The sequence below is a fragment of the Rhinolophus ferrumequinum genome, chromosome 23 (assembly GCF_004115265.2).
Source record: "Rhinolophus ferrumequinum isolate MPI-CBG mRhiFer1 chromosome 23, mRhiFer1_v1.p, whole genome shotgun sequence".
Taxonomy (NCBI): Eukaryota; Metazoa; Chordata; class Mammalia; order Chiroptera; family Rhinolophidae; genus Rhinolophus; species Rhinolophus ferrumequinum.
In genome coordinates this window covers 9576392-9712585 of record NC_046306.1, presented here as the reverse complement: position 1 = coordinate 9712585, position 136194 = coordinate 9576392, and the positions used below count along the sequence as shown (strand labels likewise).

The 136194-nt window shown below is 44.9% G+C and overlaps 3 protein-coding genes and 2 long non-coding RNA genes across 8 annotated transcripts; 3 read left to right on the top strand and 2 right to left on the bottom strand.

Moving 5' to 3' along the window:
* The first annotated feature begins 27394 nt into the window (after nucleotides 1-27394).
* LOC117015634 (uncharacterized) lies at nucleotides 27395-34931 on the top strand. Of its 2 annotated transcripts, none has more exons than XR_004421759.1 (4): nucleotides 27395-27529; nucleotides 33065-33166; nucleotides 33366-33533; nucleotides 34808-34931. It is a non-coding gene; the product is annotated as an uncharacterized LOC117015634 (long non-coding RNA). The 2 variants fall into 2 exon arrangements; XR_004421758.1 differs by having other exon boundaries at nucleotides 33328-33533.
* Nucleotides 34932-54897: 19966 nt separating this feature from the next.
* SLC9A8 (solute carrier family 9 member A8) lies at nucleotides 54898-114200 on the top strand. 3 transcript variants are annotated; one of them, XM_033094842.1, is made up of 17 exons: nucleotides 54900-55168; nucleotides 57047-57225; nucleotides 62765-62845; nucleotides 70982-71040; nucleotides 76039-76122; nucleotides 79797-79898; nucleotides 80971-81005; nucleotides 86242-86385; nucleotides 91248-91386; nucleotides 92824-92929; nucleotides 100948-101064; nucleotides 103323-103405; nucleotides 105967-106078; nucleotides 109369-109589; nucleotides 111764-111910; nucleotides 112807-112863; nucleotides 113181-114200. In XM_033094842.1, the coding sequence occupies exons 1-17, from the start codon at nucleotides 55143-55145 to the stop codon at nucleotides 113241-113243; spliced, it is 1755 nt and encodes a 584-aa protein (XP_032950733.1). In that variant the 5' UTR covers nucleotides 54900-55142; the 3' UTR covers nucleotides 113244-114200. The 3 variants fall into 3 exon arrangements, with proteins under 3 accessions (XP_032950735.1, XP_032950733.1, XP_032950734.1); XM_033094844.1 differs by lacking the exon at nucleotides 86242-86385 and having other exon boundaries at nucleotides 54898-55168; XM_033094843.1 differs by having other exon boundaries at nucleotides 54901-55168; nucleotides 112807-114200.
* On the bottom strand, nucleotides 66667-70216 carry LOC117015934 (uncharacterized). The gene is made up of 3 exons (XR_004421818.1): nucleotides 70012-70216; nucleotides 69087-69217; nucleotides 66667-67268 (listed from the first exon to the last, which is right to left on the bottom strand). It is a non-coding gene; the product is annotated as an uncharacterized LOC117015934 (long non-coding RNA).
* Nucleotides 114201-122900: 8700 nt separating the features above from the next.
* Nucleotides 122901-124670, top strand: LOC117016257 (interferon lambda-1-like). Its single transcript, XM_033095454.1, has 3 exons — nucleotides 122901-123224; nucleotides 123322-123470; nucleotides 124607-124670. The coding sequence occupies exons 1-3, from the start codon at nucleotides 122964-122966 to the stop codon at nucleotides 124668-124670; spliced, it is 474 nt and encodes a 157-aa protein (XP_032951345.1). The 5' UTR covers nucleotides 122901-122963.
* A 1024-nt stretch (nucleotides 124671-125694) lies between these two features.
* Nucleotides 125695-135962, bottom strand: SPATA2 (spermatogenesis associated 2). Its single transcript, XM_033095013.1, has 3 exons — nucleotides 135705-135962; nucleotides 129964-130406; nucleotides 125695-129024 (listed from the first exon to the last, which is right to left on the bottom strand). Exons 2-3 carry the CDS (start codon nucleotides 130297-130299, stop codon nucleotides 127798-127800), a joined length of 1563 nt encoding a protein of 520 aa, XP_032950904.1. The 5' UTR covers nucleotides 130300-130406; nucleotides 135705-135962; the 3' UTR covers nucleotides 125695-127797.
* Between the last annotated feature and the right edge of the window lie 232 nt (nucleotides 135963-136194).

Here is a 136194-nt window from a genome sequence, read left to right as displayed (position 1 = left end):
TACTTATCTCTTTAAATCCCCCCAACACCCATGAGATATGGGCTCTTATTATTCCTATTGTAAAAATGAGGAAACAGGCTCCTAGAGGGAGAAGCAGTTCACCGAAGCCTTGCAGTAAGGGCTCAAATCAAAACTGATCTGTTTCCCAAGGCAGACCCTTGACTACTAGGTTGTAACTGCCTCACTATTCCATCTGGCCCCTAGTTGTCATCCTACAGACAAATTGGTATCCTACTCTATAGGATAGTGTGAGAATATGTTAAAAACATTGCTTTAAGATCAGCCCCAGCCCAGAAGACCCCCAAAGGCGGTGAAACTCAAGGCCAGGGCCAGTAGAAACAGCACCAGCTTCAAGAAGCTGCCAGCTGAAGTGGGGAGGCAAGTGTCCCCTATATACATTTGAACCTGGGGTACTGCCTTGGAATGCCAGAAGCAGTCAGGAGAGAGGATTTTGCAGGGATTCTATAAGGGATTCTATAAGAACCAACAATAATCCCACTTTATATTCCTAAAGCAATTTATACTTTTTTTTGGTGGGGGGAAGGGGAACAGGACTTTATTGGGGAACAGTGTGTACTTCCAGGACTTTTTTTTTCCCCCAAGTCAAGTTGTTGTCCTTTCGATCTTAGTTGTGGAGGGCACCATTCAGCTTCAAGTTGTTGTCCTTTCAGTCTTAGTTGGGGAGGGCTCAGCTCAGCTCCAGGTTCAGTTGACTTTGCTAGTTGCAGGGGGCGCAGCCCACCATCCCTTGCGGGAATCGAGGAATCGAACTGGCAACCTTGTGGTTGAGAGCCCGCGCTCCAGCCCGCGCTCCAACCAACTGAGCCATCCAGGAGGCAGCTCAGCTCAAGGTGCCGTGTTCAATCTTAGTTTCAGGGGGCGCTGCCCACCATTCCTTACAGGACTGGAGGAGTTGAACTGGCAACCTTGTGGTTGAGAGCCCACTGGCCCATGTGGGAATCGAACCGGCAGCCTTCGGAGTTAAGAGCATGGAGCTCCAACCACCTGAGCCACCGGGCTGGACCCACAATTTTTATGCTTTTTATAGTGTTTCTTTGATCCTTTAAGTGAGGGCTCTAGAGCCAGATTGCCCAGGTTATCTGACTCCCAGCTTTTCCATTCTTACCTGAGTGACCTTAGGCAGGTTACTTAACCTCTCTGTGCCTCTCAGTAAAATGGGGGGATGTTAGTAGTATCAATCGCATCAGGTTGTTGTGAGGTTTGGAGTAATACATGTAAAGCCTGGCACAACACCCTTGGAAAACGAGATGAAAGAGAAGAGGCTTAAACAACAAAAAAATGCAGGAATTTTGACTCAGATGTAGGTTCAAATCTTGACTTGGTCTCAATTGGCTATGTGACCTTTAGCAAATCACTTGCCCCTCTGAGCTATTTATTATCTGTAAAATGAACCCAGTGCTCCCCACCCACAGGGAAGTGACGTGGAATAAGTGAGATAGCAGAGGTGAGACCTTAGACCGGAAATTCCGAACTAGCTGGAATAATCTGACCTGCAACTACTTTTTGTTCGGCCCGTACAACAGCCTCTCCCATACCATGTCTTTAACAAAGATTTTCAAACATACAGAAAAGTTGAAAGAATAGCACAAGGAACACTCCACCTGAATTCAACAATCGCTATCATTTTTCCAGATTTATCTATATTCATATGTATGTACAATCTTTTCTGCATTATTTAAAAGTAAGTTGCTCCCTTAATGGAACTATATGTCTCAATACTTCAGCAGAAATCTCAAGAAAAAATTGTATTCTCCTAGATAATCACCATAATATTATCACACCTGAGAAAATGAACAGTCATACCATAATATCCTGTAACATCAGTTCATTCCCAAATTTCCCCCATTTGTTTTTAAGAATGTCTTTTATAGTGGTTTATTTTTTCAACAGTATGAAAACAAAGTTGTATTTATAGTTATTTCTAGTACTTGTTTATCTACAACACTCCCTCTACCTTTTTTTGCATCATTTCCCCTCAACAATTTATTTAAAACATTTTTAAACCTATAGGGAAGTTGCAAGAATGGTACAATGAACACCCACCTACAACCATGGAATGTTTTGTTTTGTTTAATTGAACTAGTATTAGGTCCATTGGACTTCCACTTAGAAAAAAAAGACTTCACTCCTAGTACCTCACACTTCCCACAAAAGTAATTCAAGGTGGATTGTAGCTCTAAATGTGAATGATAAAACAAAAAAGCTTTTAGGCAAAAGCATAGAAGAATATCTTCATGTCCTTGCAGTAAGCAAAGATTTATCAGAGGACACAAACACCAACCAAAAGGGAAAATTTTGATAGATTAGGCTACATGCAAATAAGAATTTCTCTTCATCAAAAGATACTATTAAGAGGGGGGAATATGCTACATAGTAGGAGATAAAATAGAAAAATATGATAAAGAACTCATATCCAAAGTATTGTTTAAGATAAGACCAACAATCCAATAAGGGGAAAAAAGGAGGGAAAGCAAAAGATTTGAATAGGCATCTATAAAAAAAGATATTCAAATGGCCAATGAGCATATGAAAAGATGCTTATATCTTTTGAAAAATGCAAATGAAACCATACTTCCATACCATCTGTGGGCCTCTAGTTTTGAAAAAGAGAGGGAGCGCTTGGGACCAAGCCTTGAGGAAGTCCAACTCTGAATGGCAGAGTAGAATGTGACTCTGCCAGGGAATAGAGAGGTAGGAGGCACAGCCTGGGTGTTCTGGCAGCCCAGGGATGAGGTGCCTCTGCTCTTGTGAATAGGCCAAAGGTGTCTCCTAACTGGTCTTAGAAGCCCTCACTCCATCTCGTCATCTGTAAAGTGGCACCCACTGGACTGACTGCCTCAGCGTGCTGGGAGGTGGAAAGATCTCAGAAACTCACGTACCTCTAAGCATGCTGGATCAGAGAAAAAGATCTGGCCCCTCTGGTTGACACAACATGGGCTCCAGTTAGGAAGGGGGTGGTGGCGATCTAGTCAACTCAAAACAACAAATATCCTCTACAGTTGGATTCCCTCCCCATCCACCTCTCCCCTCACCTAGGTGGGCAAGGAATTCCTCTGCTCCCCTGTGAAAAGAGCTGGGGAGGCCTTCCCACATCTGGACTAGATACCGATGGCCAATGTCTACTCATGTCCCATTTGGAATAACAAGGAATTGAAAAAGATCAGTTATTATTATTATTATTTAGGTTGGTGCAAAAGTAATTGCGGTTTAAAAGGTTTAAAATATTGCCAAAACCGCAATTACTTTTGCACCAACCGATTTTATTATTATTATTATTATTTTAAAGTTTTAATTAATTTATTTATGTAAAGTGTTTGTTTTTGATCGGTTATCATTTTAATGGAAGAAAATAAAGATGCCAGGGGTCCCTACCTCAAATTCCTCCCACCAACCCCCCTGTTCATCTCCAAGTTAGGTTCCCAACTCACTCGAGCCTGCAATTCATTCATTCTTTCATTTAATCATTTGCTCTTCAGTTCCTCAGTAGAACAAGCTCACTACACTCTGATCTCTGCTCAAAGGGTATCTCTTCTAAGAGACCTTTCCTCTGAAATATCTTCTTTTTTCCCACCCCACAACCCTCTATCCTTTTACCCAGGTTTACTTTTCTTCAGAGCACTTTTCGTCCTGATATATTATACATGTACATGTTTCTTTGTCCATTTTCTGTCTCCCATATCAGAATTTAAGTTCATGAGGTCAGGGATTTTGTTTCATTCTCTGCTGTATCTTTGCATCTCGCACCGTGCCTGGTACCCAGCAGATGCTCAATAATTGTTAAAGAAATGCCAAAAGAATAGCAGGTGTGCACTGAACACATGCGGTGTATTGGCGAGTACACAGTTGACAAAGTGGAGGTTCTCACAGCCCATTGACAGGACTGATGGGAAAGTGAGTAATGTGGCACAATGCGATGAGGGCAGGACTCGTGTGGCAGAAAGTCAGGGAAGGCATCCAGAGAGAATCTAGGGGAGGTGAGACAGGCTTGCTGAAGGGCAGCCTGAGGAGGCCAGCCTGGCTGGAGCAGCAGGTCCCTCCAAGGAAGAGGAAAAGGGGAGGGGTGAAACCAGAGGGGCCTAACCCTGTGGTTCAGTAAGGGCCCTGGTATCAGAAAGATCTGGTGACTAATCAGTCCTGCCTCTTCCTTGCCCTCACTCTGTAATCTTGGTAAGGTATTTCATCTCCCTGACCCTCCATTTTCACATCTGTAAAATGGGGCTACTACAGTTTCTTCTTCCTAGAGTTGCTGTGAGGACTTGAGATAGTGTCTATAATGTCTGCCATGTAACAAGCACTCTATCAATGGGAGCTGTCACTCTTCTTACACTTGTTCCTATGAGACGCAGGGAGCCCTTAAAGGTTTTAGAGGAAGGAGTAGCCTAAAGAAAGGGAGGTCCCTGGAGAAATGCCATGAGAGCACAAGTTGAGCCTTATATATTTGTCAACACCCAATTACAGGCTTGCCCAAGTCAAACATAAAGAAAAAGATCCATAGCCTAAAGTAAAAAGTCACAGTGACACTGTGTCATCCCCACCCATTCAAACACTACTGGAGAAGGTTCCAGGCACCCACCCTAAGGAAGACATTGCACAATCCACAAACACTAATCACAGGTACAGTGATAATGTCACAGAGCAATGATTATCTCAGTTCAAACTCCCAGAGGCAGTGAGATTGCTAACATGTGCATAACTACCCTCCAGGTCCCACGAGCCTTGGCATGGAGTGCTTCTAGTGCCAGGAATGCCAGCTGACTGAGCACTGAAAGTGAGGTTGACCCCGTAACCTCCAGCCAGGCAGTGGTCAATCGGCCCCTTTCAGAGGAAAGTGCGACTCAGAGCAGAAGTGACAAGCATCACTTCCAGCCAGCAGTTTTAACAGCCAGCACATTCTTTTCCACTCTTTTTTCTACCACAATAACCATTAATTTTCCACAGAGCAGCTGCCCCACCTCTGGATTCCAGAGTAAAGAGGAAACTCCCCCAACGCCATCTGGCCAGTCATGAACATGTAGTATGAGCAAGAAATGAAACTCTGTTTTAAGCCTCTGAGATATAGGGGCTGTTTGTTACGATAGCATAACCTGTTTTTTCCCACCTGATCATGAATATACTCTTTTGCAACTTGCTTTCTCTTGACATTGTTTTTATAAGATGTATCCACAATGAAACACGTAGCTTGAATTTATTCATTTTTCACTGCTGTATAGTATTTCATCATATAATTAGGCCACACTTTTTAAATTCCTTTTTCCTGATGATGTCTATTTTGGTTATAGCCAATATTTTGCTATTACTGGTCCATAGATCCTTAGCCACAATTCAAAATCTAAAAAATCTGAAATCTACGTCTTTTCATAATTTATTTCACAGCAACCCTTGACCTGACTTGATCTGAGCTTCTTTAGTGGCAAAACTGGACCTCAGGAGACAGAAAGCTATCTGTGATCTTTATCACATTTAATATGCATATGCTCCACTGGGGAAATATTTAGACTTTTGCTTACAAGACAACCCATCCCTCTCAAGGAGTATTATATAAATATTCAGTGTATGTACCATATTACCTTTCAAAATTCTGAGATTTTCTAAAGTTCAAAACACATCTGGCCCCTAGGGGTTTGGATAAGGGATGGCGGCCCAGTACAAACACTGCTGCAATAAACATCTGTTTTCCCAAGACGGCCTCAACAATATTTCCCATCTCCATGGTCTTCTAGAACTTTCTTTAATTCCCCTCCCTTTAAATCTGTGTGATACAGTGAATCACTCGTAACCAATAAAAAGAAGCCGAAATGACACTACACAACTTCTGAGGTAATGCAGCTTCTGCCGTGTTGGTTGACTTTTAGCCACCATGCTGTGAGGAAACTCCAGCAGAGGTCAAGGGTCCCAGCCGAGGTCCCAGCTGACAGCCAGCATCAATATCCAGACATGTGAGAGAACAAACCTTTAGCTATTCCAGCCTCCAACTGTCAAGTCACCCTCAACTTTCAAGCCTCCCCAGCTGAAGCTCCAGAGAAGCTGTCCCCATTGTGACCTTTCCAAATCCATGAGCTTAAGGAAATGTTGTTATTTATACCACCACGTTTGGGGTGCTTTGTGACACAGCAATAGGAACTGTAACAGCACCCCTCTGTCTGTGTCTTCTGCATCAGAGCAAAAGTTTCTCCAGAGCACAGACATGCAAGAATGGATTTGATAAGCAGTAAAATATGCACATCTCCTGCTTAACTATTTCCAAGTTGTTCTCCAAAATGGGTGTATCAATTTACGCTCCTTGCTGTAGTCAATGAGGGCTCCCATGACTTCCTGCCTCACCCATGGTTGCTATGACCAGACTTTTCCAGGGTTCTGTCCCTCAGCCCCTCTGAAGAGAGAGTAAAATATGAGGAACTGGTATAAAAGAGCAAGACTTGGCCCACAGGTTATACTTTGCTCACCCTGCACTAAAGAATGAGTCTTTATTTTATCAAGTATTTCCTACAGATTATCGAGCTTAGTAAAATCAATCAGTACCTTGATTTTTGTTTTGTTTGAAAAAATTAGTATTACAAGCCACCACCCTTCAGTTCATTCTATTTACTGCCTGCACTATATTAAGCTTCCTAGAACATAATTTTCATCGTTACTCTTCTACTTCCAAAAAATTGGGTGACTCCCTACAGCTTATAGAACAAAGCCTATCTTCATTTGATCTTTAAGACCTTCCACGACCTGGCCATGATCCGTTGCATCTCTTCTCTCCAACATGTAAATCGGGATGTAGAATAAACATTTCAAGTTGTATAGTGGTTAGTAACATTCCATGATTCTATACCATAGGGAGCTTCAGCCGACATTCCATGATTCTAGAGAGAAGAAGGGGGTTCAGCTAACATTCCGTGAATCTGTACAGATGATGAAGCTCTGTAGGCATTCCATAATGATAAACAAAGAGGCTCTGCAAACATTTAATGATTCTGAATACATGAGAATGTTCCTTGAGAACAGTTCATAATTCTATATACAGGAAAAAAAGGTTGCTCAAACACCTCAAAATTCTATAGACAGGGAGTGCCCTGTAAACATTTTATGATTTTATACCTAGGAGGAGACATTACAAATAGTACATAATTCTATAGATAGAAAAGGCTGTGTAGCTCTCCCTTGATTTTCCAATGTGCTGTGCGAACAGTTGGTGGTCCTGCAGAGGGCTCTGCAAACAATTAATGAGTCAACTCAGAGGAGGGTGTTCGTTTCCCTGATTCTATCTAAAACAGGGTGCTCTGTAAAGAGTCTGTGGTACTAAACATAGGAAACTCCGCATGCAGTTAATGAGGCTACAGATAGGGAGTTCTGTAAATATTCCTTGATTTACACAGAGGAGGGGGCAGAGCAAACAGGCCATGACAGTACACACAAGGTGGTATTCCACAAATAGCTCCTGAGTTTATATGTAGGAGAGAATTCAGAACACATTCCAAGATTTTACACAGATGAAGGGGGTCTAGCAAATACTCCTTGACTCTGCCAAAAAGATAAAGAATGTCTACAAATATCCCTCACTGGTACATACAGGAGGAGGATTTGGAAGCAGTTCATGATTTAATACCCAGGAAGGTACTCGGCAAGTGCTTGGATATTCTGTGGGGTGTAGGGGGGTTGGCAAAGCTGGTCTTAGGAAGGTAAGCTGGGGATGGAGAGGCAGTATTATCAATGGACTCCATAAGCCAGAGCCAAGAGTCTCCAAATATTTCAAGTGCACATAGAGATGTTTGAGACCTGAAAAACAATATTCACTCCAAAATATAAAATGAAACCTGCAAAAAGTGAAAGTGATCAACGTTTAATTAAAACAACTACAAATATAATATTAGGTCAACTAGTCAACTGCCCCTGAACTCACACGATTATATTGAATTGTGTATACTAGGCCAAGGGGGTAGATTTTGTTATGCTTAATAGGATGTGGATTGGGCCTTTTTAAAAAAGGAACAATGCCCGAGTCCCTGGAAGATCCTAAAATGGCCTTAGATGGGGAAGTTGTTGGAAAATTTCCCTGGGGAGGTCAGAGGACTCCTGTTTCCAAGCCACCTGCTGCTCCTGTCCAGCCAGCTCCTGAACGGAAGGGAACGTTGACGTTACGAAGCTGAGCTCAGTTCATTCACTGCAGGGATGAGAAAACATTCCTACTCCCAAGAGATGGACAGGGCTCCAAATATCCACAGATTGGAGGGAAGGCCGCCCATGTCGGCAACAGGGAAAGCCAATTAGCCAAGCACATTAGTTGCAGCAGGTGTCTGGGGGAATCAGATATTGTCATGGTCTCAGGAAGGAAAAACAGCTGTTTCTGCTTCTCCCCCTCTCTCCCTCTATGCGTCCCCTGACTCCCAGGGGAGGGCTTTGAGCCAGCAGCATTACTTTGAGCAGCGTGATGGGGCCCAGAGACAGGAGCTGTGGCCACGGCTAAGCCCCAGGGCCACTGGCAGGAATGAGGAGTGTTGATCAAAGGCAGTGAGAGAAACTCAGAGTCTAGGGTCTTCACATCCAGGAGTCCAGCCATAATCCATCAACCCACATACAGCAAATGGAAGATTGCTCTGAGCTAGAGGCCACAGGATGGCAGAGGTTATAACTATGTTTCTCAATTTTCTTAACCCATACCGCATTTCAATGAACATAAAAGCATATGCATCTTCTTTGGCACCATTTCAGATTTCAAAACGTTTGTTTTCTTCAGAAACTCTAAAATGATTAAAGAAACATAGAAGAATATCTTTATGACCTTGGAGAGAAAGGGATTTCCTAAACCAGGCACAAAAAGCACAAACTATAAAGGAAAAGATTAACACATTGGACTGCATCTAAATTGAATATTCCTGTCTGACAAAAGACCCCACAAAAGGAAAAGACAAGTGACAAGCCAGAAGATATTCACACCAATATCACAAAGGAATTATATCCAGAATTTATAGAGAACTCTCATAGATTAATAAGAAAAAACAATGAGAATCATCCCTATGAAAAAGGACTGAAGGATTTGAAAAGGCATTTCCATGAGAAGAGAAAACCCAAAGGGTCCATAAACACATGAAAAGATGCCCAGTCTCAGGATTAATTAGGGAAACACAAATTAAGACCAGAATCAGATGCTGTTTTACATCCAGACATTGACAGAAATTCTGCTTCTAGATATGTGCTACAAAAAAATTCTGGCAAGGGAGCATAAAGAATTGTTCACAAGGGTGTTCACTGCAGCATTGAGTATAACAGTGAAAAATTACAAGCAACCTAAATTTCATTATTAGGGGAGCAGGCTAATAAACTGTGGTTTCATCAGTCACATGATGACATACTATGCAGCAGTTAAAATGAATGAACGATAGCTTCTTTTGTATCAATAGTAATGTGAGAAAACAGCTGCAGAACGAGACACACAGGAGGCTAATATTTGGTTGTATCATGAAATATCAACAATGAAACTATAAGAAGATATAAAAGAAGACTTTTTAACAATGATTCAAAGTCCAGAAGCCATGAAAGAAAAGATGGATAAATTAGACTACATTTAAAAAATACTTTATAGCAAAGAGAGAGAGAGAACTACCATGTGCAAAGTCAAAACACAAATGACAAACCAGGGAAAAATTCTTGTAACTCATGCCACAAAGAACTACTCTCCCTCATTGTAAGAGCTCTTAGATACACATAAGAAAAATGGACAACAACCCAATAGAAAAATGAACAAAGGATGTAAACAGACAGTTCATAGAAAAGGAAATTCAAGGGCTGTTAAACATATGAAAAGCTGCTCAGCCTCTCTCATTCTAAGAAGTACAAGTGAAAACTACAGGAACCAACATGTTCCATCCATCTATCATATTGGCAAAGTTCCAGAAGCTTGAGAACATGCTAGGTGATAAGAGTTTGAGGCAACAGGCACCTCCATGATTCCTAGAGGGGTATAAAGTGCCCCAACCTCTCTGGAAGCAATTTGGCAAAATCTATCAGAATGACATACATATACCTTTTTGATCCATTTCTGGGAATTTGTCCTACAAATAACCTTGCATATGTGTGAGGTGACATTTGTATGAAATTATTTATTGAAAGCATGGGTCATAAGAGCAAAAAAGAAATTTTAACTAAGGAAATAAATTATGACCCATCAAATGGCAGAATACTATGCAGCAATAAAACAAGTGGTGAAACTCATACATATGGACATAGAAAAGTCGCTAAGACACATTGTTATATGAAAAAGCAAATGGAAGTACCCTGTTTCCCCAAAAATAAGACCTAGCTGGACAATCAGCTCCAATGCGTCTTTTGGAGCAAAAATTAATTTAAGACCCAGTATTATAACATAAGTTATAACATAATATATTATATTATAAAGACCTTATATTAATTTTTGCTCCAAACGACGCATTAGAGCTGACGGTCCGGCTAGGTCTTATTTTGGGGGAAACATGGTATCTGCTTTGTACAAAAACAGTCAGAGAACAAGAATGTGTATTTGTATTTGCTTATGTATGCAAAAACAAACTCTAAATGAACACACATGGAAATAAAACAGTAGTTACCTGTTACAGGGGGAAGGAACCACATGAATGATTACTCATTTAGGGATTAAATGTAAAAACAATGGAAAAGCACACATATACATACACATACAAATCAGTCCATGCTTCTTCTTACTTCAAAAGTCCGAGAGCTGCCCTCTAAAATCACAATAAAACTCAGTACTTCGCTGAGGTCTAAAGTCTGGCATGATTAGGTACTAGCCTTCCTCTCCAACCCCATCTTGGTACACTATGCTTACCTTTCTTCACCTCTCTCTCTATTTATAGACATATGCTCATAGAGTTGTGTGACTCAAGAAACAAAAGGTATCAAAAAATTGGAACCCTCATACACTGCTGGTGGGATTGTAAAATGGGGCAGCCACTTGGGAAAACAGTCTGGCAGTTCCTCAAACAGTTAAATATAGAGTAACCATGTGACCCAGAAGTTTCACTCCTAGGTATATACTCAAGAGAATTGAAAATATGTGTACACACAAAAATTTGTACGTGACTGATCATAGCAGCATTAGTCAGGAGAGCCAAAGAGTGAAAACCTTAAATGAATATTACTAAGTGAAAGCAGCCTATCTGAAGGGGCTGCATGCTGTTTCATTCCATTTATGTGAAATTCTGGAAAAGACAAAACCATGGTGACAATATAAAGATCGGTGGTTGCCAGGTGTGGGGGTGGAAGGAAAGATGAACAGGCAGAGCTCAGAGGATTTTTAGCGAAACACTCTGAAATATATTATAATGATAGATACATGTCATTATACTTCTGTTCAACCCCGTAGAATGCAGGTACAACCCTAAGGTACACTACAGATTTTGGGTAATAATGATGCAGTCATATAGGTTCATCCTTGGTAAAAAATGTACCCTTTTGAGGAGTGACGTTGATAACGGAGGTTGTACATGTGTGGAGGCGAGGACTAGGGGGAAAATTGCTATATTTATCTCTCAATTTTGTTGTAAACCTAACATTTCTCTAAATACACACACAAGAAGGAAAGAAGTCATCTTTTAAAAATCACTGGATGAGTTAAAGTTGAGACTGAAGGTCACCTGTGGCCAAACGAGATAGCCAGCTGTGACCAGCAAAGCGTCCCCTGGAAAGACAGAGTGGGCTGGGAAAAGCAAATCCAGATGTGTCCTTCTTTTGCTCAGAACTCTTCCATAACTCCCTAACTCCCTATTGCCCTCAAGAGAAAAATCCAGATATCCTCACAGGTGTGCTGGGTCTACACAAACTGGTCTCTGTCCAGCTCGATCACTCCTCACCATTTTCCATTCAGTTTCTTTTCTCAGGAACTGGTTTTCTTTATGGTTTTCTTTATGTCCCTTGAATGAGCCATTCGCATTCTCTCTCTCTCTCTCTCTCTCTCTCTCTCTCTCTCTCTCTCTCTCATCTTTTCCCTGAAACCTTCCCCTCCCTTTCCTACTCTCTGAGGCTAACATACACATACACACCCTGCTTGATCAGCTCTGACCTCACCTCCACCAGGAAGCTTCAGTTCATGAGGTTACAGCTCACGTAGGCAGCCAGAGGAGGTGCCAAGTTGGAGCAGCTGGGAGGGGGGCTGTGGCTGGAGGGGAGTGAGAGGGGGCAGGAGGAACGAGATCAGAGATAAAGGGGGCGGTGACCATCACAGAAGGCCCTGTGGAGGAGCGTCAAGCTTTTACAATGAATGATCTGGGAGCCACGGGAGGTTTTCGGTCTGACTGGGGATTCTTTTGGTTTCTGGGGAGTGGCTGGCTAAGGCAGAAGCAAGACGACGGATCAGAATTAATTCCCATTTAGTCTACACACCCGGAACACATGCATGGACTGCTTTAAATAAGTAAAAAGCCTTTATTTCTTCTGTTTATGGTATAGTTGACTGTAAACAGCAGGCGCTGAGGCATGGTGGTGAGACTGATGGCTCTGGAGGCTGGCCTCTGGGTTGACTCCCAGCCTCTCCACCTCATAATCTGGTGGTATTTAGTTTGTTGGAAGCTCAGTTTTTTTCATCTGTAAAATGGGACTGATAAATGTACAGAACTCCATAGAATTGTCATAAGGATTAAATGAATTAATCCTGAAACAACGTCAGTGCTCAATAAATATTAGCTATTATTACACAGTGTCTGTCTGTACTACTGTAATGGGAATTCCTCAGAAATTCTGTGTTGGTTTAACCTGGGTGCACAGAGACCCCTCAGGCAAAATTGGCTGGAAATTCAAGCCTCTGCTGACTATGGGAGGTCTCTCCACCTCCTCTCCTCCCCCTGCTCTCCCCTTCCTCTTGGTTTGTTGTTATTCTTGCAACAGGTTCCTGTAGAGTCTCTTCACATGTTAACACCTCGAAAGGGCTCCAGTGATCTGTGGTCTTCCTGGACAGGTGGAGAGACTCATGGAAACATCCAACCCCAGGATGGAGGGTCCCATGGGGCCTCAGAGACCTTGTCTAATGCACACCGAAATAAAGAAATGGAGGGCCAGAAAGGTTAAGGCACAGGGCATGCCAGTTAGGGACAGAACCAGGGCAGGAATCCAGGTTTCCTCTCTCCAGGGCTGAGGTACTTCTGTTTCCTTCTATAAATGTTTAATGACACAAGTAAGGCAGTCTCCTCATTAAAAAAAAAAAAAATTCAGGTAAGTGTAAAAAATGTCTTTCATGATCACCTTGTGCCATCTACCAACATTCTTTATCCACGTCCTCTGCTCTGTTTTTCACCAAAGCACCCATGTCTACTGCACATATAACCCACTGGGAGGAGAACTCCAAAAGGGCAGAGATTTGAGTCTGTTGTGGTCCCAGGGTAAGGACAGTGTCTGGAACAGAGTAAGAGCTCAGTACATATCTGTTAAAAGAACAAATGATATCCTGCGATCCTCTCCCCCTCCATGCCAAGGTCATTGCTTTTATCGATTTGGTTTTTTTACCCATCTGGACCAGCACCATTCAATAGAAAGTTCTGCAGTGATGGAGATATCCTGTATCTGCTTTGTCCAATCCACTCCCTGCTAGGACACTTGAAGTGGCTGATGCCACTGAGGAGCTGAATTTTACTTTTATCTCATTTTAATTAATTTACATTTAGATGTGGTTAGGAACGAGCATATCAGATGGTACTGTTCTAGATTTTTTTTCCTGTGTATTTACATATGTATATTACTCATAGACTGTTTTGTATTTTTATTTTACATAACTTTTCATGTTCTGTATATACTTCAGCTTCTTCCTTTTCTTTTCACCGAAGAGTATATTTTGGAAATCTTTTTACATCAGGCCAGAGAGATCTGCCTCGTTCTTTATAACTGCTGTGCGGAATTCCATAGTGTGTGTATAGCGTAATTTGTTTAGCCATTCCCTATTGAGAAATATTTAGGTGGTTTTCAATCTGCTACTATTAAAAATCGTGCTGCAATGAATACCACTGTTCATAGTTCCTTGGGCACTTATACAACCTGTTCTCTTTGGTAATTATCAATAGTAATATTTATAATTATAATCATAATTACTTGTACTTATTGAAGCTTTATTATGTGCCAGGCATTTTACTAAGCCCTTTATGTGTATTAAATGATTTAATTGCCATTATAGTCTAATAAGGGCAGACTTATTATTATGTCCATTGTGTGGATGCAGAAATTGAGGCACAGAGAGATTCAGTAATTTGCCTAAAGTCGCACAGCCAGTAAGTGGCAGAATCAGGATTTGAACTCAGGCAGTTGCCTTCAGAGTCATGAGTCCAATTTCAGTTTTCCTAGGGTCAAGGGATTGTGCCAGTGTACACACAGACATGGGTCCTTCATCCACAGAGCTGAACTGCCACCCTTGGGATCTCTTTTCAGGGCTGAGATCCAGGGTGCCTCGATCTAGGGTAAGACACCCATCCCTGGAAACTTTGGGGCTGGGCCAAGCTGCCAGTTGGGTCTACGTTGGCAGCAGCAAACTCCTACTGACATGCCCTCTATCTTGCCTCTCCCCCTTATAGGTCCCATGTCTTCCTCCCTGGCTGGTGGTGAGCTCGGAGAGGTATGGAGATGACAGCAAGAGAGGGAGAGTGAGAGCAGCAGGCAGACTTATGCAACCCAATGGAAAGTGATACAGGCGGACTCGCTGATTGGAAACAAACCGAAAAGGAGTCAGGCAGAGCTTCCTGGAATCCAGGTCTAGGAGCTGCCAAAAATGGGCCTCCTTTCTTAGGAACAATTGAATGTCACTGGGGTAACCGAACACTGCTGGCGAGAGAGGCCTCCTGCCCACAGCCTCACAGAGTGGCCTGTGTGAGTTAGGCTGAGCTCCAGAGGAAAAAAGGGCCTGGCAAGGTGCCGTGCGAGGCCATCTGAGGAGACACTGCAGTCTCTCACGTTGGACCGACCTCTCCTGTAACAGTGCTGATGGACCATAGGCTGGGGGATTCCCAGGCACAGAGACAGCTAGCGAGGAGGACTCTTGCCCAACGCTCAGGCCCCGCACTCAGGAGTCAGGATACCTGGGTTCCCAGACAAGCTTTCCCTGCTGTGTGACCCTGGGTGTGGCATAACTTCTCAGTCTTCTCATTAGAAAGGGAATAAAAATGGAATTAGTACAAAAACGTTATAAGAATCAAAAAAGACAGGAGTCCACAAACCTTTCAGGTAAAGAGCCACTTAGTAAATATCTTAGGCTTTGTGAGCCATATGGTCTCTGTCACAATGACTTCACTCTGCCGTTGTGGGCCAAAGCAGCCACAGGCAATAAGAAAACAAATCGACGTGGCTGTGTGCCAATAAAACGTTATTTTTGTACACTGAAATCTGAATTTCATATAATTTTCACGTATCACAAAAAATTGTTCTTCGATTTTTTTGAAAACCATTTACAAACGTAAAAAACAATCTTAGCTCAGAGGTCATACAAAAAAGGTGGTGTCCACCCAAAGGACCCGGCATTGGTGTGCAAGCAGCCCTTCAATTTATATTCAATTGTAAATATGTCACTAGAGAAATAAAATATAAATCTCCCATTAAAAACAAAAACAAAAAAAAGAGACAGTGGGCTTAGTACAGTTTAGCACAGCACCTGCTGCCTATATGAACTCTAAAACACTAGCAATTATCGTATTGAAAGGAACTCACAGAATTTATAAAAAGTAGGTACAAGTGAGCCTATAAGACTTCAGCCGGTAAAATAATAATAGCTAACATTTACTAAGTCCTTGCTATGGGCCAGGTCCCGTCCGAAGCACTTTATTTGTATGTATGTGTTAATTGATCACAATAATCCCATTCGTAAGCTCATTTTATAGATGAGGAAGGAAAAGGTAAACCGAGGTTAAATAAACAGCAAGGCTAGGACCCTCACCCAGAGGACCAAGTTCCAGAGCCCACATGTACCACCACTCATGTGATAGCTGTAAGAACTTTATGTTTTAACTCATTTAATTTTCCCAAGAATTCTGTGTGGTGAGGACTATTATTATACCCATTTTACAGAATAGGAAAGTGAAGCTCACAGCAGTCAAGTAAATTGACTAAGAGCATATAGTTAGTAAATGTCAGAGTCAGGACTTGAACTCAAGACAGTCTGATTCCAGAGCCTATGACCTTCACCATTACCCTGTTTTATATGTATAGATAGATAGACATAGACATAGACATAAATATAAATATATAGAGATCTATATCTGTATAGATAGAGAGCTATATATATATATATATATATATATATATATATACACACACACATAGCGTTTCCTAGCACAATTTATCATATCATACTTTATCTAATCTCCAATTGAGGGGCATTTAGATTGTCTGCAGTTTTTCACTCTCCATGTTGCAAAGCGCATCTTCAGTTTCTTAGGATAAACACCTAGACCTGGAATGTGCAGGTGAAAGAGCATAAACTTGGGCACTTTGGATGCACATCATTTAGGCAGATGAGTGTATTCTTATTGCTGAGCAGTGCAGGCGGTGGTTAAAGGCCAGGCTTTGAAGTCATATAGATCAGGCTTCCAATCCCAGCTCAACTATTTACTAGGTGGATAATTTGGGGCAAGTCACTTCACCAGTTTGGGCCTCAGTTTCCACATCCGTACAGCCCTGCTGTCATCGATCCTCATTTCACTTCTGGCTGATAATAATACCTTCTTCATAGGACAGCAGAGATGATTAAAATTGTAATCATCGGATGAGTGGGAAGTCCCACTTCCCTTTTTCCTCAGACAAGTTCTCAGAAGGGAAAGTCAGGAAAAGGAAGTAAGAGCAAAAACCTGGCACCTACAGAGTTATCCGGAACTAAGCAGAAGTGTGATCATCAGAATAGAGAGGCTCAATCCTTAATCCTAGTCCAAGATCTTTAGATCATAAGTGACAAAACCCATTCAAACTACTGTCAAGTAAAAAGGGGGATCTCACTGTGAGGAGTATTAGTGAGGAGCATAAGTAATAGAAACCCAATTAAAATTAATTTAAACAAAAAAAAGAAGTCAATTGGCTCACTTATTGAGAAGACGAGCTTCAAGTGTCAGCTTCAAGCACAGCTAGCTAAATACAAGGGCTAAAATGATGCCCCAGGGACATTCCCTCCATTTCAACAGGGAGCGTCTTCTGGGGGTGAAATGGCGCCAGTGGTTCCAGCCCTCTCAGCAACTACAGGGCCAAGAGATTCTGTCTTCTCACTGCTATCAACAAAACATCCCAGAATGAAGTCCCATTGGTTCTAACTGGGCCACGTATCCATTTCTAACCCAATCACTTACCACCCTTAGGGGATAAAATGCTGTGATTAGGCCAGCGTAGAGCCAGGTGGAGATGGAATCAGGTTTGCTGAACACCAGAAACCGAAAGTAGGAGAGAGGTAATTCCCCTAAGAAATCAAGGTGCTGTTTCTGGAAGAAGGGGGAATCAAGACCTGAAAAGCAAAACCAATAGGTGTCCACTATACCACCCAGCTATCTTTATCCAGCTATCTTTATGTGAGAACTGCTATTATCTCAAACATGAGGGCAGAAAGTGCAGTGGCTTCAGACATTTCTGGAACTAGTACCTGAAAAGCCACCAGGACTTGTGGCATCCATAATTCTGTGTCCCTTTTTCACTCTGCTCACAGATTCCTTCATCTCTGCGTTCTCTCTCTCTCTCTCTCTCTCTCTCTCTCTCTCTCTCTCTCTGTCTCTCTCTCTCTCCCTCTATCTCTCCTTCCTTCCCCAAGCCCATGACCAAACATGGCCACCTCCCAGCACCTGAGAGCACAAACCATTCCTTTAAGCAACAGGCCACAGAAATCACTAGGTCATAATCCCAAATTCTCAGCAGAAAGGTTCTGATTGGCTCATTTAGTCAGGTGCCCATCTTTATCCAGTTAACTTTGGCTAGAGGGCAGGGTCATGTAGTTGTAAGCATGACTTCCTGGGACGCCCACACCTATTTCACATACTGGACAGACACCACATAATGGGTCGATGATGCTCTCCAGATGTATGATGTTATCTGCAAAGAGACTGAAGTCAAGTCACGGAAACTGTGTTGGCAGCCAAGAATATGTTTCTTGAGGATAGGACCGATCCTTGCCTTTGGGGAAGGGCTGAGGCTGCTTGGATGGGCCAGGGGACCCAGTTATCCGGCTGGAGCTCTGCTGGGGCCAGGAAGAGCATCCAATCACAGCAGGAGCAAGAGAGCCTGTTTCTGCATGGAAGCTACAAGAGCACCTACAGGAACGAATAATCATGATAATAATATAAAGTGGTGCTAACAGTAATCCTTATTCGGTGCTACTACAAGGCACTACTCTAGATATTTTAAATGTATAATGCTTTTAATCCTCACAGTGATACAATGAAGTAGGCACTTATTATCTTCACTTACAGAATATTTGTTGAACAAATTAGCATTAACTGATCGTTTACTTCATTTATTCATTTAGTCATTCATTTCACACTCACTCTCTGAACAAATATTTAATGAACACTGACTGTATGCCAGACGTGTGTGTGCTGGATGTTGGAATCACAATGGAGAGCAAAAACGGTCCTTCCCTCGTGAAGGCTATAGTCATATGTTGAAGGATTTTAAGGACAGATAGCCATTAATTAGGCAAAGAGGGAAGGGAAAAGCATTCCAGGCAGAGGGAACAGCACGTGCTACGGCCGTGTAGTGGGAGGGAATGTGTGAAGCAGTAGCTATGCAGGTAGACTCAGGGTGAGCCAGGTAGACAGAACCCAGTATTTACATCTGCTGACTCACTGAACCCTTATGATAATCTTGTGAGACAGTTACTGTTTTTTTGGCATTTGGCAGATGAGGTAACTGAGGTACAAAGAAGGCAAGTAACTTGCCCAAGAACACACAGGTCCATCAGCAGTGGTGGCACTGGGGGTTATAACCCAGGCTTCTCTGACCGGAATCTCAAGCAGCCTAATAACTCTTAAGGAAGAAAAGATAGGAAAATTCATCCATTTCGGGCAGGTGTGTCATCTGGGGGCATTCTGGGACTATTTTCACTTGTACCTGCAGCCATAGGCTTTGTGGTTTCCATAACAGAGGGAAGAAGAATGCACACAGCCTTTCCCAGCCACAGACAGGAATGGCTTCAGGCAGTTATCGATGTTCAGCCACAGAAGATGCCACAATGAGACACACGGAGGAGCCAGACCAGGGAGAAGCAGGCGGGAAGACGAGCACTTATCCTGGAAGAACTCATTTCCCTTTCCAGCTCCATTAAGAGTCTGTTAGAACAGAAGGAGCTTGGACGCTGAGGCCCGGCCAACCTCATTTCAAAGGGCAGCTCTCTCACCCACTCGCCGCGTGACCTTAGGCAAGTTGCACCCGAGCCTTGATTTCCTTGTGCAATTAGAGTACACGTACCCAGAAAAAGTAAGTCTCTCGGTATCTGTCCCACCCCCATCCCACTGCTCCCCGTCTCTCCATCCTCGGAACACATGCCACATGCCCGATAGATAGATAAATACAGATTGATGTACACCTATAAAAAATATATGTATATATTGTATCTGTTGGAATGCTTATGGCTACAAATACCAAAGAAACAGAAACAAAAAAACCCCCACAACCCGCAAATGTATGATTTACTTAAGAAGTCTGGAGGTAATAAATGCCTGTCTCATGTGTCCAACTGTTACTTACTGATGACAAATAGACACCTCAAACCTAACAGGATTAAAACTGAACTTTTGATTCCCGACCCTCCCAGAACCTATTTCTCCCTTACGGAACACTTGGTTGCTCAAGCCGGAAAGCTCATTAGAATCACTCTCGATTTCTCTCTTAAGCTCACTTTTTACATCCACTCCATCACCCAGTCCTGTCCTGCTTTCTTTAAATCTAGAAGCAGCTCTACTGTGAACGGAATGAAGCAAGAGTTCAGGGGCCCTCCACGGCCCGTGTCCACCAAGTCATGTAATAACCTGACTATAACAGCCAGAATAAGGTATTTTAACTGCAATCACCAAAACCATCAACTCCCTTGTACTCCCTGCCCTGGCTGGCATCAGGGGGCATTGAGCCAGGGGCATTTCTAGGGAACGGCTAAGGAGAAGCTGGATTGAGGAATCCATTCAATTTGGGTTTAGTGGATATAATCATGGCGCTTACAATCTCTTCTCTGCATAGTGAAGGTACTGCTTGCTGTCCTGGCATGGGAGTGGCTTCCAGGATACTCTTACTGCCCTCACTACTGACTCACTCAATCCTGAGACACAAAAGTGCAGGGCCAGAAGTCATAGAGCCATGGAAGCCAGGGCAGACAGAGGGAAAGAATCTGGATCCTTGATAATATCATCGCTTCCTTACATGAACCAACGTTGAAACTGTTCTTCGTAGAGACGCCTTATAAGTAAATCATGTATTTGTACATTCGGTATTGTTTTTCACTTGCAGCCCAAAGCATCTCAACAGATACAACAGATGCTTATATACTATGTCTAAGTTCACCTGGATGGAGATATGCAGCATGGTCGTGGTGAATGCCTCTAGGGAGGCAGACAGGGCAGGGGGAAGGGGATGAGAGGGAGACTTTGTCTGGATATTTTTCTTTTGCTTGAATTTTGTTTACCTTGGATTGGCTTTCACCATTTCAAAAACTAGGGAGCAAAACTTCAAAAGTCAGTGGGACAATTGAGTTTTACATTTCTTGAAAGTGCATGAAATTAATAAATCTAATCTGGCCAGCCTGGAGAAGGCTGCATTTTATAACACCCCTCCTGGAGATTTACAGAGCACGCTAGAAGATTAAAGGCTCTGAAAAGTCCTGCAGAAAAGGAAATAATTATTATGTTTTAAGATTTCCGTCCAAAATGCCTAACCACGACACTGTACATCTGAAACTAAAATAAAACAATATTGACTTGCAACTATAAATATGTAGTCACGGGATATAAAGTACAGCATAGAGAATGTAGTCAGTTTTTTCTTAGCTAGGTAAAGTGTCAGATGGTTAGCAGACTTGTTGGGGTGATCACTTTGTGAAGTGTATAAATGTCTAATCCGTATGTTGTTTTGTTCACCTGAAACTAAGAAAAGAAAAATTTCCCCCCAAACAGAAGCTCTGGAATCAGTTTGCCTGGGTTCACATCTGTCTTCCACTTCCAAGCTAGGTGGCCCTGGGCAAAGTGTATAATGACTTTAAACCTCAGTTACCTCTTCAATACAATGTTGGCGCCCTGGGCACAGCCAGGCTAGACACTGGGCATCCCTGGAGGGGCACAGCTTTAAGGAAGAACTTGCCATTCTCCTGTGAAGAGTGCAGTTTGTTGACAGCCTCCATCTATCGTATCTTTGGGATCTGTCTCAAATTTTAAGCCAAGGTCATGGTCTTACTGAGTAGCCTCCAGACAATGACTGAGTCCAGTGGGGAGCTAGGGGCTGGCTATTTCTGCCCAAGTTGGGGCTCCTGTCACCAACAGTCTGTGCTCTGGAGCTCCCCACTGAGTTGATCAAGACTTTGTCAGATCTGCACTCCAGCCTGAGGCTCCCTTGATCAATTTGGCTTCCTCCAAAATTAGTCACAAGTAGAACACTCTTCCCTCCCCTCATGCACCTCCACACTTCTAACTCAGTTTTATCTTCTGCTTCCCAGAAGATCTGAAACTGCCTTTTGCTACCCCACAGCCATTCCCACCCTACCTCCACATCTTCCCGGACCAAAGGACCTTGATTCTGAGCTCAGCTAAGGGGTAGAAATCCCTTGAGCTTTGGAAGGTGGGTTGCTCTCCAGCCCCAGCAGATAAATCATGATCCCTCTTAAGTGAGAGCAGTAATTCCATTTCCCTTCAGCAATGATTGGTCTAGGCTGGGCACATGATCCAGCTCTTAGCCAGCGAAAACTCAGGGGAAATCCAGGGATTCACTTTATTAATAAGACAGAGCTTCATGAGGTGAAGCCTTCTGCTCCTGCCCTTCCTTCCTGCTTTGACCAGTGTCCTGTGATCATAGGATGAGGGGCACTGCAGCAGCTGTCGCACTTCATGAGTCTGAAGCCAAAACCCAGTGGCTGGAGATGACAGAGCAGAAAGATGAGAAGAGCCCGGGGCCTTGAACACCATTAAACCACTGCAACAACTTTGGAGCTGCCAACTTCCAGACTTTTTTTGTTCCCATGGACGTATGTGGCCTTTTCCTGGAAGGGAGACATTTAGAAAATTCTCCCATCTCCAAATTGCCAACACCTAAGTATGACACCTCTCCCTTGCTTCAAATCCTTCCATGACTCCCCATTGCTCTTAGGACAGAGTTCAAACTCCTTGTTATAACGACCTGCAATCTGGGCCCTTGGCATCACCCCAGCCAGATGGAACTACTTTTAGTTCTTTAGTGTCCTGTCTCACCTCCAGACTTTTGCATGTGCTAACTCCTCTCCTCTCCTCTTCCCTCATTTCATCTGGCTCTGTCTTCATTCTTCAGGTCTCAGCTCAAATGTTGTCTCCTCCAGCAAGCGTTCCTTGATTTCTAGACTGGACTCAGTAAAGCCTTGGGTCTTCCATTGTACTTATACTTCCCTCTATTAAAACACTTATCAAACTAGATTATAATTGTCTGTTTCCATGACTGGCAAACTTGTCCTTGCTCTCCACTATTGCACTTCCCACTCTTTCTTTTTTAACCGCTGGCCCAGCTGCCTGTTTATAGCCTCACAGAGTCAACTACTTCCTATAGATCTCTCTATGAACTCCTTTTGCAGTTTAATTTCTGTAGCTGACACAGTTTTTCTCAATTTGACGTGTTATTCTTCTCTGATCTTCCACGTCCTCTTCCATGCCTGCATATCCCCTCTTCTCCAATAATAATAAATCCCTTACCATATAGGATAGTCACTCATCGTGATGCTGCTCCCCTGAGACACAGTCCAGGGACAGACATCAGCTTTGGGGATAGAGTCTGATCCAGGACCCCCATCCAGAGAATTCAACCCTCCTGTGCACAGTGATTTGGGACAAGCACAGGCACGTGACCCAGTCCTAGCCAATGAGAGCCTGCCCCAGGATTTTTGCTGGAACAATTGGAAAGCAGAAGCAATCTTTCCACTGGTGTTGCTGAGCTGGTTGTTTGGAAGCCTGGAGCAGCTGGCTATCTATCACAACGTGGAATGGGTCTGCCCGAGAATGAAGCCAACGGAGAGGAAAGCAGGATGAAGAAAAGGAGAGGCACAGACTTCATGTGACATCAGTTGAGCACCTCCTTCCGGCATAGCCTAAAGCTAAACCTATCTCTGAACTTTTTATCTTTGTAATTCAAGTCACTATGAGTTGGGTTTCTGGTCTTTCTAGTTGAAAGTACCCTGGCTACTGTAGGTGAACAATAAATATCTGTTGAATAAATGAATGAATGCCAAACTGGCAGTGGCTATTTACTTCCATTATTACTTCCTTTTATTTATTATTTTTTTTCTTTTAGAATTAACAAAAAAAGGAAAGAATTTAAAGGGTTGATGTCACACCATTCTTTGTATTGTGATAAAATCTCACACTCTCCATAAAGTGCTTCCTTTAAGTGAAAAAGTGTTTATATAGGAAAAAACATAGTATATATAGGGTTTGGTATTATCTGAGGTTTCAGGCATTCACTGGGGGTCTTGGAACCTATGCCCCATGGATAAGGGGAGACTACTCGACCTGGCAGGATGCAGGCATGGAACTACTGGTTGCCATCTTGTCAAGTGGAGACTGAGAATGGAGCCAACTCCCTGAAGAGCAAAGCCAGGAGATGGCAAGAGACTGTCTGGCAACCTCATTTGGGTTCATGGATCTAGCCAGGCCTACAGCCTGAACTCTTCAATGATTTAAGTCAGTTTGTTTTTTTTTTTTTCAAATACTTAAGTCAATAAATTTCCTTTTTTGCATAAGCCAGTTTCAAATGGGTTTTCTGTCATTTATAAATAAAAGAATCCTAAGTTTCTCAACCTTTAAAGAAGCTGGTTTGAAAGGCAAATCCCCAGGTCTGGTACCCAAAGATTGTGACGGAGTCACCTGGGCTCCTCCAGGAACTTGTTTCTCCAGGTCCATCAGTATAAGTGGTCTTGCCCACCCCAATCTGAGGCTCTATGACCTTGGGAAAGGAGCGCCTGTTAATTCTGTCTAGGGATGAAAGAAGCCCTAGACCTTGCCATCACAAAGTCAGACCTGCTTGGCAAAGACTAAGGGAAATACCTTTCATTCTTTCTTAGTGACTCGGGAGTTAAGGAAATGAAAGCAGTTCATTTTTCAATTGGATTGTTCCTCCACATTATACTTTGGTAACTCTCCTTACCCCACAGTGTTGCCAAAGCAACTTGGAACGCTCTGGTAAGAACTGTTTCCTAGCGAAACCCAGCGATTGCAAACCTTGTGGCCTTCAGGGGCCAGGTAGGGAGGCAATAGGGGGTAGTCCTGCCTGTAGGAAACAGGACAGCTCAGGGCGTCCCAGCCTAATAACTGACATTTAAAATTATTTATACACTGTGCTGGAACCAGGGATGCACATAAAGCCATCAGAATCTGATTTCTTTTTTTTCAATCTCAGCACTGCTGTCCTCTGAGGTGGCTTCATTCTCAGAGAATGTAAGCCCCAAGCCAACATACTAAGAGCTTAGGAACCATAGCAGAAAAAGACTCTCTTTCTCAATTGTTCCAGCAGAAATCCAGGAAGAACTGTCATTGGTCTGACTTGGGGGTCACATGATAGTCCCTGACCCAGTCACTGTAGCTAAAAAGGTATTGTTGTGTGATTGGTGGGACCTGAGTCATGTGCCCATCCCTGGAATTGGGGGGCAGGTCAGTCCCACTTTAACCATATAGAAAGAGACCCAGGAATGGGAAAAATAGTTTCATCCGTTAGCTTGGGCTCCCCCAGAAACAGACCCCAAGACAAGGACTTGAGGTGCAAGTAGATTATTTGGGAGGTGATCCCAGGTAGCCCCATTAGAAGATTGACAGAATGAGACATGAAAAGGAAGGCAGTGAACGAGGATGTATAATCGAGCAAGTTATCTCTGCGGGCAATTGGAACTTAATCTCATGGGGGAACTCTGGGAGCCAGTGAAGAACACGCACCTTAGTTATCCCATCTGAGGGTTGGGCGCACTGCGGGAGTTATTTACCAGCTCCTGTCAGTCGTTGTCTGAGAGCTGCTCTGAGAATTGTTAGTTGCCTAGAACTTCCATCATGCAAGAGTAAATTGGTCCCTGGTAACCTAAGAAAATCCTCAGACAAAGATAAGTTGGACCAGCATGCACTGGAAGTTAGGACAAATGGCCAGGGCAGTAATAGCATATGCTACATTCTCCAAAGGAAAATGGGAGTGCTGTAATCAGAAGAAGGCACTGATGTTAGGCAGACCAAAAAACAGATGTTCACCTCAGGAGCCAACTGGTTGGCCCACTCAATCTCTGAGTCCATCAACCAAGCATTGGCAGAGGAGCATACAGAGACCTGAGCTGGAATTTTGTGTGGACATTTCTAGCTTTCTAACTTTGGGCTAGTCGCTTGGCCTCTCCAAGCTTTGGTTTCCTCACCTGTGGCATGGGGATCATAACTCTCATCTGCCGTAGGTGTTGTGAGGATTAAATGGACAAAGGGTGTCATGCATCTGGTACACAGTAGGAGCTCAATAAACAGCAGCTGATTGTGGCAGACACTGCCAGTTACCCCACCCCACCATTTTCTTCTTCTTCATGGGTAATAGAAAGCCCACGTTTAGTTGGGCAAATGGGCACCTGGAATAAAGACTGTATTTCCCAGCCTCTATTGACGTTAAGTGTGACCATGTGACTATGGTCTGACCAATGGGATTGCCGGGCCCAGCCAGTTCGCTTCTCCCAGTGGGTCACACACAAAGATTCTGGCATCACTGCCACTCTCCCCACCACCCTTGCACAGAACAGTGGAGCTCTTTCTAGCCCTCCAACCTTCTACACACACACACACACACACACACACACACACACACACACACACAACTATTTTCCTGGACAGGGGAAGGCCTTTATGTCATGGGCAACTTTGTGCTCAAGACAATAGAAAAGTCTCCTTGACCTCCACCCTCCTTAGAGCACGTGACCCACTAATGCTTTTAACCTAAATTTTTCAATCTTGGCACAGATAGTTCTCTGTAGGGGCGCCCACCCTGGGTACTGTAGGATATTCAGCAGCATCCCTGACCTGCACTCATAAGATAACAGTAGCACCCTCCTTTCACCCCCACCCCCAGCCCCAGTTACAACAACCGGAAATGTCTCTAGACATTGCCACATGTCCTCTGGGAAACAAAAATCATCCCCCGTTGGGAACCCTTGTTAAGCCATACTACAAACCACCGAGGTTGGTAATATCGTTTCGCAGATGAGGAAACCAGGGCTGATGGACGTTGGAGGACTTGCCCAGATGGTAAAGGGCAAAATCAGAGGTCAGAAGTAACCTCCCAAGCCAGGGACTCCCAAATCCTCCAGCTGATACAATCCAATGGGGCCCTTGTGAAGCCTCATCCTAGACCCACTGCATCTGAACCTTTAAGGAAGGGACCAGCGGTTCTGTATTTCCCACAAGAGGACTTTCCACACCCCAGCAATTCTCGGTATTTCACAGCCCACATCCTCTGTCCTTACTGTTTTTCTCCTCATGTGTAATAATTCATAGATATTCCAAACGGCAGGAAATGGATGAGCAAATTGAGTTAATAAAGTAATTCTCCCTCATTGAGTGCTCATGAAAAGAACAAGGGTATCCGCACACTGAGAATTAAGTCAGCAGTATTCATCTAAGAATTGTTACTCAAACTCCTGCTAGATGTTGGGCCCTTTAGCTGGGTTATTTTTAAGGCCCTTAGCAAACATTGGAATGTAAGAATGATTCCCATTTTAAAGAAGAAACTGTGGCACAAAGAGACTAAATGACTTGCCCAAACCACATAGAAAGTGAGAAGAGTGTTATTCCACACCTAAACCCATTACTGACTGGCAAGCAGATGTTTTAGACTATATAAGGGGTGTGTATGTGCGTGTGTGTGTGTGTGTGTGTGTGTGTGTGTGTGTGTGTGTGTGTGTACTCATTTGGACATAGAAACACTGGGGTTGGGGAGAGGCCCAGCCTTTTCCTTAAACACATGGCCATCCAATGCACACCAGCACCCCTCTTAGTTGAGGTTCTGTAAGCAAGATAGAGGGGGCAGGCCACTTATTAGATAGATAATGACTACTGTCTGTTACATACTTCCTTCATGTGATAGATGGGAGAGGTCCTACAGCAAGTTAATTGGCAGGACTGGACCTTGAGCCCACGGTCTGAGCTACAGACTCTCCACACTGTTACAACTGGGGACTGTGTGTTTGTTGGAGGCTGTTTCTTGGGAGACAGTAAACTGCCACCGGCCACACACCCACACAGGAGCTTCCTCTATGACTCACCAACCTACTCCCCGGGGAGTCTACACAGAACCCCCCTGCTTGAAGAACAGGAGGTGACAATGGTCACCAGCGGACTCATTGTCTAAGCAAAACCCTGTAAGTCATTCTCCGAGGCTCTAGGGAAAAAGGACTCCCAGAGAGGGACTCATCCCAGAAGGAAATAAAACCATGGCCCAAGGCCCAGGCTTTCAGGGAAACCAGCTGGCTCTCTGAGGGGAATGGGAGATGGGGGGGGGGGGGGGTCCCCTTGAACTCAGGTCTCTCTGGATGAAATTGTTTTCTTATTCAATCATTCATTCAACTATTTATAGTTATGACTTTTATTTCTTCATTTAACAAATATTTACTGAGAGGGACAAAGCAACTCATTTTCAACTATATACTTTTGAATTGTTAACATTCATTATTACAAAGAGTATGTGCTGCTTTTGTTAAGCTTTGTTTTAAATTAATGTTTTATAATGACTGATATATAAGTACATTCTTCCTGTAACCACCATGATGTGAAGTAACTTATACCATGATTGCATGGGTGATATCTTTCCAGACTTTTTTGGTGCATTTCTATATAGACCCATAGAAGAGTTTTGTGTATATTTGCATATATGTCATCATGAACTCATTTGTAATTTTTTAAAAAGCAGTTAAAATTTGAATTTATTGAGGTTATTATGTTCCAGGCATGGCTAGGTGCTAGACATACAGCAGTACACACAATACCACTGCTCCTTGAGTTTAATGGGAGATGTGACCAAACAAAGATCATTACAACACAGTCTAATAACTGCAATGAATGAAAATAAAGGAAGAGGGGCTGTGTGAGAGCCCACAAAGAGTACCCACCCCAGCCCAGTGTGTGAATAGGGTTAGGAAGTATTAGTCAGGAATATTTAGGTTGTTAGTGACAGAATACCCACCAAACTAGTCAAATAAATAAAGAAGGGTAGGGGGATTATTTGGTTTATCAGAAAGCAGGATGGAAAACTGCCTTCAGACATAACTGAATCCAGGGGCTCAAATGATGTAAAAAAACCTATATCTCTGTCTCCTCTTTTTCTTTTTTTTTTTTTTGTTTCTATATGAAGTACTATGACTCTTCCTTAAAACTTATGTATCTCAGTCTATAACTCAGATATGCTGGAAATTAAATTTTTAATTTCTATATCTCAAATTATTTTCTGACTCCAAGCCCTCATTCCACCAGGCTGACAGCACATGGAATCTTAAACTTCCAGGAGCTCACCTCCTCTTGGAATAGTGTGACAGGATGTTTCCTTGTGCCAGTGCATTGGGGAGGTAGGGAGAGGACCCAGCTCTTGAACATCGGTCCTCACAGTTTTCTGCTGGGATATCTGTCACTCCTTTCTGCTTGATCCTTAAGAGGCTGCTGTCCCGGTGTCATACTTTGGGGCAAGGAAATCCTTTCTGGGGCTACCTCTGGCCCCAATTCCCCTACCTACTATGCAGTCTCTCTTCTTGGGGAAACTCTTCTCCAACTGGAGAGTCAGGCCCAGGTTCCTCTCCTCTTAGAACCCATCCGTCCTACAGAATCCTCCTGTCTCCTCTTTTTCATCTCTCTCTTTCTCTCTATCTTTCAGCTCTGCTTTCCTGTTTTGGATTTACTTTCAGGCACGCTGTTTGCACTTTGTGGCAAAGATGGCCAGCAGCAACTCCAAACTTGCTTTGTTCTTGTAACTGACAACTCCAGTGAAAAGGGAGATCCCCTTTCCCAACAATTCCAACAAAAATCCCAGGAATGAGTCTCATTGGCCTCTCTGGAATGATATTCCTATCCAGGAACCAATTACTATGGCCAAAGGGATAGAATATGCTGATTTGCTAGGCTCAGCCTTGGAGCCAGGGACCCATCTTTGAACCCCATAGACAAGAGTGGGAGGGAGTGGTTCCCCAAAGAAAAACAGACGCTGTTTTCTGGTCCAGAGGAAATAAATGTTGCACAGGCAAGATAAAAGATCCCCACTGCAGAAAGCTTCCTGGAGAAGTCGATCTCTAAGCTAAAAACTCAAGAATGAACTGGACTAAGCCAGATGACAAGGAGAAAAGGAGTAAAAAGGGTGCTCCTGGCAGAGGGAATAACATGTACAAAGGTTTGGAAAGCATTGTTTGTTCCAGAAAATGCAAGTGGTTTACTCTGATTGATGGAAACTGGAAGAGGAGGGAGAAGAAGCGATGAGGTCAGAGAGAAAGGCAGGATGCCTCTACGGAACTGCGATTAAATCCAGCCCCTCCCACTCCTCTCCCTGCCTCCCCACCCCTCTCCCACTCCCTGGGGATCATGACTCATCATGGGGTTTTCACACTCTCCTGCGTTAAGCTTGGCACAGTTTCTCTATCTCAGCGAATGTGTCATTCATCAGCAGATCATACATCAGTCACACCACTGATCCACACCGTGGGTTCCCAGATGTCAGCTGTTCATCACAGGTTTGACCACCAATGTCCCAGTGTTGCACAAGGCAAAGGAATTCCAGCTTGAAAATCAAGGGAACATTAACGTATGGGATGCAACCGGGTATATACCACACTAATGTTCAGGCACGTTTGTTTCGATTGGAAGGAGGAGAATCACATTATAACTAGAGGACACCTTTTATTGAGCGTGTCCTCTCTCTAGGAGCTAAGTCTCTTTTCATCCTCAGAAGAATCCTGTGAGGGAAATGCTTGTCCCATCCCCATTTCACAGATGAGACCCAGAACTCGAGAATTACCCCAAATCTCACATGCATGATCTCTCGTTGTTTTTTTCTTTAAATATTTCTGTGGGAGAGGAGATACCTCTACTCAATTAAGAGATCTATTTAACAGTACAGAGGTCTTTTATTTTTTTTTTCACACCTATCCTGCCATGAATTCATAGGGAATGGGTTCCAGTAGCTCAGGCTTCTTTCCATTGGTCTCACACAATGTGCTTCTCTGGGTGGAGCAGGTGGGCACTTCAGTTGAACCCAGGCAACTTTCTCTTTGGCTTCCTTCTTTTTTTTGATCGCTTTCCTTCATGCATTTCAGGAAGCTCTCTCAGCTCTTAGAGTGCTTCACATGCTCATACAAGCATTAATTCTCTTGGCAAGAATCTTGCCCTTAACAAGTTTGTTTACAATAATGCCAGCCACACGCTGGGTAACACTGTATAGACTCTTCCCGTTTTGCCGTGGTGACATTGGTGGGGCATTGCTTTTTGAACAGTGCCCATCCCCTTAACGTCTACAATATCGCCTATGCATGCTCTCTTTTTAATCCTCACAAGAGTGCATCCCAATTTCAGATATGGGAAAACTAAGGTCCAGAGAGTCTTAAAACAACTTGCCAGAGTCATGCAGCAAAAGTAAGATTAGGGGGAGGCTCAGACATGGCTGGTGGAATTGTAGAGGTGTATCCGCTTTAGAAAACAGTTGGGCAGGTCCTCAAAAAGTTAAACATAGTTACCATATCCCCCAGGAATTCCACTCCCAGGTATATACCCCTAAATGGAAAACATACGTCCACACAAAAATCCGCACACTAGATTTACCTCAGCATTATTGATTATAGCTAAACGTGGAAACAACCCAAATGTTCAACAACTGATGAATGGATAAATTACATGTGGTCTAGCCATACAATGAAATCATATTCAGCAATAAAAAGGAATGCATTAGTGATACATGTTACAACATGGGTGAACCCTGAAAACATGCTAAGTGAAAGGAAGAGCCAAAGGAGAACACGTTATGTGATCATATGTATACGAAACGTCCAGAATAGGCAAATCTATAGAGACGGAAAGCAGATTAGTGGTTGTTTAGGGATGAGAGGAAGGGGGCTTGGGGTCAGCGGATAGTGGATAATAATGGAGATGAGGCTTCTTTTAAGGGTGACACAAATGTTCTAAAATTGATTGTAGAGATGGCCACATGACTCTGGATATATGAAAATCCATTAAATTGAATATTTTAAATGGCTGAATTATACGATATGTGTATTATATCTCAATAGAGCTGTTAAAGAAGAAAGTTTTTAAAAAAAGTAAGGAGCTGGTCTGTGACCTAAACCACAACCGGTGTTTGAACATCTACTCCTTGAATGTGCTTAACTGATCTGAGCCAAAAAAAAAAGGGGGGGGGGAAGATGGGGTAGAATATATTAGCTCACATAAAGGAAAAGCCTACAAGCGTTACAGGAATGGCTGGATCCAGGAGCTCAGTCGTGCTTGGTCTCTCAGCTCACATTTGCTTATGCTGCCTTCTCTCTTAAGCAGATGACAAAGATGGCCTCGGTAGCTCTTACCATCCGGCCACTCTAAAGAGTACTTTCTTCTGCATGATTTTAGTAAAGGTTTGAGGGAGGGTTCTCATTGACCTGGCTGGGGTCATCTTTGAATTAATCACTGTGGCTCTGTGGACAACTTGTGGCTCTGATGGGCCAGGACTGGGTAACATGACCCACCCGAGAGCCAGCGAGGGTGGTCAGCGCCACCCAAAGCACGTGTTCTGAAGTGGGGGCAGGTGGATCTATCTCCAAAGGAAAATGGGGCTTCTGGGCAGGTTCGAGCCACAGGTGTATATAGTATTGGGGATCATGAACCCACTGCCCAGGTTTGACTCCTGCTTCCTCCACATGCCAGCTCTGAGGCCTTGGCAAAGTACTTAACCTTTCCATGCCTCAATGTCTTCACCTATCAAATGGAGATGGTGATAGTATGTCCTCATAGGGTTATTTTAAGGCTTAAACGAGATGCCTTTAGTGAAAGACTTAGAGGGGTGCCTAGCACACAAGAAGGATTCATTATATTACCTAATATTATCACACAGGTGCTATATAGAGCTATCGCTAGTTACCCTTGTCACTTTTGGGATGGCACGAAAGCAGATAATAAAAATTAGCAATTGCTGGTCAAAAGGGAGTTTTGGAGGTGTGGGGACAGAGCCCCAAAAAGCAGTTTCCAGGCTCTCGGCCTCACATAGAAAGGTGCTGGCTCAGGTAGTAAATGGCCATCGACTGTGATCAAATGGCCATCAGCTGTGGCTAGTTGGCCGTCAGCTGTAACCAGTGAGCCATTGGCCACGAATATAACTGCTGTGGCTATGCTAGCAGAAAAAATGGGGGCTAGCAAGAAGATGGTGGCTGAGCCTGCAAACGGTGAAGTGAGGGTTGAGAATTGTGTGGCTCCTGTTTCCTGTGTCTCCAACCTAGCTGCCAGCAAGAGCATAGTGGTGTGACTCCCCTACCTGTGGCTCCGTGGGTGTTCCTTTTTGGCCTCACCATGTCCTGCGTTCTTATGTGGGGAGCGGGAGCTGAGACCCTGCAGGCCGTCCCTGCATGACAGGAGGCAACTGTGAAGAAAGGGGTAAGACAGCACTGGGACTTCTTGAGTGACTGGATCAGGGCCACCCAAGGTGCCTCTATTTCCCCAGCAGAGCGTCTGGCCTGTGTTGTCTGGCTCAGCCCCATCAGACTTGGAGCTCCCTCTTTGACTCCGAGTGGTCATGGGCTCTGAAGTTCATGCACTTTTAGAAAAAGAATACTGAACTATAAATGTGAAATAGGTAAGAAAATGAGTGTTTGTTGACAAAGAAAATAATAACTCATCTCAAATTATTGGACACTTAGAGAATCAGGATTCTTTCTTCTGAGATCTCTTTAGGCAATTTACATGGAAATTGCTTCTGGATTGTAACCTGGCTGCCCCTCACTCATCCTGGAACATTCTAGAACTCCTAACATGTGCCAATACTGGTAAGTCATGGTAAATCTGCTGTTGGGCCCAATAAAGATTTTCAATAAACATCTGTTGGATGACTGTTTGGTCAAATAGCTACACCCAAGATTAGTCTTCACAATGGACGGACCCACACCGACACAGATAAGAGCCTGATGCTTTTTGTTTTCTCCTTTAGATAATGAAGAAGGTTTTGAGAAATCTCCTCTCTTTAAGGGCAAAGGTCTTTCCCAACTGATTTCGAGGCCTCTGAAATGAGACTGACCTGGGTTAATTCCTGGTTCTGGGCTCTGCCTTGGACAAGTCACCTCCCTTCTCCAAGCCTCAGTTTCCACCTCCATGCTGTGGGCATAAAGAGAAATAAATGAGAATCGTCTCAAACACGTAAGTGGCTTCACACAGTGCCTAGAATATGTGTCTAATAAATTAACTTTTGTTGTTTTTCAGTGTTTACTTATTTGTTTGACTTCCAAAAAGAACAAAAGAGTGAAAGGGTTAATCTCCCTCCCTCTTTCTTTCCTCACCCACTTCCCCTCCCCAGATGCAACCACAGTTTGCAAAATAGTTTCAAATTTGTAGAAACATTGCAAGAATAATGCAGGGAATTCCAGAATACCCTTTACCCAGATTCACCAATTTCTAATATTTTGCCATGTTTCTTTTATCATCCTCTCTTTCATGTGAATATATTTATTCATTATTATTACTATTTATTTTTCTGAATCATTTGAGAATAGATTGCATACATCACTTGTCCCTTAATATTTCAGCATGTGTTTCCTAAGAACAGGATATTTGGTGTAAGACACCACAGTTACCAGATTCAGGAGATTTACCTTGATACACTAATTTACCATCTATATTCTAATTTTGTAAATTGTTGCTATAATGTCCTTTACAACACTTTTTCTCCCTAGTACAGGATGCAACTCAAGGCCATGTTTTTCATTTAGTTATTATGTCTCTTTAGTTTTCTTTCATCTGGAATGATTCCTCAGCGTTTCTTTGTCTTTTATAACGTTAACATTTTTGAAAAATACACGTCAGTTATTTCACAGAATGTTCTTTATTTGGGGTTTGTCTGTTTAACATTGCTGTGTAACAAGTTATCCCGAATCCCAATAGGACAGGAATTCAGAAAGGGCCTATTGGAGAAGACATACCCACTTACATCTGGGGCATCAGCTATAACATAAAACTCAAAGGCTATGGTTGGAGTTATCTGAAGGCCCATTCATTCATGTATCTGGTAGTTGATCCTAGCTATTGGATGGGACTTGGCTAGAGGTGTTGGTCTGAAGGCACACACAGGGCCTCTTCACATGTCTTCACAATACGGTAGCTGGTATGGAAGGGGGAGAGAGAGAGAGAGAGAATGGAGGAAGCCATATTGCCTTTTATGACCTAGCCTTGGAGGTCATGCTGTGGCACTTCCATTGCATTCTATGAGTTGAGGAAGTTATAATGTTCTGCCCAGTTTCAAGGACAGGGGACTCTACCTCTGGGCAAGGCATGTCAATGTCACTTTGTAAGAAAAGCATTTGCAGTGGGATACGTACTGGTCTGACCATCTTTGGAAGATACCATCTGCCCCATTTGGATTTAGGTTCTGCATCCCTGGCTGGAATATGACTTCAGTAATGTTGTGTATTTCTCAGGGTATGATATTTTGAGAAAGAAGATGTTCACCTGCGCTGCCTTAGTGATGCTGATTTTGATCTCCTGGTGAAGGTTCTCCTTGAAAGAAACAAGTACTCTGTTAGGGGGCATATGAAGACCAGTGAAATATTTTGTTCCTCATAAATTTCTTTGAGCCTTTAGATTTAGCATTCATTGATGATTTTTGCCGGAACCAATCTATGATGTTTTTAAAATATTATGTATATTTTTATTCACATAAATATACACATTTCTGCACTTTGGATTTGTTTGGCTTGTTTTTTTAGTAAAAATTTATCTTGGCACGCATTCTACTTCCATGCAATCTTTTCCAAGGGTAGCTATTATTTTAATGATGGTGGGTCAATATTATTTTAATGATGGTTGCTCCTGCTCAGTCTCCTTTGTTGTTTTCTCTTCATCTCTCTGACCTTGACCATGTTGGATGTGCCTCACAGCTCTTCCCTCGGACATCTTTACCCATCCAATTTCCTGGCTTGAAATACCGTTTAAACACTGACATCCCAGATGTATGTCTCCAGCCCAGATCTCTGTCCTGAACTTCAGGATCAGATCTCCACCTGCCTCTTCCACGTCTACACTTAGATACCTAACAGCCGTCTCAAAACAAACATGCCCAGAATCCACCTCCTGACCTTCTCACTCAGCCTGGCCTATCGCAGCCCTCCCCATCTTAGTTACTATCTCTTTCATCCTTCTATTTGCACGGATCCAAAATCTGAGCACGCTCCTGGATTCCTCTCTGCCCCTCAACCCTATGCCCCCATCCAATCTATCGGCAATCTTTTAGACACCACCTTTAAAATTCATGCAGAATAGACACTTCACTGCCACCATCCTGGGCCGTGCCATTATCATCTCTCATCTGGATTATTGCAGCATCCTCCTCACTGGTCTTCTCGCTTCCATCTTTTTTCTCAACAACTTGTTCTCAAACCAGCCGCCTAGGTTAAGATAGAACCAGATCACATCCCTTCAGGGAGGCCGGATAGCTCAGTTGGTTAGAGCGCGAGCTCTGGACAGCAGGGTTGCCGGTTCAGTTCCCATATGGGCCAGTGAGCTGTGCCCTCTACAAATAGATTGAAGACAACGAGCTGCCACTGAGCTTGCAGAGGGGTGGCTGGATGGCTCAGCTGGTTAGAGCGTGAGCTCTCAGCAGCAAGGTTGCCGGTTCGATTCCCGCATGGGATGGTGGGCTGCACCCTGCAACTAAAGATTGAAAACGGTGACTGGACTTGGAGCTGAGCTGCGCCCTCCATAACTAGATTGAAGGACAATGACTTGGAGTTGATGGGCCCGGGAGAGGCACGCTGTTCCCCAATATTCCCTGGTGGATCACATCGCTTCTTTGCTTGAATCCCTCCAATGGCTCCCATCTTACTAGGAGTAGAAGCCAAACTCTGCACCCTGGCCCACAGGACCTGCAGGGTCTGGTTCCCTGCAACTTCTCCGACCTCAGCTCCTCACTCTCCTCTGGTTGGAACGTTCTTGCCTCACATGGCCCACTCCCTCTTCTTCTTCAAGACTGTACTTAAATAAATGTCACCTTCTCAGGGAGACATTCTCTGAACACTGTTAACATGTTCAAACTCCAGAAAAGTCTTATGCTCCATACCCCCATCTCTGCTTAATTTTTCTCCACAGCGCTCCTCACCATCTAACATACGGTATATTTCCTATGTCTCCTTGTTTATTTATTGTCCATCTCCCTCCACTAATAAGGCAGCTCCAGGAGAGCAGGGACCATGTCTTTTTTCTATATAGAAGCATCTCCAGTACCTACCGCAGTGTCTGGTAGATGCTCAATTAATATTTACTGCATACATGAATGAATGAATGAATGAATGAATGAATGAATGAATGAATGAATGAATGAAGTATCTTTGTATTAACCAGGAACCTCACCTAGAACTACATCCCATAGTGGGTGTCAAAAAATGTTTGAACTGATGAAATAAAGAATGAACAACACCAACCCCGTGCGTGAGATCAATGATATCAGGCCACTGTTCTTGGTGACTTCTTGACATTTCCCTGCCTAAACTAGTCTCTCCCACAGTCCAGGTGCTGATTACATGGGCAGTCAGGCTGGCTGGCACCAGGCTGGACTCAGATATGGTAATCAGGTCACATCACAGGGTGAAGGAGAATTCTGTGGGCACCACACTGAACCCTGATGTGGTAATCAGGCCATATCACAGCGGGAAGGGGAATTTTGTGGGTGCCACGTCCAACATTTAGAGGGGAAGCAGCCCTCTATACCCTGAGCTGAAACAGAAACTGTGGTGGCTGGGAAGGAAGGTTGCCTCAATTTATGTCCCTCGGGCCCTCAGCCCCTACTGGTTTCCAATAGACCACAGATAGTTTTTGGAGGAATCTTTCTATTGAAGTACAGCATACATGCAGAAAAATGCACACACAAGTGACAGCTCAGTACATTTTCACAAAGGCCCCTTCTAGTCTCTGTTACCACCCTCAATGGTAACCATTACCTCGATTCCCACTACCAGTGATTATTTTTCTCTGGTTTTGAACTTGATGTAATGGCATCATACAGTACTAATTCTTTCATATATGACTTCTTTGCATAAAATTATGTTTGCAGCAATAGCCTTTTGACCCTGCCTCTTCCTCCACAAGTTCAAAGTGGGAACAGGAACTTAAAAATAACTTACTTTGCTTGGCTGGTTTCAATGTGTCAGCCATTTCTTGGAGTCTCAAAACTGCTTAGTGGGCTGGAGCTGTTATTACTCGCATTTCACAGATGAGGGGACTTCAGGCACAGAGAGGTTAACTAAGTTGCCCAGCTAGGAAGTAGAAGATTTTTTATTTGAACCCAGGTCTGTCTGTGCTCTGAGCTCATGTTCTTACCCACCATGCACATTCCTTATCAATAAAATGACCATTTATTGAATTCCCCTTTGGGCTGGACATTGTTCTTGAGCTTTATGTTTGTTGTTCTATTTGTTTTTCCCAGTCCATGCATGAATAATATACCTTTATCCCTGCTTGACAGATGACTCAGAGAGGTTAAGTAATTTATACAAGGTCATACAGCCCAGGAAGGCATGAAATAAAGATTTATTGATTCCAAAGTCCAATGTAGGGTGGTATCAGTACCCAGCATTTATGTGTATTTTTCAAATATACCTACAGGGTTTTTCAAAGAAAAGGCAACAACACTATCAGTCATCTTTTGTAGAGCTACTTTGAGTCAGATGCTTTGGGCAAAGATTACAAATGATCCCCCCAATATCTGTCCCTGCCTCCTCTCTCCTAGTAAGAGAACACCTGATTTTTAGCTGGATACACAGTTTCCCACAGCTTTACCACATATCCCAGGATCCTTTGCAGCACGCTGGAGCCACGTGACTAAGTTATAGGCAGTGGAAAGCGCTTCTCCAACATATCCCCAGGCCCCACTTCTGGGTCCTGCCCTTCACAAGGAATCGGCAATGCTCCTCCCTTCACTGTTCCCTTCCTGCTCGCTGAAATAACAGACATGGTGTTGGGGAGCTATCCTGAAACATGCGGACAAGGATGCTTCTCTGGGAACAGAGGAGCCGGCATGGCATGGCTCCACAGGCTGGAGTCCTGGGCTCCTTCCACCTTGCTATTCCTTTATTCCTAGACAATGGGGTGAGGGGGTGCACCCTCCCCTAGGAACAGCCCTTAACCAGTGATTCACAGGAGTTGATGGATAAATATCTCTACTCTCTTGTCCCTTGGGTGGATAATTCTAATGTGTGTTTTACCCTGTGTACTGGAGTTCCATGATGGATTTGAGCCTCAGTTTCCCAAAGTGATAACCTACTCAGTAACTCACCTTATATTGGCTTCTTTCCCTTCCCTGTCTCACTTCCAGCTTCCCCCATCAGTGCTTCCTGGCAAGCATTCTTTGAAAATATTTGCCTCCTAAGTATATTGTCCCAACCTCTTTTTCAGCTGACAAGCAGTGCAGACACTGACCTACTGGTGTGCATAGCAGAAAGGGCCCCAATAAGAGAAACCCTGGGATGGGCTGGCCCTGGGATGGCTCAGGGATCCACCCTACCTGTTCCCTCTTTCTCACACATCAACCTTTCCCTGAACCCATTCGTTCCAAGGCTCCAGCCAGCTCCCCTGCTTGCCCCATGAGATAACCCTTCTTCCTGACTCAGACTCTTTTATCTGCAAGGTCTCCGCGTTCTGTCCTGCCAGTGATAAGACATTCCACGTCATCTTTCTGTCCCTGACATCTGAAAGAACAGTACCCATCCAGGGCCTATGATGTTACTTCTTGAGTATAAAAGCAGTGGGAATAGGAAAGTTCCTAAGAGATCACCATTCCTTCATTCATTCATTCATTCATTCATTCAACAAACATTCATTAGTGCTTGGGCAAGGCATTCGAAATTGCAGACAATAGAATCAACTAAAGCCAGATCAAGAAGAAAGGGATTTATTAAAGGTATTAAGTAGTACTCCAGATTGCTAAACAATCACAAACAGTGCAGGCAGGAGCATCAAAGACAGGAGAAATATCCACCTTCACTGTTAAACTGTTCCAACAGAAACATCACTGCTGCTTCTGCCCCTGCTGCTCAGACTTAGAAAGCTAAGGACTGGCTGTAGAATTCCCCTGCTATTCCTTAGAAGGACCAAATACCTTCACCACTGTGTTTGCCAGAAGATGCCACCACTTGGAATCCCACAGCTTGTTTCTGCCTCCAAGGCTTACCAGGGAAACCTGGGCCACATGTGTCACTCTTGCTGCACAGAAGTCTCGGAAATGTGTGTTTTTCACTTTCTAGACTTTATAGTACTGGAAGCCACATTAGAGGGGGTGGGGATAGGGTAGGTTGGTCTGTAATGCCTGCCATAGGCCCACGACAATGATAAAGTCAGAAAAATTCCCTGCTTTCCAAGAGCTAACAATTGAGAGGGGGAGACCAATACTAACGAAGTACTTCCAAAGGTCCCATATTCTTATGGAGCTCCCGTAAGTACATACGTAATAAATTTGGTTATTTTCTCCTGTAATCTATTGAAGAAGGAAGAGGGAGGGAGAAGAAGCAATTTCAGGAGGGATAACCATTACTTAAGGGAAATTTTAGAAAGCCACAGAATATAGATCAGGAAGACTTAACTCATTCCAACAGGGCCTCCTGTAAGAAATGTCATTGTACATGATTTGTGAAGGTGTTTCGAGGCTAACCAGGTAAAAGAAGAGCAAGGGGGAGCAGCATTTCAGGGAAAATATCATGTGCAAAGGCCCAGTGGCAGGGAAAATGAGGGTTGTGGGAAGAATTAAAAGAAAGCCCATTGACTAGAGGACAGAGAACAAGGGGAAATGGGAAGGAGAATGGGGGAAGGGAAGGAAAAAGACCATGACCTTGTAGTCCATGTTGAGCAGTTCAAACTGTATCCCAAGGGCAATGGTGATCCACCAAACACTTATGAACAGGGCAGTGACATAATAACAACTGCTGATATTTATTGAGCACTTATTCAGTGCCAGACCTTTTTCGAAGCCTCTTAACATGTATCATTTAGTATATATTTGCAACAATCCTGTAAGTTATGTTCTACAGACCATGAGCAATTTTCTCAGATTCTCTCTGCTTCCGTTTCCACATACACAAAATGGACCATAACGGAGCCTACCACAAAGGGTTATTATGAGGATTATAAGGAGTGTTTGACACATGGGAAACTCTATGTATGTGTTAGCTTTTGCAAGAATTATTCCCATCTTACAAATGAAAAGGTTGAATCCCAGAGAGATTAATCAACTTGCCTGACGTCACACAGCTAATAAGCAATAGAATAGATAAAAGAGGGATGAGGCGAGGAGGCGGGTTGGTGAGCAGGGAGAAGCCACATCTTTATTCTAGAAGCAATGGGCAACATGAACTACCTTTTGGGACATATGTGGTCAGCCTCTGTTCTTTTTGGTCAGTGCCTGGGTTATGCCAGTTGCTAAATATTTCAATACTGTCCCTGTCATTAATATATACCAGGGGTACCCAAAAAATGTATACACATGACTTGTGTTCATCTTTTGTTATGGGTATATATTTAGTACAATTTTAATACAGTTTTTTCCTTTCTTAAAATGTGTATACATTTTTTGGGCACCCTCTGTGTATATAATTTTTTATGGTTTTAACATTTATACAAATGATGTCATGCTAAGAATTTACTTCTGAAAGTTTCTCTTCTCACTCAACATTATATTTTTAAGACGTATTTACATCTAGCTTATTCATTTTTACTGCTCACTGCTATTCCTTTATGGGAACATGTCACAGTTTATTTACCCATTCTCCTGCTGATGCTGAGTAGATTTCACTTTTGGCCCATTATGGGCAAAGTGACCACACCCATCCGTGCACATGGGAGAGCTTCCCCAGGGTGGGTGTGTGAAACTGGGGTTGCTGGTCACAGGGTGCGTGCATTTCAATTGCCAACAGCAGTGTATGAGAGTTCCCATTTCCCCACTTCCTCACCAATAATAATACCACCATTACACATGGCATTAATTATGTGCCAGGCACCTTTCTCAACGTTTAATGTGAAATAACTCACATTACCCTCCAAGATACTTTGAGGTAAAGACAATTATCATCCCCATTTGACAGGTAGAGAAATGGAGACACAGAGAGGTGAAGCAGCTGGCCCCAAATCACTCAGCTAGGAATACTAGAGCATGGTATGAACCTAGAGAGGCTGCTTCCAGAGCCCGAGGTATTTACCCCTCTTCTACACTTTGGCATTTTCTGATTATCACGTTGTTGTCAGTCCATGGCTGCAAAACTTCTCTAAGTGTTTGAACTTGCATTGCCTGCTTTGGAGGGACCTTATGGAACTTTTCATTCATTTGTTGGCCAGTCAGGTGTACTTTTTGGAAGAATGCTTCTTTACTGCCTTCACTGCCCCTGAATTTCTGATCTCCAAAGTAAATCTCCTGGAGGCCAGACCTCTGGGCAGGGCCTGGCACAAGGTGGGCACTTGGTGAAAATGTACTGACCTGAATTGGCAAGTGTCTGTCACCTACCCTCCCCGCCAGAAAGCTGATGTCAATTAATGAAACTTCTGCTTATATTACTGGCCCATCACCTGTGCGCTGGGCACAGGAGCAGCTCTCTGGCCCCAAACCCATTTCCTCCGATGTGGAAATCTAACTCTATCTCACTGACCTCCTCTCCCTCAAATCCTGCCCCCCCTTGTTTCTCGTGAACCCCATTGGCCATCCTTCTGTCCCTTTAGTTAGCCAACCTCACTCCCAGCTCAGGGCCTTTGCATGTGCTGTTCCCACTGCCTGGCACACTCTTCCCATGGCAGCTCCATCTCATCCTTCAGGCCTCAGCTCAAATGCCACCTCCTCCGAGACGCTTTCCTGACTACCTTACTCAGAGGAAGCAGGCACGAAGAGATTGAGTATAATTGCCAATACAGCTGGAGTATTGGTAAAATGTTTGAATCATGTTATCTTATTATATGCCTGTATTTCCAATATATGCCTATATTTCCAGTTTGTTCTAAAATGGTGATGTATTTCCTTCATGACTTTTTTTTTTTTACTGAAATTTAAAATTAATTAAGAGCCAATCCTAAGAGAGAACAAATGGGTTTCTGGGGCTCTATTTCCCAATCCTCCAGGCTGAACACTTCAGCAGCGTTGAAATAAGATTCTGATATTTTGCAACCTCCAGGAATTCTTTGCTCCCCATCTTTACTCCCCCCGTCTCCTTCCACCTGGCCATTGTCTATCCTTGGCTATGAATCATATACCTGAAAGCAGTCCTCAGGTTCAAAAGCTTCTCTGCTAAACAGCCTCCCCTCCCCTATGGGTATTTGTGGTCTGAAAAATGGGCATAATAAAAGCACTTACTTCGCAGGGTAATTATAAGGATTCAATGTCATGGTACTTAAAAAGCATCAAGCAGAAGGAAGGTTACTACTGTGTGGGAACCATATAGTGTGATGAGTTTGGAATCAGACAAACCCTGGATCGAAGCCCTGCTCACTGTGTGACCTTAGGTAACTCACTTGATATCTCTGAGCCTGTTTCCCCATCTGTGACATAAAGATTTTATAAATCCATACTGAGTCCATTAGAATGCCTTTTGCTAGAAAGAAGCAGCTGATAAAACTCAAACTGGCTTAACCGGAACAGGCTATCCTGCCTCCCCTAATAGGACAGTGGTAGATCTAGCAGCCTAATGATATCATCAAGGACCCAGGTTCTTTCCGTTTCTGTTCTGCAGTCCACAGTGTTGGTTTCATCCTGAGGCTGGTTCTCCTCGTGATGGTAGAATGACTGCCAAGAGCTATCAGGGCTACAGGTATCCTCTTTCATGTCCAGTAGGAAAATAGGGTTGCTTTCATACCCTCTCCTGGAAGAGTCAGGAAGAACTTTCCTGACAAAAGTCTCCTCACTTCTCGTTGGCCAGATTTGTGTCACAACCGCGTTCCTGAACCAATCTCTGGCAAGGGGATGCAATTCCTATGACTGGCTTAGAGCAATTTGGTCCCAGGCCAATGGTTGGGCTGGAATGGATGTCAAGGAATCAACTACACAGTAAACTTGCCTCGAAGAGTGGCAGGGGGAATGAAATGAGATCATGCTCGCAAAGTTTAGCACATAGTAGGTGCTCAACAAATAGTAGTTCTTATTACTGTAATTATGAACATCATCATTGTTATTTGCGGGTTTTAGCATCAGACAGACTTCAAATAATAGTTTCTCCACTTTGCTGTCTGGTCTTACAAAAGTTCCTGACCTTCAGTTGTACTCTATACGATGGAAATAAGTGTTCCTATCCTGTGTCATTGTTGGATGTCAAATAGTTAATGTTCAACCTGCGCTTATCATGTTTTTGTTTTTGTTTTTGTTGGTTGTTGTTGTTGTTGTTTTGCCTTTTAGTAGCAATTTGGTGGCCTCTCCCTCTCCTCAGTAGATGTGGTTCAAGTGAGGGAGACTCTCCCTTCTGGTCCCAGGAGTGGATGCATTATCGTCACCTCAATTTCCGCATCACTCAGAACAATGTGATTGGTTCATGGAAAGCATGTGATCTGAACTGGATCAACGACAGGCATCTCTAGAACTTTACTGGTCTTCCCAGGGAAAGGGGTACTCTCTGCTCTCTAAGATTGCTGAGCTGGAAGGACAGAAGCTGGGAGCTGCTGGAGATCATCTTGGTCACCTTGGGAAGAGCCTATCTGAGTGCGGAGCCAACAGAAGGGAAAGCAGAAATGGGAGATGGAGAGAGGCAGAGACCTTTGACACTGTTGAGTTCTTGGATCCAGCCATGCCTGATCCAGTTATACCACTGGACTTTTCCTTATGTGACTCAATTCTCCTTTAGACTAGTTTGAGTTTCTGTTACTTGCAGTGATGAGTTCGGAGTCCAGCCTAGCCTGACTGAGGTTGGGAATCAGAAAAGGAGATCAGGTCCACGCCTGCCCAAATCAGCTTGGTGATCCGAGAATTTTGCCCAGGTCAATGCATAGAATAGAACTCCAGAAGTATCTATAGTTAAAAGTGCGAATAGTCTGGTGACTATCCCTCCAGACTTTTTCTCCATGTTTATAATAAACAGACATATACACACACATAATGGAAATTTTTACAAAAATGGAACCACACTGTACATTTTCAGTTCAAATGTCACCTCCTCAGGGAGGTCTTTTATTGAGCACCACAGGTATGCAGCTCTGCCTCCACCCCATCTGTTGCATCGTAACAGTTTTCATTATCTAAATTAACTTATTTTGTTTTCTTGTGTCTCTTCTTCCAGACTGTCAGCTCTCTGAAGGCAGGGGTTTTTCTCTGCTTTCCCGTTGCTGTGTCCCCAGTTCCTTGAACAGAATGGCTAAGTATTCAATACCTATTGTTTTGAATAAATATTGTTCTGTAGTTGGTTTATTTTAACTGAGCGGTGTCATCACAAACATCTTTCCAGGGTAACAGATATGAATCTGCCTCTGTCTTTGAGATGAATGCATGGAATTCTATTGGTTGGATGGGCCATGTTTGCTTCCCAAACCTTGTTTAATGACTGTGGGTGAAATAAAGAGCCAAATGAGCCCCAGCCTGGGTGAGTCAGGACCTTACTTCCTGCACCACAGTGTAGGGCAGGGGGAAGGAGAACCCACCCAGCCTTTAACAGGCTCTTCCTGATTCACAGGGAAAGGACTTGAGCAAACACTGATGACTTTGTGTTCTAGCATGAATTTCCCAGGCAAAAACAGTCCTCAAACACACAAAGGTGAGGACAGGCAAACAATGCATTGAGCACAGAGTTATTTTACTAGAGTCCCACCCCCAAATGGAATTAACTTAAGTTTTCTTTTTCTAATTACAAAAGGAGTATTGGTTTATTATTATAAATTATTTTCAGACAATACAGAAAAGCATGAAGAAAGTGAAAAAGTCATAATTTTAGAGCATTTTATAAATTATCTCATAGATTTTTCAATGCACAGACATTGATTTAAACCCTAAAGTATATTTGTGCTATTTTTTTTTAAGTTTACCTTTTTTTTTAAATTGGAGAATATTGGGGAACAGTGTATTTTTCCAGGGCCCATCAGCTCCAAGTCATTGTCCTTCAATCTAGTTGTGGAGGGCGCAGCTCACTGGCCCACGTGGGAATCGAACCGGCAACCTTGTTGTTCAGAGCTCACGCTCTAATATTTGTGCTATTATTTTATTCAACAGTAATAGCTAAGGTTTATTGGATACTTACAATGCATATGCTAGTTGCTCTCTGTGTATTAATTCATCTTATCTTCACAATAGTTCTGTGTAGTAAGCACTATTATTAACCTCCTTTTATAGACAGGGAAAGTGAGACACAGAGAGGTTAAGTGATTTAGCCAAGGTCACACAGCTATAGGTGGACAAGCTAGGATTCAGACACAAATAGACTGGCTTCAAGGCCCATGACCTTAACCACTACAGTACATGGTCAAGGCAGAGCACAGGCCTTTCCCTAACTCAATATACATAGATATGAGTCATCATTTTCAGTGTTTGCAGTTATTCTTGTATTAATGAATAGCTGGGATTTTTCTAATGTTCCCCTATTCAGAAACAGAGAGGAATTTCCCTTTTGGTCTTTAAATGAGATGAGGAAACTGGTTAAATGCCACCATAACTAGTATTTCTTACCCAATCAATAAAGGGGCTCAGCACCACTTGGAACCAGTCACACCCTTATTCACCCATATATTGTCTGGGAGAGTAACTTTGAGAAACATCTGTACTTATCACAGCCAGTCATGGTTCTAAGACTTCATGAATACTATTTAATTTATCCAAAAATAATACTCTGAAATACATACTGAGGGGACTGAGGCACAAGGAAAGTAACTTGCCCGAAATGACAGAGCTAGTAAGTGGCAGTGCTGGGATTCAAACCCTGGAAATTTGGCTGCATTGTCTGTTTCTTAAGTCCTATTCTCATGAGCCTCTCTGTCTGCCCGTTGGCCCAAGTGAGCCAGCCAGCACTGGGGGTCTCAAAGCAAGCCTGCCTTCAGCTGACTGAAGGCAGCAAGGTGAATTTTTTTTTTCTTTTAAACTACTTCCAGCTCAGAGTTCTTAGGTCCTAAGTCCTTGCAGACTCTTCTGTGCTCTATGCTCCAGGTCTCACAGATTGAAGTCAAGATGGCAGCTTGTCTGCATCCTCCGGAAGCTCTGGGAAGAATCCACTTCCAGGCTCATACAGGTTGTTGTAGTCGTAGGGCTGAGGTCCTGACTGACTTCCTTGTTGGTGGTAGAGGCTATTCTCTCTGCAACTAGAGGCCTCCCACATTCCTTGTCCCATAGCCCCTTCCACTGTTTAAGGCGATTATCTTAACTGTCCCACAGATTTGTCTTGAATTTGTCCCAAAGGCACAGGAAAACCCCTTAGAAACAGGTGCTCAATGGGACTTTTCTTTTGTTTCAATTCTGAGATGAGGTGTCCCTTTCTAGAGAGAGCTGGATCATGTCTGCTGGGCCAGGAAAGGGGAGACTTCCCCAAACCAGCCCACTAACCTTAGCCCATCACCCACTTAGGACTTGAAGATTACTGAGGAGAAGATGGAGGCTTGAAAGAGTTTCCTTGAAGGGGGTATTTGTGTGTAATGACTTATATTGCACACTATTATAGGTAGGAGAGCTCCTGAGAGTCTAAAGGGGATAATAGATATTAAGGAAGTAAATTTTTAAAAGAAACAGATTATTACCGTGTTTCCCCGAAAATAAGACCTAGCCAGACGATCAGCTCTAATGCGTCTTTTGGAGCAAAAATTAATATAAGACCTGGTATTATATTATATTACATAAGACTGGGTCTTATGTTAATTTTTGTTCCAAAAGACGCATTAGAGCTGATTGTCTGGTCTTATTTTCGGGGAAACATGGTATGCTAACTGAAAGAAGCCAGACACAAAATGCCACATATATGATCCCATTTATATGAAATGTTCAGAATAGGCAAATCCATAGAGACAGAAAGTAGATAAGTGATTGCCAGGGGGTGGGGGAGGGGAGAATGACTGCTAACAGGTACAGGGTTTCTTGTTGGGGTGATGGAAATGTTTGACACTTAGATGCTGGTGATTGTTGTCCAACGTAATTAATATACTAAAAGCCATTGAATTGTACACTTTCAAATGCTGGAGTTTATGTTACATGAATTACATCTCAATAATAATTTTAAAAACATTTTAAAAGAGAAAAAACCAGGATAATTTCACATGGTGATATGTGCAATGAGGACAAAAAAGTAAAATGTTGGAAGAGGTAGTAACTGATTGGGGCCAGTGAGCAGGGTGGTTCCTGATGGCTCCTCTGACGAAGTGGACATTTGTGATGGGACCCGAATTATGGCTGGGAGGCTGCTATATAAACATCTGGGAAAAGGTAGATGAAGGATCAGTATGTGCAAAGGTCCTGAGGTGGGGCCATTTTCAGAGAGCTTCCACACTGGGGAACCCGACCATTTCCATGTGCCACTGCGCCGCGCCCCAAGCTCCATAAAGACAGAGCTCCTTTGTTCAGGACCTCCTCCTTATGTGTCCCTTCATCTGGGTGTTGCCAATGAGAAGCTGTAAAGTGCTTCCTGTGAGCGAAAAGAACATTTAAAATGACATGTGTGGCTCGCTTTGTATTTCTATGGGACGGCCCTTCTAGGACCCCTCCAGGTATAAGTATCCAGGAAGAACTTATTTATGGAAAACAAAAGACACACCCCAATACTGATGTCAGCATGCTTAGTCCATTTCTCATTTGATACCTGGTACGTGGTGCCTCTCTGGACACTTGGCGTGTGACATGACGTCTATACTGTCCACAGGACGTGCTGGGACATGGAGGGCTCAGTGCTCATATTTATGATTTTCAAGCATCCACGGATCCACGTAAGGATTTGTTCAATGAAATTATTGACTAAAATGTGCAAGAGAAAAAAAAAGATCCTAAGGTGGGGACAAGCGTGACGTTTAAAGAGCAGATAAGGGAGTGGAGCTGGAGCCCAGCGAATTCGGGTACAGTGGAAAAGATACAAGAGAAGGTCAGAGACCCCTGCCGGGACAGGCAGCAAACCCAAGTGGGCCCTGCAGAGCACTCTGAGGAGTTGAGGTTTCGTTCACGTTCAGATGAGGAGCCATGGGATACTTTTGAGCAAGAGAGTAACATGATCTGATGAATGCTTAAAAAGGACGCCTTGGACTGCATGTAAAGTAAATAGCAAGTCAGAGTAGAAGCGGGAAACGTAAGTAAAGAGCCCTTTCATACTCTGCTTATCATGAGGGACACTCAGTAACCGCCAGTCACCTTTCATAAACTAAAAATATGCCGGCTTGTCATACTTATTTAAAACCAGGAGGTCAAGGCCATGGCCATTTGATATTTCTATCTTTAACAGTGCCTCACCTTCCTATTCTATGAGTCACTAAGCTGTCAATTCTTCCTTCCCTTCCCGACCCCTCCCGTCCCCTCACCTTTGTATCCTTCCCACTGTCCCCATTTGGAGACCTGGTAACAGACAGAAACACGAGTTTCCAGGCTGTGCCTGGACATATCTTTTTTCTTTCTCCCTACAAAAAATATCATATTTTTTCTCATTCCTTGTCGTATATTATTTTCAGGAAAAAAAATAAAATATAACAAATTAAAAAAAAAATACCTGTGATCCACAATCCAGAGAGCTAGTATCAAAACATTTTAATATGTTTTTCCTGTCCTTTTCTTTTCTCTTTTTTTTTTTTGGTTTTAGATTTTATTTATATCAAAGTTATGCATGCACATAAATTGAAAAGTCAAATTTCCTAAAAACAGAAATTCCCCACTTCACTTCCTTCTCCCATTTCCTCCTCCCCAAAGACAACCACTTTAACTTTTTAGCTGATTTTTTAAATATATATAGATTTATTTCCGTGTCTCTAAATAACATGCTTCTATTTCCATGTTTAAACTTTCCAGTTTTCAGTGTAATCTGCTTTCCCACTATAAGACATTTAGGGCTCTTCTCTCTTTGTTTCCCTACGCTTGGCCCCAGCTCATATACACACCCTTCTCTCAATATAATTTTGGTTAGATCAATATTTACTATTTACATAATTGGGACTGTGTAAATGCCATTCAAAGCTCAGCTCCGTGGTAACCCACGAGGTCCTTTGCTTTCCTGCACAGCTTTTCAGTTTTCCTTGAGTTAATAATAATTGTCTTGTTCTCTTCCTCCGCCCTAAGCAGACCTAATTTCGCTATCAGTATTTGTTATCAGTTCAACTCCAAACTTTTTGCCCGTGGCCTCTCAACAACTTTCAATGTAAGCAAAATTGTATTCATTTGCCATTTTGAAGAAATCCCCCTGGAGCCTGCAGACTGGCTGGAATCTTGACTGGTTACCCGCACTGGTGCACAGCTGTCATCTGGATTTCCCTTCACCATCATCTGGGGATTCCATTTGCTTCTATCATGTACTGGGTTCTGTTTCCTGTATGTGGTGTAAAGCAGGTCACCATTGTGGGCCGCTGGAGTTTAATCCCACTGGGGAGCTCTGGGAAACTTTTTAGAACATGCACCTCAGAGTTGTCCCAACCAAGGGGCGAGGCAGTGGGGGTATTTATCCTCCAATTCCTGTCAGTCATTGGTTGAGGGTTGTTCTGGGAGCATGAGCTCCCCAGCACAGCTGGTTCGTTCTGTGCTGAGAGAAAGCACTTAGGCAGCCGTACGACCCTCCAAGAGGTTATGAACAGACAACAGAGTCTGCTATGGGAGTGGAGAGCCAAAGAGAAATTCCGATTCTCAGGCCCCAGCCCGAGAGCCAGTGGGTCTGTGATAAGATTGCAATCCATATTTTTTCACAAACTCTCCGATGGACCTGTTGCATCTGACTCCACTGAATTCTACAAACCCAGATTTTTCAATTTTGTCTTGTGATGTTAGTGTCTGTCACATGCTAAGTAACCAGGACCAGATGAAAACGTTTACATCCACAGGCATTAAAAAAAAATTAAGCCCAACTCTCCCCCTACATGTAAATCCGTATGAAACAATACTAAATGGTAAAAATAAATGAAGGAGAGGCCAACACAGAACTTATGTTTCCCATGGTGGGGTAGGCAGAAAAATGGCCCCCAAAGATGTCCATGTGCTAATCCCTGAACCCTGTGAATATGTTCTATTACATAACAAGGGGGAATTAAGGTTGCTAATCAGTTAACCTTGAGATGGAGAGATCATTCTAGAATATTCAGGTAGGCTCAATGTAATCACAACGCTCCTTATTAAGGAAAGAAGAAAGCAGGAGTGTCATAGACAAGATGTGATGACCAAAACATAGGTTGAAGTAATGCCATTGTTGGCTTTGAAGAGAGAAGATGGGACCACACGCCATGGAATGTGGGTGCCTCTAGAAGCTGAAAAAGGCAAGAAAACAGATTTTTCCCTAGAGCTTTCAGGAGGAACAGATGCAACCCTACTGACACCTTGATTTTAGCCCCATGACTCTTCTAACTTATAGAACTGTAAAATAATAATCTGCATTGTTTTAGGTCAATTCTTTGCAATAAACATTTTAATATATTTCTCCTGTTTGTTCTGCTTCTCTGATTGAACCCTGACTGGTATACATGGTGACCACTTTGATTCCCTTTAAAAATATATATTAAATATCCGATTCATTAAAAAATTTTTGTTGGTGCCCCTGTTTTGTTGACAGCTTCAGCATTTTCTAAGCTCTGAGAAAAGAGTGATGAATAAGACATCAAGTTTCCACATCTGTAAAATTGGGCTACTCAGAATGCCTTATGGGGTTTTCATAAATAATTAAATAAATTACAGAGCGTAATGTGGTTGGAACAATGCCTGGTAAAGAGTAAGTATTCAAGAAACGTTAGAAGAGATAAAGGACAGAATAAAGACAGGAAAGAGACAAGCTCTCTGCTTTCAGGGAGCTTATATCCTACTGGGGAAAATGGATGATAAACTTAGGAAGGAAGGAAAGGAGCATAGGACGGAAGGAAGAAGGAAAAAATATCTGATAAGTACTTCATAAACACTTATTTTAAGATTTTAGACTAGAGGTCAGCTCCCCATGGTGGGCCAAACCCAGCCTGCCACCTGCTTTTATATGGCCCCTAGCTAGGAATGGTTTCCACATTTTTAAATGGTTGGGGAAAAAAAATCAAAAGAATATTTTGTGACGTGAAAATGATAAGAAATTCAAATTTCAATATCCATAAAGTTTTATTGCAACACAGCCGTGCCTATCTAAATCATCTCTGGTGGCTTTCGCACTGTAACAGCAGAGTAGAGTTGTTGCGACAGCAACCAGACTAAAATATTTACTGGCTCTTTACAGAAAAGTTTGCCAACCTCTGCTTTAGACTGAGTGGTCAGGGAGTGCCTCTCTGAGGAGGTGACATTTAAGCTGAGACCTGAATGGCAAGATTGGGGGTAGGAGGGCAGAGAGAACAGAGAAAAAAGGCAGAGCCTTCTCTTTAATCCTATAACAGACTTCCAAAGGCTTCTGTCAAAACTATGATGGGGCACTGAGACTCTGAAGGTGCTGTGGGGGTCTCAGAGTCACAGAGCCCACAGGTCCTGAGTTGGGGTAGAGAGCCAGGACTGCCTGGCAGCAGCGCCTGCTGTGCCCTGTGCCAGTCCCTTCTCAGCCTGACAGGGCACAGGAGCCCAGGAACTGCGTGTCAAATAGCTTTATTTGTCTTCCTGGGGCAATGACCATGGACTTTACATTCATTCCCAAGAATAGGTGAGAAGGACTTGGGATTTATCCATTGACCTGACAGCAGGTGTTCTGCAGCCTCCTGGTTGGCAGTAGGCTCATGATTGCCACAAAGCATGGATCTGGATCTGACAACAGGCAAGGGCAGTGAGTGGGACGGCAGATAAAATGGGGCAGCCATCGGTGAATTCAGGGCCCTGCTTTCATCCTGACTGGCCCACAGCCTGCACCCTGATGCAAGGGGCCTTCCCCCAGCCCACGAGGGCTCCGACTCCAGCTCGGTGAGGTTTTCTGGGGCTGCAAGAGAAGTGGCAGCCTCAAGCCCTCAGTCAATAGTGTGGCTCAGAGAGAGCCCAGCTCGCAATCCTCCTGGGCCAGTTCATTTTCGCCAGGCTGTCTGTACTAAGGGAGAAGAGGCTGTTGGTCCTATTTTAGAGCCAGAGAAATTAAGGCAGTGGAGAGCAACAGGGGGTACGAGTTAAAAACACAGACTCTGTGCCTGAATCCCAGCCTCAACAGTTGCCGGCTGCGTGACTTCAGGCAAGTGGTTGACTTCTCTGGGCTTCCGTGTATGGATTATGATATTTATCTGCCTCAAAGAAATGTAAGGAATTAAGGAAACAATAGCCCAGCACCACACCCACAGAAGGACTCGATAAACCTTGGCTGATCTTAAGCACATACTCTGTTAGCTTTGACAACAGTCCTAAGAGGTCCTGGAGTGGCAGAGGACACTGGGTTTGAGCCAGACAGATCTCTTCTCTGCCCAGGGCCAAAAGCTTGACGTCATCCTTGATTCCTCTCTTTTATATGCCACAGTCCAACAGCAAACCCTGCCTTCAATATGCACCCAGAGTTCAACCATTCCTGCTGTCTCCATGGTATCACCTTAATCCAAACTGCCATCAGTTTTTATTGGAAAGGCTTCTCAGCTGGTCTGTGGGCTTCTCTCCTTGCCCCTACCCATGCCCGCCCCACCCCAACTCTCCACAAGCAGCCAAAAGAGTCCTAATAAAAGTCAGGTCGTAGCACTTTTCAAAACCCTTCTGTTTCCTAACATATCTAGAGTTAACTAACCTCTTTATTTATTCAGTGATCATGTATTAGTGAGTACCTACTATGTGCCAGGTGCTGTTCTAGGCATGGGAAGGAAAACAGACAAAAATTTCTACATTCTGCAAGTTTACAGTCTCTTGGAGGGAGAACAATAAACAAATATGTAAGTAAAACATACTCATATAATACATTAGATATTACAAAGAAAAGTAACTCAGGGAAAGGAAGGGAACATAGATTTTAAACAAGGAAGGGAAGGTGTCATGTAGGGTGTCATGCGGGGTCTCTAGTCCCGCTCCCCACACAAGAACGCAGGACATGGTGCGGCCAAAATGGGACACCCACGGAGCCCTAGATAGGGGAGTCATACCATTATATTCTCGCTGGCGGCTGGGTTGGAGACACAGGAAGAAAGAGCCACATGATCTGCAATTCTCTGTCTGCTCCTCTGCCAGCCAACCCCACTTGCTACCTGCAATTCGCGCTTGCTAGCTTAGCCACGGCAGTTACATCAGTGGCTAATGGCTAACGGGTAACAGCCGATGGCCAACTAGTCACAGTTGATGGCCATCTACTACCCGAGCCAGCACCTTTCCACGTGAGGCCGAGAGCCTGGAAACTGCTCTCTGGACTCTGTCCCCATAGAAGGTGTAATGGCAAAGGTAAGGGTTAAACAAAAAGCCCGAAAGTGGGAAAGGTGGGAGCCAAGGAGCAGCCTAAGAGCTGAGTAAGCCATGCGCTGCTTATTGACTGAGATACAGTTCGAGAAATGCATCCTTAGGCGATTTCATCACTCTTCAAACATCACAGAGTGCGCTTACACAAGCCGAAATGGTATAGCGTATTACACACCTAGGCTACATGGTATGTATACCACTGTCATACGTGAGGTCTGTCATTGACTGAAATGTCATTACGCAGCACATGACTATATTCTAGACAAAAGGTTCAGCAAGCGCAGAGGTGGCAGCGTTCTCAGTGTGTTTCAGGCACATTGAGAAAGCCACTGTGACCATAGTGGAAAGTGTGCAGGAGGGTGAGAGGGACTCCACCTCGGAGAGGTGAAGGGGGAAGGTCTAAGTCCTGTAGGTTCTCCAAGGTTTATTTCTCTTATCAAGTTTGGAAGCCAACGGAGATTTTCAGCAGAGGAGTGACCAGAGTTTTAAAGGATCATGGGGGCCGCTGTGTGGAAGACCATAGGAACAATGGCAGGGTCACAGAGACCGTTTAGACAGCTTTATAGCCGTTATGAGATATGATGACTTGGCCCAGAAAGGAGGTAGCAGCAGAGGTAGTGTCAAATCCAACGGCCTTACAACAGGGTGCCAACCCTCCTGACCGGGTCCCTACTGCTTCGACCTCACCTTGTTCCTTCCTGGATCCCCAACTCCACAGACCACTGCACGGCACATATAGGCATCTAATGAGTATTCGTTGACTCAATGAACAGATTAATCAATGACACATCACTACATTATCACCACCTATTTTAACGATAGGCATATAATCAGAACTCAGTAAATGTTTACAGATAGGATATCGCAGAGTCCCGCCAAGCCCAGGTGGTTAGTCCTCTTTACAGCTGAGGAAAATTGAGGCTCAGACTTGGGAAGTGTACCCGTGGGGTCCCTCGGCTCAGCGAAGCTTGAAACTTCCTTCCCAAGGCTCAGCATGGTGAAATACTGGGCACTGGGAGGCGAGCACTTGCTCTCATGGTGACTCTCAGTGACTCACAGAGCTTCCCTCAAAACATCCCCGCCCTATCGTGGGGAAAAGCAGAAACCTCGTGGGGCCAGAGGGTAAAGAGGCCCTGGATGAACTCTAGTCTTTAAGGGCCTGGGAAGGTCATGCCGTGGGCCTCCCCCCACCCTCAGGCTATAGAGTCGAAGGGACAGAAGGGCCATCCTCGCGGCCGAGGCCCCGCCCCCATCTCGTCGACCGTCCCGCGCCTCCAGCGGAAGCCGGAAGCAAGGACAGGCGGGCCCTGCTAGCCCTGCGGCTCCCAACTCGGTGGTCTTGGAGGCTCCGCAGGATGGGGGAGAAGATGGCGGAAGAGGAGTGAGTGGGCTTTTCCAGGGCTGCGGAGGCGGCAGGGCTGGGCCCCGGCGGGTGACAGCTAGCGCCTCAGGCCGCCCTCTGGCCCAGGAAGGCGGAGCTCCGTGTGCCGGTTGGCCAGGACTGACCGTGCCGGCGCCTGCGAGGAGGGCGGGAGGGACGGGCCTGGGCGCAGCCCCGCGCTGCGGCTTCCTTGAGGTCGGACCCTCGGGCTCGCGATCGGCCGCCCAGCGCAGGCCTAGAAAGCAGTCTTGCGGAAACCGCAACCCAAATTTCACTTTCCTGGTTTTCGGTCATCTGATGATTACGGAGCGTTCCAACGCCTCCTCCAGGAAGTCCCCCACCCCTACTTAGGCAGTCGCCTCCTCCTCTGTAACGATCATTTTTCGCATCTGTCTCCTCCACTAAGTTCCATTCATTCATCAACTATTGGGCATCTACTCTATTTTAGGCCCTGGTCACATAGTAGTGAAGGAGGCAGGTGACGATCAGCCCTCTGGGAACTTCCATTCTAGTGGGAAAAGAAGACCATAAATAGACAAGATGATGTCAGTGTTCGCAAGTAAATGAAATAGTGTTAGAGGGTGGGGGAGGGGTGTCTACTCAGGAAGAAATGTGCGGGCTGCAACTTTAGGGTTAAGAGAGGGAACAGCAAGTGCAAGAGGTCAGAAGCAAGAAAGGGCTTAATGCGTTTGAGGAACAGTAAGGCAGGATGGCTGGAGTGTAGAGAGCAAGGGAGCTAGGCGTAGGAGATGAGATGAGGTGGGGTGTGTGTATCCCCCAGGTACTTCTGGGGAAGCATCACTCTTAGTCTATTTCCATACCTACTGGCCATAGTCTGTTGCATGTTATAGATGCCCTATCTGTGTTTGTGGAATGAGTATGTAAAAATTAACAGGGAAGGCTCCCTGTTAATGAAATTTGAAAATTGAAATTTGAAATTGAAATTTGACTCTCTCACTTGACAACTTTTCAGATACCTCTCTTGGCAAGGTGGTCATTTCATTCAGTCACCTTATTTATTGAGCATCTGCTCTGTCCCACACGCTAAACTGGGCCTCAGCAGCACAAAGCAAAAGAGGTGGTAGGGACCAGTGATTTCAAGTTTGGTCTCAAAGCTCGATTCTGCCAGACTCACTGAGACATTGGCCAAGTTTTGCAACCTGTCTGAGTTTCTGTTGTTCATGGGTATGAAAGGGAAAGTAAGAGTGTCCACCTCAGACGTGTTAGGCCTATTAAACAAGAGGTTTTATGTTCCCTAGCCCCTGGAATGAAGCAGTCCTCAATAAACATTAGCTGTTATAGTCAATTACAATGATTATTACATCAATATTGCACTAGTGTTCAATCCCAACACAATGTGAGAAACATAAGCGGTGGGGTGGAGTCGGGTACTGCAGAGGAGGTTACACTTGAGCCTTCTGAAATCGGAGGATTTTGTAAAGTAGGACATTCCAACCAGATCAATAATTGGGCAAAGTCAGGTGGTTTCTTCAACATGTGGATGTAATCCAAGGCAAAGAATGTAAACTGGAGAAATAAAGGCGCCGGTAATTTTGGACATTGGAAGTGATGAGGCTCCAGTTTGTCTCCATTTAAACCCCCCACGACGCGCCAAAGAGCAGGCATCATTGGTTTCTACACTGGCCCTGATACCCCCGTTCTGTCCTCTTAAATGGCTGTGTTCAGGACACCTGAGGGCACTGGTACCATCCTGCGGCAGCAGGCAGAAAGGTTTTACATCCGTTTCTCTCCAAGGCCTGCCTGTTGGGTGCAAAACCTGTAACTTCCATAAAGCCAAGTTCTCTTTCTGACTTTGTGTGTTGATACTTATGGGCCCCTTTTCCTTTATTTAATTCTGCTTTTTATGTCCCCCAACAGGTTCCCCAACACAACTCATGAAGGTTTCAATGTCACTCTCCACACTACCCTGGTTGTCACTACAAAACTGGTGCTCCCGACCCCTGCCAAGCCCATCCTCCCTGTGCAGACAGGGGAGCAGGCTCAGCAGGAGGAACAGTCAAGTGGCATGACCATTTTCTTCAGCCTCCTCGTCCTAGGTGAATGCAGAAACACCATCGTCTGCCATCTTGAGTGTCTGTGTGTGCTGTCTGTGTGCCTAACCCAGTTTAAACGACCATTCACTTTGTCAAGTCCTTCATTTGGGATTTCACTTCAAACACTGAGGGACAGTGATCAGTTCATAGCATTATATAACAGGGTACTCCTTTTTCTTTATAAAATCATAAAGCTTAGCAATTCTGAAGAGTCCTTTATGTCATATCTTAGATGTCCTTTGAAAGAGAGAATTAAAGAACTTTTGACCTAGAAAGAAACTCAAACATCTTCTAATTTAGTGGATTTCAAACTCGGTGCATGTGCGTGTGTGTGTATTGGTAGCAGAAGGGAGGGGGAGTCAAATGGGAGGACATCTGACTGACTAGAGCAGCATTTTATCTATTAAGTTTCCATATAAATTTTTATTGAAATGTTTTTGCAGCTCAGTAAAAGATCAGACACCCTTGCCCTAGCACACTGTTGTTTACCTCTGTCATTCCATTAATGATGGTCATGACTTTTGCCAAATCTGTATACCACCAGTGCTGATATTAACTTATGTAATATTTTCCTTTAAACAGATTCACTCTCTCAAACTTAAAATCTCATTTGGTTCAACCTGTAGCAGGGGAGGAAATTTAGGCCCCAAGAGGTTAAGCAATTGACATACCTGGGATTGGGAGACTAATATCCAGTTTACCAGACATCAATCAAGAAGTTTAGATAAAAGGCAATAACTTCAGTGCCTCCCAGACACTGTAGACAATAGACAACTGTGTTAAACAATAAGTCCATTTGAAACTGCACAAGCACTTTGGATTAACTGATTACAGGAGAAGTAGCTCAGAATTTGACTCAAGTCCAAACTCTTGTTCGAAAAGTGAATTTGGCACGTTTATCTTTAATGATACTCTAATGATACTCAGTCATATTTCAAGTTAAATCTTAGAAGAGTGGATGGTGCAACTGGATTGAAAGATGCAGAGGATTCCTCTATTAGGACTGTTTTTTGAGGGAAAAGTGTCACTTTCACATTTATATTCAGCCTCTGTTAAATAGTCAAATAATTGTAATGATGTAATTTTATTTAAAGTCCTAGAACTCATCCTTGTCTCATAGATTTGAAAAAAAATACAAACTACTATATCTGGCTTCTTTCACGTAGCATCATATGTTGTGAGTTCATCCACGTTGTAGCATGTTAGAATTGTATTCCTTTGTGTGGCTGAATAATAATATTCCATTGGACATACCACATATTTATCCATTCATCAGTTGATGGACATTTGTGTTGTTTCCACCTTTTGGCTATTGTAAGTAGCGTAGCTATGAACATTTGTGTACACGTTTTTGTGTGGATATGTTTTTATTTCTCCTGGATATATACGTAGGAGTACAATTGCTGGGTTACATGGGTACTCTGTGTAACTTTCTCAGGAACTGCCAAACTTTTCCACAGAGGATGCACCATTTTACGTTCCCACCAGCCTTGCACAAGTGTACAATGTCCCATATAGATTTAATATGCCCAGGTAATTTTTTACCCTGTAAATGTAGTTAAAAATCTATTTCTAGGGATTACTTCAACAATCAAGGATTCTTGATTTCTTTTGTTATAGTAGTTGAATAAAAGGAAGAAAAGCAGTTCTTTTTTTGATCAGGAAATTTTTAGTTCTTTAATCCTAAAGGAGTACTATTAGTCTGTTTACATTGTTGTCAGCTTCGTATATTAGAGAATATAAAAGGCAGGCCTGGAAAAAACTTTTGTAATCACTCTTTTCATGGGAGGGTAAAAAGCATAAATAAGACTTTCAAAGTAATTTTCAGGGTGTGGAGCACTTAAGATTGTTTTGTGCCAGAGACCACAAAACAGGTTTTTATAATGTGCTTTTTCATCCAGGCCAAATCCTGCCTAGTGTTAATACATGTTTGGGGCCAGAAAGGACTGAACTGTATTTAATAGTGCTGTATATTTCTCTTGGATTGTCTTCTCTTCAAACAGATCATAAACCTAGACTCTAGGGTCCCACTAATGTCAGATGGGTTCCATTTTCACCTAGTCAGACTCTTGGCAGTTTGTGAGTTGGTATCTCCACTTTTTAGGTGTAGGTCAAACGTGTTAGCATAATGGAATGCTTCTTTTTAAGTAAATTTGAAGGCATTTTCCCCTCTTTTCTTGTATATCATCAAGATACTATGTTTCTTGTATATTTAGTCCTGATTAGATGTAAATCTGATGAAGTACTGTTACCTACTATTCATAGGTAACTTGCTAACTCACTAAATACATGAACTCTAGTGAACTGAGGGAAATGAGTCCGTAGTTTATTCTAGACTTCAGAAACTACCAACGTGGAACCCCTTTGCCACATTTGTTTACTATGTTAGTCAAGTCAAATGAAATTGTCACTTTTGTGTCCCATAAGCCTGCTGAAGGATTACAGTGTGTTCCTCCTTGTTGAGAAGGGAGACCAAAACTCTTACTTTTGACTTTTAGAGGCTTGAAATCGGTCCACTTATACTTAACCCTTGCTGATCTTTGACTTTGCCGAAACAATAGTGAGTCACTGTTATTAACTTGCGCTAGAGTTAGCAATTAGCAGCATCATTTGGCACATACATTTTATGGGTCATTAACTTTATTGGAGTTATTTAAAGTTGGCATGTCTGTTTTAATATAGTTTCCATAATTATTATTTCAGGCATGAAAAATTGGAAGCACATTACCTTGTGGTATGCGTACCCTCCATGCCACATAAAAGTTTTTGTCCCTTCTTGCTCTGTTTTTTTCCAAGTGTACTTGAAAACATGTACTTGTGTTTGTATGTATACATTTGTACATTCATAAGCACATGTACACGTACAGGCACATGTAGTTTGGAGGTTGTTTGTTATAAAATACATGGGGACATATAGCTTACTTTTTCATCTCACAGAAAGTCTTGGAGATCTTTCCATATTAGTGTTTTTTATCTACCTCATCCTTTTTTTTTTCTTTTTACAGGATGTATGTGTGGTGAAATAATCATAACATAAAATTTACCACTTTAAAGTGTACAATTCATTGGCATTTAGTATATTCACAATGTTGTGCAACCATCACCATTATCTAGTCCTGAAACATTTTCATCTGCAGAAGGAAACCCAGTACCCCTTCAAGGCAGTCATTCTCCACCAGTCTCTGCTAAACACAGTTCTGCTTTCTGTCTCTAGGAATTTGCCTACTTAGAATATGTCATACAAATAGAATCATACAGTATCTGATCTTTATGTCCGGCTTCTTTCACTTAGCGTCGTGTCTTCCGGGTTCATCCATGTTATAGCATGTGTTAGAATTATATTCCTTTGTATGACTGAATAATGTTCCATTGTATGGATATACCACACCATGTTTATCCACTCATCAGGTGATGGACATTTGTGTTGTTTTGACCTTTTGACTATTGTTAAGTAGTGTTGCTATGAACATTTGTGTACATGTTTTTGTGTGGATATGTTTTTATTTCTCCTGGATGTATACCTAGGAGTGCAGTTGCTGGGTTAAATGGGTACTTCGTGTAACTTTCTCAAGAACTGCCAAACTTGTCTACAGAGGCTGCACCATTTTACATTCCCACCAGCCATGCCCAAGGGTTCCAGTAGCTTTACATCCTTACCAACACTTCCTTTCCATTTTGTTTTGTTTTTTAATTATAGCCATCTTATGGGTGTGAAGTTATGTTTCATTGTGGTTTTGATTTGCATTTTTCTAATGACTAATGATGTTGAGCATCTTTTCATGTGCTTATTAGTCATTTATTTATCTTTGGAGAAATGCCTATTCAGGTCTTTTGCTCATTTTTAAATTGTGTTGTTTTTCTTCTTGTTGTTGAGTTATAAGTATTCTTTACATATTCTGGATTCTAGACCCTTATCAGATACATGACTTTCAAATATTTTCTCCCATTCTGTGGGCTGTTTTTTTTCAGTCCTGATTCTTTTTAATGGCTGAAGACCATTTCCTGAGCCCTATATTTAGCTCTCTCTGTTGCTAGACAGTTTTCCCCTTTACTCTAAAAGGTGCAAATGGTTGTTTGATTTATGAGAATAAAGTTTTTAAATTAATTCTTTCATCCAGCTTGGTGCAAAGAAAGAGCAGAAACTACTTACGTGCTTGTGTGCCTGCGTTGTTAGACAGTAGTCATGCTCGTTGGTCAAGCAGTGGGACTTTTTTCTTGCTCTTAGTATTTAATATAGGATTTTTCTAACTAGGTTCAATATTTATAATAAAAGAACACCACAGATTGATCGTTTAAGCACAGAACGAAAGGAGGACAAAATGTCTATATTTATGACTGTTTCCTTTCTCTGGACACCTGGTGCTTTTTGGTGGGACTAACGATATCTAATTTGTCAATGCGTCTCCGAGGGTGGCCAGTTAACAGCAATGCAGATTGTTTAAAGATTGCTTTTTATACAAAAAAAAAAAAATCAAAATTAGTGTTAGTATTATTGAGATAATGCTGTGCTTGATGAGATGGTATACCTTGTAGGTGCCTAATAAAAGAAAGAGACATGCACACTAACACTTGGGCCATGAAATGAGATTTTGGAATTAATGTGAAAGTGTATATATATATATATTTTTTTTTTCGGTTCAGTAATACTCCTTTCAAATAGTTTGACATCCCTTTGTTTCCTGTCTTTCTCCTGTCTTTCATGACAACACCTCTGTGGGGAAAGTCAGATGTTATTTTGGTGACTGAGGAATGAAGGCAGCCGGGAGGGCACAGGATTGGAATCTGGCTCCATCCTCCCAGTACCTGCCAGTGATGTGACCTCTAAGCTTCAGTTTTCTCATCTAGAATCAGAGGACATAATGGTAATAGCTAGTTAAGAAGGGTGTTGGGGGTCAGATGAGCCAGCATTTGGAAGTGCTGGGTGCTGAGGGCTGGGAGCCCTCAGCCAGTGGGAGCTCAGTACCCAGCTAGAAAATAGTTCTTTAGGTATCTGATGTTCATCGTAGTACCAAACCAAAGCATTTACTTTGTTCTATTCATAAAACACCCTCACTTTCTTCTATGCTAAAAGAGAGCCAGTTGCATGGTGGCACAATACTTTGTGTCAACATATTCTGTTGCATTTATACATACAAGCAAGTGATTGATTTCACTGACTTTCTCCTCACCGTTTAGAGTTTTCCAATTGATGATTACTTCAAAAAAAGTCGAGGACCATTTCTCAGAATCAGGGAAATTTGAATAATTTTAAATGGTTGTATAAGGTTTAACGACTTAGAAAAAATTAGATATCTGATGCTCTTTCAGTAACCACTGAAAAATGAAGTAGTTCAGGCATGCAAGGAAGTGTGGAGAAAATGTTATAAACACTGTGGGTCTACCTCCACGTTAAGAAATAAGAGATTGAAAATACCACTGAAGCTTACTGTGTCATTGACAGTTGTCCATTTCCTTGGCAGCCCTCCAGAAGTAACCATTGCTTTCCACTAGTGTTTATCATTTTAAAATGTGCTGTTTTAACAATGTCTTCTTTTTCCCACAGCTATCTGCATCATATTGGTGCATTTACTGATCCGCTACAGATTACATTTCTTGCCAGAGAGTGTTGCTGTTGTTTCTCTAGGTAAGTGCTTAATGGTGACTCAATGATAAAAGCAGTAGCACTAACAGCAATAACTATTTTTTTTTAGTGCCTCCCTATTGCCAGGAACCACAAGAAATGTGGTACATACCTGATCTCATTTAATGCTCACTGCAACCTGCCATGAGGGTGTTATGATCCCATTTTACAGATGAGGGCACTGGCTCAGAGAGGGGTGATGGCCTCATAAAGGTCACATAGAAGCCTCTCTATACAGCTCGAAGGCCTTTTCTACTTCTAGAACTACCCTTGGGGCAAACTGACCTGTGCTACTGGGCTGTGCTGACATCCACCTGAACTAAGGCAAGCAACTGACACTTAATTCATAGAGTCACTGAATTTTACAGCCAAAAGGGGCTCTCACTTCAGTGTCAGAGTCAGATCTGAAGTCTTCAGGGAGCTTTCCATTCCACCTCATACTTCTCTCGTTTCCTGTGGCAATTAACTCTTAAGATAATTAGCCTCTATTTAGAGGGAATGAATCAGTGTAATAACAGGTGTGAATACACATTGCAAGTTCCTTGAAGTGGTTAGTGAAGGAAGAAGCAGAGGCCTTATTTTTTAGTTAAGTATTAAGATCAAGACGAACATATGGGTGGGGATGCTTAAGGCAGAGTAAATAAGGTTTCACCGAGGTCAGCGAAAGCTTTCATCAGCTTATTACATTGCACTTTCTTTTACGAGTTTCCATTTGCCTACTGATGATGTTTCATTTTTCTTTATCACTATCGATGCTATGTAAGTTAATTTTCTTTGCTTTGTAGCTCTTGTTTAGTATATTTGGTAATTCTTTTACAATATAGCTGTGGTTTAGGTTAGCTTTAGAAATGACTGCTCAGGCTCTGTTCATTCTCCTTCCCGTCACCACCTGCATCCCTTCTACTCTGGTTCAGCCCCTCGCATGTGGTCCCTGGACAGCACAGTACTCCTGAGTGCCAGGCTCTGGCCTATGAGCTTTCACATTGAAGCCTCATGACCCCCAGGTGACACCATATTTTAAGGAAGACACGCCACTAGATAGCACTGATCTTCAGTAAAGAGTAGGAAACCAGTTTCACTCAAAGGGTTCCTGTTCTTTATTTAGCAGGCTCTTCAGCTGCACGTCCGGGCAGATTCTGACAACCTTAGCTAACAAGATAGGCCTAGAGCTCTGAGAATGGAAGGACCATTCATTAACATTCCTTTCCTGACATTAAGCCTGTTGAAAATAACCTACATAGCTAATACCTGTTATCCTGGGACATTCATAAAAGACTTAAAAAATCATTCTAAGGAATTTACAGTTTTCCAGTCAGTTTTCATAGTGTCGTAAGAATAAGAACAATAGTTAGTGTGTATTTAGGTATTGTGCACATGGAAATTAAAATGATGGTACTTATCACTTGGTTTGGAATGTCAGGTTCTTCCCTGTCTCTTGAATATATGGGTAACTGAGGTGAATGACCACCAGTGCTTATATTAAGACTTAACCACAGACATTGTTGGTTACCTACCCAAAGGCCATTTCCTTCCTTCTTCTTTGAAAATAGAACCCTTATTTTGCCACAGTGCACTCAAGGAAGTTGGGCCCCTCCAAGTCAAGACTGGTTCTTCACCGTCATGATTCTCCTTTGCCAAAGATTGGTTGAGAGGAGTAGAGGCAGCAAGGCAGTGCAAAATCCAGTTCTGTCCAGTGAGACCAAAGGGAAGTATGCTTGGTGGTGAGTTTGGGAAAATTTTTTCCTCTCTGATAATAAGAATAATTTTCCCTTCCTTTGATGTTGTTGTATGGAGGATGTGATGCCTGGAGCACTGGCAGCCATCTTGTGATAGTGGCTCAAAGACAAAAGCCAGCATGCTAAGAATTGCCAAAGGGATAGATGGGAAAGCCAAGATTCTTGACTACGTATTTGTTTCCTTGAATTGATAGCTCTGAAGCTACCTATCTCGGAGCTGCCTGTTATATGAGATAATAAACATCTGTTGTTTAAGCCATTTTTAGTCAGGTGTTCTTTTACTTGCAACTAAAAACATCTGAACTGATACGGGGCTTTTTCTATTCAAGGGACAAAATCAATTGAAACTGACTCACAGAAAATGAATTGGTGCAGGTGAACTTGCACACCCATTGGCTCAGAGAACCAAAACACACTGCAGGCGGTGCTTGCTTCACACTGTGCTGGAGGGAGTCTCCTGGACTCAGTTTTTCTCCATTTCTCAACAGTGCTTCTCTTTGTTTTGGCTTCACTCTCAGGCAGGCTTTCTTCACGGGTAAGCCTTGATAGCTTCAGGCTTCCTATCTTTACAGTAGCAATCAGATTGGGAAAGGTGGCCTCTTCTCCCTGGTTCCACCGGAACTTGTAGGCTAACTCTGACCACGTGGTCACCCCAGAATGGGGCATGGGTGGAATGGTGTTGGGGGTCAGCCAAAGCTCTCCATCCACAAGGTTCATTTCTTCACTGATGCTGCAGAAATGACTGTGGCCTATACAACCAGGTCTTGGGGGGGGCGGGATGGAAAGTAAGTCTTGCTTTCAATAATTATTTGCTAACTCAGGTGATTGGAACACTAAGAGCATTTCCAGGGAGGGTGCTGGGGTCCAGAAAGTAGTTTTTATTATATTAGAGGACATTTGGTTAGAATTTAGAAAAGCTGACAAAGCTATCAAAATAGTTCTGTATTCCATAAAGCTATGTAAATTGAAGGAGAACTTTTCTCCTCCTGGAGCAAAGTGTAACAAAATATTGAGATATCCATTATTTCAAGAATTTCTAACTTTTGTGCCAAATAAAAAAGAATCCAGATGAAGCTGCCAGAGAAAATGGGGTTTTCATTCTTTCAGGGATAAATTTTCCTAGCCTACCTCTTCCAGCCAGAAGTTACTTTTTAGTCTGCAGTCATTTAGAAACATTATTGGCCTTTTGTGTGATAGTTAAGCAGAATTCCTAAGAAATTGTTGGTACAGAAAAGGACTATGCACTGTAAAGCACATTTTCTGCCTTCTATTTTATTGTATTTTCAAATGAATCTTGAGACTTTTTTCATTCTTTATAAAAACATAGCTGTCAATATGAAGCTCTAAAGATATTTCTTTGGCCCTTGTTCAAAGCTTTCCATACTTTGTGAAATTCTGTCGTTTGAGTCCCTTTTTAAATAATAAATGTTTTGCACAGTTAAACAGCTATGTATAAAAAGAAAAATCCTTTTCACCGACAACTTCAACTATTTTTATCATGCTTCATTCTCTTCCAAACCGTTTGTAGACGTATACAGATTAGATGACTTGGTTTCAGTTTATATCATTTTTGTGTTCTTTCCATGTATTAAGTTTACCTCTTTATTTTCATTGGCCATATAGTGCTGATTCACACTGTTTATATATTTTAGGCTGAAATTTATTAGAAAAGAAAATAAAGTAATTGTATTGCCCACTATCCTCTGTTGTATCTAACAAAAAACAGGAGTAGATTTTTTTTTTTTCCACAATCGTACTTTATTTTAGAGCAAGGAAAGACCAGAATGGGGTTAAGTAAGGGCTGGAAATTTGACTTTCCAAATGCTAAGGTTTAGCCTGAATATTTCTGATAGTTAGAAAAACCGCATTTTAACTTAGAACTAGATTTGATTGGATCGTTGAGTGAATAGGATACACAAAAGTGCCCCCTCTGCTATAACCTTCTTAACTATGTTTGAGCTTTTAGTTATATGAATTCTTTCTTGTTTTGACTAAAGGATATATATTTGTTTTGTATAGTGCTTTTTTTGTCTGTGGGGGTTTTGAGTGGAAATTGATGACAAATCACTCAGTCCCTGAGTTATTATTGACTAAAGATAATTCTGGAAAAAGAAGATACAGTAATTATATTCTACTTGGACTTAAGTTCTAAAAAAATTTTACAGAAAGCTTTAAGGAAGACTCCTAACTTTAACTGTAACAGCTTTCATTACGTTTTAGACTATCAGAGTCTAACGGTGATGCGGCTTAAAATGTCCCATGGGTAACTCTCCCTGAATCTTCGGTGTTTTGATTTATTAGAGAAGAAGCAGGCATACACATGTTGGTATTAGAGTAGCTGTCTTAGAGACTGAGGCCAAAAGTGCTTGTCAAATTGACAAAATGATTGCATTAGACTCTAAGGATTTTCCAGGCTGTCACATTTCAAAGAAGAGTGCTAGCACAGACTTTTAGCCTCCACGTTTCTGGAAATACGGATCAGAGGTGACAATTTATTCTTGGAACGTCTTGTTGCTGTTTTGCTGCCATTAGCTCACTGTGCTCTGTGTGTAATAGCTTCCTGCTTTTCCCTGGAGTCTTGCTTTGACTTGCCTAGTTTTATGGTCATCTTCTCTTGGCTCAGCATTTTGTTATCTTTAAGCTGTATTTTATCCTTAAATCCTCCAGATATGCCAGAATAGTGAGGTAGTCTAAATTTTAAAAGATAAAATGTTGTTAAAGAATTGCATTCTGAAGCTTACTGCATTTGGGCTGATTCCTATAAATTTCCCCTTTCACCACATAAATGTTCTCTGCGGAGTAGTAGGGAATATCATTCCTCTGAAAAAGTAACTACTTTAAAAACAAAACATATATACAGCCTTTCCCCCAGAAAAACAAATAGACAATCCTGAGGTACTGATTCCACCTTACTGGCAGGTCTTCTTTTAGTCTCTGGAGTAGTACCTACTTTAAGTGTACAAGTAGCAGAAACCAAGGACTGGATTTTCAAAATTACCTTATTATAGTATAACTTGATTCTATAATTACAGCTGACAAAACACGCTAACAATATTTTAAATAATTTTCAAAAAAAAATCATTTGGGTCTGCCCGGTGGCTCAGGCAGTTGGAGCGCCTTGCTCCTAACGCGGAGGTCTTCTGTTCAATTCCCACATGGGCCAGTGAGCTGCGCCCCCTACAGCTAAGATTGTGAACAACGGCTCTCCCTGGAGCTGGGCTGCTGTGGGCTATCCTGTGCTGCCAGAGCACCATCGTGAGCGACGGGGGGGGGGGGGGGGGGGGGGGGGGGGCAAGGCTCATAACACCAGCATGAGCCAGGGAGCTGTGTCCTACACAACTAGACCAAGAAACAGCGGCTTGAACCGGAGTGGGGGGGAGGCAGAAAAAGGGGGGGAAATCTTTTTTAATTTTACTATAAGACCGGGTCTTATATAATATAATATGACATAACATAATATAATACCAGGTCTTATATTAATTTTTGCTCCAAAAGACGCATTAGAGCTGATTGTCTGGCTAGGTCTTATTTTCAGGGAAACAGGGTAGTAAAATTTATATATCGATTTAATTTTAATCTCACTTTTTTACAATCTCTGTTTTTTGTGTATATTTAAAAATGTATTGATATGGTAGCACTTTTTTATAAGAAGAAAAATACATTTGTATCTTGAAGGGTCATGCTCCAATTCTTTTTACTGATAGGAATGTGCAAAATTGTATCGAGGGCATTATTTCCATCTGGTGGCCAGTTGTGTAGTGTAAATTAATTTCTCCTAAGGTTGAACCTCAATCTCACAGGTATAGGAGGGGGTCGGCCCGTTAGCTCAGTTGGTCAGAGCGCGGTGCTCTTAACAAGGTTTCCAGTTCGATCCCCACATAGGCCACTGTGAGCTGCGCCCTCCACAACTAGATTGAAACAACTATTTGACTTGGAGCTGATGGGTCCTGGAAAAACACACTTAAATAAATAAAAGTTTTAAAAAAAAAGGTACAGGAGTAGTTTGCCAATTTAATGCTGCACCATAGTTTACTCCTAGGACATCTCAAAAGGATTACTCAAGTAATAATAGTAATAGTAGTAATAATAATATCACATCATATTTTACAAAGCTTTCTAGGGCCTCATAAATAATATAGGCAATAGAGTAATTACTGATTTTCAAATGTAGCTGCTTCATATGTAATTATCAGTGTTAATCATAATGTTAAAGTCTGGTATACATTTACAAGGGGAAAGAGTTGAGGTTTTAGTAGAGCAGAAAACCACTAGCTCTAAAAATGAAATCCGAAACCATGCAAAGAGCCTCAGCTTTCCTTGTAAATCAGGAATAATTACTAAAGGCAGATTGACTACGAAGTACAATTTCTTGCCCACCCTATTGGCAGAAATGTTGCAGTCCAGTGATTATCGGGGTTGGTGAGGATGTGGGGATTGCTTGGGGTAAAGTGGTAGAGCCACTTTGGAGGACCGTTCGGCAACATTTTCAGGGATGAAAATGCACATACCATTCACTGTCTCTGGATCTGCCTTCAGGAAACACAAAGGGGCATGCACAGGCTTGTTCATTGCAGCACGACTGTTAACAGCAACCAGTTGGAGACAGCCATCGTTGGGGGAATAGTGAACGGAACTGTGACTTAAAAAAATTAAAATATAATTCACATACCATAAACTTCACAATTCAAAGTATACTTCAAAGTATACAATTCTCTGCTTTTTATTTATATTCACAGGGTTGTGCACCTACCACCACTGTCTAATTTCAGAACATTCCATCACTCCAAAAAGAAACCTTCTACCCATTCGCAGTCACTTCCCATTTCCCCTTCCCCCTTCCTCTGGCAACTACTAACCCACTTCCTGTCTCTATAGGTTTGGCTGTTCTGGACATTTCATATAAATGAGATCATACAATCTGTAGCCATTTTTTTGATAAGAGTTTTATTGAGATATAACTCACATACCATACAAGTTACCCATTTTAAATGTACAATTCAGTAGTTCTTAGTATATTCAAAGAATTGTACAACCATCACAACAATCGACTTTAGAACATTTTTATTACTCCAAAAAGAAACCCCATACCCTTTAGCTATCATCCCCAAAGCCCTACTTCTCAGCCCTGGGCGACTATTTCTGTCTCTATAGATTTGCCTAGTCTGGATATTTCATATAAATGGATCATAAACTATGTCTGGCTTCTTTCACTTGGCATGTTTTCAAGATTCATCCACATTGCAGCATGTATCAGTGCTTCATTTCTTTTTATTGCTGGATAATATTCCATTGTATGGATACACCACATTTTGTTCATCCATCAGTTGATGCACGTTTGGGTTGTTTCCACCTTTGGGCTCTTATGAACATCCATGTACAATAATCTATAACAGTTGAAATAGTATAGAGGTTTATAAAGTTAAAATTACTTACCTCCTCTCTTCACCTCAAACCCCTCCTTCCCCATGGCAGTCAGGGTTATGCTGATAAACTTCTATGTTCTAGTATTGTCTCATCGCCCTGCCCAAGAAGATGTGTTTCTTCAGCGTTCTATAGTGGGTGGGGTAAAAGCTCCTTCCTCTGCAGGGGAAAAGGGCGTCTTGTCCTATGTGTCTGTGACAGTGGTCTTCAGGCTAGCTTTGTGTCACCCCTACCAGAGACTCTGATTTAGTAGGTCTGGAGTTCTGCTCTGGTGTCTTTATTTTATATAAAACTCCCCTGACAATTCTGATGAGCCACGGGGTTCAGAATCATTTATCTAGTGAGTAACAGAGCAATCATAAATTGTCCCCATGATGCTTCTTTGAGAATTATTTTTGGTAGGTTCTTTATGAGAGAGTAATGAGCCTGTCAGCTTTATGGAAACATGCCTGAACTTAGATGGTCTATTTTGTTCCAGGAATTTCACAGCATTTTTATTTTAGGTTATTTTCAGCAGTGGGGTTTTAATCTCTAACTAAATACTCTACATAGAGCTGCCATCTGAGTCTAAGAAAGTGATCTTGGATTCTTTTTGAAAATGGGAGGATTAAGGAGCAAACTCAGCTTGTTAGCTTTCACCCATTTCACCTTGAAAATGGGTGGATGGACCAAAATTGGCAGGTGTTAAATCTTCTGTGTCAGGCAGACTATCCTCAGGCCTTATTTTGTATAGCTTTTTCTTCCCCCCCAGATTTTTGTAGACTTCATTATAGTATGTTTGCCTGAGATGCAAGTGTTCAGAAACCTATGTGACTCAAAACTTCATACTGATTTCCATTCTTATGTTTTCAGACATAAAACTTACAGAAATCCTTAAAAACTATTTAGAGACATAATAATATTCAGTTTCTCTAGAATTATAAGCCTGCATAATCTTTCTCATACCTTAAATTTATGTTAAACTTTACATTTTCTCTTCTAGGTATTCTCATGGGAGCAGTTATAAAAATTATAGAGTTTAAAAAACTGGCAAATTGGAAGGTAGGTTTACCCAACGGTTTATTTTTTAACATAATTACAATTTTTATTGGTTATTCTTAATTTTAGTAACACTGATAGTTACGGTGGCTTTCTTATCAGTGAAGTTTATATTATACCAGTAAATTTTTTAGCATTCTATTAGATTAGCGTTGATATCTTTATATCTGAGTTGTTAAAAACCTAAATCTCACACTGTTTCTAATTAACATGGGAGCACTCAATGTTATATTTTGTTATTTATGCACATTTTTATAATCTTAGGGAAAGGCTCTAATTAGCATTAAACAGTAAACAATGTTTATTGCTTCCAATTCCATTCTGACAGCTGAGAATAACAAAACATGCTTGTCCAGCACTGTAGAGCTTACAGAATGCTTTGTAAACTATTGTTCACAGTGCCCTCATGATATCTATGGGAGGTAAATTGGGCACTATTATCATTGTCCCATTTTTACAGATGAAGAGACTGATGCTCAGAGAAGTAGGAACATGTCGAACGTCACAGAACGAGAAAGTGGCTTAGTTGAGTCATGTATTCAGACCCTCTGGCCCTGTGCGTTCTGTGTTTCCTCTGCCGCGCCATGCTGTCCTCAGTTTGTGGATGTCCCTACCTTGTGTCTACACAGTGGTCATTAGACATGAACATAGTCCTGTGGTATAAGGACTAACAAACTTGAATTTCAACTTAAACGCGAGCATCCGTGTGGAGTAGCGAGATTAACAAGTATGTTACAAAATTGACTTCGTGGCTGGAAATAAGGTCCATTTCAAAATATAAAAGAATTATATGCTTAAAATTGATCACATTTGAACCCCTCCTATTTTGATGCAGCTTCTAGATGCTAGGATTAATTTACCTGTTAAACTGTAGAGTGTAAAATTTGCAAAACAAGCCTTATACTCTGACCTAAAACACAATTTGAAAGTGTTGTAAATAGTATTCAGGAAATATTGTATGTACTAAAATTCTCAAATGTATGTTCAGCTCCTAATATTATAGAATCCCCTCAGCTGGGGCTGGGCTCATTATAAAGGGTGACTCTGCCTTCCTGCAACTTGTTAAATGTAACCATCCTCACTATGACACATCCTGGGGTGTGGGTACAGACTGGATCCCTTTCTCGACTCCTAGGCTGGTTATAGCCTGATGGGTAGACAGTGCACCTAACGTATTTTGTTTGATTTGATTTAAAATAATGATCAAAATTGGACTCGATTTAAAAACACTTAAAAACTATTAGTTTGATTTTAAAATATTATTTATATAAAATTCTGGAAATTGTATATAAAAGTCTGATCGTCTAGCTTCTCTTAAAAAAAACAGATGCTCTCAACACCAGGCCCTCGTTCTGCCCAGCAGAGATCAGAAGGGCTGAGCAGCAACTGCTCCCCTGGTAACGCTGTTCCAGGAATTGCACAGCTTTTGAGTTGGTGACCTTTGCCCTGAATAATAGGAGTGGGGAGGGGAACAGGGGACGGACAGGTTATCTCTCTCACTTTTAGCTTTACATGCTTCATTGTTACTGAATTTATTTTTCAACAGGTGTTTCTTTTCAAGTTAAAATAGTAATACATTTAATAGTACAGACAAGTGAACCAAAGTTGGATGATGAATACAAGTAGGTGCCTGAAGAACCATCCAGGCAACCAGTGCTTGATCTCAGAAGGGCCAGGTTTCTAGGCGGGGATAGTGGGGGCACGCCTCCTGGAGGAACAGGTGTTTGTGGGAAGCTGAAGTGAGAAGCAGGACACCTGTTTGGAAACCAGGTACTGCTGGGAGCAACTAGAGATAAAAACAAGGAGCAAGGGTTTTCTCTCCATGGTGTTCTCTTTTCAGATTGTCTCACTGGGCCTGCCTTCTACCTGTATTGTCATATGCTTAATATATTTCTTTCAGTCAACTTGCTTTTTTATTTATATACATTTTTGTAGCAATTTTTTAAAAACAGCTTTTATTGTGGTAAAATATATAACAAAATTTACCATTTTAGCCATTTGTAAGTGTATCATTCAGTGGCATTACATACATTTGCAATGGTGCATAATCATCACCACTGTCAATTCCACAATTTTTTCATCATCTCAAATAGAAACTCTACCCATTAAACAACTCCCCATTCCCTTCTCCCTACTTTCTATTCTTGTAGTGTTTTCTATTTTTTTAGTGGCCCTGTTCTACTTTCTGTCTTTATGAATTTACCTATTCTAGATACCTCATATAAGTGAAATCGTATAATATTTGGCCTTTTGTGTCTGGCTCATTTTACTTAGCTTGTTGATTTTTAAGGTTCATCCATGTTGTGGCATGTATCAGAATTTCCTTTCTTTTTATGGCTGAATAATATTCCATTGCAGTTCTGTACCACGCTCTGTTTATCATTCATCTGTCGATAGGCTGTTGGGTTGTTTCCACCTTTTGGCTGTTGCTATGAACATTGTTATACTATATATACATTTATTTTAAAGGAAACACCATAATACGGTTTTAAGTGGAAAACTAGTATTGTTTTTATAAATAAATACGACAAAAACAAAGAAATACCTGTTCAGACAGAGGGATTGTAATGGTGGCACGAAATCTTCTATTTTGAGGTTTGACTCTGGTATAATTTGATTTAACAAGTGTAATTTAGCTTGGGACTTTTTGAAAGCTTTTTTTCTCTCTTTCCTTTGCTTCCTTTCTGCGGCCTCCTTTCCACCAACTGTTAATGATTCTGCTTCCTACACGTTTACTCTGCAGACCAGTTTTAAGGTTTCTATTTACTTCAGCCCAGTGCTGGCCCTGTGACTTGGGAAAGGCTTTGCATCTGTGTGGGATCCACTTCTGACTCCAACTTAAATTTACGTACCATGTGCACCTCTCCCTACCCCAACTGACAAAGCCGAACTCACTAGAAAATTCCACTACAGGCTTAAGAAATTTACATCCTGACTAGAAAATATAAAACTCAAGATGAAACAAAGACTCGGGAGCAGTCGTTTCCAGCAGACTCTGCCCAGCCGACTCTCCCCTTACTTTAATAAATCTCCTGTATTTCTATCTGACTCATGAATTCCTTCACATCTCGCAAGCGAACAGCCACAACAGTACCACCTATGCCTGCTGAAGCCTCTCTCTGTTCTCTCTGTCAAGCCTGTTCTCTCTGTCAAAAAGGGAGATCAGCACATTGGAGAGAGGCTGTGCCCACGGTAGCACCACCCTGAGGTGTCTTTGATTTAATTGGGATTGAAAAAGAATCAAAAAGGGGCTGACTTTCTCAATCTGCAGGGTCAGCGGTACTGGACGCACCCTGTTCAAGTACCACCTAAAATCCTTCAGACTGTTTTTGGGGAGATGTTGCCAAACGGAACCAGGCTTTTCTCTAACGCTATTCATTGTAAGGTGTTGTATGCATTTCCTGTGGCTGCTATAACAAGTTAACCACAAACTGAGTGGCTTAAAACAACAGAGGTTTATTCTCTCATAGTTCCAGAGGCTAGAAATCTGAAATCAAAGTGTTGGCAGAGCCACACTCACTCTAAGGAGTGAATCCAGGCTCTCTTCCAGCTTCTGGTGGTCCCAGGCCTGCCTTGGCTGTGGCAGCGTTAGTCCTATCTTAGCCTATCCTAGCGTGAGTCCTATCTGCCTCAGTCCATCTTCACATGGCCCACTTCTGTGTCTGTGTGTCCTTTTTTCTCTTATAAGGACACACTGATTGGGTTTGTGGCCCACCCTAATCCAGTATGATCTCATCTGGATTCTTCCCTTAATTACACCTGCAAATACCCAATTTCCAAATGACGTCACATTCTGAGGTTCCAGATGGACATGAAGTGGGGATGGAGGACATGGCCACCCACTGCAGATGGGTTCTTCTTTTTCCCAGGGGATGTTTAGTTTCTGAAACTCCCAAAGAATCGATGCAGTGGTTCCACTGCACAGATCCTGAGACTTGGTTGTCCCTCGAAACACAAGGGATCGGCCCATTTCTTTTCACATGGTTCACATGGTCCCAATCTGAGTCATGAGCTGGTTGTACAGGCAGTTATTTTAAGACTTAATAAGGCATTTTCAGAAGTCATCATTTGCTTCTATTTTGAGCCTTTTTTGAACGTTATTTTAGGCTTTATGGTTAACAGCTGTACATTTGTAAGAATACATTTAGTCATTCTTTTGAATAGGGATTTTGACAAGAAATCAGACTGTCAAGATTGTGGCATGGAAATTTTCATATGAAAAAAGGGCCTGATTTTGCAGTATTTAATAGACTGTGTATTACATGTAGTCATTTTGAGCTTGAAGACCAATATGTATTTTTCCTAATCCACCAACAATTATAGAGATATATTAGTATAGAAAATGAATATATTATTTCATCCTCCAAAAAATGGCCATATTCTAGAAATACCTCTCATAATCATACTTAATATTTGAATCTGAAAGCATGCCAAGGGGTTCACTTTATAGTCATGTCCCCAGTTGAAAGGGCATCAGGTGGGGACTCGTTTATCACAGATTTAAGAAAATGGCAGAGTTATCTGACAGGCAGAGCAAAGGCAGGACTGTTTTAAACGTGTAGGGTTTACTCCTCCTCTAAGTGGGTTGTTTTAGGGCTTACTGTTATATTTATCCTTCAGATTCCAATTTGTGCACTTGCTTTTGAAAGTGTTTTATTTTAATTAAAATGCTTTCTTTTAAGATTACTTTTCTTTCCTTAGTAAAGAATAAAAAGCATACTACTGTGTGTTTGGAAGCAATTCCTTCTGCTATTTCTTTTGCTTGTCACCTTTTAAAATTACTTGTCCTACATTTTTAAATCCACATTTTGTTTTTTTGGGGTGTTTTTGTTTGTTATATCTCTCCTCCTTCTTGGTTTTATTATTAGGTAGTTATTTACACATCGTATGTTTCCCTGGGCCAGGCCCTAAGAGAAGAATTATTTTGGCTCTTCATTGATGGATTTATTTCTTAATTACACAGACTGCATGTCTCTTAAAATACCCATTTTGTATTTACAGGAAGAAGAAATGTTTCGTCCGAATATGTTCTTCCTCCTGTTGCTCCCGCCTATTATATTTGAGTCAGGATATTCATTACACAAGGTAAGACTCAGGCACACGTTAGTGCTTTTGGTCTGGATGGCTTCCCGTGTTGGTGGGATAAGTTCCTTAACAGCTGGATGTTAACTTTGCAGTGATGGCTCTGTGTGAATGGACATCCTGGGCGTGCAGGGTAGAAGCCGGACCGGACTGCCTGACTTGTGGAGGGCAGCAAACATGGTCAATGGGCTGCTTTCTGGTTTCAGGCAGAGTGGCTTATTAAGCTAGTGTTTTCCATAGAAGTATACTTTGCCTAGGAAGATGGCCAAAGTGATTTTAAGTGGTACACGGACAATATATGGACACTTTTCTTGTTGGACACAGACTGACATATGTTAAGAGGTCAGACTGTGTCCTGGGTTGACAAGGACATGTGCCCCAGGCCTTTTGATTCTCTCAGCTAACCCTATGGGGCCTTTCTCCATCCTTAGTGTTCTCCCCTCTCAGAGCCCTGCTCTCGGCCTCAACTCCCAGCTGATATTCCCCTTTCCCCCCAGTCTCCCTCTCTTTCCACACTCTCCCTGGCTCAGCTTCACCTTACCAAGCAGGGGCCCTATCCATGCACCCAGTCTTCCAGTTCCTTCTGGCCCATTCACCTAGTCCCACAATTGTTCCAGCCATTCTTGGCTCCCCAGCTCCACCCAGAAGAGCAGCACCACAGGCTCCTGCCCAGTTCCCTGCTTTGCCTTGTCATTTCTGATCTGTGTCCTCCAGCTTCCAGTGGAACTCTGCCTGAGCGGGAGCCACTTTTGTCTGTGTGCATGTGAGTTCCTTGCCTGTGAGTTTTCTTTAAACATAAAGGTACTTAAGTTTTAAAATACAAAGATGATTCAACTTACATTAAAATGTTAGTAATACAAAAGTTATTTTGTGAATGTGATAAAAAAAATATGAAGTTGGGAAGGACTAAGGTTTGGCCTACTCTTGGAGAGAGAGCCTGGACTTCAGAGCTGGACCTACATCTAATCATGTGCTGCCCCCTACCGGTTCCTTTTAGGTAGAGTAGAAATTAAAAACAACAAAAAAAAACCCCAAAAACCCTACCTCTCAGGTTGCCTTGACATTTACACCACATGAAAGAATGTATGAAAAGCACTACCCACCACATTAAATGAATGGTAGGGTTTCTTGTTATTAATAATATCTATTATTAGTAAGATTAATATGACTCGTAGTATTATGAGCAATAACATTAAACTTGAGAGTTAAATTTGTCAAGAGAGTTGTCGTTAAAACATACAAATTAAATCTTTAACTTTTCACCTGTGTTCTAAAACAAAAATATTCTAAGAAGTTCAGTCCAGGTTTTTTTAAAAGTTTGTTATTTTATTGTGCATCTATCCAAAAAAAATGTGAAAAAGAAGTTTAATGTAAAAAAAGAAAGAAAGAAAATTCCCAAGTCTTATAAACCATTACTGACATCAGGTAATTGTTAAAAAGAAAACAAGCAAGAAGGAATTGAAGGTCAGTGTCTTTCACTCTTTCATTTCTTTGATTTTGTAAATAAATCTTAAAAGGACTATAAGCAGATTACGAAAGTATTTCAAAACGATTTGATTTGACTTAAAAATCACACACTTTGATTATTATGTTAGAGCATTATTTCTAGTTTTTTGAAGAGAGGAGAAATAAATTTGTTCAAAATTTGGGAAAAATAATAGTTTCGTAGAAAAACATTTTTTTTGAAGATGGCTTTCCAGCAGAAAACATGACAATTTATATGAAAGGGACGAATGTGAATTGGAAATGCGAATTCAGAGACTGTGCACTTCCTACCCTCCCCCAAAGAAGATAGGAAGTCAATCTTTGAATGTTTTATTTTAATATTGCTGTATTTGCTAATATAAATTTAGACTTGAAATAAAAATTTCAGTTGATATGCATTAGGTAGGCAGGTACTGGCTCATCTCATACAAAGAATAAAACATTAATTATGTCCAAGAGAAAGAGATAATAAATCTGTTTTATGTAGCAAAGGGAAGTCTTTATGGTATGTGGTAACATGAATTTGGGTAAATTTTCAATATCCAGATTACTATTAACCAACTACGTACATACATTTCACCAGAATTAGCACCCTATAAACAAGCCAAGACTTAGTTTAATCTGTTTTTAAATAACAAAATAAAGCAGCTTTTTGCAAAGAAAAACTCATAGATGAAAGCCTTTTGTTTAGGAAAAACAAATCATTGTGTTTACCTTTAGTTCTTTTAAAGTTCTTCCGAGCACAAGATTGATGTGTCAAACAAAGTAATTGGATGTCAGATTATGGGCAGCCAAGTCAAAATTGCAGTGAAGGAAGCAAAGAAACTTCCTGAAGGAGGTAGGATTAAGTGGGCTGTCAGAGTGGAGCTGAGGACACCCTTTTGAAGTGAGCTTTAAAATGACAGTTCCTGTTGTCCATGGATTGACAATTTTTGAACGAAATGATGGGATTCTTTGTCCACACTCACAGTCAAGGGTCAAGTTTCCCTGGTGTTATTGCTAAGTGGAGTCCACAGGATTCTAATAAATAGCTCATTTTCTTAATGTTATGGAAATTTGAAAAATGTTACCCTGCTACTTGGACTCAAGTATTTTCTCTTAAATGCTGTAGAGTATAGAGGGAAATATATTTTATCTGTCATATTTATGTTTGATGATGATACAAATAGAGTGAAATAAAATTGTTTAAAAGACCTGGACAGCAAAAAGGAGTTTCTGATAACATAACTTAGTGTCTTGACAGTCTATGTAGTAATGCACCTTTTCTTAATTAAATGAAAGATTGTAATTGTACAAACCTTGGACTTTGATCAGACATGAAACACAGTTAATTCCTTTGGTACCTATTCATTAGCCATCTTGCGTCTGACAGACATTATGTCAGTGACATTGTACAAAAGCAGATGTGGCCATTGTCCCTATTGAGCCTGCAGCCAAGTGAGAAAGACAGACATCAGTTACATAAGTAAATGTAAAATTTCAGCCATGTCAAGTGCTACCAAGAGAGGGTCATTGTGCATTGAGAGAATAGAATAGGGCCTGACCTAGCTAAGGGATCAAAGAAGGCTTCCCTCAGGAAGAGGCAAAATGTCCTGAGATCCGAAGATGATTAGAGATAAACATGCAAAGAGGAAGGAAGAGTGGTCCAGGGAGCACGACGTGTTGGAAGAACAAAAAGCCACCAGTGTGACCGGCACCCAGAGAACAATGGGGAGGTGAGAGGACTTCACAGGAGTCAAACTATCCAGGCTTTGGCTGGGTTTTAGCTGTATTTTGAGGAGAAGTGGAGTCAGAGTGAAGGCAGCACAATGAGATTTGACTTTTGCAAAGATCATTCTGGAAGCCCTTGAAGAGTGGAAGTTAAGGGGCCAGGAATGGTTGAGACTTGTTAGAAGCCATTGCAGTGGTCCTGAGGAGAGATGGTGGCGGCTTGCGCAAGGGCGCTGGAGACGGTGATAGAGAGAAGTAGGGAGACGTGAGTGACATGGGGAAGCTAAAATCCACAGGACGAGGCTTTGTATTAGCTGTGCGGTGAGGAAAGACTCCCAGATTTTCCAGCTTGCAAGCAGGGTGGGCGATGGTGTCCCTCACAGAGAATCAAGCATGTGAGGAGGGCCAGGTTGGGGGTCTGCGCCTTCACCTACTGGACCAGCTTTTCTAATCATTTCTCTCATTTCTGCTCTTTCAAACAGGGTAACTTCTTTCAAAATATTGGTTCCATCACCTTGTTTGCTGTTTTTGGTACAGCAATTTCCGCTTTTGTAGTAGGTGGAGGAATTTATTTTCTGGGTCAGGTAAGAAAAATATCTTTGAAAAACTTTGAAAATTTTAGAGTTAGTACAGGGAGATGGGGTAGTGACATCTCATGGGGAAATCCAGACTCATAGGAGGCACAATGGAGTCATGCTGAAACCGCTGCTAAGTGTCCTCGAAGAGCTTTAACGTCTGGAATTGAGTGAATCTTTTCCATAATCCCCAAAGGTAACTGTTCTTATTTGCAAACCAATATTGTCTTAAGTTTGAATATTTAAAAATAAAGCAGAACACATACCATCAACATCTTCAAATTATAGCAATATCAATTGTATTGTCGGATAGACTGAATCAGGGTTAAATGCTGTGTTTTAAATAAAAATTTGCATTTTAAAAATCAAAGATGATTCTGAATGTGTTCACTCAATTCTAAGTCGTCCACCTATAGACTTATGTATTATCCTCTGGATTTTCCACCATTGCTAAACCAACTCCCCGTGTCATCATCATTTGGGTGTTCTGTACTTTGGGTTCAAATTATTTGAATTCATTGAAAGCAAACCCACCTAAGAAGATAGTACTTGTAGTTTTGCATTATACACAGCTATGCATGTCACAGTTCTTTTCCTTTTGGTCAGTAGCAGAAAGTTTGCCTGTCCCAGTTCTGTAAAGTAAGCCTGAGGTTCAGGCATCTGGGTGATGGGTGGATTTCTTATGTGTGTCAGATGTGTTTGCTTCTTTTGATGGCTGTAGGCTAAAGCCTATTCCATCTGATTTTCACCTTTACTGCTACTCTGTGGCGCCAGAATAAATCTGTCTGTCATGCAACTTTCTTCATTGCTCAACTTCTAGTACCAAATGAGGATAACCTATAGAGAAGAAAACTGTAGTCAATTTGGCTTGAAAAATGTAGCATTCTTTCCCCTACTTTTGTTGGATGACGGTCGAATGCATGTTAAACGTAGGAGTTTCGTTTATTTTTCAAGTGGTTTGAAGAGTGAAGATTAATGTCCTTATTAGTTTGTGATAAAGCACTAATGGACATTTTAATCTTCTTGGCTGTTCTCCAGGGGGTTTTTTTGTGTCTGTGTGTTTGTGTGTTTTATTTTACAGGCTGATGTAATCTCTAAACTCAACATGACAGACAGGTAAATCTTTCATATTGTAACACCCATGTGACTTTTTTAAGACCGGGGAAAGTATTCTCCACATTCATTCCTGGGTGTGGTGCTTTTCTATTCTTTCTCTCTTTTTGTTTTACTGATGATTTCTGCTGTAGAATCTATTCTGAATTAATGTATGTCTCTGAAGTGAATCAAAACTAGACTGAGGAATTTTGAAGATCTCTAGTCAGAGCATTGCTGATTGAAACGATTAATTTAGTTTAAGCTTTGGAGGGAATAACTCTGGAGAGTTAACTGCCCCCTGTACACAATGCACTGCACTATTGTTCTTTTCTTATGAAGAATCATCTTCAACTGATTTCTAAGTCTTTTCAGTGGCCACAATGAAAAGTTGTCTTGATAGGCTAGGGATGGAGGAGGGAGTGAGGTGTGAATCTTTACTCTGGAATTCACATGGCGTGGGGTGGGGGTGGGGGGACAGGGCCAAGGGCTCTACTGCCGGTGTCCTCCTCAGTCTGAAGCTACTCCAGTGAGCTCTGACTGCTGCCTCGGCGCCCTGTCCAGGAATATCCCAGGAATATCCGTGATCTGCTTAGCAAGAAGCACCCTGAGCAGCTGTCTCTCAGAAGGTACCAGATCGAGTGCTGAGAAAGTGCACTAGGAGTATGCAGCCTGGTTTCCCCTCTCTGAGGAGTCCAGCGAGGATGCAGCTCTGCCCTGAGTTTCTTCACCCACAGTTGGCACTTGGTTCTGTCCTGTGATGGGGCTGGGAAGTGGGGCCCAGTGCTCAGCCCTAGGCCCCTCCCGGCCGGCCAGCCAGAGCTTTCAGCCTTTACAGCCACTTGGGGACCAGTCTCGGAGTCCTGTTCATGGGAAATGTGCCTCCGATAACATTAAGTCCCATCTCATTTCTCTCCCAGGGACATCAATTTCAGAGCTTTGCTTATAAGATAGTTTTGATATATAAACAAGTCGCAAAAGTCACATTCCTATTCCATAAGGTGCTGGAAATAAAACAGAACTGATGCCCTGCATTTTGTAGGTATTTTGCAAGTGAAGCGAAGTGCCCAAAACTCGTTCGAAGTAAAGGAAGATATCACAGCATTCAGCTCTTCAGCCTATTTTGGGGCAACTGGTTAGAGATACAGAAAATGCGTGATACATTGTGAAATTGAATTGAACCAGTGGTTGGGATGTTCAGGGGGAGGGGTAAGAAAACTGTCCCTAGACAAGCAGAATAAGAGCCGGTAGAGTTTCTTTCTCCATGTGCAGACACTTCCTTTCCTGTTGGAAATTGACTGTCCCACAGATGGGGAGTGCTCTGGGGAAACTTAGCCAGCAGTCCCCAAACCACACAGCTGCAGGGCCTGGCAGGGCACTTACCAGAGGGACGCTGGCCAGATGTGTGTGTAGAGGTGGTGACGGGCGAATGGGAGAGCACACCCCACTTCTCAGCTCCACCTACTGATTACCATTGTGGGCCCAGAATTACCAGATATTTAAACAAATTTTTTTCAAAAGAGGCCAGGTTTCTAGATTTTCAATAGGGGATTTTCCGATTTTCAAATGTTGGCAATTTATTCAATTTTTCAAAATACCATGCAGGTCGAACGTGAGACCCACAGACCTCTGCACTATAGAAAACATGAGAAAATAACTTCATGGCACAGAAGATTTTATCGTAGTGATGTTTCTGCTGGAGAGATATTTTACTCATAGATACACCCTGAAGTTTTTCACCACTCTATGCTGTTTCTTTGTTTTCTTGATGTTGCTATCCTTTGAGATGATGGAAGAAAGAAAACACATTTTTAAGTTAAACTTCTAGCTTCTGGCCTTTTTAAAAACTGGGTCATAAAGTTGTGAAGTGGAGCGAATGAGGGCCCAGTGAAATGACCCCTTAGCTTCAGACCTCTCGAGGACTCAGGAAGTTCGTATTCCAGCTTTTTCATTGTCACTATCCGAAATGCTCTGCCCCAATTTAGATTTGTAACCAAAGCTAAATATGTGCTATGATTTATGCAAAGCATTTTCCCCCCCTTTTTATTATGAAAATTTCAGACGCACAGAAAAGGTGAAAAAGCACTGTCCAGTCGGCACCCGTGTGACCCCACCTAGAGTCTACAAGCACCATTGCACTCGATTTGCTTTAACACAGATCTTTCCATTTGTCCATCTTCTAACCACTCATCAGTCCATCTTTCGGTTCCTGCTCTCTCATTTCCAGTTCCGGAGGCCACAGGCACTATGACAAACAATATCAGGCAGCCCTCTTTCAGTGCAACTGAAACCCAGTGCAAACTAGCTTTGAGAAGAAAGAGGTTTGTTGGTTCATAGAGCAAAAGTGTCCCCAGAGTGATGGCGTCTGTCATGACAGCCTCCGGGGCCCACAGCGTCTAGAATCGCTCCTCTCCTCTCTGTCTCAGCTCTTCCCTGGGTGACTTCATCCTAGAGCACACTTGCCCCATATGGGCTCATGTCACCCTCACTTCAGCCGTCCCTGTCTAAAGGGCCAACCTAATTCCCCCACCTGGTAAAATGCCTAGTAATGGCCCTCAATGACCAAGCTTGGGTCCCCTGCCCACTCCTAGAGAGCTCCATGCAACCGCATGGATGGAGAGTAGGGGGGGTGGCTCCCCAAAGGAAAATTGGGGTGCTGTTACCAAAACCAGGGCCCATGGATGTTGAGCAGGGAAGACGGTGGCCGTCCGCTCTGCTGCACTGTACTGGGCAGTGGAGGGGGGGACCAGCTGAGCCCGACAAACACACAACCACCAGAGGCTCCCAAGTCCGTGCCCCCCCACCCCCCACCCCGCCTCTGCCTCCCCCTTTTAGACATTCTTCTTCCTTCAAGGCCCCTGTGACGTTGCTGTGGGTGATAAGAGTGGCAGTAAAGAAGAGAAGGAGAGGCAAGAAACTGGGTCTGGGTTGCAGCGCAAGGGCCCCAAGGTCATCTGCCAGCAAAACAGGGCCTCCCAGGTTGGCGTTGTTTGGTGGCATTACCTTTCCCTCCCTCTCTTCCTTCCCTCCGGCCCTCCTACCTGCCTTCTACAGATATCTCTGGGCCATGCTCAGTACAGGTCCTGGGAATATACCCATGACCAAGACACAGTGCCCACCCCCCCGGGCACCCACAGTGAGGATGAGAGGCAAGTAAAGTCACAGCTCATAATGCATGTGACAACCTCTGTGAGGACAGGGAAAGTCTGGGGACTGGGGTCTGAGCTGAGATCTTCTCTTGGGTCTGGTCCTCAGCTTGGAATCTGGAGACTCTCCTTGAGGTAAGCAGGCTGTCCTGCATGAACTCATATTAATCAAACCCGCAGGGAGCTGCCATGGAAACCAGAAAGCCAGACTATTGATTCCGAAGAGAACTGTCACTGGCAAGGCAGCCAAGCCTCTTCTCCTGCCAGCATTTCTCTCCTGAGCCCAGAGTCCAGTGACCATCGAGGCTGCTGGTGACGGTGGAGTGGACATAGCACACCCGTCCCCAGGCCGAGCTCTCCCTCTTCCCTCCCAGACTGCAAGCTGGTGAGGGTGGGAAGCAGAGGTGGAGAGTCTCTGGCTTATGTCTCTTCCATAGGGCTGTCCCCTCACTCAGGGCTGTCCCGTTGGTGCTCCGTGTTTTGTATTGTTTAACCATTCTGCTGATGTGGAAAGAAGGCAGTGCCAGGCATGGCAGTTTGGAGGAATAGAAGGCTTGCAAGAACACTGAGGTAGAAGAAAGACAAACAGGCTGAGAGCCCAAATCATCCTGACTCCTCAGGCCCACAGAACCCCCCGGGTGATCTGGCGCCGCCTCCCTCACCAACCTCGGCCATCTCCGTCCACCCTCACTGCGCAGCCGCCATGCTCACCTTTTTGCCTCAGGCAACCAGGCTGGCTCCCACCTCAGAGAGAGCTTGCTATTCCCACAGTCCCCAGATCTTGGCTGGCCACCTGCTTCTTATCATGTAGTTCCTTGTTCAGATGAGTGCCATCTCTGCAGAGACCTTTCCTGACCTCCCAATCGAAGTGCTTCCCCACCCCGACCCCCAACCCCAGCCAGGTTACTCTTTCTGTCATCACCCTGGTTTCCGATGTAGCACGTGCCATTTTCTGACTTTGTCTCGGTCTCTGGATATTGCTATATCCAGTGTCATGGTTAGGAGCACCGACTCTGAGCCAGAAGGCCTGGGTTTGAATCCCGGCTCTGCCACTTGTTAGCTGTCTGACCTAGGACAAGTCATTTAACCTCATGGTCCCTCAGTTTTCTCCTATGTAATCGGGGCAATAATAGTGCCATCTCATACAGTTTCTGTGTGGGTTATTGAGTTATTTATTGTATGTAAAGTACCTATAATAGTGCCTGGGATATGCAAAGTGCCACATAAATGTTTGCCTCAGTGCCTGGAACATACTAGGCCATTAATACCCAGTTTCCCCGAAGATAAGACCCAGCCGGACCATCAGCTCTAATGTGTCTTTTGGAGCAAAAATTAATATAAGACCCGGTCTTATATTATGTTAGATAAGTCCGGGTCTTATAGTAAAATAAGACCGGATCTTATTTATAGTAAAATAAGACCAAGTCTTATAGTAAAATAAGACCGGGTCTTATATTAATTTTTGCTCCAAAAGACGCATTAGAGCTGATGGTTCGGCTAGGTCTTATTTTTGGGGAAACACGGTACGTATTTGTTGGCGGTCATTAGACCTTCATGGTCACTGTCGGTGAGAGTCAGTGGCCTCTTGGGAGGCAGCACTGGGGTTGGTGTCTGCCAGCCAAGCCGCCCATCCCCTGAGCACGCTGGAGCTGCTGCTGGCTTTGGCACTTTCTTAGATGTTACAAATCTGAGTGGAGGCTCGGGTTGGTCACAGATGGTGGCAAGGGGCAAAGCGGAGGAGGTCAGACCCAGGAGCCCATGAGTCATGTAGGGGCGGCCCTGAGCCATCATGGTTCCAAGTGCTTTAACCAAAAGGCTGGGAAGTCCAGTGCATTTAAGCAAAAAGTCTTGCATCCCTCACTGGTCCACGTCTTGATCCTAACTGGAAACCAGGCCATTCCTAACAACCCCGTTTAGAGTGGGCCCTTCACGTTTCCACCCAGTGTCCATTCGCAGCTATTGTAAGTGGAAAAAACACACCATCTCCTGTAGTTACTTCAGCTACAGTGTATACTGTTATGTTATATCAACGGCTGTCGTGGGCTTTAATGTTTTAAATGTGGACCGAGTGACAGGCATTACAGACCTTTCCCTTCCTCTTCCCTTCTTTACAGCTTTGCATTTGGCTCCCTAATTTCCGCTGTCGATCCAGTTGCTACTATTGCTATTTTCAATGCCCTCCATGTGGACCCAGTGCTCAACATGCTGGTTTTTGGAGAGAGTATTCTCAATGATGCAGTTTCCATTGTCCTGACCAAGTAAGTGCGCTTTCTTCAAGGCACGGGACTAAAGGCCCTTGTAACGAAGGGACTGGTGTTGCCGTGCAGCTGTATGTACAGCTGCCTGTCCTCTGGGTGATGGTTCAGCCACTTCTCCATCTTTCTGTTCTCAACAAGTGTTGACGTGCCCAGGCCCGGGGTGGTTAGGAGAGGAGAGCCCACCTTTTATGACCTCCCTTTGAGCAGTGGTTTTGAGCCCAGCTTCTCATCAGCATCACTGGGGGTGCTTATGAAATGTAGCGTTCCCAGGCCCCACCCTCAGAGCTTCTGACTCAGTTGGTCTGGGGTGAGGCCCAAGAACTTGGGTGTTTGATAAGTTCCTCAGATGGTGATAGAGCAGCCCGTTGAGGGATCAGTGTTTGGGCCGCATTGTCGCAGACACTCAGGCCCTACTCTCCCACTTAGGAGCTGTCACATGTCACCTTCCTTTTCACAGCTGTAAAGGAAGGTAATGACACTAATAGGCATCCCGTCTAAGGATGCTGTGGGGTGAAAACTACGTCAGGAACCGCACGTCGTTTTCAGAGGCTCATGGGGAGGACTGCCCTGGTGGATAAGATCTGAGACATTAAAGATGAATCATAAAATGTCAAGAAGTGATTGGGAAAAGGAAATGAATTTGAGATAATCTCATATGTGTGTATCTGATGCAGGGCTGTGTCTTTGAACTCTGCATTTTGTGGTGTTCATTCCATGTGTGTGCAGGAAACCCAAACAGTTTTGTCAAAAAACAGAGAAGGCACCAACAGTCAAAGCAATTAGACAAAGGAGTCCTGGACAGTGTATCAGAGATGAGCCAAGAGACTTTTAGGGGCCAGTCAGTGTTCTGTTAGAGAATAGAATTTCCATGATCTGAATACTGACTTGTGTCCTTTGTCAAAAGGTTCCTTACTAAGCATGATACTGTGGTAGGTAATATTTTTTTAAAAGCTTTATAATAGACTACATTTGGAATTCTGACATTGTACTAAAACGATGTTTAATAGTACAAAGAGCCCAAGTTTGGGAGTCAGGCTGACCTGGTGATGCCACTCGTAGCTGCGTGACGCTGGGTGAGCTTCTTCTCTCTCTGAGCCCCAGGTTTCTCAACAGTTGAGTGAGAGTGAGAGTGCCTCAGCCTAGGATTGGATTTCAGGATTGAATAGTTAGGTATGATACTATGTGAAAAACATCCAACATCAAATAATGTGAGACCCTTTCCTCTTCTCCTGCCCCCATTATGGTTTCGCTGTTTGCCCCGTTTTTATCCTACTTTTGCAGGAAGAACTAAACCAAAGGTTGCTTAATTGCGGTAGCTACTCAGCAGACCTAAACAAAACAAACTTTAAAATATTTCTGTTATTCTAAAAGTAATACATATATTCTTTATATTAATTTAGAAAATATCCAAGCAAAAAGAAAGAAAAATTACACGCATTGTTACTACCCAAAGATTATTACAGTTAACAATTGGTAAGAGTATACATACATTTTATTTAGATAGCCTTATATCCCATATACTGTATTGTAGTTTTTCCATTGAACAGAGTTGATAATCTTCTATAACATCATTTTACTGGTTACAGAGTGTTCCTTTCTATGGATTTACTACGACCTATTTAACCAATCCTGTTACTAGCCTTTTCACATTTCTCTTTGCAATCATTTCGATAGCTTTTTAGGAAATTATCATACATCATGCTATAAGATCTTTAAAAAAAATCTGATGGCGATATATTTTTTTTTTAAATGTAAGATCTACTCTGAAAGCTTCTTAACTTTCTGGTTCTGACTTTTATCTCATATCCTGGCTGCTTGTATTAAACACATTTGTGATAAAGAATTTTGCCCAAATAGGAGGTGACATCATGAGTTATTTTTATACGTTAGGAGCTAAACTCAATTGCTTTGTCTCTAATTTATTTTGTTTTTAAAAATCTGTCAGAAGTAGGATTTTTGTCTGAGCTTTTCCAGGTCTTTTTGCCCCAAAAAAGGCCAAAGATTAGGAGATATTTTCTTTTTAAAATGAAAAACAATGGAGACATTATAAGTAGCCAAGTTTCTTCCTGGAAAAGTGCTCTTGAAGGCCAAGATCGCCTGTGATGACAGTTTCCAAACCTGGATCTGTGGACCACAAGCGTATATAGTTTCCAGCCTCCACCTCCTCCACGACTGGGACACAGGCTGGGCTAGGAGTCACCGACCGAAGCCATGTCCAGCCTCTCTGACTTTCCAGACCCTCTCTGGGCTAGTCATCCACCATCAGCATGTGATGAGGGCCCTCTTTGTGCCAGACACTGCTCTGAGACCAACTGACCTTGACAGACTCAATCCAAGGTGGGAGAAAGATGGAGAGAAGTGACCACGTGGTGCTAGGGGGAAGCAGTCCCTCTGAAGGATGCAAGTGAGGCTTCTTGGATGAGCTGTCTTGGGAGCAGGGTAGGCATTTTCAGGTAAAAGAGAGAGTCGGGGCAAGGGGTCACGGTAGACCTGCCTATTTTTTTATTTTTACATTGCAGGAGGGAGCTGCTGTCAGTTTGCCTTGGTTATAAGGGAGAATCACGTCTTGTTTTTTAAGGGTGTACTTCATAAATGATCGTTTTCAACATGATCTGACACATTTATCTTTGCAGCTGAATATAGGAATAAATTACCCCTTTTTTAATGTGTTCACTTTCATAAGTGCCAGAAAGCTAAGTATCTTCTGTTTCTTCATTAACTTTAAATTATTTTTAGCTTTGATTTGTTACTATGACAATTTAGTCTCAAAATAATTGCTGTAGAGGCAACCTTTTGTTCTCTCCAGCTTTAGCTTACGCTCATGAAATGGATCCTGAAACAGCATCGTCTTCTAATCTTTAATGTGTGAGAAACATGATCTGAAAAAATAAAATATAGAAAATCACCAGGCCAGAAAGAGTCCAGATTCTACTTTCATTTATCTTGAGTTCAAAAACTATTGGCCTCAGCCTTCTCTGCGTAAAAGAAAGCAGTGACACTAGCCAGTGAACCAGCCAGGGAGCGATATGGGGTGGGGGCGTGGACACCATGCACCTGGTCCATAGATCCATTTGGGAACTGTAGGTGAGCTTAGCCTTCAAAAGCACTTTCCCCGGAAGAACCCTTGATGGATCCCAGCATTCCCCGAGGTGGGATGTTAACCTGTGATCTAGGAAAGAAATGGAATGGGGGAGATTGTACATTCAGGTGAGTTTGGAAAATAGTTGTGTGCAAAAAGTTAGATTGCCTTTTTGCAGGACTTCTCAGAACCTTTGCTGTGTTACATGGAGCCGTGACTCGCCATGAAAGACTTCCTGGGGTTATTGGAAATGCTGATTACTGAAGCCGAATATTACTACTGACAATTCTTTGTTCAGTTTACTGATTCAGCAAAAATGTATTGAGCATCTTTTGTGTGCTAGGCTCTGCCTTAAGCCCTGGACATATGGAAGTGAACAGGATGGACTCAGGCTTGCTCCTTGTGAAATGATTCATTAGTTTTCACATGCTGTGTAGGAGAAGTCAGGCACCAGGAGAGCCTGTAAATGGGCTGTGTGAGGGGTCAGGGCAGGTGTCCCTGAGGAAGTGACACTAACCCTGGGTTCTGAGAAACAAACCCAGAAGTTAGCTGGGGTCAGGGAGGAGGTGCCAGTGATAACGGGGCCCGCCCCACTGTGGAGGAGATGGGATCGAGAGGAATGGCAGGACAGTAGTTAGGTCATGCTAAAAAGACTGGGCTTCCTCCTACAAAGCAGGCAACTTGACGGGTTCTGAACAGGCCAGTAACCTGGTCAGATGTGCCTTATAACGGGATCATTCAGGCCACTGAGTGGAGAACGGATTGGTCCCTAGGAAGAGGAGGATGACATGGTAGAGAGAGCAGTATGACATGAGCCATGGGATAGAGGAGCTGGGGGAGGGAGGGGAAGAAGCGGACTGATTTGAGAGATCGTCTGAAGGGAGAATCTGCAGAAGGATAAATAATGAGAATAACTCCATTTTAATGATATAATGGTTTTCCCTTGGGGGATAAAACTAGCAATTGAATGTAATGGCTTCTGATGTTTTACTTTGTTCTGTAGCAGTGGAAGGAAAGTTCCTTCAAGTACTTCCTCCTAATGCCTCCTAAGTCCACCCTCCCAGCCTGCACCTAATGGCCCTTCTTCTTTAGGTGGCTCCATTCTAATCTGATTTCATGCCATAGCCTCACTTTCAAGTTGTATCACAGGATCCCCCCATACTGGAAACACTCCCTATGTCCCCCCAGGGCCTTCAGGATGCAATACCAACTTTTTAACAGTGGGCTCATCAAAAGCCTTTCACAGGTCCCGCCCTACTGCCTGCTGCTCTGGCCTACCTCCTCCCCACAGCTCCTCACCCCACATTGTTCCTGTGTTTTGTCCACACTAACCTGTGTAGTTGAATGCTTCCAGAATGTACTCGTATTCTTGGGCTCCCTGCCTCTGCACATGCTGTTCCCTCTGCACATGCTGTTCCCTCTGCTTTCCCTCATTTCTTCACCTGCTTAATTCTTCTTCATCCTACATCTAAACCCAGCCCTTATGTCATGGAGACCCTCCTTGAGCCCCCACCTTGGAGTGAGAGGTCCACCCTGTGTTTCCACAGCCCTCTGCCCTTACCCCAGGTGGTCATTTGTGCCCATCTCATCTCTGAACCCCCAGAAACGAACACAGTGCCTACAACAAGTAGGTGAACAATAAATGTTTGACTCGATGAATGATGGAATGAATAAATGAATGAATGAGAGGATAAGCAAGACGTAAGTTTTGAGTTCTAAGTTAATTTCTAATAACTTGGTCTATAACATTTTAACTTCTTTCTGTTTTTCTTTTATTTCCTAGCACAGCTGAAGGTTTAACAAGAAAAAATATGTCAGATGTCAGTGGGTGGCAAACATTTTTACAAGCCCTTGGCTACTTCCTCAAAATGTTCTTTGGCTCAGCAGCGCTCGGCACTCTCACTGGCTTAATCTCTGCATTAATATCCTTTTCATATGATGAACACACATGGCTGAGAAGATTGTTCGTAATTCCATCCATCTCCAGCCATTTTCTCCAGTTCCTTAAGGGGGCCAATTTTAATCTAAGATTGTGTTTGATGGGGAATTTTTATGCGTAGTTTTGGTTTGAGGAGCACTTTAATTTAAACTCAAGGATTTTAAAATTTAACGTGAAATTTAGGATGTCACTTTTCAAAACTTAAAAAAACACACTGTTGGATATCAGATCTGATTTGGGGGCTTTTTAGTTCCCAAACTATGATAACTGCATTCAGATGATTTTCATTTTCCGCTGTCTCACTTTTCACATTCAAAATGGGAAATTAATTTCCTTTGAAAATGTCAAATTGAGAAAATCTGAAAGTGTTTATCTGCAAGGACCAGAAAAGAGCCTTTCAGAGTGAGCTCCATCTAAGTAATTTGCACTGATTTTCTTACTTAACAACCCATAAGCTTTCCTAGCCAGAAAAGGAAAGAGGCTTGTTAAGGCCGATGACACTTTCATTGCTGTAGAAAATTCGTCACGTTCATAACAGAAATAGGCACCAGGCCATTTCAGTGTGAGCCGAAGCCTGCGTCTCCACCTGGCCCTCCTCCACGAGCAGTGTGTTTAACAGATGGCCAGAAAAGCCTCTTTTGCTTGTGGTAGGCATGTTTGTCCACCATGCTGTTGAATTCTCCCTTCGATTCCTTTGTCCAGAAGTCTAAAGGCTCTGCCGAGTTGGTTGACAGCTTCTCATATTGTACCAATAAACAGAATGGAAAAGAAGAGAAAACTTTTCCCAGTTCAGTATGTTCCTCCATATTTATCTTTCTCTTAAAAGGGGCAGGGGGAGCATCTACTGTGATGAAGCCAAGTTCGTGGGTGCCATGAGCTCCAGCACAGGCATGTGAACATTTGAATATCTAGAAGGCCCTCCTCTTACAGGGGCATAAATTTAGAAATCTCCAGGAATAGGAAAGAAGGCCTTTCAGTGGGGCATTGGACCCCAGAGTTCTGGAAAGCCCATTGGTTAATCTCGTCGGATGTCGCAGGGGGAGGTAAAAGAGTGACAAGGCCAGGAAGGGACCTGGCAACGTGGGCTGGCCGCAGCTTTGCCCTCCACCGCCCTGGCACACGCCCAGCCCTCCACGTCAGCATTTTTGTGAGTTGACTTAGATTGATTTTAATTTTCCCCACCATTTGTCTCCGGAATTTACATTTCTGCATTTTGTCAGATTCCCTTGCTTCAAACAACAGTCTCCCTGCAAAGAAGGAAAATCCACGATGAGAGATTTTCACTTGCTACTTTGGGATGTTCCAAAATCCTTTGTATCCATCGTTTACCTTACATATTTACAAGGCCGCAGTTTTGTGACTTCTCTAGATCTCCCATCAAATGTCCCTCGATTCTTTTTCCTTGACAACTGTCATTTACGTGCTAAAACACATCGACCTGAGGAAGACGCCTTCCTTGGAGTTCGGCATGATGATCATTTTTGCTTATCTTCCGTATGGGCTCGCAGAAGGAATCTCACTCTCTGGTAAGTGAAGCGGAGCATTGAAATGCTGGGGTGATGGCACGCTGTCCTACCCATCATGTGAGAGAGCTCATGTCAGTGGGTCACTGTCAATCACAAGAGGCAGTCACAGCTCAGAAGAGCTTAACGAGAAAGGGAATCTGCTGGTTCCCTCCAGGAACATCTGGATTTAGAACCTGGCCCGATCCCGGGGCTCGGTGTTGTCACGGTTACATTTTCTCTTTGCCGACCAGCCTGTAGCAGAGATCACTTCCAGTATTGCCTCTTTCCCAGAACAAGGCCTCTGAAGGGCCTTCCCTCAAAGGACTGGGTCAGACTGCCAAGGACAGTTAATCCTCTGGCTCGTCTCTGGGCCCTGGAACCCATGGAGCTGTGTTCTGTCACTGTAGTTTTCCTTTTCTAGAACATCACATAACTGAAATCATGTAGTACGTATGTAGTCTTATGTGTGTCCTTTCTGTCAGCGCTCATAACGTTCTTGAGAGACATCCATGTTTTTTGCAGGTATCCGTAGTTTATACATTCTTACTGTGCCACTTTTTTTCCCATTCACCGTTTGAAGGACATTGGGGGTTTTGTAGATTTGGGCTATAAATATTTGCACATATTTTCATTGATCTTGGATAAATACCTAGGAGTGAGGTTGCTGGGTCACGTGGTAAGTATATATTTTACTTTTTTAGAAACTGCCAAGTGTTTTTCAAAGTGACTGGACCATTTTGTGTCCCAACCAGAATGTATGAGGGAATTCTGGCCGCTTCACATCCTCACCAACACTTACTTTAATTTAAAAAAGTGTAACCATTTTGATAGGTGTGTGGCAGTTTGATTTTCATGTGCCTTGCTGTGGTTCTCTTTATATTCTGCTTGGGGTTTGTCGAGCTTCTTGGGTTTATATAATATAATAGTTTTTGTGAGTTTATGGTTTTCATCAAGTTCAGTAAATTTCTACCCGTTTCTTTAAATATTTTTTTCTGTTCTCTCTTCTCTTCTTCAGTGGGGACTCCAGTTACTTAAGTTATGATAGACAGCATGCTGTCATCCCATAATACACTTTGCCTTTTCTTTTTCCAATCTTTTTATTTTTTTCTATGCTTTATTTTGGCTCGTTTCTATTGTTGTGTCTTCACGTTCACTGACCTTTTCTTCTGCCATGCTCCACGTCCTGTTAATCTCATCCAGTATGTTTTTCGTTTTAGATATTGTATTATTCATCTACAGAAGTTCCCTTTGGGTTATTTTTATATCTTCCATGTCCCTCCTCCTCATGTTCGTGATTGTCTTTACCTTCTTAAGCATGTGGAGCATCTTTATAACAGTTGTTTTAATGTCCTTTGTTTGCTAATTCCATCCTCTCTGTCAATTCTACGTCCGTTTCTGTCAATTAATTTTCTTCTGTTTAGAAGTCATAACTTCCTGCTCTTTGCTTGCCTATTAATTTTTGATTGGATGCCAGTCATTGTGAACTTAATTATATTGTTGAGTACTAGCTTTTATTACATTCTTCATAGAGTTCTGGATTTTCTTCTGCCACGTATCTAAGTTTCCTGGAATCAGTTTAATTCTTTTGAGGTTTCCCTTTATACTTTGTCAGGGTAAGTCCAGAGTAGCACTTGGAAATAACCCACAGGCCTTCTGAGGGCTCTACCTCATGGCTCATGTGTTACAAGGTCACTCCATTCTGGCCGGCAGGAATGCAGACTGTTCCCCACCTTGTGTCCGCTTAGGAAATTGCTCAGCCTCTTCCTTTTCTCTCCCCAGCCTCTTGGAATCTCTCTCGTGTGTGTGTGTGTGTGTGTGTGTAGGTCAATATCAGTCCAAGATTCAAGGGGACTCGATTGTAGCTCTCCGAAGCTCTCTTTCTGTGCAGCTCCTTTCCGGTATTCTAACTGCTTTGGCCTCCCCCAGCTCTCATCTGTCTCCTCTTCTCAGCAAGACTGAGACTGCTGGGCTCAGTTTGGGGTTCCCTTCCCTCAGCCTCAGCCTCAGCCTCAGCCTGAAAACTGCATCCAAGCAGTAAGGTGGGCCAGGGTCTGGAGCAAGAGTGGTCACCTTATTTGTTTCCCTTCTATCAGGAATCATAGTTCTACCCTGCCTACCTCCCAACATCAGATGGCAGTTTTATTCCATATCTTTTATCAGATTCTCTAGTTGTTTATGGCAGGACAGCAATTAGTGTAGCATTTATTTCTTCATGGGCAAATGGAAGTCCCTGGTGGTTTTGTTTTGTTTTTCCCTTTTTTGCACCTCCCCCCACACACACACACACACTCCAGTTCAAGCCGTTGTTTCTCAGTCTAGTTGTGTAGGACACAGCTCCCTGGCCCGTGCTGGTATTATGAGCCTTGTGCTCCCCCCAGATGAGGCAGTCGGTCATTAGTTGTGGGTCAGCCACTCATAGCAGCTCTTGCCGGCTGCCGGCCACTCACACTGGCTTCCGGCCCCTCATGCTGGCTGCCGGCCGCTCATGGCAGCACAAGGTAGCCCACGGCAGCACTCAGCAGCTAACGGCAGCTCACGCCAACCTCCGGCTGCTCACAGCAGCCCAGCTCTAGGGAGAGCCGTTGTTCACAATCTTAGCTGTAAAGGGCGCAGCTCACTGGCCCATGTGGGAATCGAACCTGCAACCTCAGCATTAGGAGCACAGCGCTCCAACCACCTGAACCACCAGGCCAGCCCCCTCGTGGTTTTTAATGCCTCTGTTGAACAGAATTCTTCCCACAGATCACTTTCTGGAATCACATGTGGATACTCCGTAAACAGATCTTGCCAAAGAGGAAGTGGAGAGGACTCTGGCCATTTTCACTGGAGAAATCTTTGTAAACATCAGGGTTTTGTTTGTTTTTAATCCCTAGCCAGTTCTCTTGGATAATTTCATCCCGGTATCTGCCATCAAGTTCCCTCTCTTATCTTTCTTGAATTTTGGCACTTACATAAACATTACCTGTGAGTCATTTGGCTCTAGCCTAGCTATTTTTACCTCTGTTTTTCTAAATTGTTCCCCGCCAATTTGAGCTGAACACTGAGTACCTGGTGGCAAAGATAGATGTTGTACATCCATTTGGAACTTGTGGTTAAAACATGGGAGTATTTTACTCATCTTTTCTTCCGAGGCAATGTTTTCTGTTTGTAAGCGTTTCGTTTCCTGAGGGACCTCAGCCGTTTGTGCCAGTGAGGCCAAAACCAGCCCAGGGCAGCCAAGAACACATGATCCAGCTCTGGCTGATGGGCTCAGCTCTGCCCACACTTGACCTTTGGGGTATCTGTCACTCAGCGATTTCAGAGAAGGGTAGGGTGGCCCTAGTGTGTTGTGAGGACCCTCCAAATCCTACCGTAAGAATATAAACAGGAACGGGAATACTTTGGCTCTTTCCTCTTTCCCTCTGTGCTCTGCTTTTCCTTGCTGTCACAAGGACCGATAGTGAGAGGCACCTGTGACCAGCAAGCAGGACACTCTCTCCCTGTGAATCATTGACCTAACTCGTGTGTTTAGAACACGGTGGCTAAGGACACCGGACAGACCTGGATTTGAATGCCAGCTGCACCTCTCATTAGCTGAGTCACCTCAGACAGTGGACTTAACCCCTCTGAGCATCCACTTCCTCATGTCATGAAAGTACCACCCTAAGGCAAGGACGAAAGGGAGCAGCTCAAGTAAGAGTCCTGTGTCATTACTGGGGTGACCATACGTTTCCCCTTTCTGTCCCAACGTGGTAAATTAATAACACCTCCTTTCACTCACAGAAGTGTCCTGGTTTCAACAGCAAATTAAATAGTCTCCCTAATTATTACTCAGAAGCGTTAGCTATTCTCAGAAACTTCGTCCTAATTCTATCAGTGTTAACTTTTTCTGTTGTTCATTCAGTGAGCCAGTTTTGAGGGCTCCCTTTGCCCTCTGACTCTGAAGAGTCAAAGATGGATGGACCCTCTCCACCTTGCGAGCTGAGCCAACTCTGGGCTGAGGGAGGGGCATTGGGGCAGAGCGACACTCTGTCAAGATGAGTCACAGAGCATGGAACTTCTGGGGTTGAAGGATAAATTTGCAAAATTGATGAGGACATAATACCTTCTGTAAAATGTTGAGAACAGGTTGGCCAAAGATAGAATGTATTGTGCAGCACTGCCCGTGAGAGAAAAACTGCAAGCATCTAAATGTTCATCAGTAATGGCGAAAGATGAAGGAAGTTTGGGTCCATTCTCACTGTGAAACACTATGCAGCCCCTTAAAAAATGAACTTGACCTATTTGTACTGCCATGGGAAGAACTTCCAAGATACATTGTTAAATTTTAAGAAAGTTGAAAACCCACTCATTCATCCATTCAGTAAATATTTATTAAATGCCCACCCTGTGCTGAGAACTGTCCTTGGTATCGGGGCTATGGGAGTAAACAAAACAAGGTCAGGTTCCTAACTGCAGAAGAAAGACAATAAGCAAGTAAGGAAACACATACCAGAATCTCAGGTAGTGAGAAGTGACATGAAGAAAAGAAGTCAGAGTAACATGGTAGAGAGTGGCATAGGGGCAGAAGCATCACGAGATAGGGTGTCAGAAGGTCTCTTGGAAGAGGTGGCACTTTAGCCAAGACCATTGAAGTGAGCAGGAGCCAGTGTGGGAGGATCGGGGGTGGGGTATCTGGCAGTGGGAACAGCAGGTGCTGAGGGTCCCAGGGAGGCCTGAGGGAGCTTGACACGCTCCAGAAGAGCAGGAAGACCCTGCGGGGGCCGGGGGGGTAGACGCAAGCATCCCGTCCCACAGGGCTCTGTAGGTGCAGAAGGAGTTGGAATTCTGTGATGCGTGCAAAGGCAAGTGTTGGAGGCCTTTTAAAAAATCGCTGTGCTGGTATGATATGCCATAGATCTAATATGATCCTGTTTATTACTTTTTCAAGATAGCCGAACTTCATAATGGCATGGGAACAGAACTGACGATCTGCACACCAAACTGTTAATGGTCAATAGTAGTTACCTCTGGGCAGGCAGCGGGAATGGAGACTCTCCGGTTTTACTCTATACCTGTGAGTCTGGATGCTAAGCAAAATGTGTTTATTATTGGGTATTTGGCAAAGAAAACTGACTATGGTTTGACTCAGCCTTCAAGAAGTACATTTGACCCACAGTAAGATACGATACAGTGGAAATTGTACCGGGAGTCCCTTTACACATCTGCCTTCCAGACCTGAATCCCTTACATCTTTATTACGTTTAAAACCATGGACTTAACGGAGATCAGAAATGGATTCTCTCCTTCCTCCCTTTCTTCTCTTCTTCTTTCCTCTCTTCCTTCCTTCTTTCCTTCTTTCTCTCCTTCCTTCCTTCCTTCTTTCCTTCCTTCCTTCCTTCCTTCCTTCCTTCCTTCCTTCCTTCCTTCCTTCCTTCCTTCCAAGAGGTGGACCGTTTTGGTGCACTCTTATCTGCTTCCTTAAATGACTTTTCCTTCTAAAAGAGGTAAATGTGTCAGAAGTTCTTACAGGGCACTTTTATCTCTAGCAGTGAGCCTGTTTGCGCTGTTTATCCCGTTAGTGTTTTTACAGCCTGTGTGGATGGCAGCTGCTGTGGCTGAGGGTGGTCTGGGTGGTGGAGAAGCCACCTTTGCTTAGGGAGGACACATAGGGCAACACTTGAGCTGTCCCTCAGGCTTCTGCACCCACTGCTGACCTTGATTCTTTCCTTTAGCACCCAGAACTCGAGAGATGCCCAGAATCCAGACTAGCCCAGGCCAAAAGTGGTGGCTGGCTCTCCACTCTTGCACTGGCCAGAGGCCCACTTTCATCTGGTCTGTTCAGTCCCCAGATTGGGCTTGTTTATCTGTACAAAAATGTTTGAATGTTTGCATTAGTTGCCATTATTAAATTCAGCCCCCAGATGGGGTTTGTTTATAGAGAAAATGTCTTAAACATTTGATTCAGTTGCCATCATTCAAAGTCAGGAGATTTCCCATAAGAAGCAGATACCTGGCGCCTCCCAAAAACCCAAAGGAAGACTGGTCAGCCCACGGCCCCATGCACAGGGCTGACAGCAGCCCTTTGTAGGTGGGCTTGTACCTTCTTCACCCACGTGCTGCTCACCGACTTCCTGTGTTCTGGCCCCTGAAGAGCTTGAGTTTCCTATCGCTGGCCTAGTGCACCAGATGAAACTGGCCAGCCAAACCCCCCCCTGCCCTGGGCCTGGCCCCTTGGTGAAGAGCCTGAGGCAGGAAAGTTCCCTGGGGGCTGGCACTGGGTTCTATCTAATGTTCAGTCCTGAAGGAATTTCCGTGTTCCACTGCCATCTGACTTCCCAGAGCCTGGCTTTTTGGAGCGATTATTTAATGTCAGGACTCCCTGGGCTGTGACAGCCATCTCTGTGGGCAGGACTGCCACATGGGTGGAAGGCCCTTCATGTCACAACTTAAAACTGGCTCCAGCTCCTCTGGGGTACCATTTACTTCCAGCTAACAACTCCAGAGTCTCAGCTTTCCAGTGAATTGATAACTCTTCTCAACGCAGGCTAGTGCAACAAAGTCCTTTGAAAGCCCAGAAGCCAGCAACTTCCAGCCTGTGTGCTAAAGATCAACTCCATAAAAATGGAGGTGTTGTTCCGTGCCCTCCTCCTCCAGTCTCGATTGACTCCAGACCCAGGTTCTGGGGTCTCCCCTGCTGTTTCATTGCTTTGCCTTCTGATGGCATCAGTGCTCTGCCTGTTGTTGCAGGGTCAGGAAGGGTCAGCTCTCCAGGTGGTCACCTGCAGGAACAGACTGAGAAAAGCACCAGAGGTTTGAGTGTCGTGTGTTTTGCATCTAGCAGAGCAGTGATGCTGAACCACGCTTGAGCTCCACTCTTCTCAGTATTCCGCAGGAGCAAGTAAAGAAGTCTCCTGCCTGCTCCTTCCCTTCTCCCATCTTGTCGGGTGTGGCTTGTGGGCCGCATTCCTGGAACGTCCTGTTGAGCCTCCTTTGTAGGGAAAAAGGAAACAGCAAAGGAATTTGCTATTTCCTAAGAGGGCTAGGAGCTAAAAGGTCCCAGCTACTGCTATCACTCAGGCCAGGCAGGCAGCACAAAGGATAGGATTTTCTTGTATCCTGTAGGGTATTATTTATACAGCAAGCTTAGCATTGAAATGTCTCCGATGCAATTCTATGATTTTCACCTTTTTATTAATGGAAAGTTTGCCAGTAATCTCTGTTTCTCCAAAGCGGCAGAAGCAAGTTAAAATTTCGCTTGTAAAGTTTGACTTGCAGTTCATATATTTTGGCAGCTTATTTGATGACTCTGTAAAAATATCAGCTTCCTTACATGAAATAGAGACTCCAGACAGGGGGACACCTTCCACCCACGTGGCAGTCCTGCCCACAGAGATGGCTGTCACAGCCCAGGGAGTCCTGAAACCCACGTAAAGTGCTTCGGGAGTGATTGGGGTAGTGGACAAACATTGAGACACAAATCTCAGTAAACAAGTTTCAGACTCTCATGGAGAGCTTTAAAAAAAAGACATTACCTTTTTTTAATAACACATCTCTCTATATACGAGTAAGAGTAATTCACAGTGATTATAGGGAAATTCAAAATTAAGGAAAAGTATAAAAATAATTCAAAATCCACCCAGATTCCTATATCCAGATTCTTATGCTCCCTCTCTGCCCCAATTGTGGCTTAGCTGGCCCCCTATATCCGTGGATGACAGTGACAGCCCACAGCTGTCCTGTGATGGGCACTTCACATGGCATACCTTCATCACCCTCCTAATAGTTCCATGAGCGGAACTATTAATTCCACTGTACAGATGAGAAAATTGAGGCTTGAAGAGGGGAGGAAACTTGGCCCAAGGTCAGCCAGAGAGGAGGGGCCCTTAGCATCTCTCTGCAGCGTCCGGGGAGCCTCAGGTGTTATTTTCTTCTCTGTTTTCTTTTCCTTTTTCTTAACACATCTACTACTAGTGGCCCCAAGGACTCATAGGAAGTGGGTGATAGTATTTGTGTATCGTGTGGCAGGTGCTTTTCTGCTCTGATCATGTCTCGGCGCTTCGCCCTTTGTCCCTCTCCAGGCATCATGGCCATCCTGTTCTCAGGCATCGTGATGTCCCACTACACACACCATAACCTGTCCCCGGTCACCCAGATCCTCATGCAACAGACCCTCCGGACTGTGGCCTTCTTGTGCGGTGAGTTGTGCCTCTGTGTGGTCCGCGCAGGCCTACGCTGGGGTGATCATTCTTCTTACCCTATTTGGGGAGTTGAAAGATTCCCTGGCTAAAGAGGCAGCAGAATTCCTCAGAGCCAGATACAGCGTTCCCTTATCTTTTGTTTGTTTTCCAATTGGCTTTCCATAAAGTAAACCTCATCCCTAACAAATGGAACATTTGACGCCTACAATTTTAAAACCAAAAATTATGAGAACTACTAATTATGAACATTTGAGACCCGTGCATTTTAATGTGACATTAAAGTGACATTTCCAAAAATGTGTTCCTTGGAACTGAGACTGATGGGGGTTAGATGAAAAAAAGACTCCTTAGTCAAAAAAGAGTTTGGGAAATCCTGGGTAAAGAACGCTTAACAAGTTTCTGAACTGCGAGACTTTTCAGCTAATGTACACTGTGAATTTCTGAGAGAAGAATATAGTTACAGAATTTCCGCAACTCGTCCACAAGGAGCACCTTTGTTCACATAACTGGGGGACGTTCTGCATTAGAGGTGTTATTGTTGGACTGGGGTACACCAGGATCACTGTTTCTGAGCCCTTGTTCCTCCCACACTCGGATGTATTCACATACCTCCTCCCTAGTTTCTCCCTGGAGTGAAGGAACCACCCTCACCCTGTCCATTTGCACTGGTCCCCCAAGTGGCCGTGCCTGAGCTGTCATTCTCAGCGTCTCCCTGGCATTTCGGTGGGGCTTGTCTCATTCTGAAGCCCAAGTCCCACACGGTCATGTCCTAGGAGGCAGGGGCAGGCCGTGCAGAGATTTTGTTCCTCGGATAAGGAGCTCAGGTGCCGAGATGTCAAATGACTCACCCAGAGTTTCATGGCCCAGAAGTGAGTCTGGAAGCCAGGTCTGTTTGCTTGTGGTCCAGGGGAGATTTTTTTTCCCAGCACCCCTCTCCAAAAGTCATGGCTAAAGACTCTGACCCTGAGTCTCGCAATGAAATAAATGTAAAGCAAAGTATCCATCAAATTCTAGTTCGTACCCATCAAATCGGTAAATCTTAAGTCTGACATCACCCCCTTGTGGCATGGGTGTATGGAAAACAGGTCCTGTTGATGGGCGTGTACGATGATGCCATCTTTTTTGGAGAGACATTTGCAGCATTGGTCTGAATTTTAAAAGCACGTGCTCTTTGACCCGCAATTCTACCTACCATCAGGAATGTTGCCTGTACGCAGGGACTTTTGTTCTGGTTTGCAGTGTCAGAAATAGAAACAGTCAAATAACCATCGACAGAGGATTCATTAAATTAACCATGACATAGCCATATAATAGAATTTATGCTGCCAGAGAAAAGCGTGACACAGATCTGAATGTGCTCTGAATAAGCTGATTTGGAAAGATCACAAAAATATTTATTGGGTCAGAAAAAAATTCAAGGGGGAGAGGGGTGAGTCTACTGTCCAGCTTGTGGACTGGTTTTAAAAATCATGTACATTTGAAGAAAAAGCATTGCTGAAATGTTTTAAAACAGCCTCACTGTTTTATCATGTTCAACTATTTTAAAATCCAGTCTTTGTCTCCATGGTTAGTAGGCTATTCTGGGGGGGTGGGGAGAACGTCAGAGTTGAAGCAGGGAGCCTAGTGCTAGAAATGTGTAAGGTACTTCTCCTTTGGGACACACAAACGACTGTCTGTACAGTGAGTGCAGATGTCAGACTCTCTGACTTGTGGAGTGGAGCTAAAAGTTGAAAATGTACCTCTTCCTGTAAATCCTGCAGGATGTAAGCCGTCTTCTAAACCTGTGGCGGCGTTTAATATGTGAAGTCAATCATTTGGCTTTGTCCGCTCCAGCAAGGAAGTTAACAAAGGGCCCTTTCACACTCGTCATGTGGCGTCTGCAGTCATTTGCTCTGAATTTTTGCCACTTTGCCACAGTGGGAATCCTTGCTAATCACAGTGTTCAGCAAATGGACTGATTCATATATTTATCATCTTCCCTGGGTGGGAGAGTATTTACTTGCATAAGTATTTGACAGTTGACTCATTAAATTAGGAGATTTTGAATAGCAAGCACATGTTGCTTGTGTGATAGAAAAGAATAAGAAAATCAAAGTATACAAGTTTCACCCAGGTATTAGTTGCAGAATTTTCCAGAAAATAAGCAAAATGTTATATTGGATTCTGACTTATTTATGAATGTTCGCTTAATATTTTCGTACTGTATTGGAAGAAAATAGTTGGGGCTGAATAATCCATTCTTTGGTTTGTTTCAGAAACATGTGTGTTTGCATTTCTTGGCCTGTCCATTTTTAGTTTCCCTCACAAGTTTGAAATTTCCTTTGTCATCTGGTGCATAGTAAGTATTTTCCTTGTTTTTTATTTAATTACTTATTTGTAGATCAATAACCACACGTTCTGGATTCATTTATGTAACTGTTAACTTTTTCAGAGTCAACAGCTACATAGACACTCTTCTGTTTAAAGTTTCTTTTGTTAAAAAATCACAAACATACAATAAAGGTAAAAGAGATGGAATTAAGTAAATGAATATCCCCGAAAAGAATTTGTGCTTCTTAAATGGACTTGAATGTTATGGTCTTCTTTTAAAAGTACAAGTTTTTTTTGTTAGGTGGTAAAAGCAGATTTCAGACTTAAATATGTAATTGAGCATAACCATGTGAAAACATTATGCGTGGAAAAAAGAAAATACGTAAAGAAAACACAGCCAAATGTTGCTGGTGCATTTAGAAGTGGAGATAATTTCTTTTCTGTTTTCTGGGTAATTTATAAGGCATCTGCTTACTTCTTACTGCTTTTGCTTCAGATGTACACTTGTACATCTTGTACATAAGCATGACCCTTGTACACTTGTTTAAAATAAAGATGTCAAGGCCTCTAACTCCCCTGGAGATTGATCCAGGGGAGTCAGCCCAGGTGGTTCTTACCAGCAAGAAGGTTTGGGAAACGGTTATAACTGGACTGGTGGTGGCAGTAGGAGACAAATTAAAATATACCTCTAAAAAAGGGAAATAAAAGAAAATCATTTGCAGTAGAATCAGATCCTCTTGGGGAATGGAGGGGGGTGGGGAAATGTTTATTTAAAAGAAAGGTCCAGCTCCCTCAGACACCTGATCAAAGTGACGGTTTTGGCATTTAGCCTGGTGTTTCCAGGTGACACATCTGTATTCCTCCCTATGCCCCTATTCCCTCAGTCGGAGCTCAGCTCCCATAGGCCCTCCGACTGGTTCATACTCCAATCCCTAATTTGATCTTTTTGTTGCCCTTTTAGACTTTAAGACACTTCAGAAGTACACCTTATTGCTGTTGAAATCATAATTCACCGTCAGTTAACTGTTATTGCCAGCCCCACTTAGTAAAACACAGCTATCAAGTGAGAGGCAACCTTTTTTTTTTTTTTTTAGCAGTCATCTACCGTGTGCAAACCAGTGAGGCCTGCTGTTTGGCATATGGGGAAACTGAGGCACAGAGACACTAAGGAACCCTAAGGAAAAAGATGTTTCTCCTTGCAATCTCGGTGTTTCCACCTCTCAGTCGGCAAGAGCACGGTGCTTTTGTCACTGTTCTCTGTGTTCCAGACTCAGGTTTTAGGAAAAGCGGACAGCAGCAAGTCTTTTCAGAAAGTATAATAATCTTTAGTGTGGTCTCTGGGTAAAAGGGGCCACATTTGGTCACACCTGAAACACAAGTGTAGGAATGAAGATTGGATTCCAGTGGGCTGGGAAGAAAGGGAAAATAAGAAGATGCCCTGGAGTGGTGCCTCGGTTTCCCCTGAGCAGGCTGGCCCTGCTGCTCTTCAGATGGACTACCTTAGACTAGCTCAGTGGTCAAGGGCATGGTCTTTGGGGACTTAACCAGGTTTGAGACTTGGTTCCAGCACTTCCTGCCTGAGTCAACTGGACCAGTTGACTTAACCTCTATGTCTCCTTTTCCTTGGCTCCAAAATGGAGACAGGTATACCTACTTCATAAGACCTGTGTAGGGCTCTAATTTTAACAAGATAATGCATATAAAATGCTTAGCACACTGTGTGGCATATAAATGTTAGATGATTGGGAGCCGTTATTAAGTTGGCCATCCAAGGCACATCGTGCAAAGCACACTCAATTCGTGCTGGTTCAAAGGATAAACTTAGAGCCTACAGAACGTACGTGTGTATATAACCTTTTCAAGTTAGTTATGGTGAGAATCGAGATAAAAAAAAAAAGAAAGTAAATTAATAAGTAGCTCTAAGTATCCACTTAGATAAGATTAAACTTTACATAAAGCTGTATTCTGTTAAGAGCCACATGCCCGTGGAGCAGGTTAGGAACCAAAAGCCACAGGAAGTGACTGGCCAGGCAGATGCGTGTGGCCTGCTTTTAGGACCGACCTTCGCATTCCGTTTGCTCCAGGAGCAGCATTTCCGTGCATGGGCTGGCCCTCCTCAGACTTCTCTCCTTTCCCTGAGGGGGGCCCCCAAGGACAGGCAGGAACACCTTGTCTGTCCCTCCAGGACTGTGGGAACGACGAGTGCGGGTCTGTCCCATTGTGGAGCACCTCTGGAGGAGTTCGAGTGCCCTTAAATTAATCTCTGGGAACTTCTGCACAGCCTCTTGGTATTCAGTTTGTTCTGCTGTCATTACTAAATCCATTGTTGATACCTTGTTAGTCCTCTCTTTCTGACTACTGAGACGTAAGGTACAAAGCTTTATCCTTTCCCAGACACATAGAAAGCAGGCAGCGAGGGCCACACCCCAGCCAGGTTTCTGACTCGCGTTGTGTTATTCACACCCTTTATAACCGAGGGGAATGCTGCAGGTATAATGGGTGTGGTACAAAGTCTGTGTGAGCTTCCACGAGCTACAACTTGAAGAACCAGAGGTTTCCGTCTAAGCCTGGGTTTGTTGCTGTTAACAGGTGCTTGTACTGTTTGGCAGAGCGGTGAACATTTTCCCTCTTTCCTACCTCCTGAATTTCTTCCGTGATCATAAAATCACACCGAAGATGATGTTCATTATGTGGTTCAGTGGTAAGTCCAGTCTTGAATGAACAGTCGAGGGAAGAAACCGCTTACAAAGGCACGACACACTGTGCAGAGAGGGCATGTGGCTAGAGCCCTTGAAAACGAGCATGCTTCGTCAGCCAAAAATCTCACGGGCCCCATCTAACGGGCACCTTCTGTAATCCAGGCCCTGGGCGAGGCCGTAACAGTCTCCCTCACCCCGGCACTGTGAAATGGGAAGTGCGCGCCTGCTCTACAGACAGGGCTTGCTTGGGATCCCGTGACCACAGGAGGCAGAGCTAGGAGTTGCCTCCTTCCATCCCCTCTTTTCCTGATACACAGGGCAGCCCAGGGCAAGATGCCCATGTGCAGCTCTCACCTGTGTGCTTTCTAGGCTGGTGTAATCGATACCGGGTTCCCCCGAAAATCAGACCTGGCCGGACCATCAGCTCTAATGCGTCTTTTGGAGCAAAGATTAATATAAGACCCGGTCTTATTTTACTATAATATAAGACCGAGTCTTATATAATATAATATAATATAATATAATATAATATAATATAATATAATATAATATAATAATATCAGAAATACATTAGGGGCACAAAATAAAAAAAGGTTGAAGTCTAAATGTCTTTGTACTACAGGCTCAATTTGGATACTTTTTTTCATTCATTCACTACGTTCTGATAATTTATTTGAATATTTCACTTGCTGCTTAATCATCTTCCTCTACTTTTTAAAGGATTGAAATGATTTCATTAATCTTTGGCTCCTAAAGAACTGGATCCTTAGGCCTCTTTAAATTTATTTTTGAGCAATCCAGTTTTTTCTGCTTATTTAAATATTATAATTAAAATATTTTCTGTGTGGGTTGGACTTTAGCAACATGCTTTAATTTGTAAGCTGTTTTCTATCCAATAGCATATCTGTCAATTTCTCAGACTTCTTTTTCCAAAGACCTTGTTAAAAGATATACCTGTGTGTGAGAGAGATATGTATATATGTACGTATGTATATATAGTGACAGAAACTTTTTTCTCAATCTCTTTTTCCAGTGAGGAAAAAAAATTGTAAAGTAGTTGATCCAAGGTCTTGAAAATCTCAAAGAAAATCTAAGAAACACATCAGATATTTTATACAGTTATATGAGATATTTAGGGAGGGGGGCATGATAAGAAACCTCTATAGGGAAGTGGAGTGGTGGGGAGTGCTGGGGGAGTGAATTTTCAACAGTGAGGGCTGTTGGTCCCAGGCGTTCTCTCCCAGGCCATCCCGAGCCCTCTTTCCATGGATTTGCACCCTCTTTCCTAGGTCTTCAACCTCTGTCTCCACTGGCTCCTCCCATCATCATTTAAACAGTTAAGAGTCTTCTCTTTTCCCAGTAAAAAACCAACAACTTCAACCAAAGTCCTGCCCCCACATCCTCTCCATCTGCTTCCCCATCTCTTCCCGTCATGGCCAGACTTCTTTGAGTGGGCTGTCCTCACCCATTTTCTCCACTTCCCCAACTCCTGTCCACGGGGCTGGATTTGGCCTTGCCCAGGTCACCAGTGCCTCCTGCAGCCAGACCTGGTGGGCACTGGTCAGGCCTTGCCCCACCCAGCTCCTCAGCTTTCAGCTCCTTACTCTCACCGACTGGCCTTCTGACTCAGACCTTCTTCCCCCATTCCCGGACCTCCGAATTATGCCGCTGGTTTGCCTCCTTTCCCTTCAGGGGCTCCTCAGGCTCGCGTCCAGCTCCCCCTCCTTTACTGATCCATAAATATTGGCTTCCTCAGGACTCGGCCCAGACCCACTTCTGCTCGTTTTCTCACCAGCTCACCCGTCATGTGGCCTCGCTCTCTCTAGTCCCCGAACTCCCAACGCTGTTCCCTCTGACCCAGGCCTTTCCTCTGAGATCCACACTCCTGTGTCTGAATCCTCCGTGGAGGTTGTGGAGACATTGCGATGTCATTGTCTAGGACTGAACTTCCTTCCTGCTCACCCTGCTGCTTTGCCACCGTGTGTGTGATCACAGAGGTGTGACTTACTAAATGTTTGCTGTGTGCACACGCTGTTCTGTGCCACGGCGTGTCATCCCTGGGCCACCGACATGGCAAGCCTTGTTTCTCATCCCTCATAACAGGTTGAGCGGTTGAGTTGAATCACTCACCCCAGCCTGGGAGGCCCAGGGGAAAGCAGGAGGCCCCGAGGTGACCCCAGGAGCCAGACTGCAGGGCCCACGTCGGACCATTGCACGGCACAGCCTCTTGGGACACCCCACCCACTGAAGGCCTGGGCATCCTCCAGGCCCTGCTCTCCCCTGCTCACCCCACTTCCTGCTGGCCCCTATGACCTGTTGCTGCCATTCCCCCATCTCCCTTAATTCTGTGCTGCCCTCCTCCCCACTGTGTCCCCCTCTTTGGTCAGGACTGCTGAGCAGCTGGACCCCAGCGTGCTGTGAGGTCCCCACCTCCACGTCTGGGTCAGATCCTGTCACTGTATGCCTTGTACCACACTTCCTTCTTCCGGCACTTACCCCTCACAAATCCTTCTTGTTTGCTGTCCCCTCCCTACTGCTCTGGAAGCTCCTGTTCCCCATTATATGGCACCAGGCAAACCAGGAAGTGTTTTAGAAAGAAAGTGCTGTTTCCAGCTCAGCCCAGGACCCTCAGGACAGCATGACAAGGACCAAAACAGGAAGTAAGGGAGAGGCCAGGATGCCATTCCCAGCAGCCTCTGGCCACCCCCAGAGCAGCCCTGAGCCTGTCAGCGCTGCCAGGAGCTCCGCAGGGCGGGGCACTGGACAAACTGCATTCTGTGCTGTGTCCTGTAGAACCCTGCGGCCCTGGGAGGACACTTCATCCTCCCAATCTCGGTTCTGCATCTGCATGTTGTGGAGAGGGACAGGACCTGCTTTACAGGGTTTCCTGTGAGACCGAATGAGACTGCGCACGCAGCACTAGCACAGGGAGGGCTCGCCCTGCACTAGCTGTCATCTCTCTAAAATGTGAGCGCTGCGCTTCACACATCCTCGCGCGTGTACACACACACACACACATACACGCAAGGCGCTGCTTCGTAGCCTGGACAGGTCACCCCATTTGATCTGCTCAAACACCCCGTGAAGTGGGAACGGAGGTGAGCTTCTCTGCCGCCTGCTTTTCTCACACCCCAGGGCCTCACAGGGTGAGTTCACGCTCTCCAGTGGGGTCTGAGAATGTTCGACTGGCCATTCTGCCAGGCCGTCCCCAGGTCCCCAGAGAACCGGTCTGTGATGCCGCTGACCCTCCCCCCTCCCTCCGTGTCGCTCACTCCCTTCGCTGTCCCCCCAGGCCTGCGGGGCGCCATCCCCTACGCCCTGAGCCTGCACCTGGACCTGGAGCCCATGGAGAAGCGGCAGCTGATAGGCACCACCACCATCGTCATCGTGCTTTTCACCATCCTGCTGCTGGGGGGCTGCACCATGCCCCTCATCCGCCTCATGGACATCGAGGACGCCAAGGCACGGCGCCGGAACAAGAAGGACGTCAACCTCAGCAAGACCGAGAAGATGGTCAGTGCCCGTGGGCCCAGGGCGGGGCAGGGGGTTGTGCCCGCTGCCTGCCTGGAAATGGGGAGATGAGAGGCGATCGGAGGCTGCTCGGCACGAGCGCGCGCGCGCACGCACAGGTCGTCCAGCCTGACGCACGGTGAACCCAAGTTCTGAAACGTGGCTCCTGGGGTGGGTTGTCTGACAGCCTCGTGGCCTGGTGAAGCCACAGAGGCCATGGAGGGGGACCTTGAACCTGTATGGAACTCACCCCGCAACGCTGCTCCCCTGCCAGTAACCAACCACCCCATCAGGGCCTAGGACTGGAAGATTTCAAAATCACATCATTCCCCGATGTTCACTGAAGCCCCTCCTATTGGGGCCTGAGTGGGGGCAGGTGCTCATAGGGCTTTGAGGGCCATGAGAGAGGTGCCCCCCACCGAGGACGGTGAGGGCATGGTTGGAGACTGGAGGTACCCAGGACTCAGCTGCAGGGGCCTGAGGTCCCCATGTCTCTGCCTCCTCTGAGCCACCCTCCTGCCCCCAGCAGTGCCCCTGCCAGTGGGCTGCCCCTCCCTGGTCCGCGGTGGTCGTGCTTTCCCTGCCCTGTGCCCTCCCCCAGGCCCCATGTGCTGAGCCAGACTCTCTGACAGGAGCAGAGGCCGCCCTGGTCTCTCATCCCACCTTCCTGCACCCACCCCCCCACACACATACATTTCCAGAAATGCATTTTCTCGTTCCTTTATTCGAGACCGTCAGTAACTTTAATCAGTCATGGAAATCTTCAATCAGGGGACACGGAAAGGGGTCGTGCCCACTTCTCACGCTGGAAAGTCCAGGTCTGGGCAGACCTTGACCTCCAGGCTCTGTGCTGCTGGAAAGAGAACTTAGATGACCTCAGGCCGGGCTGGTTCAAATTTTCTCACTCAGGCAGCCTTTCTCCTTCTCCCCACCCCCAACTTTCTTGTCTGTCTTAACGGAAGCTCTAGTATAGATTCTCAAACCTTTCAGTGGGTGTTAGAATCGGTGAAGGGCTCCAGGATCCTACAGATCTGGGGTGGGGCTAGAATTTGCATTTCTAACAAGTTGCCAGGTACTCATCTGGCAGCCACGCTTGTCGAACCAACCACACAGGGCTCTCGTAGAACCAAGATGTTTGGTCAAAGGAAGAATAACTGCTATTTAGGGAATGTTTGCTGTGACACAAGCACTGTACTTGCACCCTCCTTGGACTGTCTCAGGTCGCCCTGATAATCTGCAGGAAGCAGAGGCTCTCGTTATCCCCATTTTGCAGATGAGAGCACTGAGGCACAGACAAGCCAAACCACACGGCTGAGGTCACGCAGACTCCAGAGCCTGTGCTCTTAACTGCTATAGTTTCCATAAATGGTCCCCAAGGTGGGGCTTCTGGACCAGCCGTATCTCGGGAACTTGTTACAAATGCAAGTCATTGAGCCCCATCCCAGACCTGAATCAGGAACTGTGTGAGTGGGCCCAGCATTTTGTAGATTCACAAACCCTCCAAACCTGTGCCGCCCACAGGGGCTCCCAGGTGCAGGCTGCAGGGGCTGCTCTAGCAGAGCAACAAATGCTGCATTCAAATCCCGTATGGCCCTCTGTGCAGAGGCCTGGGGCTGGGCTGAGAAGATCCAGTGAACCTGAGACCTATTTGCCGTCCAGACCTGCCCTGCCATATGCAGTCATTCTCATCATTCCTTTGGAGTTCCCACTGGGATTGTGTCCATGTATTTGTCTCTACCCTCCCTTCCCCTGTCCCTGGCACTGACCTGCATACAAATGCAGGCAAAAACAACAACAAAAGGAGCCTCCTCGTTCAGCTTGCTGATAATGAGATGGATGGCCTGGAACCGAAGCTCCCAATCCTTCGCCACATTAAAATCTGGAAGCTTACAAAGCAAGACCCAGCCCCAGCCCAGAACATCTGATTTATTCACAATTCTGATATATTCCTGGGTATCCATCATGTTTTTACAAACCTTCCCTCCTCCTTATGGGTTCCCAGGAAGCCCTTTGCTGCCCACAGACACACTGCACGATTCCAAAGTGCAGCGGAGGGGTTGGGGGGGGGAACACTGGTGGCCAGAAGCGAAGGGCTGCTGGGTAGGCTGGATGGTGTGGGGCCTTCCAGGAAGATGCCAGCCCAGCAGATGGACGACCCTCCTCTGCCTTCCCCGCAGGGCAACACTGTGGAGTCAGAGCACTTGTCCGAGCTCACCGAGGAGGAATATGAGGCCCACTACATCAGGCGGCAGGATCTCAAAGGCTTCCTGTGGCTGGACGCCAAGTACCTGAACCCCTTCTTCACACGGCGGCTGACCCAGGAGGTGGGACATGGGCCTGGCCCTGGCCTTCCTTCCTCCAGGCCTGCAGTGGCCAAGAGTGCAGTGGGCACAGGGAGGGCCCACGTGCTGTGTGGGGCGGGGCAGCCAGGCCTCCTGCTCCTGCTGGCTCTCTCCCTCCCAGGCCCACAGGCTGGCATCTGCTGTTTTTCCTTTGCTGCCAGATTTAGTGCTGGTTTAATAATAGACTTGTTAACAGTTTGCTTTTCCTGAATGATAGACTCGGGACATTGATCAGCTACTGAATCTGAGTGGAGGACTTTCAGACAAGGCAGGGCCTCAGGCAGTGGCCCAAGGCTCAGGCTCTTGTTCGCCCCTCCAGTCACTGCTGGCCCCTGGGGGACAGTGCGTGGGGCACCCTCATGGCCACCAGCTTGGGCCTGCTTTGCTGAAGTCATCCTGCCCCATGCAGGCTTTCGGGGTGGGGGTGGGTTCTGCCGGCTGCTGCAACCCCACCCCCCACCCACCCCCACCCCGGTTTCCGAGCCTGGTCCCTCCTCTGGCAGTCACCATGCTGTCAGTATGCGAGCTCTTACTATGAGCCAGACGCTGCACCAAATGTTTTTCATAATTGCTTCGGTTCATTCTCCCAACAACCCTTGCAGCAGATGCAGCTGTTACCTCATTTGACAGCTGGGGAGGCTGTGGCCCAGAGAGGTGAAGTGGCCTCCTGCCCTCCTCCCCATTTCTGAGCGACACCTGTTAGCCCCACCCCCACAAAGAAGAATCCCAGCCGGGTCAGTCATTTACCCCCTTAAAGTTGCCTGCAGCCATGCCACCTGCCTCCCATCCCCCTACGAGGTACAAAGCAGCTCCCCACCCTTCTCTCCCTGACCCTGACTCTGACCCACTGACAGGCCTTGGTTGTGTCTTTGTCCCAGGACCTCCACCATGGACGCATCCAGATGAAAACCCTCACCAACAAGTGGTATGAGGAGGTGCGCCAGGGCCCCTCTGGCTCTGAGGACGATGAGCAGGAGCTGCTGTGACCCAGCAGGGCGCTGCCATCGGCCCCCCCCCAGGGCTCCCAGGACGACACCCGCAAGGGCCCCCAGGGCGTGTGCATTTGGCTGCTCTTCAGGGAAGAAGAAAGCAGGGTGAAGCCAAGGCAGTCTTCTTAACCCGGAACGTCTAGGCCCCGGGACCAGCTGGTTTCTTCTGAGACATGTCCCTCCCCCTCCTCACGGGCCAGACCTCTGCAGACTGCAGGGACCACCTGTCCAGGTAAATGTTTCCTTTCGCTTCTGCTGTCCAGGCAAAGTCACCCGTCCAGCCGCGGTGCCTGACAGGAGAGCTCCTGCTGTGGAAGCTGTCGTGACTGGGTGTCCTGGGCTCTGGCTTGCAGTTTCTGCCATTGCCAGCCGCTGCCTTCATCGCGACCCCAGAAGGCCGAGGCCAGGCCCTTCCCTACTGGAATGGGTGTGTACCAGCAGGGCGAGGAGCCAGCTGCCATTTTCCTCCTCATCATCAAGGTGCCTCCAGCCTCAGCAGCAGCCATTCTGACCTGAGTGGCAGGCCCGGCGATCTGGAAAACCTCACACTCCCCCTTTGTGATGTTGCTTGCACACCCTGAGAAAGAAAAACTGAGTGACTTTTCTCTTCTTTACCTCTGATTGGCACCTCGCAGGCTGTCCCCCTGGGTGGCAGGCAGCTACTGCCCTTCTCTGGGAATACTGTGAATGTTTACACTGGTACTGACATGCGGGCACAGGCCCTTCTTTCCAGCCTCACTGGAAGCTGCATCCCTGTGTCTTTTGGGGTAAATGAGCCTATTCTGCAGAGTCAGAGCGCCCTCTGGAGGGAAAAGCTAGAGGTACAGGGCTTATGCAGGCCAGCAATTGCTGCCTGAATTGTTTAAATTCATGCACTTGAACAAGTGGTCAGAGCCTACAGTCGTCTCCCTCTCCTTGATTCCCTACTCTCTGCCCTTGTTTGTCCAGATGCCCCTTTTCCTGGGCGCCGCGGGGCTCTGCCCACCATTTACGACTGATCAGCTTTTCCTCTTTCCCAGTTCTCTACTGTTTTGGGTCCCATTTGTCCCCCATGTCAGGGTCACAGCTCACCCAAGCACTAAGGCAGGGGGCCAGAGACTGCCCCCTCCCGAGGTCTCCCTCTCTCCCTCTCTCTCTCTCTCACACACACACACACACCCGCCCCTTCCCTGTGGGCCCAGCCCCTGGGCCATCTCAGGCTGAGGAGCTTCTGATCATGCCCAGATGGAAGGAGTTACTGCCTCACACCCACCCCCACCCGACCTTTAACAAGCCTTGTACCTGCTTGCCTTTTCCCATCTGTAGGCTGTTGGCAATTCCCACGTGGCTCAGCATCCCAGCTGGAACTGGGGCTTGGCACTCTCGGGGTGGTTTCATTCATCGTGTGCATGTCCTTGGTTCTCTGTGGGGGCCCTGGGCTGGCCGCAAGTACGAGTCCATCTCTTCTGCCTAGAGCAGCGTGGCTTCGGATGTTGGGACCTTCCAGGCTCCTGCCCTAATCCTTTCCCTTCCCCAGAAGTGTACGTGTAAGGCAGGCAGGCAGGAAGCACGTGCTTTCTTTTGTGTGCATGAAAGTAAATTTGTACTTGATAGAACTAAAATATGATCATTTTTCTTTTTGTAATTTCCCACCCTAACTCCAAAATTTGAGCCAAACAGGATTCTTTCATTCCACCTGATATCCCCACTGGATGCATAATTCTGGTCTCTGTCATTTCCTATTTCCTTTTAGTGGACAAGTAATAGACGTGGTCAAAGGCAGAGGGACCTTTGTCCAGAGAAGGGGGCCAGGGGCGGGAAACTGAGACCAGATTGTTCTCTCATTCCCCAACTCACAAGTAATTTATTTTCTCTTCTAAAATTCAGGGTCTGATCTCAGAGGTGGAATTTGCATTGCGAACTTAAGAGCTTGCCAGAAAAAAATTTTTTTTGGCTATGAGTTCATAGAGTAGGCAGTGAAAACAGGATCTTCTCGATTCAGACTGCCCCTTGTCACCAGGTTCCTCCTTTCCTCCCACATTGAGCTGAGACCTGAAAATGACACTGTAATAGAGAAGCACCGGGAGGGTTTACTTACTAAAGTTCCCCAAGGCTGGGCTGTTGGGGTTAGGGGACACCTTTCCTGGCCCGGGCCTGGATGTCCCCAGAGGCTGTTCTGCCCCCTGCTGGCTGAGTGAGGGTTTGCCTGGGAGAGCGTTCCCACGGAAATGGGGGTGACCCATGATCCTCAACACCATTGCAACAGGCAAAAGCCCATACAGATCTATTTTGCTGGTGGTTTTTTCAAATGTACCGTGTTTCCCCAAAAATAAGACCTAGTCGGACAATCAGCTCTAATGCGTCTTTTGGAGCAAACATTAATATAAGACCCAGTCTTATAAGACTGGATCTCATCTAACATAATATAAGACCGGGTCTTATTTTAGTATAAGACCAGATCTCATCTAACATAATATAACATAAGACCGGGTCTTATATTAATGTTTGCTCCAAAAGACGCATTAGAGCTGATTGTCCGGCTAGGTCTTATTTTCAGGGAAACACGGTATTTGCCTGAGAATCAAAAATTGCTGCTGTCTACCTTTACCATACCTAATAATTCTATTATTTAGGGCAATAAATGTCTCGATTTTTGTAAATCCAGCGTAACTGTAACTTCTCACCTATTTATTGTCTGTTAGGTCTAGGCCACAGGACAGGAGAGCTGTAGCAGGTAGAGAAGGTGCTTTAGAGGTGAAGTCTGAACTCAGTGAGCCTCTGCGGAAGCTGGCCCATTAGCCAGTGAATTCAGAAGATATACCTGTCTTGGGGAGCCGGGTGGCAGCAAGCCCCACACCCCAAGACTCCTGCAGCCCCTCCACCGTAGGCCCTGAACGATTCTGAACGTCTTAGAAGAAATGTCATGCTTGCTGCAGCCCTGTCGTAGGATCCCTGGGAATAACCATACCCTGGGCTTGGGGTGTGAGGCCACACAGGGAAAGAAGCTGGCTTTTCCTAGGTGCCCAGGGATCAGGTTTGGGCTGGCCTGGGCCAGGGCCAGGCAGAAGGGGGCTCAGTTCCCTCGTCATCGGGAACTCACTCAGCCCAGGGGCAGAACCGATCCCCTCCCACCCCCAGGCCAGCCACCTCTTTTCACAGTGGGAATGCCAACTGGGCCCTGGCGGTAGTAAGACCAGGGGGCAGCCCTCGAGTAGCCCACGTCAGCCCAGGGAGGCTGATTTGCCTGCTGACTGATACCCGTGTGGGCAGTGGAATGCAGACACATCGGTGAGGGGGGGTCCTCCTCTCCTTAGCACTCACGTCAAAGGTGCCAGCAGCAAGCAGCCTGAGGTCTCAGTTCCACGTTCCCACGGTGCCCTCACATTTGGCACTGACCTCAGCGGGGTGGCCACAGCAGGATCCCACTTCTGTCTTGGTGGGAAGAGCGAGGGTGGGGCAGGGTGGTGGCCGGCTTCTCCCCAGCCAAGTCACGGCAGTCAGAGGTGCATGTGGCCTTAGAACTGGTCCCTCATTCAAGTACCGGAGGAATTTTAGCAGCAACGATCTGCCATTGATTAGAACTTCAAATGCAAAAAGAGAGGTGCTCTGATCCTTCCCCCAGGCCCTCCAGAATGCAGGCATGCTTGTCCTGCTAGTTGGTGAGTAGGAAACCACATCTGAAACGCTCCTGATACAGCAGCCAGAATCATTAAGAAGCTCTTCTACCAGGAAACCACTCTCCAAAGCCACAGGCCATGTGTCTGAAAACACCACAGTAAAGGCTTCAAGGGAATTAGTAGCCACACTCCCTTCCATTTAGGTTCCTGCCATTTCTCACCCAGATGGAGTTAGATATTCAGGGACTTCCACTGTCACTGGCCATATGACAAAAAAAGGAAGACTTTCTAACTTACCCTGGTCCACCCCTGTCCAGGCTGCTCGCATGAGCTGCCTGATGTCAGGCTGAGAAAGCTGAATGCAGCCGCGGGGACTTCGTGGCCCTGTGTTTAATCGCATGGGGATATGCGGGTTCCCTGTGGGCCCGTCAGGCCGTGGAAGAGCCCAGGAATAGCTCACTTCTCACAGCCCCAGCCCTGCTCTGAGGAGCTGCGAGGTTCGTGACTGAACCAAAGGCTTTCATGTTTTCTCCAAATACAGCTGTGCAAAGCTTGATTTGTTCTCAAGGTGAATCAGAATCGTGTATTCTTTTAAGCAATTTTCTTTGTCAAAATGAAGGAATCTTTTTTTAAGTACTGCTTTTTGATTTGTTTTATGGACCATTCGGAAGGCCAGGCTTATTTTGTCCTCCCCCGAGTAAGCTGTGAGAGGCATTTGTCATGGCTTGGTTCCTAAGAAATGATTTGCTGTTCTTGACGGAGTTGCAGATTGTGGAGGGGAAGATGGGTCAGAGATGGGGACCCTCTGGGGGCTTTGGCATCAGCCTGGTCCTGGGGACAGAAGGGACTGAGAGCCCTCTGCACACACAGGCAGCTTTCAGATGACGCCCTGATGCAAATGGGGAAGAAAACAGGTCTTTGCTTACTGAAAAAGGGCCACAAGAATGTAGTGGTTTATACTGTGGCAAAGTGAGCTGTACAAAGCTACCTGCTGGCGGGAAGGCCAGCTGGTTCAAGCTTTTTGGAGGCCAACATGGGGACACCTATCAGAAGCCTGGAAATGGCCCGTGTTTTGACACAGCAATTCTCCTCAAAGGACAAAACGAATGTGCACAAAAATTTGGCTCCAAAAATAGTCATCTGGACAATATCTGTAATGAGGAAAAATTGAAAATAATTTCTTTGCCCATCTCTAGTGGATTGGTGAGAAAAATAGAATATTTACCAGCAATTAAAGATTTAAGGATTTGGAGATGAGAGTATTAGGCAGGCCTGCCTCTTGCCACCTTTAGAGAAAAAACATTTTTATCCTCTCCTTAAATGTTTGAGATTTCAAAATGACAAAAAGATGAATCAGAGTAGAAATCTTGTTTTTTGAATACAGATAGTACTCCTCAAACACCCATTAATCCCTAACGTGGCAGGTTGTAGGCTGCCCATCCAACCACCATTTCTACCCTGGGCCCTGGTGTCATTGCTAAGGGTAACCACACGCATCAGCATCACGGGGACAGGGGACCCACTCCCAGTCCGAGCCGTGCCTGGTCATTCCACTCCCCTGGCCTGAGAATGACTGACAAACGGGCCTTTGACCCAGGTCTGGCAGGAGAACGGAGCAACGTCTTGAGGAATGTCTAGAACTGTTGCCTCACTCTCAGAAAGACACTGAAGGAAGGGAAGCACCCCCTTCCATTGTCTGGCCTCTGCCTCTCATTTTGTGAGGCTGTCCTAGTACCTGGACCTGCTGAAGCCTTCTTGAGACAAGGGAAGACCTCACCACATGCTAAGGATGGCAGAACAGAAGGGCAGAAGACCTGGAAGCTTTTAATGACACAGTCGCACCGATGAATTAATCAGCCCTGGAACTGACCTCCCTCCAGATCTCATTACGTGACATAATACATGTTCTTATTGTTTATGCCACTTTTGGTTGGGTTTTATGTTACTCACCACAAAAATAATCCTGGTACAACTTCATGAAGTGAGACAAGCAGATTCCAAAACAACACATAAAGCATTAGCCTGTAAAAATTAAAGGTGTGTTTACATATAAGAAAAAATCTGGAAGGCCAGGTGCCAAATTTTAACTTTGGTTTTGAGTGGAAGGATTATGGGTAACTTTAAAAATCTTGTTTGTATATATTTATTTCTTTCATAAGAAAATGTCTCTTTTCAAAATGTGATTACAATGACACCAGAACTAGAGGAGCAACACATTAAATGGGGATGTTTGAGGTGACATTAAGAGCACTAGGGAAACAGCAAGTCTCATCATCCTCAGGTGAGAATCCAAACTGAAAGAATGACTTTGAAGAGCGTCTGGCAATACCTAGTGAAGGTAAAGATGCCTGCCACCCTTCGACCCAGCAATTCCTCTCCTGGGCTTATGCCCTAGAGAGCAAGGCTGGCAGCCCCAGCCTGCCCCCTGTTGTTGTGCTACCAGAGAGCTAAGAATGGTTTTGAACATTTTCAGATGGTTGAGAAAAATTCAAAAGACTTATATTTCATGACCTGTGAAAATTACATGATATTTAAATTTCAATGTCCATAAATAAAGTTCTGAATTTTTAAATTAAAAAATCATGGAAATTTGTTTTCTCTCGTTATATAAGCACTTACTTTTTTTTTTTAATTCACTGTCTAGCCATTTACAGAAAAAGTGGCCTGCCCTAGAGAAATTCTTACCCACTCATGCACCAGGCAGGAGACACCTACAAGATTATTTGTAATGGCAAGGTGTTGAAAACAAGCTAAATAAATGATTGTAACTAGAATGGATAAACTGACCCAGTAATGCTATACAGGAGTGGAATACTATACAGCAGTGAGAATGGACGCATGAATTAATGAAACTGGAATGAACATATCAATGGGGCTAAATCTCAGATGTTGGGAGACGTGGGAAGAACAAGCTGCCGAAGAGTCCAGTATAGGAAGTACATAGAAACCCATGCAGAACATGGGAAACGGGTGCTTAGGGACGGGTGCTTAGGGACGCACACACATGGAGAGAGTGGGAAGAAAGGCTGGAAAGGTCAACACCAGGACCACGGGCCCCTCTGGGGTAGGGGAGGGAGGGTGAGGAACTGCACGTGGACACACTCCATCCACCCACCCCGGCTTCCCCAGTAGCCCTGATGTTTCATTTCCTAACGGAGCAACGGGCAGCCAGAGTTCATCATATCTGCCAGCTTGCAGATGCTCCTTACGCTCTCGTAGCCTCGGTCCTTCTCCCCGGCTCTGTGCTGAATAACAGACGCTCTCCAAGGACCATCCCAGGCCCATGACGCCCTCATCTCAGGATTAGCTCTAGTCATGGGTGACAAAAGCAAAATTAGCAGTAGCTTCCCTGGAGTCCTTGAGAACTAGGAGTCTCAGCACCGGGGGGCGGGAGATAAATGAGGTTCGACGAAAATTCTGTGGTCCTGAATTTTAGTTTGAAGTATGAAGATGAATTTGTGATGTATTTTGTCTTGTTTTAGAATGTCAATCTGTTTTGCCTCTGCCCATTAGAAACAGTGACCAACCGGGGGCAGTGAGCTCCCTGAGTGCTCAGATGGTGGGGTCCAGGTGCCATTTCACAGTGAAAGGACCCAGGTCTCTGGCTAAACATCTGATTCCGGACTTGGGCAGAACACATAAAAACAAACCTGGAGCACCGTGTCATACCAGAGAGTGAGGAAGCAAAGAATTCAGGGTTAGGTCAGAGATCTCAGGAGCCAGCTTGAAGAGGTTCCGACTGGCCAAAGACGGGAATTTGAACATCAGTAGCAAGACTAATGCAATGGACTGAAACACGAAATATACTGAAATCAATGAGTTCAGAATGATACTTTTAAAAAATAAGTCATTCTTGGGGGATTCTAAGATCGACTCATTATTCTAAATAAAGATAAAGGGAAAGAATTAAGCACTTATCCCGCCTTTCTTATACCACTGGTAGTCAAATAGTAGATGAGGGAAGTTTCCTTTAACTTAAAAAATAATAATCATGAATTTATAGGAAGTTGCAAAAAATAGTACAGAAAGGTCCCATATACCTCGCACCCAGTTTCCCCAGGAGTAACATCTTACACAATTACAGAACAATATCACAACCAGGAAACTGACATGGGTACAATCCACCAACCTTGTTCTGACTGCACCAGTTTTACATACACTCTTTGTGTGTGTGTGTGTGTATGTGTTGCATGCATGCATGCGTGTGTGCATTTCTATGCAATTTTATCATACACCATCCCAGGGAAGTTTCTTTTTTTTCCAAATTTTATTGGGGAACAGTATGTTTCTCCAGAGCCCATCAGCTCCAAGTTGTTGTCCTTCAATCAAGTGGTGGAGGGCGCAGCTCAGCTCCAAGTCCAGTTACCATTTTCCATCTTTAGCTGCAGGGGGTGCAGCCCACCATCCCATGTGGGAATTGAACCGGCAACCTTGTTGTTGAGAGCTCATGCTCTAACCAACTGAGCCATCCGGCCACCCCTCCGGAATCTCAGCGGCAGCTTGTCTTCAATGTAGTTGTGGAGGGCGCAGCTCACTGACCCATGTGGGAATCGAATCGGCAACCTTGTTGTTCAAAGATGGCACTCTAACCAACTGAGCCATCTGGCCGCCCCCAGGGAAGTTTCTTTTTATGGAAGTATTCCAGTTGCCAAAGAAGGAACACTAGAATTGGAATATCTCCATTTTGCAACTTCCAATGAAATAATGGATCTAAGTACTCATAACAGTCTTAATGGCTGTTAATATCTCAAAGGGAGAGAACGCGATGAAGGAATACATCTGTGAAGTATTCTTACCCAAAAGATCAACCCCAAATCTGAGCACACCTCAAAAGTCAACCCCAAGTGATGCACGTTAATAGAGTGAAAGGCAGAAACCACATGGTCATCTCAATTTAGAAAAAGCCTTTAACAAAACTCAACACACTTTCATGATAAAAACACTCAACAAACTAGGAACGGAAGGAAGTTAATACAATAAAGGCCACATGTGAACATTTATGTGCCACAGCTCACATCATACTCAATGATGAAAGACAGAAGCTTTTCCTAAGATCAGGAACAAGGCAAGGATGCCCACTCACCACTTCTATTCAACATGGGATTGGAAATCCTAGCCAGAGCAGTTAGGCAAGAAAAAGAAATAAAAGGCATCCAAATTGGAAAGAAAGAAAATTATATCTGTTCCCAGATGGTATGATCTTATATGTAGAAAAGCCTAAAGATTACACACACACACACACACACACACACACAAATCCGTTAGACCTAAAAAATAAATTCAGCCAAGTTGCAGGACACTAAATCAATACACAAATATAATTTACAAATATAATTTGCTTACTATACATGAACAATGAACAATCTGAAAAAATTACAAAAACAATTCCATTTACAATAACATCAAAAAGAATAAAACCCTAAGGAATACACTTAACCAAGGAGGTGAGAGGCTTGTACACTGAAAACTACAAAACATTGCTAAAAGAAATTAAATAAAGAAAACCAGAAAGACATCCCGTGTTCATGGGTTGGAAGACTTACTATTATTAAAATGCCCATCCTACCCAAAGCAATCTACTGATTCAATGCAATCCCTATCAAAATCCCATTGGCATTTTCGCTGAATAGGAAAAAAAAATCCTAAAACTTATATAGGATCTCAAGGGACCCTGAACAGCCAAAACAATTTTGAAAAAGAAAATGTTGGGGGCCTCACACTTTCTGATTTCAAAACACATTACATACAAAGCTACAGTAATCAAAATAGTGTGATACTGGCATAAAGACAGACATACAGGCCAATGGAACACAACAGAGAGCCCAGAAATAAACCCTCGCATATATGGTCAAATGATCTTCCACGAGGGTGCCAAGAACAGACAGTGGGAAAAGGACAATCTCAACAAATGGTGTTGGGACAACTAGATATCCAAATGCAAAAGAATAAAGTCAGATTCTTACTTTACTCCAAATACAGAACTTAAAAGGGATTAAAGGCCTAAAACTATAAAACTCTAGAGGAAAACATAGGGAAAAGTTTCATGACATTGGACTTTGCAATAATTTCTTGGATATGACACCAAATGCACAAGTAACAAAAGCAAAAATAGACAAGTGGGACCACAACAAATTTAAAATCATTTGCCCCCCCCCCCCCCGGCACTCAGGTAGCCCCACTGTGAGGGTCCTCCAGCCAGTTTCCCATGTCTCCACCTGCCGCAGCCTCAGTCAGGGGGTCCCCACAGCCAGCGCAGGGGCTTCTCAGAAAGCAGGCCCTCCCATGAGGACTTTCGGTTTCTCATTCTTGGCACAGGTCCAAACTCACCTGGCCCCACCCACGCATGCCTTATCAGTCCCAGTGGAGATTCCAATTTCCATTCGCCTTTTGACTTTACACACATCTGTTGGGACTGAGCTACGTGGCCAGGGAAGCAGTTGAGCTTCGGTCATGGCTGCGCTTGGGTCCATGGTGCTGGGCTTGGCCAGAGCAGGTCCTATCCCCACTTCCAAGCCCACCATGACCAGGAGGGGCTGCCACTTCAGCAGGTTCCAATCTCTGTCGCCACGGGAGCTGGAAGCCTTCAAGGCCAAGGTCACCTTGGAAGAGTGGCTGCCGCTGAAGAGCTGGAGCTGCAGCTCTTGCCTCTTCCCCAGAACCAGGGACCTGAGGCAGCTGCAGGTGTTGGGAGCGCCCTGGGGCCTTGGAGGCTGAGCTACACGTGGCGGACTTGCCCCGGGGGTCATCCTGGTCCAGCCTTCACAAGAGCAGCACCACCTCCCCTTCAAGCTCCAGGCCTGTGTCACAGCTCAGCCTGCAGCAGGCCCCGCCCCAGAGCCACCTCCGCCACTGGCTGTGCCATCTCCAGCGGCCCCAAAGGAGTCTCAAGGCCTCTGTCACTTTCAACCTCTCCCCCCTCGTCACATGGGACCTGAAATGTGTTGCCTGTGGAGACCTGTGCACCTGGACCCGCCCCCGGCCCAGCTGGGACCAGGACCTTGTTTATGCACGGCCCATCCCGGCCTTATTTCCTCTCACCCCTTATTTATATGAAGCTGCAGCACTGACTCATACCAAAGAGATGCTTATTTTTCTACTTTTGTAAACAGTAAGGAATTGGGGTGGAAAAAGGAAGAGCCAACTACCAATTTTCAGGAGGTTGAGAGAACAGAGAAATATGTTGAACAGCAGCAGGGCTGCAATAAGCAAAATGCAGGCTCTGGCAAACTGAAGGACAATCCAGTTTCTTGAACACATACATTCAAGGAAAGAGGTAGATGGAGCCCCTATACTCCCTAGGGACAGTCTACAGAGGAACCCTGTCTTAAACACCTCCACAATTGCCACGTGGAGACCATATTAGGGCCCTGATGCAAACAAACTTTTTAAAATACGGATTTATAAGGCAAATGGACATGGGGACATTGACTGGATATTGGTCGCTAGAAAGGAATTGTTATAAAAATTTAGATGTCATAATGGTATAGCGTTTTAAAAGTCCTTGTCTTTTAGATACACGTACTGAAATAGTCCCAAATGAAATAGATGTCTGGAATTTTGCTTCAGAGGAATTTAGGAGTGGGGAAGTGGATGGATAGGCAGGAGGAAACCAGGCTGGTAACTGTCGAACCACTGGAGCTGGGTTCCATGTACGGGAAGGTTCGTTATATTCCTTTTGCAAATGCAAAGGCTTTAAAAAGGAGCAAATGGGGAAAAATGCAGTTTAAGGAAGATAATAGCATCCGGGACCCAGCCCCTTCCAGCTACTGTCCCAGCCTCTTCTTCACTTGGCGTCTGCCTCAGTCTCACATGGCTGCTCCATTCCAGCCAGCACAGCCACTCCAGCCAGGAAAGAGGATGGGGTGGGAAGAACGGAAGGACTCGTCTTAGAAGCCACACAAAGCACTTTTTCCATCCCAGGGACCAGACATAGTCATATGACCACGCCTGGCTGCAGGAGAGGCTGGGAAAGGCAGTTTTCATTCAGGCTGTCTAAAAATCAGGGTTTCCATTACCCAGGGAGAAGGAGTAAGTGGAGATCGGGGTTCAATCCGGTGTCTACCACAACTCTCATCCCTCTGAGATTGGTACAGGCATGTGGGTGCCACAGATCGGCGCTCGGAGCTGGCAGCAGAGCTAATGGTCTACAGCTGGTAGGCCTGATGATGTTTAAATATGCTTGTCATTTACATATACAAATTAAGCAATCTGCTCCAAGTCTCCGCTCCGCTTTGGATGCAGAAGTGTCTGACTTCCTTTGCTCTCCCGGGCGGGGTGTCCTCTAGGAAGCTGCTGTTCCCGGCAGCCAAGATGGCGGGTGCCATTTCCTATGCTGCAGCTAAAACCAAACCCAGCATCTGGTCCTTGGTCTGGCCCGAGGCCTGGATATTTGTTCAGCCAATGCATGAAATGGAGAAACCTGTTTTCAGTCTCTTCCCCAACAACTAAGCCGCCTCGTGGGGGCCAGCCCAGCAGTGGTCAGCATCGTGGCCACAGAAGCCCTGCTGGTCCATAAAGCGAGAAGGTCCCAAACCACAGCTGCTCTTATGGGACCCTTACAATTTTTGCCATATGTTCTGCTGACTCAACCCTCATTTTAAAAAACACTTTAAATTGATTCTTAAAGGAATCTGTCATTGCTGTAAACAGAAAAGCAGTATGGCCTGCCCTAAAAAGAAGGTAACTGAAAACCTAGCTAAGAGTCTGCCAAAGCTGCTGAGCCTGACATCTGCTTTCTCTGTTAAAAACAAGCTAGCTTTCAACTGACTTCCTTGGGGCATTGAAATGGATTGCAAGAATTGAAAATGCAATTAATTGTTTTCGTAACATCCTTCAATGTTATTTAATGCCTGTCAGTCACTACCAACAGCCATTTCTCCTGGAGTGTGCAGTCCTACTGCTGGGAAACAGGCTGAACTCTGTCTACCTGCTTCTCCAGCTGTACAATGGGGACCACAACCGTACCACCTTACAGGAGTACTGAGACAATTACCTGAGCTTGTGCATGTAAAGTTTCAGCATATAAAGTGCCTGGCTCACAGTATAAGCACTCAAATGCTGGCTATTGTCAGTTTCATTGAGAAAATGTCATTAAGGAACTAAATATGACTTCAGGAAAAAAAGTTTGAGCAAATCAAACTTCAAAGCAGGAAGGTGGACATAAAACCACAAACACTTTATTTAATAATGGAAGACACTTTATTATAATTTTTTAAATCATCTCTCAACATTTCAACTCTTGGTAGAAATCAAATGCAAAACATCTTCACTTTTAAATTAGCATACATTTATCTCAGTCACAGCAACCTGATACAGTACGATACACACCGAGGTGGAGCATGGTCAGAGCACTTCCTTTTCCAGCCTATGACACGGTATTTCCTTGATGATGCGTACACTGGACTTTCTCTCCTAGGACGAGTCAGTCGTTCCTGCTTTCATCCACTATGTATAAGTTACGTGGCATCACAGTTGGTTAAAAGGGTTACAATAGTGCTGGAGCGATCTGGAAATGGAAAGCTAGAAAACTAGAGCTCTCAGGAGGGACAGGCATTGACACTTCTGAAACGTGAAAAGGAAGAACATCAAAGATGAATGCCCAGAATGGGTGGTCTCAGTAACAAAGTCAGCTGAAATTTAGCTGTACACACACGTTGGGTATCTACAGGGATCTACTTGATATATAAAAAAAGAGCCATAGAAGATTTGAAAAACCTTAAAATCACTCAACTGAGTTGGAAGAACATCAGCAAACTCACAGTGGCCTCAGGATTCAGCTAGATTTCAATTTGTTCAAGAGCTGAATACTTCCTTCCACCGACCGGAAAACCTGCCGCATGTAAATTCCCGTAACATTCTGTACATCACAAACACTTATGGCTAAAATATATTATTAGTTCACAAGGAAGCGGTTTTATTTTCAAACTCTTGCCCCACTCCTGCTCTGCACCCCAAAAGGAAAATCCAGGGCTCAGTCATTCACATGAGGAGTCATGGGGGCCTTCGGGTTTGGAAGCGCTTAGGCTCAGCTGACAATCTCAGGCGACATCTGTCTGATGGGCACACGCCAACTCCTGCCCACCTTTAGTGCAAAAAGATCGCAAATGTTGCAGAGTCCCGGAAACAGGCGAAGAGAAGAGGACTGAGATGGGAATCCCCAACGAGTTTCCTTCTGAAACGAGACTCAAGAAGTTTGGAGTGCAAGGTTCACACTCGGCAAGTGGCAAAGACCGGGTGTGGATCCACAGCTGAGGTTCCTGACTCGTCGCGAGGTGCACAGACCTCTCGGGCCGCACTATCCCCCGAAGTGCACACTGGAGGTAGGTGTATAGAGATTTATTGTAGGGAAGACAGTGACTCTCCACCAACGCAGATCCTCTGCCCCCACACTCTCCGCTCTCTCCTCGGGCTGGGGCGAGTAGAGGCCACGACGTGGGAGGGCACGAGCCCCTCCCCTGGAAGACTAAAGGACCCGGGGCATTTTTATAAATAGCTACATAATGTCTTTAACCACTTTGAAACACACAGCAAGTTGAATATTTATTTAAAAATAAATCTCAAAAATATCTATTTACAGTACAGTAAGAGGGGCGTGTGCAAACAACAGAAAGGGGGACGTCAGACCTGCTGTGGAAGGTCCACACTTCAATGCGCGGGGGCAAAGTTCACAAACAATCTGGGCTGAACTGAGCGGTGGTGGCAACGGGATGACCTTCAGCTCATATTGGACTCAGTTCAGCTGTGAAACCTAGAGAGCAGGGAAGTCAGGGGCAGGGAGTCCAGGAAGGGATCCTTGTATTTGGGGCGCGGGCAGCGAAGGGCTGAGCCCCTGGGAGAGGCCCAGTGTGGCAGGAGGGCTCATTTCACAAGCCAACAGGCCTCAAGCTCGCCGCCCCAGGTGGGCATGTGGAGGTGACCTGGAGGGCCCTTCCTAGTCCAAGGTGGCTTGGCGGTGGGAGGGGGAGGTGTGGCAAGAGTCCCAGAGCTAGAAATCCTCTTTTAAAATAACAAAAACCAACGGAAGAGGGAGTGGAGAGATTAGCAAAAATGAATCTGAACGGAAGTGCCACCCTCTCCCTTCTCAGGTGACAAAGCAGCCATCGGATGAAAGAACTGAGTCACTAAGTGAACTCCCACGTGGTGCAGCCGACCCACAATCCCTGGCAGCGACATGGTCAAGTGCAGGTTTCTGCTTCCCAGACGAATGTGTGAACGAACACTTCTTCCCATGACACCAGAAAGGTCAGTGGTGTAGCCCTTGGAGCAGGGAGGTGCACGGTCCAGTCTATCTGTACACCAGATGAGAGTACTGGGTGGCCTTGTAGTTCAGCTGGGTGTTGGGCATGAACTTGTGCAGCTCACTCTTTTTGCAGCAGGGGTCGTAATGATAGGCCACGAGGCAGGCATCGCAGGAAACTTTTGAACACTGGGTGCAGGTGTTGGTGGCACCCGGGCGATTACAGAAGCCACAGCGGGAGCTGGCTGTGCCCGAGGGCTTGGATTTGGAGTGGAGGTGCGCCAGCCGGTCGACGCCCTGAGCGTGGCCTGCATACTTCTCCCTCAGAGCCGATCCTTGGGCCAGGCTGTCATGGGTGGGGACCTTGCTGGGGAAGGCGCTGGCCTTGGAGGCCGGGGAACAGGCAAGCAGGCTGTCGCAGCGCTGGCAGATGGAGGAACTGCAGGACAGGCCGCAGTTTTGGCACTTGGATACGGCGGACTCTTTGGCGGGGGGTGAGCGCTTATGGTAGAGGGGGTGGGAATCGTTTCTGACCAGCCATACATCCGGCCGCCCCGCATCCTGCCTCCGGTACGTGGCCCTGGGTTCCGAGTCTGTGTACAGATCCACGTCATCCTGAGTGGAGAAGTACGTTCCGCGCAGCAGGCCAAGGCCATTGCTAGGGGAGGAGGATGGAAGATCATCCGGGCTGCCATGGGGGGAGCTGGACATGGTCAGGAGCGAGGCGGACGGGCGGATGATCTCGTCCTTGAGGTCGTCCCCCACGTCTGCGGCCACGGGCTCCTTCCGCAGACTCAACGAGGTCTTCAGGGGCGGCTTCCGGCTCTCCCAGTAGCTGTCGTAGGCGTCCACGGACCTCGAGGGCTTGGTCACGCGCGGCTTGTAGTAGTCCTTGGCTGCCCGCTCGCTGGCCGACTTCTGGAGAGCCACGCGGGCCATCGAGGCTGTGAGATGCTCCCGGCCCTCAGCCCGCCGCCGCAGGGCGTCCGAGCAGCCGCGCACGTCCTCGGCGCTGCTCTTGCGCTCGTTCACCACGTCCAGCTCAGAATAGCCCTTGTCCTTGACTTGTGAGTGGATTTCCAGCATCTGCTCACACTCCACCTTGGCCAGAAAGAGTTCAAAGGAGACCATCTTCACCTGGACGGTCTCCACGAATTCTTTGAGCTTGTATGCAGTCCCCAACTCGGGCACGTAGCCCATGTAATTCAGGATGGTTCGGATGTCCTCTTCCAGTAACGTGGACTTGACGTAATAAACGAAGGGGCCCGTGTAGGTCTAGAAGGGGGAGGGGGAAGGGTCAGAAAAAGAGGCGGGCTGTCTCTCTGAGACGCAAGAAAGGCTGCCTCAAAGCCCAGTACATCCAAGTCTGAGCTGGAGCGCAGGGAACCGCAGAAAGAGAACGGAATGATCTCAACAGCTTCTCACTACAGAAGGCAATAGCTCAGCTACTGGTGTGAGGGAAATGACACATCGCTCCTTTCTTAAGCACAGGGAACAAAGCCATTAGCTTTCTACGTGGGGCGCAGCAGCTCTGCTCCCTACGGGGAAGAGGAGGGCAAACTTGATAAAGAAGGGATCGGATCAGAGGCTGGTGCCTGATGTGCACTGAGAATATTCCTTTCTGGCATTTCTACGAAGGTCTGAAGAAATATGTCAGACTTAAGAGCCTGGCTTGATGGGAACCCTCCTGAGCGATCACTGCCTTCAGAATGGTTCAGAATTCTCTCTCAAATCCAGCCTCCTCACTCCTCCTCTGTGTTATGCCCAGACATCTGTGGCAGCCTCCTAACTGCTCTCCCCGCCCTACTCTTGTCCCTCTATAGTCTACTGCCCAATCCAGCCAGAAGGATTCTCTTCACATGTGAACGGGTCCCAGACACTGCCTCACTTCCAGCCCACTTAGGACAAATCCATGTCCTCTAACCCGTTTCAAGGCCCTGCACCACCAGAGGGCTGCCTGCCTTTCCACCCTCCCAGTTGCAGATGCGAGCTGCCAGGGGCGGGGACCCAGTTAAGAGACGACATGGACAGGCAGACCAGGTGGGGAGTCCTGGGGGTAATCGTGGTCATTATCTCACAGGTGGTGGGGAGCATAGGCGGGTGTGCGGGCAGGGAAGGGATGAGATCAGACAGGCACGAGCCTTCTCGAGAGGGACCGTAAGGGGCAAGAAAGCAGAAGGGCGAGCAATGTGGAGGCGCCTGCTTAGACCTTACCTTGATGCTTCTGAATTCCTTCTTCCATGGGTAGAGGAAGAGGTTGACGCCCACCGTCTCCAGCACGCTGAAGGCACAGTGCAGAGCCCGCAGGCTGGAGGCACTCAGCGTGCGCAGGGAGCTCTCCACCACCTCGTAGAACTGGATCAGCCGGAACCGGTAGAAGGGGTCCACCTTGTGCAGGCTGAGCAAGGTGGAGGCCGCCACCCGCAGGGACTCATCACTGCCAGGCCGCTGCTTGCTGGGGGTGGTGTCCACTTTGCCCTCGTGGAACTGCACATACTTCCGAAATAAGTCATCCTTATATTTTGTATCCATTGAACTGGGCTTCCCCATCCGATCCGGGGACGGGGGCTACCTTATCTCCTCCATGGCTCGTGGGTCGGAAGCAGGGCCATCGCTGAAAGCTCTGACATAATGCCCCCCTGGACCAGCGGAGTGCTCTGGAAGGGGGAGAGCAAGAAGCACATCATCCCTGGAAATGGTCCACACGCCAGCTGTGGCTGCGAGGCCCAACACAACACAGAACTGGCCTGAGGCACACGGGCACCTCCAGCCCTGGGCCCCGTTCTGCTCATTCATTCAACACATTTACTGAACGTGTACTATGTGCAAGGTCATGGTGGACACGAGACGGGGAAGGTCCCTGACGTTGTGGAGCTCGCAAGTGAAAAATATGGCTGGGGCACCTAACCTGCTTTTGTGGGGAGAAGCATTTTGCAAAGCCCCGAGGCAGTGACAGTTAGACCTGCAGGATGAGGAGTGTGCCAGGCAAAGAGGTGGGGCAAGGGTGGAACACAAGAGGCCTCAGCAGGGAGATAAGAAGCGAGTGCTTACTATGCGCCAGGTGCTTACCGTACTAAAGCCTTCCTTCGCCTCAAACCTTAGGAGATAGGTACTATTGTTATCCCCACATACAGATGTAAAACTGAGACACAGAGACGGTAAGAAACATGCCGCAAGTCACAGAACTCTTAAGAAGCTGAGATCCGAGCCCTGGCAGTCTGGCTCCAAAGTCCATGCCCTTCCCCACCACACCCTGCCTCCCGAAGGCAGGAAGGAGCTTGGCTGTGAACACAAAGCAGCCTGCAGGGTGGCTGAAGCCATGAGGAGAGGAGGGGAACGAGCCGAGATGAAGCCCAGGCGTGGCAGCATCCCGACCCCAAGGCCTCAGAGAGTGTGTTCACACGGGTGAAGCACCTGCCTGAGGAGTTCAAAGCCCAGGGAAGAGGGACACAATGTATTTGTGGTTGGAAAGAGACCACGCTGGCTGCTGGCCCCTGGAGAGCGCTTTTATCCACCTCTGATGGCCTGCATTCCCCTTCGCCTTCAGAGCAGTTTACAGTTCTGTTGGGAGAAGATAGGAGGTTCCGAGCTGGGAGACACAGGGTTTATATACTCTCGCTGTCTGCTTGGCCACCCGTTACTAGGACATGTACAGATCCCGCGATATTCTGATGCCACAGTGCGGGCAGCGGGAGCCAACGGGATTCATGGAAGGACGTTACCAGGAGGGCAGACAACAAAACACAGGGGCGACACACCGATTCCGAAGCCAGGCTGCCTGCGTCTCTGGGTTACTGGGGATAACTCACCTCTCTGGGCTTTAGTTTTCTCATCGGAAAATGGGGGTTAATAACAGAACCTAGTTGGTGGAAGATGGCATGCGATCAGCATGCACTCTTCACAGAGTGCTGGCTCGGAGGAAGCCCTTGATAGACAAGCAGCCATTCCTGGTGTCTGGAGCTGCTACACCCACCCCCACCAAGCAGTCTCAAGAAGGGCAGAAGAGAGCGGACAAACATCTCCGACTGCATTTTCACTCGCCTGTCCTGACCACAGCTGCATGGCTGCGGGGACCCTGACCCCATTACTCAGTAAGGGAACCACAGCACGGGGACAGGGTATGTGCTTCCTAAGTGTCTGCTAACTGAGTGAAGCAGGCTCCTGCTGGCAGTGGGGGATGGCAAGGAACCGACAGAGAAGCTGCAGTGGGATGGCACGGACCTGCGCAGTCCTTGAGCAGATGTGAGTTCAGCTCAGGAAGTCCTAAAGGCCTACGAGCCTGGCAACCATCATGAGGTCAATAAAATCATCCACATTTGATTGAGGCTCGAAGGCTCGACATGGTCAGACCGCTGCTCACCTCATAGCAGTCTGTCCCTTCCCTCTAAGCGCCACCCACATGGACCTTTCTTTCGGTCTGTTCCTCAGACACGCCAAGCTCATTTCCATCTCAGGACCTTCGCACGCGTTGTTCCTTTTGCTTGTTCTTCCTCTGATTCTTCCCTCTGCTGGCTCACTCCCCTTCCGGCCTCAGCCCCAATGCCACCCCTCAGCGGCCCTCCCTGACAGCCCCAGCCCAATAACTCCCACCTTCCCAGTCCCGCCCTACCCAGTGACCCTGGGGTAATCACCATCTGAAACGATCCACAGTATTAATTTACCGGCTCCCTCTCTTTGTCTCCCCCCCATGACGCAGTGAGCTCCACAAGGCAAGGACTACACCTGTTCCGTTCACCATGAGGCCTACCTACCACAGAGCCTGGCCCTTAGAAGGCATTTGATACAACAAGTGAAATGCATGATACAAAGGATGTAAGCTTCATGACGCCACGCCTTTAGTTTCTCATTTAGCTCCCCCAAGAATCCTGGGTGGGGGGAGAGAGAGAGAGAGAGAGAGAGAGAGAGAGAGAGAGAGAGAGACAGGGAAGGAACAGAGGCTCCATGACATGACATGCTCTAAGTAGCTCAGGGTTAGTAAAAGGGGGATTCCAAGCCTGGCCTTGTGACTTGGCACCTGTGTTCCTCCCACCGCCCCACGATTCCCAGGTTCACAAGTATTTATGCACCATCTACCTTGTGCCAGGCCCTGGATTGGGCGCGCTGGGGGGTATGGGGTGGGTAAGAGCAGCAGGGACAGTTGAGAAGACATAACCCTTCCTTCAATTCTAGTTGAAAGAGCTTACTGTCTAGCATCAAAGGACGTATGTTCTCTTAAAAAATAAAACCGTATTGCAGCCTGGGAGAAGACATCACTGTCCTTGCTAAGAAAAACCCATATGCATTTATCACTTTGTATTTCTCTAAGCGAGGCTTCCATCCTGCCTCTAGCCGCAAGGACTATTTTTTGATACACCTGAAAACAATTGACACAGAAGGCCATCAAGCCTCCTAAACACTGCTGTGAGTTTGTTCCAAGGAAATCAGCCTCAAGCCCATGGAGACTGACTTTTTTTTTTTTTTTTTAACAAAGTCAGCCACCCTCCAGCTCAGCGGCTGCCGCTCTGTAATCAAACCACAGTCCACATCCTTGTCTGTTGCTGGCAAACAATAAACAAGGGGAAGGGATCCAAAGAGCCCAGTTGGTGTTCAAAATCCTAGTCAAGGATGGGAAACCTATCCAAAAAGAATCTTGAATCAACCTAGATAGGTGAGGAAAATGGTGAAAGAAAATGAATGCTAAAAGATAATTAAGGAGAAAGAAAAGAGAAGGAAACTAACAATTATTGAGGTCCTATGTGCTAAGCATTGGGCTTTCCATTTCAACTCCATCATCCCGTTTAATCCTCATAGCACTGAGAGAAAACCAAGGCTCGGTCGTTAACCTGCCCAACAGAGCTTCAAAGGGTCAGAACTGCCATTTGAACTTGGGTTGGCCGGCCCTGAGACCTGTGCTTTTTCCCATTTATCTCCCTCATTTATTGTTACACTTAGTACCATTCACCGAGGGATTAGTACTTTAGTACAGGGCCCTCTGCTGAGGCTGGATGAAAATCAATGAAATCAACACAACAGCCTCAAGGTTACAGAGGAAACTGAGGCTCAGAGAGGCACAAAGTCACAAGGTTAGGAAAAAGTGGATCTGAGATCTGAACCTTGGTCTGATGCCAAAACCCTGACTCAAGCTCTGGGCTGCGCTGCTTTGAAGCAAAGCTGCCCTGCTGTATCTGCTGGACAGCTCTACTCGAAAGGGCTCAGCTAAGCTAGGAGGCCCTGTGGCCCTGTGAGCAGAGTTAAGTTCCAAAAATTCCTGTAGTAGCAAAACTCACATCTTCCCACACAGAATGGGGCTGGAGGAGCCACAAAGCTCTATGATGTAAGCTCGAGGGCCAAGGAAAGAAGCTGGCCAGAGACCGGCCAGTGGTGAAGCAGCTGACATCATCCGTCCTGAATACATTTTCTGAGAATACAGGCTGCATTATAGCTGGTCATAGCTGGTGTCTTTTCAGAGCACAGAACCAGCAATTTATTCCCAGTACTCTGCAAGAACCCAAACACGCTCACTGCAAAAACAGCGTGCTTACAGGAGACCAGACAGCTCAGTGACAGAGCTGTTAATTTCTCGAAGCAACCCAAGGACTGGAAAGCCAAGATGTGCCAGTCGGGCAGGAAAAAAATGGCACTGTGAACATCCCTAACGGAGTCAGGCAGGTGCCCAGAGCCAACAGGCCTGGTCAGCACTTCCTGCACCCGCAATCTGGGCCCCCTTTCCAAAGCAAATCGATGAAGAGATAGATATTGCAGTCAGGGAGGGGGTGGCTTTTTAATAATTTTTTAAACACCTCAGAGGAAAGCTGTATCTGTTTAAAACCCCACTGAATGGAACTGAAATGATTCTGGGTAGCAAAGCATTGGCTTGGCTTTACCTCAGCTGGCCCATTCAAGCAGAAATGTTCCCCAAGCAGCATTTGAAGGCGCCCCCTCCCTGCACAGGCAGGAGCTATTTTGGTCCCAGCACTGCCCCAGTCCACAGGTTTACAGATCCCTGGTCTAGCTTCAGCGGGCTCCGAGTTCCTTCAGCCCCCAAACAGCAGCGCGGGGGCGGGGAGCAATTCAGCCCCCTCCACCTCCGCACCCCACTCCTTTGCACTCATTCCAAGCCCCAAGGCTCCGGAGACACAATCGAGGCACCTTTCACTGGCTGTGAAACACCAGAGGGTCCCCACACCCCAACCAGATTCCGGAGAAATTCAGAGATAGGCCTTCCAAACCTCTGAAAATAACCTCGGCGGTGCTGCAATTGGGCTTCCCTGGTGGCAGCTGCCTCTCCGAGGGGCTCTGAAGGAAGCAGTTTTCCCTCCCTGCGGGGGACAGAAGCCAGCGGCTATTCCCAGCCTGGTAATTCCTACAGCCTCCAAGGGCCACGTCAGTTGTGAAAAACACCCCAGACCCACACTCGGGCACTCCCCACGGGTCTGTGAATGAATTAACAGAAGCTATCATTTATTGGACGTCTGCTCTATGCCAGGGCTTGTACTTCACACGCATTATCTCACTTCATCCCCACTACGGTCCTAGCAAGCAGGTTCACTCCATTTAACTGATTAATTAGACAACTGAGGCTCAGAAGATGAAATGACTTGTCCAAGGTCAACAGTGAGTACAAACCCAGGTCTGCCGCCAAAAGCTGGGCTGGGGACCACTATGTGGTAACTGCCTCTCAATGGAATCGGGGTGTCCTCCTGCTTGGTTAGTCTCCGAAAAGGGGGTGTTCCTCCTGAGCTGCCCTGAACCACCTATAGCGGGTCCTGGGTGTCTGCGAGGCAGTCCTTGGGGGAGTAGGGATCCAGAGGACAAGCTGGGACCCCGGGGCGCCGAAAATGCGAGCGAGCCCGCCAGTCCTCCCGGACGGCCGCGAGGAGACCCCGCTCCCCAGCCGCCGAGCCCCGCCGAGTCGGCTGCCCCCTCCACCCGGGAAAGCCCCAGGGGCCGTTCCGCCCGCGGCCGCCCACACTTACCTCGGCACTGCGGCGGAAGACGCCCCGGCCGAGCGTAGCAAGGAGGAGCCGCGGCAGCCCCCAGAGCCGAGCCCGGCTGGGCTCCTCCGCTCCAGCCGGCTGTAGGGGACCGAGACCAGTACTCCCGAGCCAGCGGCGACCCGGAAACACTCGGACAGGAAGTGACGTCCGTCGGAGGCGGGCCCAAAAGGAGGCCGGGCCGCCGCTGCGCGCAGGGCCGAGAAAAAGCCGAGGCCCAAGGGCAGCGGAGGAAGAAGCAGGAGGCCGAACAAACACAGAAGCCGCAGAATCCCACTTTGAGCATTAAAGGGACGCTGTCCGGGCTGGGGCTAGGACCCGGAAATAAAAGGGCCGGAAGTGACGCACACCAACAGCCCCGGAATGGCAGCAAGCTGGGTTGTCATGGGAACCGGTCAGGAGTTGGGCGGTGGAGTCTCAGAACTGCTAGCACAGGCGGAGAGACTCTGGGTCTCTAATTCCCGAACTTGGC

Coding starts and splice junctions, on each gene's coding strand:
- SLC9A8 (XM_033094842.1), top strand. CDS start 55,143: ATGGGGGAGAAGATGGCGGAAGAGGA. Junction 62,846..70,981: donor TGTTGCTGTTGTTTCTCTAG/GTAAGTGCTTAA, acceptor TTTCTCTTCTAG/GTATTCTCATGGGAGCAGTT. Junction 103,406..105,966: donor CCTTTGTCATCTGGTGCATA/GTAAGTATTTTC, acceptor TGCTGTTAACAG/GTGCTTGTACTGTTTGGCAG.
- LOC117016257 (XM_033095454.1), top strand. CDS start 122,964: ATGGCTGCGCTTGGGTCCATGGTGCTGGGCTTGGCCAGAGCAGGTCCT. Junction 123,225..123,321: donor CGCCCTGGGGCCTTGGAGGC/TGAGCTACACGT, acceptor CCTGTGTCACAG/CTCAGCCTGCAGCAGGCCCC. Junction 123,471..124,606: donor TGTGTTGCCTGTGGAGACCT/GTGCACCTGGAC, acceptor AGATTGGTACAG/GCATGTGGGTGCCACAGATC.
- SPATA2 (XM_033095013.1), bottom strand. CDS start 130,299: ATGGGGAAGCCCAGTTCAATGGATACAAAATATAAGGATGACTTATTT. Junction 129,025..129,963: donor AGGAATTCAGAAGCATCAAG/GTAAGGTCTAAG, acceptor TCCCCCTTCTAG/ACCTACACGGGCCCCTTCGT.